This window comes from Myodes glareolus, chromosome 7 (assembly GCF_982192425.1).
Source record: "Myodes glareolus chromosome 7, mMyoGla1.1, whole genome shotgun sequence".
In the NCBI taxonomy this organism is placed as follows: Eukaryota; Metazoa; Chordata; class Mammalia; order Rodentia; family Cricetidae; genus Myodes; species Myodes glareolus.
In genome coordinates this window covers 23,242,102-23,386,280 of record NC_142032.1, presented here as the reverse complement: position 1 = coordinate 23,386,280, position 144,179 = coordinate 23,242,102, and the positions used below count along the sequence as shown (strand labels likewise).

Here is a 144,179-nt window from a genome sequence, read left to right as displayed (position 1 = left end):
TATACAAAATTGGGTGTACATATAATTAAAATCTGATGCACTAGGAATAGGACATTCTTAGTAAGCAAGGATCTATTATCTAAGCCTGTTAATCAAAGCAAAGAAACCACCCAAACTACACTCCTTAGCAACCAAACCCCTCCTCTCCAACCCCTAAACAATAATCAGGACCCTTGCGTACTCTCCCTCATTGGGCCCACTGTCAGTCTTGGCGATTATTTCATTCTGTTCTATCCCACCGTTTTGAGTAAAGTCCTTGCTGCACTGCAACATTTATCTCAGTTCTTTGACTAAGAAGAGGCCAAAAGCCTGGAAACATCCAGGCCAGACTCTGACACCAGTAACACATACTTTGCCTTTGCTGGCCTAGGAATCCTTAATGTTAACCAGACTGGCCTCAAGACAGCATCAGTCTTCCTGCCTTTGGCGCCAAGAAATTGAAATTACAGGTGCAAGCCACTAAGTAGCTTAGTTGATCTGAAAAACAGTTGGTGACCCTGTCTAACCTCAAATTCTAACAATCCTCTTACCTCAAACTCCTCTGAGTGCTAGGATTACTGGTGTGTGCCACTAAGCCCAGGTAAGTATAAAACATTTTTGTTGTCGTTTTGATATTTAGAGACAGTCTCACTAACTCGCAGTAACTCTGGCTATCTTGGAACTTACCATGTAGACCATGTTGGCTTTGAACTCAGATCCACTTATCTCGGATTCCCAAGTGCTGGAATTATAGCTGTGTGCTAAGTGTAAATAATTCAACAGTAGGCTATAAAGGCGGAGGGGACTGATGTTGCTAAAAAGTTAACTTTTCCTCTTCCTCCTCCAGCAGCTACAGCCTTCCTTCACTTGCAAGAGAGATTTAAGTATTTGAATAATAATTGAAAGAATTCAGGGAGTACCTAGGAGCCCCAGAGAATGGAATGTTAATCTAAGAGTCCTAGAGTAGGCTTCAAGGAGTTCTATCCCATAGAGAAAATAAGGGAGTGAAAGGGAATTCAGATGCTAGATTTGCAAATTTTACTATTGGGAAGTTGGGGAGATCCTATCTTTGTTTGAAGGAGACCTAGTAGTATAAAATTGAGCAATGGTTAGGTTTGATAATGAAATCTGATTGGTTACATAGTGAAGTATTCATATAAAGAAAGTTTCTAAGACATTTTGTGAAGGTAGAGAAATATAACTTGTAATATTTTAGAAGAAAAATCCCAACATCACAGCTGGGTTATCTATCTCCTTCTGTGATATTCCCTCTTACCAACTCTGCTTGTCGTTAGCCATCTTTAAAAAAATGATTTATGAGTGTGTGGGTGGTCTTTATGCATGTATGTGGATAGCCAAGGAGGCCAGAAGAGGGCATTAGTCCCCTGGAACTAGACGTATAGGTAGTCATAGCTCTGCAGGAGCCATAGCTCCTTCTAACAGCTGAGCCATTTCTCTATCTACCACATTAGCCTTGTGGTATTCAAACACTGCGTGAGCTATTTCTGCCTTGGTGTTTTTGAATAGCTGTAGTTTCTGTCTAAGTTATTCTTACCCTGGACTGATTGGCTTTTTGACATTTCTTGTCATTTTTTTTCCCCTCCTGACATCCCATTACCCAATCTAAAACAACCACTCACTCTCCAACTAACGTTTTCTGTCCTCAGTTCTGGAATTTAAGTAACCTATGTGTAAAGATTTAGTAGCTCTAGTTTGTTGCTGTACCTTTTCTGTTGCACTGGAGGCATTTACACCAAGGCCCTAGGAAGTGGATGACAGTGTTTTTCTTAGCCATTGTTAGTATCTGGCCTGCATAACAGCAAAGTTGGGTCAGGAAATGAATGTCATAACACACTTATTAATAGTGTGGGCCAAGCGTGGATGTCTGTCCTTTGAGAACCATATGACTTTGCATTGTGCTCCATCTCTTGTTTGTGGGCAAATCAAACTACTCTTCCTGGAGAATTAGAAGGGAAGTTATCATCAAGGCATGGTAGGTATACTGGCACTTGGGAAGCAGAGGCAGGTGGGTCTATTGAGTTCAGGGCCAGCATAATCTAGGTAGCAAGTTCCAGGCCAGATAGGGCTGCACAGTGAGACCCTGTCTCAAATATATACATACATAATAAATCTGGCTTTTAAAAAGAGGATTCTGAAGACGGTTATTTTGTATTGTAAACTCATTGTTTTCTTAAGCTTTTTATTTCTTACATTTTTATTTAATGTACTTGTTTAGAGGTGTTTAGAGGTGTGAGGGTAGGATTATAAATGCCACTTGGCAGGCAGGAGGAGGTGGGGCACACCTTTAATTCCAGCACTTGGAAGGCAGAAGCAGGTGGATCTCTTGAGTTTGGGGCCCGCCTTGTCTACAGAGTTAGTTTCAGGACAGCTAGGGCTGTCTCGAAACCCCCCCCCCCCAAAAAAAAACCCAAAAAGAGGGGGGAACTGCAGAAAAGAAGTTGGAACCTAAGCAAAAAACAGCCATGAGAAAAAACACTTCAGGGCCCATTTTTATTAGTGCTCCATTTAGTTTCTGAATTTTTTAAAAAAAGTTTCATATCTTCCAGTGTGTCCGAGTAACCTAGTTACCAAGCTGCCTGGACCTGCCCTGCGCCAGATGGCAGGAATGCATCACCAAGCCAGTTTATATGGTGCTGAGGTTAACCCAAGGCTCCGCGCGAACTAGGCAAGCATTATACCAACTGAGCTACACTTCCAGCCCATTTCAGAGTCTTGCCGCTTTCTGTCAGTTTATCACTCATTACCTTTATCTTATCCTAAATTAGCCATAATCTTGATTTCTTATCCCTTCAACCATCCTCAGAATTATTTGGGAAGGAATTCTACCAAAAAAAAAAAAAAAAAAAAGAATTACAACTGTGCAGGGGAGCCTGCGAGCTTGGCGGTTTCTGACATCCTAACCTCGACCTGCAGCTCAGTTTTCTTACCGAAAGGACCAGAGATTAGGGGTATTCAATCCCGTCAGTGTGTGAAAAGGTCTCGCACACAGTGGAACAATTCGGAACCATGATTAAATAAAAGTGTCTCTCTGGCCTCCTGAGCTCCGTGGAGTCTCCACCATCACCAGAGAAGTTCGAGGCAGGCACCTGAGATTATGGTGCAGGTAAAGGGTTAACGCGTCCCTAGAGCGGAGACTGAGCCCGCAAAGACGAACTACTCTAAATCTCGTGAGTCGAGGTCCGAAGTGGGCGGGGAGCCGGAAGTCTCGCGAGATGCCGGAGTTTTCCCGCGAAAGAGAAGCGCGCGGTTTTTTCTCGCGCCGGGGCTTGAGGGAGCGCTCTGGGCGTGCTGGTCTGTGAGGAGTTAGCGCGCGGCGTTGGAGGCGCTCGGAGGAGGCGACCGGGTGTCCGGCGGCTCTCCAGCCATGCCTGCGGAGCAGCCCGCGAGCAGCAGCGGTGAGTCGGCGGCCTGGAGGCTGCGGCCCACGTCGGGAGAGGGAGCCAGCGGGGGCTGGGGCTGAGGGGGGAAGGAGGCGAGCGCCTGCCGGGCGACACGGAAGGGTTGCCAGTCTCCCGTGCACCCTCCTTCGGGACCTGGGGCCAGGCAGATGGGCACCGTCACCCAGACGCTTCGGCGTTTGCTTGCCATGCACCCGGGAAGGGAGTAGTGTCGTGACCTTCGGAGTTGAGAAGTTGTAACTTCAACCACGTTCTCAAAGCCCCCCTCCCTCCTCCCCTCAGGGCCCGTGGCCCCAGAAATGGCTGAGCCGACGGAACCTGCACTGATTACCCCAGCCATGCTGGAGGAGGAGGAGCAGCTCGAGGCTGCGGGACTTGAAAGGGAGCGGAAGATGTTAGAAGAGGTAATGCCCCGTGACCCGAGGTTCTCCCCCGGGCGTTCCTTCATCGCTGGTCTGGTCTTTACGTGAACTTCAGGGCAGCCCGGTCCCTTATCTTTTTCGTACGTGTGAAGATGAAATCTTGGCTTGCGCTTTGAGTGATAGGTTTCTGAGATGTGGTTTGGGTGCGGGCGCAGGGGTGGGGGGAGTGGTCGAAACGTGTTTTGAGTGAACGTTTCAGATTGCTTTTTTGACCATTAAGTTTCATTCAGTGTCACTGGTGAATGCTTTCCTTTGCCATCTTTATTTGCTTTTTAAATATGTACCTTCACTCTATGCTTGATGGCCAAAATTAATCTTTAACACCCAGAGTCATAATGTAGTAGACAGAGATGGGGTAGATGTTGGCATCAATCAAAGGCCGGGCTGAAATCCAGGTCTACTGATTTCCTCCTCTTTTTTTTTTCTTTTTCCCTGTTTTGTTTGTTTTGGGGACAGTTTTACTCAGGTTTTCCGGCTGGCCACCACACCCCAGAATCCCCCTGCCTAGCTTCCCAGAACTGGAATTACTCGAGTGTGCTACCAAGCCTTGGTCCTAATGATTTCTTTGCAGTTAATTACTTAACTTAGATTTGCTACCTAAATGATCAACTTGTTTTAGTTTTCTACAGATAAAGTTCTTTAGCTAAAATTGAGGTGTGTATATTCACGACAAGTTAGAGCATTTGTAATTTCTGTAAATAGAATCTTTATAACTTAGTAAAAGCAACTTTGAACATTTGGAAGGTTTAATTTTGTTTAGTATGTTTACTGTGAAGACCCACCCTGCTGCTTAATTTGAGAGAGCAAGAAAAAGAGAGATACAATCCCGGGGAATTCTTAAATCCTTAGTTCTTTACTTGCCTTTATCTCAGCCTTTCAGTAAAATATGACTTCTCTTTGGGGCTTTTAATCTTGCTTTTGTATCCCAGGCTGGACTGGAACTCACAATGCTTTTGTCTGAGTCCCCCGAGTGTTGGAATTATAGGCTTGTGCCACCTTATCTTGCTCATAATCTTTTTTAAAAATCATCTTTTTATTATTTTGAAACATTTATTCATGTGTGGGTGGGTGGGAGGGTATGGTATGTGCACTTGAATTTGGCTGCAGATGTCTTGGAGCTAGGGTCAGCAGGTTGTGAACCACCTGACAAGACATGGGTGTGGGAACCAAACTTGGAACCTCTGCAAGCATAGTTGCAGTTTCACCTGCTGAACCATCTCCAGCCCAGGTACATTTTACAAAAGAACAAACTGAGCCATTTGATTAAAAAAAAAAATAGCTGTTGAAGTCAAATTTGAACTCATGTCCTGAGTTCCCTTCTTTTATCACCCGTGCCCTTTCTTGAAAGGACATATACCTTAAATAGAAAACTACTGAATTTGGAAAATAATCCATCCTGACACAAGTGATGAGTCACATGGTTCATATTAATTATTTTAAATGTCAGTGCTCTTTATTATTTGTGTGTTTGTGTGGCACATGGAGGGTGGATGGAAGTTGATGTCAGGTGTCTTTCATTCTTCATTTAAATAAAAATAATTGATGTGCATGGCACATGTGTGGTAGTCAGGATAGCCTTTTGTAAGAGTCAGGTCTCTTTCCATCCATCTTTATGTGGGTTCCAGGGATTGAACACAGGTTGTCAGGGTTGAATGGTAACGGCCTTTAGACCCCTGAACCACTGATCCATCGCCCTGCATGCTGCTTGTTTTTGAGACAATCTCACTGAACATCATTTTACCTATTCAGCTAGATTGGGCAGGGAGCCCCAGGGATCCCTGTGTCTACATCTTTTACAACGCTGGGAATGCTAACATCTCCATGCTCATTTTTATGGGGTTCTGGAAGTCCTAACTGAGGTCCTCGTGGTTTCATGGTAACCATTTGGTCAACTAAGCCAGCTCCCTACTCCCCTGCCAGCCAGAATTCTTAACTCCCTCTGGGTAGAGATTGGAACATATCATATATTTCTATTAGCCTCAAACTACAGGCTCTAGCATTGTTAAACCTTAATGAAATTTTTAAAAAATTTTTTATTTAACTTTATTTCATGTGCATTCAGATTCCCTGGAACTATTTATGGACAGTAAAGTTGTGAACAACCCATGTGGGTTCTGGGAATTGAACGCAGGTCCTCTGGAAGAGCAGCCAGTGCTCTTAACCACTGAGCTGTCTGGCCCTCTTAATGAGATTTATTAAGGATAGGGTCACACTAGGCTGTATGCCTGTATGCACTTGGGATATGGAGGCATGAGGATCAGATGTTCAAGGTCATCCCCTACATGGGTCATCCTCAGCTATCTAGCTACAGAGGGAGTTGGGGGGGGTCAGCTTTTATTATATGAGATCCTGTCTTTAAAAAAAAATGTTGGGGGACTGGAGAGATGGCTCAGCAGTTAAAAGCACTGACTGCTCTTCCAGAGGACCCAGATTCAATTCCCAGCAACCACATGGCAGCTCACAACTGTCTGAAAATCCAGTTCCAGGGGATCTGACAACTTCACACCAATGCACATAAGATAAAGTTAAGTAAACCATAAAAAATGTTTAAAAAAATGTCTGGTGTAGTGCACCTAAAAATTAACCACAACTCTTGGGAGAGTGAGGCAGGAGAATTGGTGTAAGTTTGAGGCTATCCTAGGCTGCGAAACAAGACTGTTTATCAAATAAACGAGGGCTAGAGACATCCTCAGCTCTTAAGAGCGCTATTTACACTTTCAGATAGATGATCCAGGATTGGTTCACAGTACTCACATGATGACTTATAACCGTCTATAACTCCAGTTCTAGGTGCTCCAACATCCTCTTCAGAACAACAGCACAGGTACCAGTCACATATGTTGTACACATGCGCGCACGCGCGCACACACACACACACACACACACATATGAGCACACACACTACAAAGACAATGCATATCTTTATTCTCAGGACTGGGGATGCAGAAACAGGTGTGAGTTAGAGTCCAGCCTGGTTTAACAGCAAATTTTAGATCAGCCAGGGTGACATAGTGGACTGTCTCAAAAAAGAAGAAACAGAAGGTCAAGGTTTTATTTTCAGTGTTTTACTCATTGAGTCCTCAACTTTATAAAGTAGATAGTTGTTTTTAATTAGATTTCTAAAATTATAAAGCTCGGGAGTGGGACATTGCTCTTGTAAAGGTTGAGTTTGAGTCCAGAACCTATGTTGGGTGGCTTACAATTGCCTATAATTCCAGCTCCTGGGGATCTGACATCTCTGGCATCTATGCATACCTCCAGTTTTTTCAGAGACACAGACTTGATTCCCAGCACTCACATGGTGGCTCACAATCTGCTGTAACTACAGTTCAAGGGGATCCAGTGCCCTTCTGTACACCAGGCATATGTGTCACCAACATGATACATGTAGATAAAAACATCTCATACATACTCAATATATAAAAGTAATACAAAAAGGTAGAGGTTTGTAATTCAAAAGTGTATGTGACTTGAAAGTATCGATCTAGCTGTGTAATCCCAGTACCTGGGAGGTAGATGCAAGAGAATCTATTCAAGCTCGTCTGTTAGCATAGTAGATTTGAGGTAAGCCTGGACTGTTAAAATGATATACAGGCAAACCTCTGGGGAACTCAAAATGCTGGCAAGAGATGAGACGTGAGAAAGCATATTGAATTTTGAACAGAGGTTTGGAGTGATGAGATGGCTCAGCTGGTAAAGTGTTTAGTGAACAAGTCCAGCAACCTGAGCTCTAACCCAGAATCCATGTATGTAAAGGTAGAAAGAAAGAACTGACTTTGCAAAGTGGTCTTCTGATCTTCAAAAATGGGTGTCCAGGCCTGCAGTGCCCACACATCTTGCATGCACACAGACAAATAAGAAAGAAGTTTATTTTGTTGTTACTATTCTGATCCAAGTTTGAGGGACTGAATTTGGTGATGACCTTGCAGACTGAATCAAGTGGTAGAGGGCATCATGTATAGCACAGGTTTGTTTTGTTTTGTTTTTTAATTTTCTGATTTTTTTGAGACAGGATTTCATGTCACTTAGACTGGCTTGGAACTCCCTGTGTAAGAGTGGCTATCCTTGAACTCTTGCTTTCCTTTATCTATCTCCTGAGTACTGGGATTATAGACATTTGCCACTATGCCTGGGTAACAGCAGTTTGAGTTATAAAAAGATGCGGTAGACCCTGGCCAGTGAAGTTTTGTTTGTTTTGTTTTAATTAGCATAAAGAGACACGGGTTTCATATGGTATTTTCATATGTGTCATTGTATTTGTTAATTCCTCCCCTCCTGTCTTCCTCTATTCTCCCTCACCCTCCTATTAGTGACTTGAGTTCTTCTGGGTTTTGTTTCTTGTTTTTATTCTAATTGTGTTCTCTTTTTATTTTCATTGCTTTGTTTCATTTTGTTTTGTGACACTCTTGTATAATCAGGCCAGTGCCTAACTTACCATGTAGAAGGATGACCCTGAGTGATCCATGTGTCTCTTTAGAAAATTTAGTATCATAGATTATTTTTCTTTGGATAGGCTCGAATGTCTTGGGATAGAGAATCCACTGAAATTCGGTACCGCAGACTTCAGCATTTGCTTGAGAAAAGCAATATCTACTCAAAATTTTTGTTGACTAAAATGGAACAACAGCAGTTGGAGGTATGTATTTATGATTAACTGTAGATGATAGGTTAAAAACATTTTGAAAATAGCTTTTTGAGATATAAATTAGGTATAGTAAAATATAGAGATTTCAAGTTTATGGTTTAGCTTTTAAAATTAATTTTATTTTATGTCAATGGTTGCTTATGTATCTTGTATGTACGCACTGTGTACATGTCTGGTGCCCGAGAAGAGCAGAAGAAAGAAGACATTGGATCTCCTGGGTGGAGGGAGTTCCAGATGCTTGTTGGGTGCTACCATTTGGATGCTGGGAATTGAACCTGGGTCCTGTAAGAGCAGCCAGTGGTCTTCATGGCTGAGCCATCTCTCTAGACCTTATTTGATGAGTTTTGATCAATGAATGTATAGACCTGTGTTATTACCAGCACAATTGAAATAATGTATATTTCCATTCCAAAATTTTTTCTTATGCCATCAGCAAACCTTATGATGAATCTCTGTCACTGTTGATCAGTAGTGCTTCCCCAGAATGTTATATAAATGGAACCACTATATTATAGTATTATAAATATTTGGTTTCATCATTGTTTCCTATCATAATTTTTAGAGTCCCTGGGATCTTCAGGGCAGTATTTTTTTAACTATTTATTTATTATGCATACAGCGTTCTGCCTGCATGTATGCCAGAAGAGTGCACCAGATTTCAGAGATTGTGAGCCACCATGTGGTTGCTGGGAATTGAACTCAGAACCTCTGAAAGAGGAGCCCGTGCTCTTAACCTCTGAATCATCTTTTTGAGTGGTTTCTTTTTGTATGCTGGTGTGTTAACTAGAATTAGGGCTTGGTCACTCAACAAGCTGAAGCAGGACTAGAAGTGTAAACATAACTCAGCTTCAAGCAAGGTTAAGTTAGTTGATGACTGTGATCAATGCTTTAATCCTTCATGTCTACATAATGAAACTCCAAAGTGACATAAGCGCTTCCTTTATGGAACAGTTGGAGGACCCTAGAGAATGGTGTTCTGGAGAGAGCACTGAAGCTCTCTTTGTTTTTGCTGTGCTGTCCTGGTTGTTCGTCAGTGTTTTTTGTAATAGACTATACATTTAAGTAAATGTTTCCCTGAGTTCTGTGAGCTGCTCTAGCAAGAGGAGGTTGTGGGAACCTCATTTCATGGTCAGAAACAAAGGTTGAACAACTTAAACATTCCATTTGGCAGCAGGATTGAGGAGGACAGTATGGGGACCTAAGCACTCAGTCTGTAAGATCTGGTTCTCTGGGACAAAGGTATGTTGCATCAGAACTAAACTGAATTGAATTGTGATGACATTTAGCAGTGGCATATTAATTGCTTTATACAAACAAAAGGAGTGTTAAGTTTTACTGATCAAGGTAGATGTTCTAACAGGCAGTTGTTGAATAAAAGAATAGGAGAAACCTGGTTTTTTCTCCTATATATTTATAGGTTAACTAGGTATGCAGTCTTGTCTTCCATTTTTCAGATTTCTTTATATTATGTATTGATCATTTAAATATTTTATTTCTGAGAAGTATCTCATTTTTAAAAATAGCATTATTTATCCTTAGGTTACATAGAAGTATAACTGAACACTGAATTACCTATTGTTGGTTTGTTTGTTCTTTGGAGACTGTTTTGCAGACTGGCTGAGCAGTCAGAAGATTCATCGCCCTTGTTTTCTCTTCAGTTCACTGTCCTTTTGAAAACTATTGTCAAATATATTGTGTCTGCATTTAGTTTAGTGTGGCAGAGGAGGGTAAATTGTTTCCTGAAATCTTAGAAAGCCTAAAAGTACAAGTTCTTTTTAAAATTATTAGTCTTTTTTATTATGAATACATGATGATGTTATTGTGTTATATTTTATGTCACATTTCTTAAAAAAATATCTTACAGGAACAAAAGAAGAAAGAGAAGTTGGAGAAAAAAAAGCGATCATTGAAAGTTGGAGAGGTAATAATAGCAAGAAACCAGGATTTTCTCCTGGTGCTGAGGGTTGAACCCAGGGCATTGAATATGTGAAGAGAATGATCTACCACTGAAGGATTCAGTCCTTTAGACTATTTATGCTATCTTAAGTTTTGAGATAATTACTTGTGCTTATTCATTATTTAGTTAATTTCAAATTCTATTTTTTATTCTATTATTTTTTAAAAAAATATTTTATCTTTTATACTTTATGTGTGTGTTTTGCCTATTTGTGTGTAAGTACATCCTGTGTGTGGAATGCCCCTGGGAGCCCGATGTGGATGCCAGATCTCTTGGAACTGGAATTGTTCAGCTTGTTCATTTGTTTGCTTTAACTTTCAGCTCTTTAAAACTTTTTTCTTGGGCTAGAGAGATGGTTCAGTGGTTAAGAGCACTGACTGCTCATCCAGCGGACCTGGGTTTAAGTCCCAGCACCCACATGGCAACTTACAACACCTGTAACTCTAAGATCTGACAGCCTCACACAGGCATACATGCAGGCAAAACACAAATGCACATAGAATAAAAATAAAATTTTTTTTCTTAATGGGTAGTAAAAATATGTTTTAGAGGTTTACTCTATTTTATGAATCTTAGTGAATTCTTGCATGTATGTATATATGTTTGTGTACCACATGTGTGCTTGGAGAGGCCAGAAGAGGTAATCGGATTCCCAGGAACTATAGTTATAGATGTTTGTGAGCGTCTGTGCGACTTTTGCGAATTGAACCTAGATGCTCTGGGTAGGAGTCAGTACTTAGTAGTCATTCTGACCCTTTTTCAAATCTCTCTTTTTTTTCTCTTAGTTTTTTTGTTTTGTTTTGTTTTGTTTTTTTGAGACAGGGTTTCTGTGTGTCGCTTTGGAGCCTGTCCTGGAACTCACTTTGTAAACCAGGCTGGTCTCAAACTCACAGATCTATCTGCCTACCTCTGCCTCCTGAGTGCTGGGATTAAAGGTGCATACTACACCACTACCCAGCTCTTCAAATCTTTTACAAGATTTTATTATTTCTTTTTAGTATCTTTTCATTTTTATGTGTATTTGATGTGTCTGAATGTTTATGGATGCTCACATGTGTACATGTGTGAAGTCCCAAAGTTGTCTGTTTGGAGGTTTTCTAGGTCATTTCATGTTCATTGAGGCAGGGTCTCAATTGAACCTATAATTCACCACTATGGCTAGTCTAGCTATCCTGCTTTTTCCGGGAATCCCCTGTCTTTCTCTTCCTTATGAGCACTGGAATTAAATGGGGGCAAATGCCCACCCAGAATTTATATGAATTTTCAAATCCAAACTCCCGTTTGCACTTTCAGAACAGGGCCTTTTATCTTTGGAGCCATCTCCCTCTTTTTTACTTAATTATTGATAGTATTTTGGGTGTATTCATCCCATTATTATCTCCACTCACTTCCATTGCATCCCCTCTTCCTAATATGTCCTTGTTCTATGTTCATGTCTTTATTTTTGTGATTCACCGAGTTTAGGGCTTTTTGTATGAGCAAGATGAATAAATGGGGTTAATATGCTGGTCTCCAGTTTACAGAGATCTGTCAGCCTTTGCCTCCCATATGCTAGAATAAAGTATGTGGCATTGCATTGGGAAATATTTATATTTTTATTTTTATAGTGTATCAGTGTCTGTTTTCTGTGTAGTCACCCGCCATGCTTATGTGATCATGGAGTCTTAGAAGAGGCATTGGCTCCCCTAAGGCAGTTATGACATGATTAATGTGGGTGCTGGGAACCAAACTGGTCCTCTGTAAGAACAGGAGATTCTATTAACCACTGAGTCATCTTTATAGCCCTTAGTCAGTACGTTTTCAATGTGTAATGCTGTGCCTGGTACACACAGAGGCAAAAAAGATGATATTATAAGGCAGTCATCTGGTCTACGTAGCAAATTTGAGGCCAGTGGAAGCTACATAGTGAGAATTTCTCAAAAGAAAAAAAGTAATAACATAAATATCCTTAATATAAATAATATTCTAAGGTTTTAAGAGATGACTCAGCAGTTATTAGGGCACTGGTTGTTCTTCCAGAGGACCTGAGTTTCATTCATAACACCCATATGGTGGTTCTTAACTGTCTCAAATTCCAGGGGATCTGTTGATCACTTCTGTGCTTGGGCACCATCTCGGGGTCCTGCCCAAGTTATTTGTCTGTACATAAAGGAGGAGTAAGGATTAAGAAAGAAATAGACAAGAGATAACAGAATCAGGAGGGCATCCAGGGAATGCTGTGATCCACCCTAAGTTTATTACTCAAAGTTCTTATATGCTCAAATCTAAAGGGGGTGGGCAAAAGGCGTCTCTACTATAATACAAAGAACAAACAAATGTTATTTTTTCATATCTTAAAACATTAAGTAACCACACCCTAGATCAAAATATCCTTTTGTCTAGGCAAAATATTCTGTAGTCACACTTTAGGTCAAGCATCCTGTCATATAGCCTTGAAGAAGCAAGAATAAGTCTGAACTCTGACCTTTAGTCAAGGTGGAACGAATACACCTTTATGGGCTTCCACAGCATCAGGCATGCACATGGTATACAGACATACATGTAGACGAAACACAAAATTAATAACAAAAATAGTAACATTCTAAATCTTTGTTTTATAGGGTAAAAATTTAGTTGATGCAAGTGAAGAGAATCCAGGTAAATTAACTTTGTTCCTGCTTGAAGAATGTATGTTTGCTTTTCTGTTTTTAGTTGCTGTAAAAAAACTGCATGGTTTTGTTTTATAGTCATGAGAAAGAAAAGAGGAAGAGAAGAAGAATCGTACAACATTGCAGAGGTCATGTCAAAAGAGGTAATACTCTAAGGAGGTTACTTAATATTGGATGTTGACTAAAACCTACTGTAGATTTTTCTTTAAAAATGTATTTACTTAACTGGACTTGGTGACAGTTGCCTTTAATTCTAGCAATTGGGAAGCAGTGACAGGTGGATCTCTAATTTTGAGGCCAGCCTGGTCTACATAATTCCTAAGCCAGACAGGGCTATGTAGTGAGATCCTGTTTTAAGAAAACAAAGCTACTTAATTAAAAAAAAATTTTACTTTTATTTTTATGGCTGTTTTGCCTGTGTATGTATGTGTAGTGTCCTAACAGTCAGAAGAGAACATCAGATCCCCAGGAACCAGAATTACCATGTGGATGATAGGAATTGAACTTCCATCCTCTAGAAGAGCAACCAGTGCTCTTAACCACTGAGCCATCTATTTAGCCCTAATTTTAATTTTTTTGAGACAGTCTTAGTAAATGGCTCAGGTTGACCTCTAACTTTGATTCTGCTGTCCCAGCCTCCTGAGTGCTGGGGTTACAGTATTATACAGTTATATCAGCCTTTATCATATATTTATTAGCGTAAGTGGATTTTAATAAATTAATATCAGAAATTTTTGATAGAGAAAATAGAGCAAAGCATTCTGGTTTATAGCAATAATGTGTGGAGGCAGTGAGGGGACTATTTTGGATGGGGTATGATAAAGATGCTAAGAAGTCCTCATACAACAGGATGGCACCAGCTGTTGAAGGATTCTGTGGTGTATAAATACATGCACTTTTGTGCACATAGGGCAGAAGAGGGCCTCAGGTTTCTCGGAGCTGTAGTTAAAGGCATTTGTGGAATGCTTTGTTTGCTTGCTAATGTGGGTAGTAGAATCTAAATTCTAGCACTTACGATTGTATAGTAATCTTAGCTGCTGAGCCATTTTTCATCCCCTTTCTACAAAGAATCTTAATTTTTTTTTCCCCCCGAGACAGGGTTTCTCTGTAGCTTTGGAGTCTGACCTGAAACTAGCTCTTGTAGACCAGGCTGGCCTCAAACTCACAGAGATTTGTCTGCCTCTGCCTCCCGAGTGCTGGGATTAAAGGCGTGTACCACCACTAATGTTAATCATTTTTTATTTGGAGACAGGGTCTCACTGTTTAGCCTTAACTAGCTTAGAATTTGCTATATAGATGAAGCTGGCCTTGAACTCGCAGAGATCCACTTGTCTCTGCCTCTACAATTCTGAGATTAAAGGCATTACCACTACCAGCTCATGCTTCTTTAAAGTATTTCATCCCACGTTCTTTTCTCGGAGCTCTTTCTCCCTGCCCTTTTCCCCAAAAATGTTAGGGATTAAACATTGATCCTAAGAGTCTTTATCAGCCATGCATCTCTGCATTCACTACTGTTCACTATAAAGAGATTCTTCTTTGATTAAGGATGAGAGTATTATTAGTTTGCCTGGACCATGTTGCTGGGGTCATGGAAGTGATAGTCTTACACATTATTTTTATTTTTCAACTTTTTAGGAAATTTTGTCAGTGGCTAAAAAGCATAAGGACAATGAGGTAAGATTTATAAATTTTATTACTGTGTGTGTCTTCTGTGCTGTGGCACGTGTGTGGAGCTCAGAAGACAACATAGGCTTGATGTTAGGCGCCTTTTTTTCTATGACATCTGACTGGACCCTTTGGCATTATTTTTGACATACATTCATTTAGTTAGGTGATGTGGTTTCTCTTTATCTGTGGGTTCCAGGGATTGAACAAGTCAGATCTTCCATTGTCAGGGTTGATAGCAAATGTTGAGCCATCTCACTTCTTAACTATTTATTTATTTGTTTGTTTGTTTATTTATTTATTTGTTTTGTTTTGTTTTTTTTTTTGGAGGGAGAGTTTCTCTGTGTAACAACAGCCCTGGCTGTCCTGGAACTCCCTCTGTAAAGCAGGCTCACCTCAAACTCAGATCTGCCTGCCTCTAGAGTACTGGGATTAAAGATGTGCACCGCCACCACCCCATTCCTTACCATTTTAAAACAGGAGTTAATGGCATCTTGAGCCTGATATGACCAGTAATTTCAGGTGAACCAGGAGGATTACGAGTTTGAGACCAGTCAGGCATTCATAGTAAGTTCAAAGCCATCCTGTGATACACAGGAGGCTGTTCCAAACAAAGAAAAAGGGCATTTTTTAAAATTGATTAAGTTGTTATTGAGTTTCACAAGTAGAAGTACACTGACATTCCTTTTTTAAAGATTGCTTTTTTTTTCTTATTGTTTTCTTTAGTTTTTAGAATCAGAGTTTTTCTGTGTAACACTAACTGTCCTGGACCTCACTCTTTAGCCAGGCTGAGTTTGGACTCAGATCCACCTGCCTCAGCCTCCCTAGCTAGGATTAAAGGCATGTGCTATCCCTGCCCAACCTAAAAATTATTTTTATTTATGTGTCTATGTATGCATACATGTGAATTTGAATAGCCGAAGAGGCCATAAAAGGAATTTTCCAGAGCTAGAGTAGAGGAGAGTACTGGGAAATGAGCTTAGTCTTCTGCAAGTTCAGAAGACTATGAGATATTTCCAGCCCTGTTTTTTTGTTGTTTTGTTTTTTTTTAAATGCCTTCACATTTATATGGGAATGAAAATGTCTTGATTTTTTTTACTGTGCATACAGGTTTTATTCTCCAGATCTAGTAACTACAGTATTATAGATTTTGTTACATTTTCTTTTTTGAAAAATATTTAATGCATGGTGTGTTTGTGTGCCTCTGTGTACATGGTCAGTGCTATCGGTGGTTTTTTATTCTTTATGTTTTGAACTCTGGACTCCAGGCTTGCATAGTAAGTGATTTTTACCCACTGAGATCTATGCCACCATCTTGTTAGCAGCGTTTAATATCAAAGTTTTAATGAAATATTTCTCATTACAGGATGAAAGCTCTTCCACTACTAATCTCTGTGTAGAAGATCTTCAGAAAAATAAGGATTCAAATAGTATAATTAAAGATAGATTGTCTCAAACGGTTAGGCAGAATTCTAAATCCTTTTTTGACCCAGTTCGGAAATGTAATGGACAGCCTGTACCTTTTCAACAACCAAAGCACTTCACAGGAGGAGTGATGAGGTGGTACCAAGTAGAAGGCATGGAATGGCTCAGGGTAATGAATTGTTTTCTTTTTTTTAAAAAAAAAATCTACTATTGTGTCTTTGTGGGGGTTGGGGTGCGCACCACAACACATGTTGTTATCAGAAAATGATTTTGTGGAGTCAGTTCTCTTCCACCTTTATGTGGAATTTGACAGTTGAGCTTAGGTCAGCAGACTTGCACAGCAAGCACTATTTGCTAGGTTATTTTGCATTTTCAGATTTTATTTATTATTTATCATTGATAATGTGTGTGTATTTCATGTTTTGGCTCATGTCTCTGCTGGGATTAAATGCGTGCACCTCCACTGCCCAGCTTTTCTCTAATAATTTAGTAGATTATATACCACTACTCAAGTTGCTCTATGTCAGTATAAAGGAAATATTTGTGTGTATTTTTAAAAATTTTATTGTATATACAATGTGGGAGTATGCATGTGTACCTTGTACTTGTCTATTGGACAGTGCAGAATCCTTAAGATTGCATTGGGTTCCTTGTGGCTGGAGTTGCAGATGGTAGGATCTGTACTCTGATCCTGTGGAAGAGAAGCAAATGGTCTTAACTGCTTAGTCATTTCTCCAGTCCCTTCTATGCATTTTCTGAGTGTTTTAACAGGAAAATGAACTTGTCAGATCTTCAACACTTTATGGCTTTTGTAAAGGACTTCTGTTATAATTTATTTTATTACCTTGGTCTCATAGAATCCTTTGTTGATTTAGTAAATGTTTGTATTCATATTTACCTATAGTGTATTCTTTTGTCCAGATGCTTTGGGAAAATGGAATTAACGGCATTTTAGCAGATGAAATGGGTTTGGGAAAGACTGTCCAGTGCATTGCTACAATTGCATTGATGATTCAGAGGGGAGTACCTGGACCTTTTCTTGTTTGTGGCCCTTTGTCTACTCTTCCAAACTGGATGGCCGAATTCAAAAGATTTACCCCAGAAGTAAGATATATTTTCTTACATTAATATTATTGCATATATTTTTTTCTGTTTTGTTGTTTGAATTATAGATCACCCATAGTAACTTAATAGATTCCCATAAATACTGAATCTGATTTGACTTATTGAATTTGAACAGCCCTTTTCTTTGGTTTGTTTTGCTTAAAATGTCCTGGGGTTATGTTTGGGATTTCACAGATTTATTCATCTGAGACAGATCTACATAAAAGAATATTTATTGTGTTTATTTTTCTGCTTGATTTGTTAAGACATGGTTTCAACTCTGTAGCCCAGCTGTTCTCAGAGGTTTAGCTCAATGATTTACTGCAGTCTTGCTTCCTCAGCCTCTTGACTGCTCAGCATGTCATGTTTATTCTTTTTATTTGTTATTTTTTTCTTTCTATGTTTTTCAAAACAGGGTTTCTCTGTATAACAGCCCTAGCTGTGCTGTCCTGGAACTAGCTCTGTAAACCAGGCTGGCATCAAACTCACAGAGATCCACCTGCCTCTGCCTCCTGAGCACTGGGATTAAAGGTGTGCACCACCACTGCTCGACAATCCTTTTATTTTTAAAATTATTTTTAAATATGTACCACCTGCATGCCTTGTGCCAGTATAGGGCATCAAATCCCCTAGAACTGGAATTAAAGACTTGTGTGCCATAATGTGGGAATTGGGGGCGGAAGCCATGTCCTGGAAGAGCAGCAAGTACTGTAACTGCTGAATTGTTTCTCCAGTTTCCTTATGTTTATTCTTCCAGGGATTTTTTTTCACAACCCAAATGCATGTTATCTCCCCACTCTCCCCAATGATATTCATTCTTGTATGTATCAGTTCCTTAAATAGTGAGTTCTGGTTTGCAAAAGATTTATTTTTGTGCTTGTTTATAAGTGATTGTGATTGTTTTTGTTTGGTTTTGTGGTTTTTGAGACAGGGTTTCACTGTAGCTTTGGAACCTGTCCTGGAAGTAACTCTTGTAGACCAGACTGACCTTGAAATCGCAGAGATCTGCCTGCCTCTGCTTCCAAGTGCTGGGATTAACTACCAGCGCCTAGCTTGTTTTTAAGTGCTTGTTTTTAAGCACAAGTACTGCATACACATGCTATCTTGTCTATGTCCTTGCCTTGAGAATACTTGAGAAGAATATGTTCCAGAATTGACTTACTCATCTGTCTCATAAACCGTTTTTTGTGGGTGTAGGGGTGCTTTTTCCCTCCATTTTCTCTTACATTAGCCAAATGATTTATTAAGTTGACTTATTTTGTCATAGGGAAATAGAACTAAAATTATCTTCTAGAAAGCCACTTGTTCTTTATTTTTCAACTCATATTTTGTTTTGAATTAATATAATCTTATAGATTCCTACTATGTTGTATCATGGAACCCGGCAGGAACGTCGAAAATTGGTAAAGAATATCCACAAAAGACAAGGGACACTGCAGATTCATCCCGTGGTAATCACATCATTTGAAATAGCCATGAGAGACCAGAATGCTTTACAGGTACAGATAGATGGTTGTAGTTCATGACTCAGACTTTTAAATTCATGCTATTACCATCCATTAACACTTGTTTCATTGTGGTTGAAGTAATGTAGGCTTTATAGAAAGATTGTTGAACGTTGTTGTCTATTAGAATTAAAGACTCTTGACATTTTAAACTGACTGTATTAAAGTATTAGAATCAGCCATACATATATACATCAATCTGATCTGTAAATATGTTATAGATCAATTTGAGAACTAGTAGTTGTGATTTATTGGTCCAGTTTTATTTAAATATGACTAGAAATTGTTATTTTTACATGTAGTTAATTGCCTTTTTCTCTCACTACTCCAACTGAATTACATGTAGTTCTTATTGCTTTGTATTTCCTTCTGATCCTGAGTGAGTTCCCTTAGCATTTTCTTTTCCTTGCTTTGTTTTTTTTGTTGTTGTTGTTGTTTTTTTAAGATGGGGTTTCTTCATGTCCCTAGCTGTTCTGAGAGTCACTGTGCAGATGTAGCTGACCTCAAACGCAAAGATTAACTAACCTCTGCCTCCAGCATGCTGAGATTAAAGGCATGTGCCACCACTGCCCAAACCCTTAGCTTTTTTTTCTTAAATATTTATTTATTTTGTATACAGTATTCTGTCTGTGTATATGTCTGCAGGCCAGAAGAGGGCACCAGATTTCATTACAGATGATTGTGAGCTACCATGTAGTTAGCTGCCAGGAATTGAACTCAGGACCTTTGGAAGAGCAGGCAGTGCTCTTAACCACTGAGCCATCTCTCCAGCCCCCCTTAGCTTTTTTTTACATGAAGCAAAGAAAGTAGCATAGATAGTGGCTAAAATAGACATCAAAACACACAGCTCATAGAGGAGTAAATACACCCACAGACAGTGTTTATCAAATGTTCCATTTGTGTGTATGGTATTGTTGAATGGGATTTGGCAATAGCCATAGCTCTATAGTTATAAAAATGTACTGTTAATAATTAACAATAGCATTTGTTGTCATGACTGTAATCTCAGTACTCATAATGCAGAGGCAGGAGGATTACTTTGACTTGTGACTAGCCTGCATCACAGAGTTACACTCTATCTTCAAGGACACACACACACACACATACATACACACACACACACACACACAAATAAATTCTAAAAGCTATTTCTTTACAGTAAACATTTATATAAGAAACTAATGTATGAGTAGGCGTGGTGGTGCATTCCTTTAATCCCTTTGCTTGGCAGGCATAAGTATGCCAACCTGGTCCACATAGCTAGTTCCATGCCAGCACTACATAGTGAGAGCTCACTTCAAGTAATATGGAGTGCTTGTAATTCTACATGAGAATTCTTCGACCAAAGTAACTACTATTGAGGTAACAGATATAATTTATATATAAATCAGACTATACATTCTCCTTTGTAACTTGATTCTTACTTAAATATGTAACCTGAAGACTCATGATTTATATCTTCTTTAACTTGCCTATATTGACAGTGAAGCTTCCTTTTCAGTTCCTATTGCTAGTTGTGAAAATTTTTCTTTCCCACTGAGCCACTGAACTGTTGCTAAGGTTTTAGCTTTTGTTGGTAGTGGGACTGAGGTTGGTGTTGATGACTGCAAAGATATCAGTGCTTACTTACTAATAGGTTTCATTTCATTTCCCTTTTTGGTTTTTCTCTTGTCTTTCACTTATTTCATGTTTTGTGTTTTATGTTGCACTTTTAAATACAAGTTTTGTAGTGGGAGATTATTCAGATTATTTGGCTTTTTATATTACCAGAAAAGTAAGCCCCTTTAGTTGTTATATTTAAAAAGTGGTAATTTTTTTTATATTCTGTTGGGAAATTACTGTATAAAGTTTAAATGTACTTCATTTCATATTTTTTTTAATCCAAGTTGTTAATCTTTCTTGAAGACAAAGTTTTTTTTTTTTTTTTAAATTTGATGTGATGGATGTTATGCCTGAATGTATATGTACCTGGTGCCCTCTGAGGTCAGAAGAGATCATTGAATTCCCTAGGTTTTGGGTAACAGATGGTGAGCCTCAATGTGGGTGCAGAACCCAGATCCTTTGACAGAGTAACAAGTGGTTTTCTTTTTTGTTGTTTTACTCGTTTTTCTTTTTTTCTTTTCTTTTTCTATTTTTTGAGACAGGGTTTCTCTGTGTAGCTTTGGAGCCTGTCCTGGCACTCACTCTGTAGACCAGGCTGGTCTTGAACTCAGAGAGATCTACCTGCCTCTGCTTCTTGAGTGCTGGGATTAAAGGCATGGGAGTGGGGGGGGGGGTTTAAGACGATGTCTCTGTTTATCCCTGGCTGTCCTGGAACTCACTCTGTAGACCAGGCTGGCCTTGAACTCACAGATCCTCATTCCTCTGCCTCTGGAAGGCTGGGATTAAAGGCAGGCGTGCTTCACCACCACCTGGCTGCAACAAGTGCTTTTAACCACTAAGCCATCTATCTAGGCTTTTTTTGGGGGGGATACATATTTTTAACTACTGTCAAGGCTGTCATGGCTTGATTGTTTATGTTTCCATAAATTATGCATCCACCTATACAATAATTTACCTGTATGGTAATTTAGGTGGATTTTATTTGCTTGATCAACATAAAAGGACAAGTATTAAGTGAGAGAAAGTTTTTGAACTTCTAAATATGGTTTTTAAAAAAAATATTATTTGCGAAATTTGGCTTCTGAGGATAGAAAACGCCAAAAATTAATGAGGAAAATTATCACATTACAAATAGTATCAATTTCAAGCAGGCATAGTGGTGCACGTCTTTAATCCCAGCAGGAGAAGGAGGATCTCTGAGTTTAAGTCCAGTGTGGTCTATATAATGAGTTTCAGGACAGCCAGAGAGCTACATAGTGACACCCTGTCTTGAAAAAAACAAACAAACAAAAAAAAAACAAAAAAAAAAACCAACCAGAAAATACCAAAAAAGGATTATCAGTCTTATATGTAGGTCTCAAAATGAAAATTTCAAAAATACTTTTGAGATTTTGGAGCAAGCTGGTCTGGTGTTTTACTCCTTTAATACTAGCCACTCAGGAGGCATACACATGTGATCTCTGAGATCCAGGCTAGCTAGGAATACATAGAGATACCCCAATTAAACAAAATAGATAAATAAAAAGTAAAAAATAAATAAGTAATGAAACCATATTTTGGAGTACATATAACTAATGAAAGGTTTCTTTTTTCTTTCATTGATCTATTAATATTTTAATACCAGTTTTTCAGGACTCTAATGTCACATGGCAAAGCACCAAGGGGAACGCTAAACATGATTTTGATTTCAGAATGAATGAAAATATTAACAAGTGATATCAGGGTTTCCAGTGAAGGAACATAATTAATTCACACTGGGTTTATGAATTTAATTTTTATTATTGTGACAACAGGAGAAAAGAATAATCCCAAAAGATAATAAAATGACATTTGATGGGGTTCAATAAATGTCCCTTAAAAGAAGTCTTACGTTTAGAAGTGTTTTGAGAAAAAATTATGAGATTGATTCTTAAAATTTCTTTCCTCGATTCGTTTTCTAGCATTGCTATTGGAAATACTTAATAGTAGATGAAGGACACAGGATTAAGAATATGAAGTGCCGGCTAATCAGGGAGTTAAAACGGTTCAATGCTGATAACAAACTTCTTTTGACTGGTACTCCCTTGCAAAACAATTTATCAGAACTTTGGTCATTGCTAAACTTTTTGTTACCAGATGTATTTGATGACTTGAAAAGGTAGGTAAGGTAGTTACTTGTTTTCTGTTTTTTGTTTGTTTGGTTTTTGACCTTAAAAATCTGTGTTCTTAGCTGAAACTGATTGCTTTCTTTTTGGTAGCTGAATTTAAATGATATTTTAGCCAATTTGTACTCTACATTATGTTTTCTCCTTTTGACAGAATATATATGAGAGAAGATAAAGATTTAAAACATTCAGGTTGATTTAAGGGAAACAAAACAATCCCTTAAGGTACTGTGAAGATGGCTCAGCAAGTGAAGGCCACCAAATATGAAGGCCTGAATTCAGTTCTGAAAGCCTGTACCAGGCAGTTAGTGGACTTTTGCATGTTTGCCTTTCTGTCTCCCTTCCTGTGTTGTGCACATGTGTACAACCCTTCCACAAATAAATAATTTTACAATACCTTAAAATGCTTTTCCTAAGAAAAATAATAGTTAAACATGAGCTTTTTAATACTCATGAGAATATAGTACTTTAGCTTTCTAAAATACTTTAATTTCATATGGATATTTTACAGGATAGCTCAGTCAGATGAAGAGTTTAGCTGCATTCTTTATTTCATATAAGGAAACCTGGTTAGAAGTTGTTAAAAAATATGACTAGTTGGCACCAGAGAAAACTTTGAAATTCCCAGTTTCAACCTAATATTTTTGTTTATATATTTGAATTTTAAATTATATTTTTCAAAAGTTTTCAGAGAATATTATCTTCAGAATAGAAAAAGATTCTATTAGTAAGAAAAACCAATATGAAATAAGGCAAAAAGATTGAGGGCAAAATGTTGTAGGAAGCTGTTTGTTGGAAGCTGCTTGTTCCTGGCTGTCCAGACTCAAAATAATCACACAGAAACTGCCTATAGCTCTACTCTGCCCTATCACAGGCCAAGACATTTCTTTATTCATTTATCAATAAAAGCAACACACAACATACAAGGAACTTCTCACACCAGGCAAAATAATTGAATTATACTTTTGTTGGCATTAGTGAGGGAAGAAAGTTAATTGAATATGAGAAATCTGGTGTTTTATCTTGAGAATGCATTTTAAGTTTGATTGTTCAATTCTGACATAATGCCAAGCTCTTATTGAAACTATGGAAACATTTTTTAAAGGATAAATTTAAGAGATCTATGAATTAGAGTTTCAAGGTTCTAATTGAAAATCTTAATAATTTTAAAACCATAAATCGAGTGGTCTATATTTGAGAATACGTGATCTACTATATGAATATCTGCATTCTTAGACTATTTTCCCCCTTCTTAACATGTGGAAGAACTAATCAATCCCTTTTTCAGCTTAATATTATAGTTATATTGAACTTAAAAACTTTGGATTATGTGTGGTAGTGCATTCCTGCTATCCCTTTGCTGAGGAAGAAGGATTGAGAGTTCCTATGTTGAGGAAGGAGGATTGAGAGTTCAAAACCAGCCTAAGCTGTGTAGCCAAAACCCAAGGGCTTAGGATATAAGTTGTTGGTATGGAAAGTTCTCTGTTCCAGTCTTAGCATCACACCTACTCTTACATGTATGTATGTGTAACAACAGCCATATGTTAGATATATACCTGTACAGAGATACCATTCAGATTTGGTTTTCAAAAAGAGCATTGTCACTTATATAACTATATATGACTTATATAACACTTATAAATACGTGCTTTGGACTGGAGATGTAGCTCAATGAAAAAGTTTTGCTTAGCATACTTGAAGCCCTGGTTTCTATTCTTAGCAGGACAAAAGCAAATGAACAAGAAACTTTTTATTCCATAATTTATATATGACTTGTATATGATTATCTTTTTTTAGAAAAAAGTGTCCCCTTTCAGATTTCAGAACAATTCTCCTCGTGGAATACATATTTTAATTGAATTTTAAAAATTGCCTCTAATACACAAGCCATTATGAAATTGATGTTGTGTATAGTGGCATATGCCTGTAATATCAGCATTTGGAAGCTGGGCGTGGTGGTGAACACTTTTAATCCCAGCAATCAGGAGGCAGAAGCAGGTGGATCTCTGAGTTTGAGGCCAGCTTAGTCTACAAAGGATAGCCAGGGCTGTTGTTACACAGAGAAACCCCATCTCGAAAAACCAAAAATAAAATAAAATAAATATCAACATTTGGGGACAGGGGAGTTAAAGAAGACCAGGAGTTCATGGTCAAACTTGGCAAAATAGTGAATTTGAGTTCAGCCTGGGCTAAATGAGACTCTGTGTATCTCAAAAAACAAACACACACACACACAAACAAAACAAAAAAAAACTATAAATAAGTAAGTATTAGTTGAAAATATGGAACTATAAATATGTATCATGTAAATATAATTGAATTCATGTGTTAGGTTAACTTGTAATCATTTTTTTTCTAGCTTTGAGTCTTGGTTTGACATCACTAGCCTTTCTGAAACTGCTGAAGATATTATAGCTAAAGAGCGAGAACAGAACGTTTTACATATGCTTCACCAGGTACCGAACCTCCTTATTCTGCTCACTTCATATTTAAAAAATAAGTAATTCTAGGGTTAACCCCTGTAGTAGAGACTTGAACAATGAGTCACCATAAATTTAATTGTCTTTCCCCTACTTTGACTTGTCATATTGATTTATGGCAGAAACTCAAATACTCAGCTAAATTTTGCCGTTTTTTTTTCTTTTAAATACATTTTCATTTACATTTTTTGGTTTACCATTTTATTTATCAGCTAGACAATAAAAACTTGTAGCTTCATGCAATATTTGCCAATAATAATTATGTGGTTTACTTTCATCGTTACTGTCTAATCCACTTGTGTTTCATGCTCCTGAAAGTCTTATTCCATTCTACTATCCATCAAACCTACGTTTACTTTAGACAAACTTTCAGAGATCTCATAGGCTTTTGAAGCATTTTGATTGTACTCTGACAATTTTATTCAACTTTTTAATTTTTCCATTTATGCTCATTAAAAAAAGGTGAAACAGTAGAAAATAAAAATAATCCTTTCCAAGTCCTCATCATTACCTATCTATGTTTATTGTGTTTGTCCTTCCATTCACCTGTCAACTGTATATGCATTGTGTAGGTATATTTTGTGAATTAAACAGTTTTTCATTACAGAAGTTATTTTTACTATGCTTTAAAAAAGATTAAAGTTTTTCCTGTGTGAATATTTGGCACATTATATTTTATCTCTTATTGATTTTATTTAAAGACAGGATCTTGTTATGCAGCCATGGCTAGCCTCACTATATAGACAGGATGTTATATAAATTTTTCTTGTTTTTTTTTCTTGAGTGCTGGACAGACACATTGAATTTTAATTGTTTTTTAATATCAGGTTGTCCTGTCCTTCTATAATTATATAGTTTTTATATCAATATTTTTCCTGTATTGTAAATTAGCTTAAAATTTCTGTTCTTAAATCTATTCCTGTTTCCTGTTTTCATAGAAGAGATTTCTGGGTTCAAGAGCTTGTCTTTACAAACTGACTCTTTGGTCTAAATTTTGTATTACCTGTCGCCTTTATTTTGGTAGTGTGTTCCACACAAGCGTTCTACCATTGAGCCATTTCCCCAGTATATTACATAAGGCTCCGTAAAAACATCAGTTGTTCTCCAGGAAGAATTTATATATCTGCCAAAATTAAATGGAAAAAATTAATTTAAATTAAACTAGTTGGTTTTGTATATATAACAATTTTTGAGGATTAGAAATCATTTAAAATCAGAGTTGAAAGGAATTTATATAAACTTGAGATTAATCTCATTACCATACCAAAGATACTCAAATGTCTGGATTTCTTATAGTTATTTGTGAATTATATGTTTTAATACCCATTTCTCAAGAATGGTTCCTAATGTTCTTAGAATTAACTTACTGGCATATATGTTGCAATTATTTTTTTCTCTACATATATTTGTGTAAACTTTTTTTTCTCCTCCCTGAGACAAAGTTTTTCTATAGATCAGGTTGGTCTTGACTCATAATCTACCTGCTTCTGCCACTGGAGTGCTAGATTTAAGTAAGGCATGCGCAAACTATTTGTGTAAACTTGTAATGGTGTCTTTGAGTATATATGTGTTTATAAGTTATCAAGTGCTAGTCTAATATGGGGAAATCTCAAGGAGATATTCAAGAGAAAGAAAGGGTTTATGTAGGCTGAGTGTTCTGGTGGGGGGAACAACAATAATTAATGCTCACTTATTTGTTTATATTTACATTTTAGATTTTAACTCCATTTCTACTGAGAAGACTGAAGTCTGATGTTGCTCTTGAAGTCCCTCCTAAGCGAGAAGTAGTTGTGTATGCACCACTTTCCAACAAACAAGAGATCTTCTATAAAGCTATTGTGAACCGCACAATTGCAAACATGTTTGGATCTAGTGAGGTAATAGTGGTTTTGAAGTAACTAAATGAGCTGACTTAATTTCATGACTGATTTCAGTTTTTTGTCTCCTCAGCTATTTTCAGGACTTTGTGGGTCAATAGGCTCAAAGTAGAAGGTGCTTTATGTTATCTCCAGTCCTCCTACACTTTAAGTGACCATCTGTGTTTTGTTTGTTTTGTGGTCATTGGAAGTACTTGTTTAAAATGTGCATATCTATATGTGCAGCAGCGTGGCTTTGACAAAAAGTCAAACTAATCATCATCTAGAGAATGTTCTTGGAGAGACATATATTCATTATATGTGGTAATGGGTTTTATAAGGACATTTTTATTCAAGTATATCATGCACATTGACCACAATTATCCTCCTATATCCTACCAACCCCCACTCTTAGAAGTTCATTTTGCAACCACTGGATCTCTGAGAGTCACTTTTCTAAAAGCTTATTGACTAGGCAAACTTCCAATTATGTGTTTCCTTTCTAAAGAGGTGTCAGTAACCAAGATTTGAGAGTATTTGAAATTTCCATATAACATATACCATAGTAAAAGTTGCAGTGGGGTGTATGATTATCAGGTGTACGTAAAAACATACTTTATTCATATTTAGAGCTTCAGCAGTTTTTAAACAGCTGGCTTTTTATGTATTCTCTTTAGAAAGAAACAATTGAGCTAAGTCCTACTGGAAGACCAAAACGGCGAAGTAGAAAATTAATAAATTACAGGGAAACAGATGAATTCCCTAGTGAATTAGAAAAACTAATAAGTCAGATACAGCCAGATGTAAACAGAGAAAGGTAAGTGTTTAAAGACAAATTTAGATATTTAAATTGTATTTTTTACCTTTGTCATACTTATATCCTATGTTTTTGGTAGGAGTATTGTGGATGTTAATATCCCTATAGAATCTGAAGTTAATCTGAAGCTGCAGAATATAATGATGCTGCTTCGTAAGTGCTGCAATCATCCATATATGATTGAATACCCTATAGATCCAGTCACACAAGAGTTTAAGGTAAATATCATTTAATAATTTACTTTTTGTTTTCTGTATTTTTTTATATTAAAGTAAAACATTTTTTGATAGATTAAATACCATGCTGTTTCATTCATTAATTTTTTGGTGGTTTTTTTTTTTTTTTTTGTCTTTTTTGAGATAAGATTTTAATTTTGTAGCCAGGAACTCACTCTGTACTAGTGTAGGCTGGCCTAAAATGCACAAGAGATTTATGTGTCTGTATTTGCTTGTATGTGCTGGGATTCAAGGTGTTTGCCACCTTACCTGGCTTATGTTTATATTGTAGTTTTATGTATATGCCTGTGTGTTTGTGGGTGGCTTTGTGCACATGTGCCTGAGGAGGCCAGAAGAGATCAGAACCTCTGGAACTGGAATTATAGGTGGTAATGAACAGCCTGGAAAGTGCTTGGAACTGGAAGAGTAGTAAATATTCTTTTAATTGCTAAGGTAGATCTCTAGCTACAAAGTATTTCCTTTAAAAATTATTTATTACTATTAGTGTATATATGTGTATTGTGTATATACCACAGCACACCTGTGGAAAGTCAGGACAGCTTTATGGGTTCTCTTCTGCCTTTGTATGGATTCCAGTGATCAAATAGCAGATCATCAGGCTAATGCTAGAAATGCTCTTACTTGCTGGTCCTTACTGAAGTGTTTCTTTAGCCTTAATCAGATTGTTTACAAGCTCATGTGTTTTCTCAGCCACTGAACTGTCTCACTTCTGCCTCCAATTTTTATTTTTTAACTGAGACTGGCCTCAAGGCTTCTTTTATATAACTGCCTAATCTTGGGTTTCGATCCTCCTGGCTTCTGTCCCCGAAGTTCTTGTATTACGGACATGTGCCACCATACCTGGCTGTACAAAGTGTTATGTTTCATTGATAAGTTCACAAGTGGACTTTAATAAATTAGTCAGTTACTGCCCCCTTTCGAGTCTTTAACTTTCAGTTTAAAAAGATCAAATAGTAACTTGTCATTAAAATTGAACTTTTAAGGCCCCTGTGTGTTATAGCACATGCCTTTAATCCCAAATGCCCTACTTCTTGAGAGAGAGGCACGTGGATTTCTTAGAGTAAGGCTAGTCCAGGCTACCATGTCTCAAGAAAGAAGTGAACTATTAAAATGGGAAATGATTGGTAATTATAGTAACAGTTTTCTTCCTTTTTCTTGTCTACTTTAAAGATTGATGAAGAATTGGTAACAAATTCTGGGAAGTTCTTAATTTTGGATCGAATGCTGCCAGAACTTAAAAAAAGAGGTCACAAGGTTGGGTATTTCTGATAAGAATTTTAACCATTTAGTTTTTCATGAGTCAGTATAGACATTAAGATGTATTTAAATTTCAGGTGCTGGTTTTTTCACAAATGACAAGCATGTTGGACATCTTGATGGATTATTGTCATCTTAGAAACTTCACATTTAGCAGACTTGATGGGTCTATGTCTTATTCAGAAAGAGAAAAAAATGTAAGTCCACACACATGAAGCCCTCTTTGTAACTTCTGTCTTCTTTGAATTAATATAACTAGAAACCCTGTGATAGGATCAAAGACGAGCATTTTCATTTAGTACTAACAGATCTTAGTTTTTGAGTCTCATATCTATATACATGTAATCTTCTGGCACAGTCTCAGATGTAATAATGTCCTACTAAAGCACTACTGTAAGAACTTTAGGATAATAAGGCATTGTATTTTGATTTTTATCCCATTTTTCAACTTTTAGCGTAAAAACTTTAAGTGTGTGGCAGTTAAAAGAACTTAGTTGACTACTATTATCCCACCCAGAACCCGCCATTAGCATCCCATTGTTCATTTCATCATCTGAGATCCATCAGTCCATTGCATCTGTACAGCATTCCTTTATTTTATTTTTGTTGTTGTCGTTTGTTTGTTTCTGAGACAGGTTTTCTGTGTGTAGCTCTGGCTATCCTGAAACTCTCTGTAGGCCACACTGGCCTCAGACTCAGAGAGTCACCTGCCTTGGGCACCTGAGTACTTAGATTAAAAGCACAAGCCGGTAATGCCTGGCTAGGTGGGTTTTTTTGTTTTTTTGTTTTTTTTTTTTTGTATTTTTTTGTTTTTGTTTTTATTAAAGATTTGGTGCCTTTGAATCCCAGAAGAAGATATATAAGCTCTGGGACCTGAATCCTAGCCATTGGGAGAGAAATAAGCATTCTTACTATACTATCTCCAACCTCTATTTTTTGTGTTTTCTGTCATGTGGATACAGGGATTGAACTCATGTTGTCAAGTTTGGAGACAAGAGCCTTTTCCCCTAGAGCTTTTTTGCTGGGCAGTGTTTTGTGTGACATAATTGCAGTGTTCGGTCCTGGCCGGCTTTGAACTACAGTGTGGCTCATATTGGAGCACTCCTCTTGCCTTAGCCTTCCGACTGTTGTAATTATAAGTGTGAATCACCATGCATGACTATCTATCTGTCCTTGGTGCATTTAAATTCTATATTCTTTGTTGACTTTTACATAGTTTAGGATAAGAGTTACTTATCATGAAGCAAAGTATGTAATGTTGTTTTTGAGTGGCATGAGCAAAATTTTTTCCATACCACTAATGAGATCAAAATTACCATAAACTCAAAAGTGTGCTCCTTCTAGTGAAGCAACCTTTCTATCCATCTCATTTCTTATACTGTTTCCATTATTTGTGTGTGTTTGTGTTGTTTTATGTATATGTTGTTTGTGTGGGTTTGTACACATGCATGTACCAAGACAATAATTGAGCATAGAACTCATTAATTAGCTAGGCTCTCAGGCTGGTGAGCTCCAGGGATCAGCCTGTCTCTACCATTTTAAGTTTCTTTCACCAGCTCTGTCATTAGTGACCAGGACTGGCACTTGGTATTTTCATAGGTGCCAGGAATCTGAACTGAAATCATCTTGCAGGTACTTTACTGGCTGAGCCATCTTTTTAACTGTTTTTACTTCTTTTGTTACTGAGTATGACTTATAGCTTTAACAAAATAAAAATATCGTGCATAGTATAAATGCTTGAAAAGTAAAGTTTATACATGCAGAGGTTTTATTAGCTATTATAATTGTTTCCTAGTTTTGTTGAAAAAAACAGTGGTATTTAAAATTAATGCTTTCCACCCAAGTCAGTTTTAAAGTTTTTTTTTATTTTAATGGCTTATGTTTATGTTCCTTTTGCTTTTAGATATACAGTTTCAACATGGATCCAGATGTTTTTCTTTTCTTAGTGAGTACACGAGCTGGTGGTTTAGGCATTAATTTGACAGCGGCGGATACGGTTATCATTTATGACAGTGATTGGGTAAGAAGTACAGCAATATGCTGACTATATTTCTGTTCTGAAGTTTTTATCCTTTATTACATATATTACAATTGCATTTAAATGCCTATTTGCAGGTAGGAATTTTTCATCAAGTTTTTTGCCTATAAAACTAAGATACTTTCAGATTTCAGAGTATTAAATAATTTTGAGAGCTGGAGAGATGGCTCAGAGGTTAAGAGCACTGACTGCTCTTCCAGAGGTCCTGAGTTCAATTCCCAGCAACCACATGGTGGCTCACAGCCATCTGTAATGAGATCTAGGACCCTCTTCTGGCCAGCAAGCATACAGACAGAACAAGACAGATTCAATCTTACGTTGTCCTTGAATTCACAGAGATCCTTTTGGCTCTGCCTCCCAAGTCCTGGGATTAAAAACATGGACCACCACCCCCTGGCCTATAAAGGCTGACTTGTGTCACTGCTTTGCTTTCTGATTTCAGGCAAGCTTTATTTATTTAAACACAAATACTATACCACTATGCCTGAGGATTAAACGGTTAGGTTTTATCCATTGAGCCACCTCTCTGTAACCTGTGGGAGCATTAACATAGAAATTTGTACACCTGTTCTGTCTGAGTGGTAACTCATGCAGTCATTCTGGAATTTAAAGTGCATCTAAAAATCACTCCAAAGTTTCTTTTTTTTTTTAAATTTTTTTTATGATTTATTTATCTTTTATTTTATGTGCATTGGTGTGAAGGTGTCAGGTCCCCTGGAATTGGATTTTCAGACAGTTGTGAGCTGCCATGTGGGTGCTGGGAATTGAACCCGGGTCCTCTGGAAGAGCAGTCAGTGCTCTTAACCGCTGAGCTATTTCTCCAGCCCCCACTCCAAAGTTTCTTATCATGTACTTGACTGTTTTACCAATATTTTATAAGTTTACGTTTTTATTTTTAAGTTTTTTTTAAGACAGAAATTCTCTGTATCTCTGGCTGGCCTGGAACTCACTCAGGCTGGCCTTGAACTCAAGAGATCCGCCTGCCTCTGTTCCTGTAGCGCTGTGGTTAAAGGTGTGCGCTACAACTGCCCCACAAGTTTAAGTTAATTTTAACATGATTCTGCTAACTGTACCTTTCTTTTCAACTTTAAGAATCCCCAGTCTGATCTCCAGGCGCAAGATAGATGTCATAGGATTGGTCAGACAAAGCCAGTTGTTGTATATCGCCTTGTAACTGCAAATACTATTGATCAGAAAATTGTGGAAAGAGCAGCTGCTAAGAGAAAACTGGAGAAGCTTATCATCCATAAAAGTAAATGGTTTTTAACTTGTTTAAAATAATTTTATTATCTTTGTGTATAAGTATATTGCCTGCATGTATGTCTGTCCCCCATATGCAAGCTTAATGCTTAGGGATACCAGACAAGGGTATTGACTCACCTGAACCTGAAGGTACAGATGGTTGTGAGCCTCGATGTAGGTGCTGGGAATTGAAACCAGGTCCCCTGTAAAAGTAGGCAGTGCTCTAAACATGAGCCATCTCTCCAGCCCTAAGGAAAAATTGAAGTTAGGATTTCAATTTTTTATAATAGTTTTCTGCCTGCACATACTGGCTCATTGCTATTTTTATTATTTTGTGTTTATGTATGGTTGTATGCATATACAGGTGTAGTGGTCAGAGGATAATTTTAGAATTGTTTCTGTCCTCCTACCTTTACATGGGTTTCAGGCATTTAATTCAGATCATCAAACTTGTTGGCCCTCATACCTGGTTTTGATGGAAAAGCAGATTAGATTTGAGATAAAATTATTTGACTTGGTAGAAAATTTAGGTTGTAGTTAAAAATTTTAGAGTGAATAAAATGAGCCTTGTCTTTCAAAAATTTTTAACCTGTGTTAATAAATTTGATAAAATTATAATTTCTTTAAATTTTGAACCTAGTTTTAGTTTACATAAATTTTATCTATGATTATGTATTCTTAAGTCTGTTTGCAGTATTTGAAGATACTAATTTTAAAATATTAAGGAATATAAAAATACAGACTTACTGAAATGCAGTATATACATACAATAAAATACATAAATGTTCAGTGTGCAATTTAATGATTGTGACAAACGTACAACTCCAGAAAGTTCACTGTATACTTTTCAGTCATTCCCCGTGCTTCTCCGACACACAATTTTTTGGTTTTGGTCACAGTGTGACAAAATAAATAGTTTTCCACTGTTCAGCTGTGCTGTTTTTCTGTTTTTGTTTAACATATTTTGAGATTTATCTGTTACATATTAGAGCAATTTTATTAAACTCAGTAGTTCATTTACCTGTTGATGAACATTTGAAATACTCCCAGATTGCGTTTATTATGAATAAGCTGTTTGAATCATTGTTTATATGTTGTTTTTATAGAGGGATTGTTTATCTGTTCGTAAATATCAAACCTTTTCTAAATTTCCAAAAAATTTTATACTTCCAGCAAGAACTAAGGGGTTTTCCATTGTTCTTCTTTTTGACAGTCTGAAAAAAAAAATCTTTTGAAAGTTATCAGCCCATGAATGAAATGGCACAAAACGTTAAATGTTAAATTTTCTTTCAAATTGTAAGCCTCGTTCCTGGTTTGTAATAGATTGTAGCTTTCAAAGAAATTTATTGTATGAATTTGTTGATTTGTTTGTTTTGATTTTATTTCCCTCTCCAGATCATTTCAAAGGTGGTCAGTCTGGGTTAAGTCAGTCTAAGAATTTCTTAGATCCTAAGGAATTAATGGAATTATTAAAATCTAGAGATTATGAAAGGTAAGTTTTTTCTAAATTTTATAATATATATAGCTAGGTGTATAGGTAAGGAGAGAAAGAGAATTCTTTTGCCAGTGGGCCTGTGTGGAGGTCAAAGCACAACTTGGTTCTCTCCTTCCACGATGTGGGTCTTGGAGATTAAGCTCAGGTCATCAGGTTTGGTGGCAAGCACCTTCACCCACTAAGTCATTGTTTTGACCCAAAATTTTTAACTTTTTATTTTATCTATATGGATGTTTTTCTTGCATGTATATCTACAGTATGTGCATACCTGGTGCCTACAGAAGCAAGAAGAGGGCATTGGATCCCCTGGAACTAGAGTTAAATGTTGACAGTTATGAGCTACATGGTAGATGCTGGGAATGGCACACAGGTCATCTAGAAGACCAAACAGTACTCTTAACCCCTGAGTTAACTGTCTAATCTGCAACATTTCTTGCTCCACCCCTACCCTTTTTAAGATTTATTTACATATCACGTAGATAAGTGTTCTACTTGCTTGTATGATGTGAGCCACCATGTGGTTGTTGGGAATTGAACTTAGGACCTCTGGAAGATCAGTCAGTGCTCTTAACCTCTGACCCATTTCTCCAGCTTCTCCAACATTTCTTAATTTAGAAAAATGTAATGCATAGTTCTGAGTAATTTCTGATAATATTTGGATGTTGTTTTTATAGGGAAGTAAAAGGGTCAAGAGAGAAGGTCATTAGTGATGAAGACCTAGAATTGTTATTAGATCGAAGTGATCTCATAGGTGAGTATTGGCCGTTTTTGTAATGAAAACCATAAAACATACAGAAAATAGTGTAATGAAGAATTTGTGTAGTACGTTCAGCCATAATTGTTCACAACATTTTATAGACAGATACTGTGCTTTCATTTCCCAGCTTCCCAGCCCCAAAAAAGTCACACAGAAACTACTTTGTTTACAACACTGTTTGACCAATGGCTCAGGCTCATTCCTAGCTAGCTCTTACATCTTAAATTAACCCTTTTCTATGAATCTTTGTATTGCCATGAGGCTGTGGTTTACCAGTACAGCATGTTACTCCTTGGGCGACTACATGACCTCTTCTGTTGTAGGGAGACCACTTGTTTGCTTCTGGCTGCCTAGACTCCCAAAGTAACCACACAGAAATTGTATTAATTAAATCACTACTGGGCCTATTAGCTTTAGCTTCTTGTTCTATTAGCTCTTACATCTTAATTTAATCCATTTTTATTAATCTGTGTATTGCCATGTGGCTGTGGCTTACTGGCAAGGTTCAGGCTTGCCTGTTCCCAGTGGCAGCTACATGACATCTCTTGACCTCGCTTTCTTTCTCCCAGCATTCAGTTTAATTTTCCCCCACTTACCTCTATTCTGCCCTCCTATAGGTCAAAGGAGTTTCTTTATTCATTAACCAGTAAAAGTAACACATATACAGAAGGACTTCCCACACCAATCTCCTTCAACTCTGTGTATTTTCTCTGTCTCTGTTCAGATTTCCCACATTAACATTTAGTAAGTCCTGTTCCTTGCTATTTCTCTTTTGTTAGAGTCTTAAAAATCAAACATCTGCCTTGAAATTATAACCATGAGTACTTCTACATATTAAACTGATCTGTCCCCTCTCACAATAAAGATCTTTAAATATTTTGTTTTACTTGTGTATATATTTTTCCTACATGTGTTTCTGTGCACTACTTGCATGCTTGGTATCCACAAAGGGCAGAAAAGGGTCATGAATTCCCTGGAACTGGATTTACAGGCAGTTGTGAGCCACCATGTGTGTGTTGGGAATTGAGCCAGGGTCCTGGAAGAACCACTGAGCCATCTCTCTAGCCTGAAAGGCTTTTGTAGTTTGAAGAATAAAAATCCAGAGACAGATACTGGAGTTCAAGCTAAAGATCAGAAAAGCAAAGTGGCTCATATCTCTACCACAGATTGAAAGGGATGATTATGCCTATACGAATACTCAGACTAAGACTGTGGCTGAATGAGCTCTGTCACCTCCATTTTATATACTTCTCTAGTGCTGGGTTTAAGGGTGTCCACCACCACCACCCAGCCTCTGTGACTAACTAGTGTGGCTGCTGGGATTAAAGGTGTGTGCCACCACTGCCTGGTCTGTATGCCTGACTAGTGTGGCTGCTTTGCATTCTGATCTTCAGGCAAGCTTTATTTATTAAAACACAAATAATATTCCACCATAGTTTTTCTTTTTTTTTGTTTTTTTTTCTTTTCTTTCCTTTTTTTTTTTAAACATAATTTTTGTTAATGTGTATGTATATGTGTTGCCTGCCATGGCACCCAGTTGGAGATCAAAAGACAATTTTGGGTGTCAACCCTCGCCTATTTGGATCTTATTTGGATCAGGGTCTCAAATGGTTCTCCTGTCTCTTGCTTCCTATCTCTCTAGGAGTACTGGTATTGCACATGGGTGCTACTGCTTCTATGTCTGGCTTTTTGTGTGTTCTGGGATCTAAACTCGAATAAAAAGCGCTTTACTATCTCCTTAACCCCCCCCCCCCCCCCCCCCCCCCCCCCCGCTTTCTGCTGTTTGAGGCAGGCTCGGGCTGTGTAGACCATATTGCTCTTGAACTTCCTGTGGTCCTTCTGTGTCTGTCTCTGCCTAAGTGCTAGGATTACAAGTCTTTGCCCATCATGCTCAGTTGTAAACTGTAATAAAGTCCAGTTTTACAAAATCTGCATATCACAAGTTTGGAGTTGTATCTAAGTAATTTTTTTCAAAGATTAAAGTTTTATTTAAGAGTAGTAGAGTTTTAGCTTTTTTGTTTTAGGTTTGTTACCTAGTTTGAGGTTGGTTGTTTTTTTTATTAATGTGAGGAGTTTGATTGAAGGTGTTAGCAAACTCCTGCCTGCCCTCCCACCACACTCCCACCTGTAGAAGGAATGGCGGGCTGCGTCCTGCCACTCGCCTAGCTAGCTTTACCCAAAATAATTGCACAGAAACTGTATTCATTTAAACACTGCCTGTCCCATTGTCTTCAGCCCATTATTAGCTAACTCTCACATATTAATTAACCCATTTCTAATAATCTGTATATCACCACGAGGTCGTGGCTTACGGGAAGATTCTAACCCACCTCCATCTTGGAGAGGAGAGCCATAGCGTCTGCCTGCCTCTGCTTTCTTTCTCCCACAATTCTGTTCTGTCTACTCCACCCACCTAAGAACTGGCCTATCAAAAAGGCCAAGGCAGTCTCTTTATTAACCAATGAAAGTAACACATAGACAGAAGACCCTCCTCCATCACCCACCCCTCCCCCAACTCCCCAGAAAACAGTTCTTAAACACTCATCTAGAAAGTTACTACTGAACTCAGAACTAACCAAGAATAATAGCTTTCATTTTAACATTGTAGAAGGAACTTCTAAATACTTTAATAGACTAGAAGAGTAAGAAATAAAAATTGAAATTGCTCTCAAAGGATGAAATTGCAGGTGAATACCACTGTGCCCAACAGGGAAAGAGTTCTGAAATAAAACACAGCGCTCACAAGGCTAGGGAGATTGTTTAGAAGGTAAGAACACTTGCTGTTAAAGAATGGGGACCTGAGTTCAAATACCCAGAGCCTATGAAAATCTGGGCCTGACATTACATGTTTAGACAGAAGTTTCTGTTCTGCCTGGTCCTGCAGCTGTTCAGTCCCAGTGAAACACAGAGAGACCTATATTAATTAAAAACTGTTTGGCCTATTAGCTTAGGCTTATTATTGACTAGCCTTTAAAACTTAAATTAACCCGTAATTCTTGACTGTGTTTAGCCATGTGGCTTGTACCTCCCCTTGGTGCAGCATTTTCGTTTTGCTTCCTCTGCATCTGGCTGGTGACTGTGTCTGAGCTTTTGCTCTCTTCCCAGAATTCTCCTAGTCTGCTTGCCTTGCTTATACTTCCCGCCTGGCTACTGGCCAATCAGCATTTTATTAAACCAATATGAGTGACAAATCTTTACAGTATACAAGAGCATTTCCCACAGCATACATGCGCCTGTAACCTTCATTATGAGAGGTCAGGGGCAAGGATGGAGAATTGTTTGGGCTTGTTGGATTCCCACTAGTTCCAGGTTCAGTGATAGACCTTGTCTCAGGGGAATAAAGGGAAGAATGATAGAGAGGACACCTGGCATCCTCCTGACTTTGTTCTCAGGTTTGTACACACAGAGATACATATATTGAGGGATGTTTGTGTATAGCACACATATAGAGCTCACGATGAAAAATATTTTTGTTAAATTAATGCTAAACAATTCTGTGAGACATGATACAAATTTGTTCTGATTCTAAGATGAAAGTAGTTTTTCATGGTATTTTCCTTCTCTGATTTCAAAAAAAAGTTTTGTTTTTTTAATTTTATGTTTATGAGTATTTGCCTGCTTGTATGTCTGTGGCAGGTCCATCCCTGGTTCATGTAGAGGTCAGAAAAGGGTGTCATATCTTAAAATTGGAGTTATGGATGATTGTGAAATGACATGTATGTGCTAAAACTCTGCAAGAGCTAAGCATTTCTCTAGCCCTATTTGTCAGCTTTCAAACTAAGCATGATTGTCTTTTAAAACATTGATGATGGAGCTGGAGATATGGCACAGCATTTAGAGGATGCAAGTTCAGTTCCCAGCACCCACATGGCAGCTAACACCTATCTTTAACTGCAAGATTTGACACCCTTCTACAGACACACATGCAGGCAAAACACCACTGAAAGTAAAGTAAAAATAAAATTTAAAAAAATTGAGAAAATAACCAAATAAGTGTCTTGTTTTTATAGCTTTGTATGTGTAGATTTGGACCAGCAAAATGAGGCTTCATATTGTTTCCTCTGTGCTTTTTGGAGCTGTAATAAAGACAGTGTTACAGGAAGTTCTATGGGTAAAAATGGATTTTTTTATATTTTGAAGAGAGGACTTGTGTTTCAGTATCATATTAGAGAGTTCTTAGGATTTTTAAAAAATTTTATGTCTTTAAAAATGTATACGTCCTAATATTTCTCTCTTAGATCAAATGAAGGCCTCAAGACCGATTAAAGAGAAAACAGGAATATTCAAGATACTAGAAAATTCTGAAGATTCCAGTGCAGAATGTTTGTTTTAAAGCAGAGCTAAATGGCTTTTAAAAACTTTTACATCCATCCTGGAAACTTGCCTACTGACTTTGGAGTTTTATAAGTTTATATAATGTAACTAATATTGTTACGTACTTGAAATGCTAATTTTCTGAGATTTATTAAGTACAAATTCCTATTAAATTTAGGTTTTTCAGGTAGTTTTTGGGACTGGGTTTTACTTTTGAGTATGGTCTTTGAACATTGTCTAATATGTACTTAACTGCTGACAAATTGATACAGTCTTCCTGTGGAAGTTTAGTGTCTCCCCCAACCCCTTTAGTTATGTAATTCATGGGATTTGGACTTCAGTTATGGAGCAGGGTTTTGATGGGGGAGATTGATTGAAATTGTATTTTCTGTTGCTGAAGTAAATTGTTTGATTTTGAGTCCGTAAGATGACTTACCAAATAAAAGTTTATTATAATATGATCTCATCACATTATTTTGCCAGGAAACTAGTAATTTAGTTAAAATAATAACAAGGCTTAACTGATACTGGGATTCAATGGTATTGGCTGAACTGACTTCATTCTTTTGTAAGGACCGTCATATAACAATTTCAGCAAAGCTCAAAGGCATTGTAAGGTCTTGATAAAAACCCAGATTTTGGGAACGATAACATTGTTCAAAGCAAGAATAGAAATCAAATGGAAAAACCAAGAGAATTTATAGAAATAGAGTGCAGATACAACCAGAGTGAAGAAAAGACCTCTGTGTGTAAGAAACTTAGGAGCCAAAGTAAGGGATCATACCAGCCTCTGGGCTCTGGGTGGAAATTTATAAGACAGTGAAAAAGAAATCTTGTGTATACCCTGCCTAGGAGGACATGTTCAACAAGCTGTGTATTTACTTTCTTTTAAAAAATTTGTGTGTGTGTGGTTGTTATTAGATCTTTGAACTTTCTGGCATTGGTACTGAGAAATAAACACAGGTTTTCTGGAAGAGCAATAACCATCCAACTGAAGAGTTGCTTTTCAAGCCCCAGATCATATATTTATTGATTGTTTTTTGGGAAAACGTTATATGTGTCTATATTCAAATGAAAGGACTTTAGAATAATGGAAATAAAAGAAGAAAAACGTTTTGAAAAAGCATTTGATCAAATAAGAGACCTTTAGATCAAATAAGACCTGTAGGTGTTTTTTTCTAATAGTAGTGATTTTTCAACAGTCATAAAAGTAGGTAGAGTTGTCCTGCATGGAATTAATCACAACTTGGTGAGTTGCCTAAATGTTGTAAAAACCTTTGTACTATTATTTCCTTAAAAAATTGTTTTCTTTGGTTCAGAGGTCAATGAACAACTTTCAGGTGTCAACTTTCTCCGCCTGTTATGTGGAATCTGGAAATCAGACTTAAGCTTTTATCCCACTGAGCTGTCTTGCCAGCACCTGAAGTATTCTTAAAAATGTGAATATTTTATAGCTTTATCTCTGTTCTTAACAGGTTTTAGTACCTCCTCCCTTTCTCTCGACTTTCTCCCTATTGCATTGAGGAAATAGAAGCAGGAGAAGTAGGTGGCTCACAAATGTCCCTAACTCCAGTTCCAGGGGATCTGATGCCCACTCCTGATTTCTTAGGGCTTGCATTTGGTGTAGAGACATATACGTGCAAGCAAAACATTGATATAAATAAAATAAATCTGAAAAAATAAAATGGACCAGAGGCAGAAGCAGGTGGATCTCTGAGTTTGAGATTGTCCTCCGTGAAGATCTTTGGAGCACTGTGATGTAATCTTTTTCTCATTACCAGTGTACAGTTCAGTTTTACAGAGTATACACGTATGGCATGATTTTATGGCTAGTGAATCTTGTAGATAAAGTTTTCAGCTCTGGTTTCTAAAGTATTAAATATTGTCTAATGCAATCATTAAAAATTAGCTTGGGGTGGGGAGCTAAAGTTATGACTCAACAGTTAAGAGTACTGACCACTCTTCCAGAGACTGGGACTAGATTCCCAGCACCCAGTTGACAGCCCACAATTACAAGAGATCTGATGCCCTCTTGGCCTCTGCAGGCATCAGGCATGCACATCATAGACAGATTTAACATGTAGGCACAATGTCTACATGTAAAAGACAGGCATTATATGGGGCCTTCATTAATTTCAGAATGGTTATGAGGTCAAATGTCTGAAAACTGCTAATGTGTAGGTTGTACTACCTCCAATAGCTTATTTTTTCACTTTTAAGACCTGCCCATATTGCTGTACACTTAGTTTTTCAGTGTGTGTCCATATTTTACCTACTGCTGTATTGCTTTTCATAATTTCTGTGTGAATTTTCACTTTGTTAATGTTTTACAACCTTTCTGATTTGGGCCATTCTAATTATAAAGTACCGTCTTGTTTAAGTTTTGCTTTTTAGTTTTTATATTGGTCAGTTTTGCTATAGTTTTACATGTATAATATATGCAGGAATCAGCTTCAAGGTTTGTTAAGTATCTTTGATCATATTTCATTGTTTTATATATTTATCTTTTTGTTTAAGCTGTATTATGTAACCGAAATACCTTAGTTTTCAGAGTATTTTAAAAACATTATTTTCTCTATTCCTTTAATATATTTTATAAGTTTCTTGGCTATATTTTCACTGTTATTTATCTGCTTCCTAAATTTTTAACCAAGGATATTTTATATATTTATGTTGTAGGCATATTACTTTTTTTCTCTTTTTTTTTTTTTTTTTGAGGCGTGGTTTCTCCTGACACTCACTCTGTACACCAGGCTGGCCTCAAACTGACTCCCAAGTTCCCAAGTGCTGGGATTAAAGGCATTCGCCACTGTTTGGCTGGCATATTACTTTTAAAAGTTAACTCTTGTTGCTTTTTACCTACATTGTATTATTTTCAGAAAACATGATTTGTATGATTTTTTTTTCTTTTTTTTTTTTTTTTTTGCTTGCTTGCTTGTTTTTAGCTTTTCTGAGACAGGTCTCCTGTAGCCTGGTCTGGCTTCAGATGTATTTTGTAGCGAAGGATGACCTTGAACTACTGATCTTTCCGCCTCCACTCTTCAAGTGCAGGCATTACAAGTTTGCACCACCACTCATGTGTATGATAAGTTTTTAGAAGATACTTTCTTTGTGACTCAATACGGGATTAATTAGTTTGTGAATGTCTTCATTTATACTTGGAAGGAGTATTTTTTGATTGTTGCTTTACGAATTATTTTCTTTAATAAATATCTATAAATCTATACTTGCTTAATTTGTAAACTTATTTCTTAAGTTACAGGTGGGAGGGATAGTTGCACAGTTAAGAGCACTGGCTGTTCTCCCAGAGAACACAGGTTCAATTCTCTGCACCCACATGGGAGCTCACAACTATCTGTAACTACAGTTGCACCTTCAGAAAGAAATACATGTAGGCAAAACAGCAATGCACTTAAAATAAGAACACATCTTTAAAAAATTTTTTAAGTTATAAATTAAATCAATTTTATGTAGAATTAGGCTGTTTGGGTGTTGGAGAGATGGGTTAGAAGTCAAGAGCACTGGCTACTCTTCCAGAGTCCCGAGTTCAATTCTCAGCAACCACATGGTGGGATCTGATGCCGTCTTCTGTCATAAAAGTGTATATTCAGTTAGAGTACTTGTATGCATAAAATAAATCTTTTTTAAAAAATTAATTACATTGTTAGGTGCCTGGCAATGGTGGTACATACCTTTAATTCCATGGAGATGCAGGCAGATCTCTGTAAATTCAAGGCTAGCTTCGTCTACAGAGCTAGTTCCAGGGCAAACATAGCAGCACAGAGAACTCTCTCTTAAAGCACTGTTAGATGTTCATAGATTCTACTGTTGGTATGTGTCTACAGGAAAGCTTTTCTTTCGGGTATTGTCAGCAATATCGTACATTAGGTCTCTCTCTGTTTATTATCTTTAAATTTTTGTTGCATATTTATTTTGTATATGTGTGCTTGGTTTGTGTCTGCATATGGAAGAGAACACTTTCAAGTGTTGGTTCTCTTTCATCGTGTCATCAAGTCAGCCTTAGCAATAAGTACCTTTGCCTTCCAAGCCATCTCATCGACCCCTCTTTCTTGCTATTTGCGTGTATATAATCTGTCTGAGTTTTACATTTTATTTAGTGTGTGTATGTTATGTATGAGCTTTTATACTGTATGACAAAACTGGAGTTAAAACACACACTTCTCATCCCAGATAGGGAGACAATGACTGAAGTCCAGATATCAAAGTCCAGCTTGATGAACCAATAAATTTTATTGTGACTACTTAAAGGAAACAGCTGTATTACGAAAGCCAATCTAAACATGGGTGACACAAGTTCAGTGGGTTGGTTGGAGAGTACCTTCTAAGAGACACAGTTGTTGTAAACCTCTTCCACACAGTTCCTTGGTCTCAGTCTTTGCAATTTAGCTATCTACTGTTGGGAAGGAGGGACCTAGTAAATCTGGGCTTTTTCAGGAATTCTGGAGCTGTTTTGAATTGTTTGCCTTCTGGATTAAGCAAGTTCCCTAAAGGACGAAATGTTACATAATACACAACTCATAGATGTTAGAGACTATAGCTTGTACAAGGTTGAGTTTTTTGTAATTTGAATTTGCAAGATGTATGTACCACAGATTCCAAGAAAACCTGAGCTGGAGTTGACTTCTTTCAGAGGCCAAGGTTATAATGGACATACTCTCCCTGCCATCTCTAAGGAACAGTTTTGGTTTTGTTTGTTCACTTATATGCTTTTATCTAAACCACTGAACCATCTCTTCAGCCTCTGGTTTGTCATTCAAAAGTATCAGGAAGGAGGAAGGGAAATCAATTCAATTAGCTCTCTTAACTTTAAAGTTCATAAGTCATTTCATTCTCAGGAGGAAGGGAAATCAATTCAATTAGCTCTCTTAACTTTAAAGTTCATAAGTCATTTCATTCTGCAAGAGTTTGCAACAGCCACAAACTTAAAAATGCCGTGTTGTAACTATAAGAATCTTTAGTACAAATATACCCTAAGGTTTTAGGGACTTAAAGTATTAGCCTGGTGGTGGTAGCACACACCTCTAATTCCAGCATTATGTAAGAATGCTTATTGTTCGCCCAATGGCTGGGATTCAGCATCTCCCCCCCCCCCCCCCGCGCCTGTGCTTTATGCGCTAGAATCCAGTTTCCAAGCTTCAGGCGAGGGGCTGGAGGTTGAGGAGACACGCAGAGACAGACCAACACACTGACTTCCAATTGCTGGTACAAAAGCCCTCTTTAATAGCACCATGAGGCTTAAATACCCTGCAGTCAATGGCCAACAGGTGAAAATCCCATCCTCTGATCCTCTAGGCACAGCTTCTAGTAACTTCAATTAGAGGGCTCTAGCAGGGAAGAGCAGCTGAAGGCCAGGACTCAATTGGTCCCAACACTTCTAGCCTTCACAGGCACCAGTCATCCATGTGGTGTACAATACATATAGGCAAAAGAGCTTGGTCTATAGAGCAAGTTCCTTGACAGCCAAGGCTATACAGAGAAACCCTATCTCAAAACAACCCCCCCCCCCCCAACACACACACAAAGGTATTCGTTCTTACGAATCTATGTTAGCAGGAAACTTACTGCTCTTGTAGGGTTGGTGTGGCTAACTCGGCCAGATTCACTGATGCATCTGTGGCCAGCTGCTTTTTAGATGCTAAAACTTGGGTACATTGAGGAGACTTAATCCAAGCATCAAAAGCAAGCTTTTACATGTCCTCTGCAGAGGTGGCAGAGGAAAAGCATCTTGGGTAAGTACTTCCCAAGCATCTACTTTCTTCACAGCTAATTCCCTATGGGCTAAATTCTGAGGGCAAGCTCACTTAGTGGGATGACACTGCAAAATTGATGCCGAAGGCTCTAGATAATGAGAAAGATGAAGTATTTATATAAACTATCCTTTGGATGTGTTTATCACAGATAATTTAGTGTCTCAAGTGCAAAGAAACAGAAACCGGTAGTAGAAAATAGTTGACATGTCTTTCCTTCCCCCCCCCCCCCCCCTTTTGGTTATCTGAGAACAGGGTTTCTCTTTGTGTAGCTAGCCCTGTCTGTCTTGATATTCTAGACCAGGCTGGCCTTGAATTCACAGAGATCCTCTGGCTCTGCCTCCTGAGAACTAGGATTAAAGGTGACCACCACTACCTGGTGATCCACCCCTTTCATGTTTCTCATTAGAAAACTAGCTTCTAAGGGATAATGAAATAAAATATAAGACAAAACAAATTCTAATACATTGGAATAGGACAAACAAATGGAAGGAAAGGAATCCCAAGTTACAAAAAACAGGCTCAGAGACCTACCCATTAGCCCTTTCAAGAATCCTGTAAAAACACTAAACTAGAAGCCATAACCTATATGTAAAGGGTCTCTTTGGAAAATAAAATATCTGTAAAAATAAAATTGAATAAAAATAGAAAACAAGATTGAAAAAAAAATGTTGGGTGGTGGTGGCACACGTGTTTAATTCTAGCATTCGGGAGGCAGAGGCAGGTGGATCTCTGAGTTTGAAGCCAACCTTGTCTACAGAGCGAGTTGCAGGACAACCAGGGCTACACAGATAAATCCTGTCTCCAAAACACAAAAGAAATAAAAGAAAGGACTGATAGGACAATGAGATAAGGATGATGCCATTGAGTTTTTTCTGTTGACCATCTGCTGGGCGGACATCTTACCCTTAAGAGCAGTAGTTTCCTCAGGGAGAGTCCCTTGGAGAAAACTAAAATTTCATTTACAAGTGGTTATCAGTTGGAGATAACTTCTCTGTTAAGGATGGAGGAATGTGCCCACTTCTGTTCGCCCTAGGACCCCATCTGATGCAGACCCATGCAGATCTTGGACATGCTGTGTCAGTCTCTTGAGTTCTTATGTGTTCTTAAGATCCTTTTGATTTAGAAGACCTGGGTTGTTTGGTGTCCTCAATTCCCTCTGGCTCTTAGACTCCTCCCACTTCCTTTTCCACAAGGTTCACTAAGCTAAAGGGAAGGATTTTATGGAGATGTTCCGTTTAGGGTTGTGTGTTCCAAAGATTCTCATTCTCTGTGTAATGTCTGGTTGTGGGTCTCTATTTGGGTCCATTTGTTGTAGGAGAAATCTTTTATGATGACTGAGCAAGTCACCGTCCCATGAATGAATTAGGAGTCCCTTCCTTCCTTCCTTCCTTCCTTCCTTGTTCTTTTAGAACCCTAGTATTGGGGTGGAGAGATGGCTCAGCGGTTAAGAGCACTGACTGCTCTTCTTCCAGAGGTCCTGAGTTCAATTCCCAGCAACCACATGGTGGCTCACAACCAACTGTAATTAGATCTGGTGCCCTCTTCTGGCCTACAGGCAGGATACTGTATAAATAAATAAATATGTCTTTAAAAAAAAAAAGAACCCTAATATTTGGTTTTACCTTAGTCTCAGGACTATCTAGCCTCAGGTTCTTGGTCACCTAAGCAGTGTCAGCTATGGGTTACATCTTTTGGAGTAGGCCTTAAGTCAAATCAGATTGGTTGGTTACTCTCACAAGCTTCGTGCCATTGCCCTAGTATACCTTGCAAGCTGGACACCACTATAGATCAGAAAGTTTGTTACTGGATTGGTGTTTACATTTCTCCTTTGGTAGTGTGCCGAGTACCTTCCTGTACCAAAGACAGGAACATAGGGGTGAAGGCTCTATGTGGCCACCATGAATTGCGTAGGTAGTTTGGCAATGGGACCTTGCTGTCAGTTTGTGGAGAACACTAAAACTTAGCAACAATGGTTCCTATAATGCCCCTTTAGTCATCAGCTCAATTAAATGTAACACAATCCTAGTACTGGAAGCTTCATTTGGTGACAGCAGATAACCAGTTGGGGCTCTGTCACCCCTGGTATCTGGTGATTTCTCTCGAGACTGGGTTTCCTTGTAGCTTTGAAGCCTGTCCTGGAACTTCCTCTGTAGACCAGGCTGGCTTTGAGCTCACAGAGTGAGTGCTGGGATTAAAGGCATGCACCACCATTGCCCAGCTACCACTACCTGGCACACTCAGTTGATACAGTTTGAGGCTCTTAATCTCGGGGTCATGTGTTTGAGCCCCACGTTGGGTGCCAGGTGAAGCAGGAACATACAAAAGTATAGTAATCAATGTATTAAGCACCACGAAAAGGCAAACTCACAAATACAGAGCAAAGCCGCTACTGAACCCATGCTGCCTCTCTGCTGCTTGGTCTTTGACCACGCCAAGTGTGAGCGAGAGAGATGAAGAGACTCTTTCCCCACAAGCTTATCTGTTGTCATGTAGCAGACAAGACTAATGAGTTCCCACTACAGATTTCATTTAGTTTCCCTTTGTAAACGTATATAAATTATGAAGCTTCTACTGTATTAGGTTTTTATACTATCCCTCAACTGGCTCTAAATTTTAGCTATCTCCTCTAGTCCTATTAAATGATTAATTCAAATACCAACTGTCCTGCTGATCTGCTGAATCTTATAATGGGAAGTATTTTTATCTTTCACAGGATATTCTATGTTTTTAAAGGATGTGCCTTATTTGAACTCAGAACCCTTAAATAAATTCATTGTTTTCTTTACTACAGAATAACATCCTTGAGGCCTTTTTTTTTTTTCCATTTGTGGACATGTTGCTAAACTTCCTACTTGAAGTCTTAGTGTCCAGCAATTTTCAAGTAAATATTTACTGGATTGGGGCTGGAGAGATGGCTCTGCTCTTTCATAGGATTCTATTCACAACACTTAAAACCACCTGTAATTCAAGCTTCAGGAGTATCCAGCACACTCTTCTGGCTTCTGAAGGCACTTCATATGCATGGTGCACATACATACATGTAGGCAAAACACCCATATTCATAAAAATTTTTTAAATTATTAGAGTAGCATAAGTATAAACTACTGGATTTAATTCTCATTTAGAGAAAATTCTGTTTATAAGAAAATTATTTAAATCCTGTAATAAGTCCCATGTTTTAATTAATTTCTATTATTATTTTGGGTAAGAAAAGAATGTCCAGTGTCCCCTTGGCTTTTTAAAAATTGATCTTAGAGACTTCCAGGTAAGAAACTGCCTTTGTGTGATCTGCAAAAGAGAAGAAAGCAGACTTTTGAAACTGAAGGAAAGGAAGAAACTTGGAAATTATCAATAGTAATGATCAGACGGCTGTGCATTATGGATAAAAGAAGGGTAACAATTTGAAGAGTTAGTCACTACAGACAGCTTTAGTCATATGCTTTCTTGGGGATGGTGGGAGCAGAAACTCCATTCATAAAGTAAACCAGACAAAAAGGGATTGACAATCCTCACAGATTGCAATTCCAGTTGTAAACTTTCATAAGGCAATGTGGTTTCTCTGGTAGGAGGGTCAGTAGTGAAAAGGAATCTCATTATCTCACTCTATATGCTTAGAGGGTATTGACTGGTGCTATCTTGAGGAGATAACCTATTTAAAAGTGAGCTGCCTTGGGGTCCCGAGAATAGGGATGAGATGAATTTAACCTGGCCCAGGGCCAGAGTGAAAGTCAGCCCAGGGACTGTGAGGAGTGGGAGAATGAGGCCCAAAGGTTGCAAAGTTCAGGTATTAGGAGACTTGTGTAAGTTGTGCCATGGGGAGGAGGTGCTAGGGGGCACTATAGTTTGGTAGCCCTGAGACGAGGTAGCCTCAAGCCCTCATGTAACTGAGGCCAATACTTCTGGTACTCCTGCCTCCACTTCCTGAGTGCTGGGATTATAGGCATGTATTACCATGTTAGTTTCTTTGTGGTGGTGTGATTTCCTGTGGGATTAAAATGGGTCTTGTATGTGTTAGGCAAGCACTATGCCAATGGAACTGCATGTTTTAATTCTCCTTTTTACATTTCTCTAATTAAAAATTTTTATTACATTTATTATTTATTTATTACATTTATTATTTTGTGTATGTGTGCATGTTTCTACTTTTCACGTTATTTCTATCTCTTAACATTAAGAAATTGTTTCTATATCCTTATGTTATGCACCATTATAACAAAAATAGCTGGATTCTTACTTGTCTCCTCTCATAGACTTAGAACTCTACATTTAGCTGCCCCTAATGTTCTGGGGGCATGAAATAACTCCTTATAGTTTACCATGACTACCAAGGCATTTTTATAATTAGATGCAGCAAGCTTTGGCTCTCCAACTTAGTCTACCTGCTGAATAAATGCCCTCCCTTGTCTTCAATCTCTTGTAAGATGCTACTGTGCCAGCAGAGATCACTACCTATAATCCAAGGTAGCTAAGAAAGTCCCTTGGCACTAATTGTGTGAATAGCAATGATAAAAAAAAAAACTATAACTGGTATTACCACCATTGTGAAACCAATATAGGTTTGTGTGACATCGCTACCTACTATTCATTAACTCTGGATGCCTTAACCTGTAAATCTCCCCATGTTCACATTTATTACCACATTGTTACTACCTAAGATTGTCCCTTTAGGCTAAAGAATCTCTTGTTGTCTGTTCATCTGACTCTTTTATGAGACATGTTCTCACTGTGCAGCCCTGATTGGCCTGGAACTCTCTGTGTTGACTAGAAGTCTTGAGAGATCTCATTTCACTCTGTCTCCTGAGTGCTGGAATTAAAGCCATGCACCATCATGCCTGGCATCTCTTGCCTTCTAGATACCTAAAATAAAAATAAAAATCACTTGTCTCTACAGTATCCAGTCTTGCCAAGACACTCATATACATACTAGTAATCAAAATCAAGGGTAACTCAAAATATGTAACACTGGGCTGTTGGGGAAAAAAGGAATTTAATAAAATTTTCATATACACACCAGTTCCTGATAGCCAGTTTAACTGGAAAACATAATGATATCATCAGTTTCTGCCCAGCAATAGATCCACAACTGAGCCTTTATCTTGCCCTGGATAATCTTAAAAGTCTTGCCTTGTGACTGACTTATACCAATCCTCCCTCCTCCCCACAGAGACAGCATTGCTCTGTGTAGCTCTGGGTGTCCTGGAACTTGCTCAGTAGACCAGGATGGCCTCAATGTCCAAGGTCTGTCTGCCTCTGCCTCCCAAGTGCTGGGATCAAAGGTGTATGACACCACCGCCTGACCTGATATACACCAATTAAAAAAACTTCTCCACATTTTCTTCTTTCTCTCTTCCTTATTTCTAAGATTTATTTTGTGTGTGTGTGTGTGTGTGTGTGTGTGTGTGTGTTTATTTATGTTACTTCTTGTTGGTGGAATGAAACTGGGAGAGTGGAGCCTAGAAATTAGGTGAACTTAAGTCTCTTGCAATAGCTATCTTTATTCAGAGCATCAGACAATTATATTCTGGGGGTATTCTTGAGGGCCAAGCGAGGCCATAAGAACAAAATGCAGTAACAACTGCAAGCCCACATTAGTTCAAGTTGCATACAACCAGGAGGACAACCTGTACGTGGAAACATCATTATAAGCAATAATGGGTAACATGATGGGTAATCCAAAGTAAAACCCACTCCTATTATTATTGCACGTGGGAGGGGCATGAAAGCACATTCTAAGATCAACCATGTTTTGGAGGAACAGTGATTACAAGACTTGCTTCTTCAAAATTTTCTCATAAGGTCTCAGAAATCTCAGTTTCATTCATGGGCCGTGTTCCCTCGTATTTATGTGTATGTGTTACTTATGTGTATGTGTATATATCTACATGTGTTTACTATACACACATGCATGCTTGTGCCCTCAGAGGCCTAAAGAGCATGTCAAATCCCCTTGCAGCTGGGATTACAGGCAGTTTTAAGCCACTTGATATAATTTTGGGAGCAGAACTCTGGTATTTTGCAAGAGCCACAAGCATTCTAAACCACATTTTTTCTATTAAGTTGATTTTTCTCAGGTGGTTTTATTTTTGTTTCTTGTGTGCAGTGATGGAAAGTTGTTTAGCACACTGTATACACACAGACACACAGACACACACACAGACACACACACAGACACAGACACACACACACACAATCTGCAAGGGCAGCTACATACACCATTAGAGCCATTATTGGTCTTATTGCCATTGGTCTTAGTACTTTCACTCCTTTACAATTGTAAAGTCCATACCTTTTAAAAAGAAGTACTTCAGCCTCACATGGCAGATACTAAGAGCCACATCCACTATAGTGAACAAGTCCTTAGGACACACTAGGTTCATATTCCAGATGATCTCACCTTGCTCCAGGAGCTCACTACTGGAGATGACATCACCTCAGATGATATCATCCTAGCCTAGAATTTACTTTGGGAGGTAACTTCATTCCTGAATTAGAGATGACTGCATCCCTTAATCAGAGATGACCTCAGCTAGTTAGTGCTCTTGCTATATCCCAGCCTACTGCCTCTTGTAGTATCTTCAATAAATCTTTCTACAGCTACCAAAAGAATAGAAGAAAAATAAAAAGAGATGACCTCATCCCAGATAGCCACACCCATAGACTATGTCCGCTAAGACACACAGGGCAATAAGCATTAATTGGCATTTGTTGCTTTATTTCTGCCTCTGATATATGAATCTGGTTTGATCAGAGGAGACCTCCTGAAACTTGACAGGTGATATCTATCAACAAGGTTACTGCTGGTCTTCTCAGGAATTGACCATTATCTCCAAGTTTTATCAGGGACCTGAAGGAAGTCTCCCTTGATCAAGCCAGATCCATATTATTCCTGAAGAAATCTACTCTCTCATCTCCTGTGGGAACAAAAAGCAAAACTTTCCCTCCAAAGCATTTTTTGATATTCATTTAACAAATACATTTTTTGACTTTTTTAAAGTTAAGGCATTCCTAAAGTATATAGACTGATTTATTTTATCAGTCTCTCTTTCAATCCCACATCTCTTAGCAGATGTCCTTTGCTTTTTAGCAAAAAAAAAAAAAATCAAAATCAACAAAATACTACTATACAGGATCCAGAAATGCTCCCTGTGTATTTCCCATCTCACATGACATTTTTCTTTTATATTACTTTTGCTCTTTCTTTGAAGACTTTATTATTTTAAACTATTTCTATAACGATACCCATATTCTTTCTTTTTTAAATCTACACACATTGTAAAACACATTAAAACTCATTTAAGTTTTTTCCATCTGGACTTCTTTTACTGCATATCTCCAGTCTTTTGACTGCATGAGCAAACTTTAGACTGCTAAGCTACACTGGATCCTCCACGTGCTCTATGAGCTGTCTCTGCCCACTTCTCAGTTCATGAGAGCAAAGACTAAAATTTGCATTCTGGTCGGAGGTAGGTGTTCAGGAACTGCACTCAACCTTCCTAGAGCTCTAGGAATGCTGACGTTTGTACTGCCATAGGCATTTTTACTTCAGTTTTTGTTCCCATGTAATGTACTGCCTGTCTAAAACACCTGGTGGCCTAATAAAGAGCTGAACAGCCAATAGCAAGGCAGAAGGAAGGATAGGCTGGCCTGGTAGGCAGTGAGAATGAATAGAAAGAGAAATTTGGGCAAAAGGATCGAGGATTGAGAAAAGGAGTAGAGAAGACATCCGGGGCCAGCCACCCAGGCAGCCACGGAGTAAGAAGGAAAGTAAGGTACACAGAAGTAAGAAAAGGAAAAAGCCCAAAGGCAAAAGGTAGTTGGGATAATTTAAGTTAAAAAAGATGACTAGAAACAAGCCAAGCTAAATCCAGGCATTTATAAGTAATAATAAGCCCTGCGTGTATGATTTATTTGGGAGCTGGGTGGTGGGCCCCCCCAAAAGAGTTAAGAGCAAAAATTAAAAAGTACATCCAATGGCATTTGTCCTACCAATATGGGGCTGTATTTCCATTCAGGGCCTGAGAAATGTGGAAAAAAGTATACAGCTCCTTTAAAAGTTTCTACCTGCTCTTAAGGCACTGATTTCAGTTCCCAGCACCCATGTTTAGTGGCTGACAATTGCCTCTAGCTCCAGATCCAGAGGATCAGATGTCCTCTTCTGGCTTCTGTGAGGACCCACATACGTGTGATACATACTCACACAGACAGATAACCACAACCAGTGTGCAGAGAGTGAGAGAGAGACTTTGGAACACTCGATCCTAAATGGGATGCATTCATCAAACCCTTTCCCTCATAATTCAGGCATCTGTATGGAAGAGGAATGCAAAAGATGGTAAGAGCCAGAGGTGATGGAGGACTTCAGGGAAACTGTTTCCCAGACACAGCAGGACTGATGCATATTTGAGACTGCAGCAGCATGCATATGGACTCCAGAGGTTGAAACAAGAGATCCCAGAGCTGAGACGGGGTGGCTGACTCAGTGTCCTACCCTAGCCAAGAAGCTCTTTGCAGTTGATGTCTTCTGGGAAAGGAGAAGGTTTTCTCCAGTAGGGTGTCATTGGGTTTATCAACCACACTCACAGGTGACCAATTTTGCAACTCTAACTCCATGTTTTTATTTGTGGACATTTTGTTTTGTTTTGGCAGTTTCTGTCCTATTGGTCTGTTGCTTGTTTGTTTTGATTTTTGTCTTTGCAGGCTTTGCTTTTTACTCTTGCCTTTTTGATGTTGGTGTTTTGAAAGGACAGAGATATTCCATGATTCATGATGTAAAATATAAACTTCGGATACAACTGAGAAGGACAATAACAATATGCCTAAGATGCCCCTTTGCTAACATGGAAAAAAAAATCACACATTAACTCTGCTTTATCATCACAAATGGTATTAGAAGTTTCAACCTACCAATGCTCCTTCAGTTCTAGAGATGAGTGTCATGCTTGCTGTAGTTGAGATGTGAAATGTTATTTAATACTGTTTGGAACATTGTAAAAATTTATCATTAAAATTTCTTATTCAACTGAAAAAAAAGAAATGATAGAGATAGTTGAGGGAGGGTAGAGAGGAGTTGGGGATCTGAAAGGAGTGGGGAGGGGGAGGGACATGATCAAAATACACTGTATGAAAAAAATTTAATTAAAAAAATAAACTATTTTTTAAAAGTTTTCATTTAAAAAGTTAACTTGCATTTCCATTGACAAGCACCATTATATGATGAATTTTCTTTGTCATATAATGCTTGATTAATGGACATAGTTTTTTAGAGTTTGTGTGAATATGTAAATGAGCATATTAGCATGTAGTTTTATTTCTCTGTGCTATTTTTGCTGTGTTTAATGTCTTAGCGATACTGATGTTTGATAATAAATAAAGTGTTTCTTCTTTCTGAGAAAAGTACTTTCTACTTTCGACACGAGGATAGCATTGCTTCTACCACTTGACAGAATTCATAAGGAAAGCCACATGAACTTGACTTTATGGGCGCAACTTTAATTATGCAACCCACTTGTCTGACTACTATGACTTTTAAGATACTCTATTTGATACTATTCCACTGTGTGATATTTGCTGCATTTTGTGTTCTGTCCTAGGTTGAAAACTGTGGTCTTAGAGATCTGGTTTTCTGTAGTTCCTTCTTTTCTTAGGTAATTTCCTCTTGGATCATCTGTTTGGTTTGGTTGGTTCTCCAGTACAAACTGTGAACTACCTCCTTATGGATGAATGATTTAGATTAAATCAGTGGTTCTCTGAGAGCATGCAGCTGGATTAGTCATTTCATCATTAAGAGCCCTATTGCTCACCAATACAGTGCCTATCCCAGAATGAGTCATTGGGGACAGGGCTGTGTAACTTCAGCTTTTGTGTTCCTGATCCCCATGACTTAGCTCATTTCAGAGGTTTCCCAGGATGGCTGCTCAGCAGTTCCTGATGTCATATCCATGGGTGGGTGGGGAACCCAAAATTCAGCGCAGTGTCTCCAGCTCATCACCAGCTCTACTTTGTCTGACACTAAGGCTCTGCCATTGCTCCCCTGAAGTCTGACAGCTGCTTTATCCAGAAGGTCTGCGGCTCTGAACCACACTCAGGACTGGCACAGCCTGCTCTGTTGCTTGTGTTATATGACTGACCTGGGCCTTCAGCTGAAGGCAGCTTTTTTTTTTTTAAATTTTAAGACTTATTATGTATACAGTGTTCTGCCTACATGTATGCCTGCACACCAGAAGAGGGCACCAGATCTCATTACAGATGGCCATGAGCCACCATGTGGTTGCTGGGAATTGAACTCAGGACCTCTGAGCCATCTCTCCAGTCCAGAAGTAAGCTTTTCATATGAGTGAAGCTCAGTTTATGTCCTCCCTCCTCAAAATCTCTCTACTTAATGGAGATGTTCTTAGACATCTTTATGCTTCCCTGCCTGGTGGGCTTTCCTTCCTCTTCAGCTTATTGGTAAGGAATAGACTGACCTTTCCCTATTTCAAATGTTTATTTAATTCACTGTGACTTAGGCTCCCTCTTTCTGCTCTTGGATCCTTTCGTTGTTAGACTCTCTCTTCCATTACCTGAATCCATGTTATCAACCAGGTTCTCTTTTCCTGGGGACATTTCTAGGCCTTTGTCCTTCAGCCAGCTCTGCAGAGAAGTTCCTGAATTCTTACACAGACCTGTGTCTGAGTCTGTATTTAGTTTCCTATTATATCTCTATAGTAGTATACTTGTTCTTCCTGCTCATTTTTTATTAACATTTGTTATTTAGACACACAGTAGGTTTCATTGTGAGATTTTTTTTTAAAACATTGTTTGCCAGGTGGTGGTGCTTGTCTTGATGTTAACCTATAGTTCTTTGACTGTTCTTAAGGCCCTCACTCTGCCTGATAACGGAAACCTAGCAAACTTCCCTAGGGCAAATGAAATCATGAATCTTGGAGGAGGCCCTATAATCACCACTTTACTAATCAAACATATTTTTTTACTCCATCCTAAAAATTTGTTGTTATACCTACAGGTAAGTGTAGGACTCGCCCTTCATCAAAGAAATGTCTCCTTTCAACAAATGGACACCATTACAGAAAACCGTAACTGATCAAAATGGAGAGAACAAGAGATTATGTGGTGCCAAACCCCAACGGATGCATCAACAACAAAATTCCTGCATCTAAGGCTTAGGAATCTTAATGGAAGAGAAGAAGGAAAGATTGTAAGAGCCAGAGAAATAAAAAATTTGTGGTGAGATTTTGTTTCTTAGAGATGGCAGAGAAGCTGCACTATCAAGTCTCACCAACACTGCTGCCTAAACAAGGCCTGAACAAGAACGACACAAATAAACATGCTAACATGGAAGGGGGGAAATCTCATGGGGCCTCCACCCTAGAAAAAGAATTACAGATGACTAAGGAAGGCTGAGAGTGGGAGAAATACAATCTTCCCCAAGAAAGACACACCATTCAGTTATCTAATACTGAGTGATCAGCCCTGAAAACATCATACATACAAGTAACATCATATGAACTGAGCAGGTTGTATCTATATATTTAGAAATTATGAATATGTGTGTGTGTATGTGTGTGCCATTCAACTACTTATTAGACCAATCAGGTGTTTTAGACAGGCTTAGTAACACAGCTTTACGTAGCTAAACAAATGCAACATAAAAGAATGTAACACATCTTTGCATCATTAAACAAATGTCCCACAGTCTAAACAAATAAAACACATCTTTAATATTCTACAACCATAACTGAATTAATGTAATCCAAAATAACACATGAGTCAAGCAATAAAATAACTCATTCTCTTTGTCCTGGTTAAAGCACTTACTAAGATTTGAGATTGGGGCTGGGGCAAGAAGGCTTAACTGGTCACCAAACTTAATGGATTAAATTAAATTCCAGGGATCCATATGGTGGAGGGAGAGAAATGAACTCCTACATGCTGTTTTCTGACCTCTAGTGTTCACACATGTGAACCCCAAGCAGATAAACGCAAACCCACACACACATTAAATAATTAACTAAATAAAATGTGATAAAGATAAAAGGATGAGGTCACTCAAATTCCAAGATTATAAAGCCAAACTTTTCTGACCCTCATTTAAATTAGCTGGTGTGTTAATTATTTACCTAGGTAATGTGTACTTTGGAAGTCATTGATTAGGTTGAATCAACATTGGATCATATTACACAATGGGTAAGTGTTGGTGAATCCATATGAAGTGAACATTTCACAAAAGGAAGGATGTAAAACAGAAGGGACACAGGTTACAGTCCCAGCTCTGCCACCTAGTTTGTGTGTCTTTGACCAAAGCACTGACTCTCCAAGGTTCAGTTCCCTCCAACCTCAAAATGAGTAAGAGAGGTTGAGAGAATCCCAAGAGATATGATAGGTATGAAACTTCCTATGAATTGTTAGGAATCCCAGGAAAATAGGTAATAAAACATTGTGCATTTGGGTTCTTAGTAAAACTTAATTTTCTTGTACTGTAGCTTGAAATTATGATGCAAATTTATTATTTTTCACAACAGCAGAGATACAGAAATGGGATGGAGAGATGACTCAGTGATTAAGAGTGCCTGCTGTTCTTGCAGAAGCTTAGTGTTTGGTTCCCACTACCCATGTCAGGTGGCTCAGGTGGACATTCCAGTGTATCTGCATTTGTGTGCATGTACCAGTGCACACAAAATGAAAAATAAATATTAAGAAATGATCAATTAGAAACTAAAATGGCCAGCAACAGATAGATAGGTAAAGATATGGTAGTTTGTATGTGTACAATGTGGCGTTCAGCCTTATTTAGCACAATATGGGTGAGCCTGAAGACATGTTGAGGGAAAGGAGCCAAACAAAGAAACTATGACCTCATATGGCTGAAAAAAGCTAGTGAGCAAACAGAAGTGAATTAGAACCAGTCATCTCCAGGGGAGGGCAGGAGGAAATAAGGAAGAATTAGGTTGTATGTTTCAATTTGCAGTTAGGTAAAATGTACAGTGATATCAAGTTACACTTAAGGAAAGTAGCTAATAGTTACTGATATAGTAATATAAATGGAAAACATTCTACCAAGTAGAAACTTTTCTATAAAGTAGCTGTCGTGTGTGTGTGTGTGTGTGTGTGTGTTGTGAGTAGAATGAACCCAAAGCCTTGTACACACTGAACAAACTATATCACTGAGCTGTATGCCAGTTCCACAGAGTTTAACACCTGGGTATAGCATAATAATAAATCTCATTGCAAAGGTGGAGAAAGGACAGATTTAGGTTCTCGTCTAGAATTTCAGGAAGCACAGCTTTGCTTGAAAGAAAAAGTAACTGGTGTAAAGTGGTGAATTATGTTGCTTTGCTTGAGTATAGTAATCACTTAAATGTGTATATCAGAGTATCATTAAAGAGATACTTTAAATGTAGCCAATAAAAAGAAAAATTTAAGAGGACTGGACTGATGGGTCAGCAATTAAGAGCCCTGGCTGCTCTTCCAGAGGACCTGGGTTTAATTTCCAGTACCCAAATGGCAGCTCACACATGGCTTCTGACACCCTCACACAGACATACATGCAGGTAAAACTCCTATGAAGAGGAAATAAAAATAAAGTAAAAAAATTTAAGGACAACTCCCCGTACTGGTTAATTTAGGACCGATACAGCTTTGCATGTCATGCCTGTGTGAAAGCTCCTCTCTGGTGATGGTGGTTCATATTCTTCTCCACCTGCCCCCTCTGCGGTCCTCAGGGCAGTGGGTCTGTATGCCGAAGTTCCTTTCTTCCATCTCTCCCAAAAGCACATGCCTGAAGCTCTGCTAGCTAACTCTGAGCCCCTCCTCCCAGTCTGCTCTGGGTTCCTGTATTTCTTCATCCCGGATGGTAACTGGCCCAAAAACCGCAGAAGCAGCTATTGCTTCAGGACTGCCGGCTGCTGACGAATGAGGAAGTTATGCAGAGACTAGGCTTTTCTGCAGAACAAAGCCTGAGCAAGATGGTGGAATAGTCAGCGATCAGCACTCTTTCCCCAAGAGAATCAGCCATCTGAGCAACTACTCACACAAGAAAACAGCCCCACAAGCGTTAAAGAAATCAGGTGAGTGACAGCACCACATGGGCATAGCATAGTAGTAAGAAAACTCTCATGGAAAGTGGGACAAAGTCCAGATTGGTATGATCCTTCCTGATGCTCCAGGCAACACAGCATGGCAGAAAACGAGGACAATGTGCGGGGGGCTTTGCCTGGGACCCTCAGCTGAGAAAGTTTCCCATCCTGAGGGAACAAAAGGGAGAAGCTGTACTATTGATTTAATTTCTAGAGAACACGGTCTCATTTTGTCAATAGTCAAGTGTGGTGGGCATCCAGAGCGATATCTGCCAGCTGAGCCACTGCCAGTCTGATAGCCTGCACTTTCTGAGGGGTGAAAAGGGCTTTGTAGGATGTCAAATGGCAAAAGGTGTGGTATGTTAACTGAGCTAATAACGTGGCTTAACTGGTGACTAATCAACTCTAATGTTAGTACAGCACACTAAAGCATTTTTAAAAAGCTCTTCATTTTTAAGGCATATATTGCAATCACTGGGAAGCTTTATCAAAAAAAATTACTATATATACGTATGTGCATATGTATATGATTTGCTTTAAGTGTTTGAACAATCTTTTGAGCAAATGATTTACTTTACTGTCCCTCCCCCCCACGTTGCATATTGGAATCACCTGTGGGGAATTCAAAAACAAAAATCACAGTCCATGGGTCCCACCCTGGGCCAGTTATGACAGGCTTCCAGGGTGGAATAGCAGTGTGAGAGAGTGAAGAACAGCTTCCGTTTGTATTTTTCAACAGGCCAGAGTCCACAAAGAAGAAAGATTAGAGGAAACCTCGCTGATTGGTCCCTTATGCCTCGGAGGCACATGTTGAGCTCGCAGCAAGCGTTATAAAAGCTCTGGACTGCGAGCTCACAGGTGTCTCCCTGAGAAGAGAAAGCTGCCATGGATCTGGTCATATTCCTGGTGCTCACTGTCTCCTGTCTGCTTCTTCTCTCACTCTGGAGACAGAGCTCGGGGAGAGGGAAGCTACCCCCTGGCCCCACTCCTCTCCCACTTATTGGAAACATCCTGCAGATAGATGTGAAGGACGTCAGCAAATCCTTAAGCAAAGTAAGTGCTTTTCTCTGCTAAGTTTCAGAAGAAAGTTAATCTCTGCCATTATTTAACTATTTTATTTACAGCAAATATTCACATAGGTTCTAGTATTTAGGGTGCCATTGTCAGGAATAGTGGAATGCTATAACGCACATAAATTCTCTCTCTGAGCTTGTGTGTGTGTGTAGATGTTTGTGTGTCTGGATGAAGAAGCCAGAGGTAGGCCACTGAGCCTAGATCTCAGTGATTGGCTCATCTGGCTAATCATCAAGCCCCAGGATCCACCTGTCTCTGCCTTCCAAGGGCTGACCTGAGAACACCTAGCTTTTTATGTGTTCACTGGGATCTGAAGTCCAGTCCTCATAATTGCACAGCAAGCATTATAACAAGCATCTACTAAACCATATCCCCAGTCCCAAAGGACTTAAAAACGTATAGATTTCTAATTATTAGTCACAGAATCCCCTGAAAAGAGCTCAGTAGGTGGTCTTGAAGCAAGTTCAATAGCAGCTGGACATTTGTCCAGTGTGGACTTTGGAGACGGTTCGCACAAGTAGCAGAAATTCACTAAGCAGCGTTCAAATTTGGGTCTTTTATTTATGTAATGTTGAGATGAATTTGAAATCCTTTAAGCCTCAGTCTCTTTAGCTGTAAAATTAATAAATGTAGCTCAAGGTGTTGGTTAGTTGTGACGGTCTGTGTAGGATTTCCCTCGTAAGTTCTTGGCAAATGGGGGACATTCTGCCCATGGCAGCTACAACAAACAGCATTGTTTTTATATATGAAATCCAGCAACATTTGAAGCTGTTTTATGGGAGCAAAAAAAAAAAAAGTCATCAATAGTATGATGACATCAGTAGATCATACTGATTTTATTTTCATTTTTATTTGGATATTCCCCCAACTTTCCAGTTCTCCAAAGTCTATGGCCCTGTGTTCACTCTGTATTTTGGCACAAAGCCCTCTGTGGTGTTGCATGGTTATGAAGCCGTGAAGGAGGCCCTTGTTAATCTCGGAGAGGAATTTTCTGGAAGAGGCAGTTTTCCAATATCTGAAAGAGTAAACAGAGGCCTTGGTAAGTGTGAAGACAAATGTGTGCATGTGTGAGTTGGGCCTTGGCCATGCAGATGAGACTGGATGAGCTTCCGGCTGCTCTGGGCCATCCAGATGGCTCCATGTGCCGGTTCCTTGTCGGCTTCCTGACTAGCTCCTGTTTCCCATCCTGGTAGGAATCCTTTTCAGCAATGGGACGAAATGGAAGGAAATCCGGCGTTTCTCCATCATGACCCTCAGGAACTTTGGGATGGGGAAGAGGAGCATTGAGGACCGTGTACAAGAGGAAGCACAGTGCCTTGTGGAGGAACTGAGGAAAAGCAAAGGTAGGTGTCACTTTGTGTCATTGACCAGGTTGCTCCCTTCTCTAATGATCTCCATGGCAACACTACTGGGGCAGCCAGATCTTACCCTGAGGGAAATGCTTGACAATTTTATGAGAGCGGGAAGATTTGGTCCAGAGAACCAAGGAAGATTTTGTAGCTCAGCGCTTTCCATGTTTGTACACAATGTCTATACATATGGGGTGGGGATAAAAATTCATTAAATTCTGTTTGGGGCCAAGCTTTATATTTTCAAACAATGCCCTATAGCTAGAAGGTTTGAATACCTCTTTTCAAATTTGACAATATTTCCCCCGTAGCATAATTGTGGGCTAAGTATTCTAGAAAGTTCCAGTAGTAAATGTCTGTGAGAGGACATTACTGATGTGACCTGCCACTCCACGGAATGTGAAAGCATGCATTCTTTCACTTCATTGGCCTGATTTGTAGCTTCAGCTTCCCTGACAGACATGTCTGGAGTTCTTTAAAGACCCATGTCCGCAGTGTTCACAGCGATGGTGTTTATGTGTGGTTTCTAGTTCCTAGGCACCGTTAATGTTTCCTTAGCGCTTGTGCTTTGCTTCTCCATTCTTGACTATTTAAAGATGTCAGTTGGCGTTACTTAATGTTACTCACTGTGGACTTTATTATTTACACATTTTAAGAACCATTTACATTATAAAAGGAATTTTAAAATTGGTTTATTGAACTACATCTCAATTACTATTAATGCTTAACTGCAACATCCCTAATTATAATTTGGCTCTATTTCAGTTCTTTTTGTTATCTTTATTTTAGTACTAATTGTGAATTTTATTTTCTATGTTTTATGAGGCTCTGATATCTTGGGCTGCCCTTCCCAAGGCTAGATAATTGATAACAATAGCAAATACTTTCTCCAAAGCATGCTTTTGGGATGCAAACCAACATATCTATGGCCCTCAACCACTTCTTTTAGTAAATTCCCACATATCAAGTCCACGTTCTTGCTGTAAATCCATCCAAGGCTGGGTGTGGACAATTTAGCGACCTCTCAAACCCACGGCCTAGAGATCTCTGCAGTTCATCAAACTTTCCCATCCTCAGCTGACAAAGTCTGGCTTTCCTGTCACGGTCATCCCTCTGCATACAAACTCCAGCAAAGGTCTAGCTCTCTGCTTTCCCTTTCCCATCTGCTTCCTGGTCTGTGGTGGCACTTCTGGAGCTGCCCAACCTGTCATTCTTGGATGGTTCCTCTTGTGGGTTCTGTCCTTGTCCTTTCTAGGAGTCTGTTGAAGGGAAACATGATCTGTGAACCTTACCTTATTTGAATGAAAATCAAATTCTGGCTGAATTTTAAAACGATAGAATTTTGAGTTGATGGTAATTTTTACCTACCCTCTACTCTTGGCTTCACTCATCTGTGATGTAGTTGTCACAGTAAATATGATTTTCAGCTTGATTTCTAAATGCCCTTGATATTTACATGACTCTTCGAAATGAAGTGGAAGGCAAGACTGAGAATCAGACTTTCACTGTGAACTCCCTTGTCCCAAATCTCAAATAAATAATTCCCAATGATTATCTTTCTCTCCTAGGCTAAAATACATTCTGAACATTCAATGTTATGGCGTGTTATACGGAAAAGGGATGTGGCTTAGACATACTTAACTACTAAATAGGTTTCTTCTGTTGAATTCCTCACCATGTGTGCATAGAAATCTTTTAAAACTAGCAAACAATAATTGTTTGCTTTTATGGAGTTCAGTAAGGAATGTGATACTTTCATCTAATTTGTCATGACGATGTATAGTTACTAGCATTTCATCTCCTTAGACATTTATCAGTTCTTTTTCCTGGGTGAGTTAGAATCACTCTCTTTCAGTTCTTTATAAAATTGTTGTAAATTTTATATTTATAAATTTATAGAATTGATGTAAGCTACTGTTACTGTGCTGTGGAGAACTAGAATTTATTCCCCCTATGAAACTGTATTTTTTCCTATTATCCAGCCTCTCTATTCTTCCTAAATACCCCTTTTAACCTCTAGTAAACACCAATCTGCTTTGTTTTTTGTAAGATCAACTTGCTCTTTAACTTTCCACTATGAAAGAGAACATGCAATTTTTTTTCCTTTTTTAAAAATTTTATTTAAATTCCATTTTTTCATTTATTTTACATACTGACCACAGTTTCTCCTCCTTCCTCTCCTCCAAGTCCCTCCCCCCATTTCCCATATATCTCTCTCCTCTCTCACTCCTCTGCCTCCATCCAGAAAGGGGCAGGCCCCCACAGGCTTGAGCAAAGCATGACACACCAAGTTGAGGCAGGACAGAGCTCCTCCCCTTGCAACAAGACTGGACAAGGTAATCCAGCATGGGGAACATGTTCCCAAAAGAAAGTCAGTGCCAGGGATAGGTCCTGATCTCACTGCTAGGAGCTTTAAAGGCACCAAGCTACACATTGTCACACACATGCAGAAGGCCTAGGTCAGTCCCATGAAGACTCCCTAACTGTTGGTCCAGAGTCTATGAGCTCCCACGAGCTTAGGTCATCTGTCTCTGTGGATTCCCCTGTCCTGACACCCCAGGCTCATATATTCCCTCCTCCCTTTCTTCAGCAAGACTCCCAAGCTCAGTCCAGTGCTTGGCTGTGGATCCTTGCATCTGCTTCTATCAGTTACTGGGTAGTATATCTCTGAGGACAATTAGGGTAGTCTTCAGTCTGATTAGGGTAGAAGGCCAGTTTGGGCACTCTCTCCGTTGTTGCCAGGAGTCTTAGCTGGGGTTATTCTTTTTTTTTTTCTATTTAGCAATTTTTATTTATTTTTTATTGAAAATTTCCACCTCCTCCCATTTCCCTCCCGCTCCCCCATTCTCCCTTCCCCTCCCTCTCCAGTCCAAAGAGCAGTCAGGATTCCCTGCCCTGTGGGAAGTCCAAGGTCCTCCCCCCTCCATCCAGGTCTAGGAAGGTGAGCTTCCAAACAGACTCTGGCTCACACAAAGCCAGTACATGCAGTAGAATCAAAACCCAGTGCCATTGTCCTTGGCTTCTCAGTCAGCCCTCATTGTCAGCCACGTTCAGAGAGTCCGGTTTGATCACATGTTCCATCAGTCCCAGTCCAGCTGACCTTGGTGAGCTCCCATTAGATCAGCCCCACTGTCTCAGTGGGTGGGTGCACCCCTCGCTTCCTGTCTTCCTTGCTCATGTTCTCCCTCCTTCTGCTCCTCATTTGGACCTTGGGAGCTCAGTCCAGTGCTTCAGTGTGGGTCTCTGTCTCTATCTCCATTCATTGCCAGGTGAAGGTTCTATGGTGATATGCAAGATATTGATCAGTGTGACTATAGGATAGGGCCAGTTCAGGAGTCCTCTCCTCAGCAGCCCAAGGAACAAGCTGGGGACATCTCCTTGGACACCTGGGAACCCCTCTAGAATCAAGCCTAAAATAGCTCTCTTAATTAAGATATATACTTCCCTGCTCCCATATCCACCCTTCCTCCATCCCAACCATCCCACTTCCCCAAAGTCTTCCCATTGCCCGTTCTCACTTCTCTCTCCCGCTCTCCCCTTACCCCCATCCCACTCAGAAGACCCAACGGAGAGGTGAGTGTGTTTCAGACCGGCCGGCGGACACCCCAGAAATGGAGCACAGATACCTTACAATCCCCTAAACTATCTGGGTATTCAGCAGGGGCTTCTCTCCCCGGCTACTGCCTCTCCCTTCCTATTCCATCAGCTGGGGTTATTCTTGTGGGTTCTTGGGGAATTTCCTGGTGCCAGGTTTCTCCTTAACCCCCATATGATCCCCCCATCAAGATGTCTCTTTTGTTACACTCCCTCTTGGTCTAGCCTCCAACCTGCCTCCAGCACTCAGCCCATCCAAACTGCTCCCTCAAGTTTCCATCCCTCTGTCCTCCCCTCCCCTGCCCCCAGTTTACCCAGGAGATCTCTTCTATTTTCATTTTCCAGGGAAACCCATGCATCATCTCTCTTTGGGCCTTCCTTGTTTTATAGCCTTTCTGGGACTGTGGATTGTAGGTTAATTATCTAATATTCTACTCCAAATACCACTTATGAGTGAGTACATACCATGTTCATCTTTCTGGGTCTGAGTTGTCTCACCCAGAATAGTTTCTTCTAGTTTCATTGATTTGCTTTCAAATTTCATGAGGTCATTGCTTTTTTCAACTAAGTACTATAATACTCCATTGTGTAAATGTACCACATTTTCTTTATCCATTCTCAGTTGATTTCTATGTTGTTTCCATGTTCTGGCTATGACAAATAATGCTGCTATGAACATATCTGAGTAAATGTCCTTGTGATATGATGGAGGATCCCTTTGGGTATATATGTCCAAGAGTGCTATAGCTGGATCTTGAGGTAGATTGATTCCTAATTTTCTGACCATCGTACTGCTTTCCAAAGTGACTCTACAAGATTGCACTCCCACCAGCAGCGGAGGAGTGTTCCTCTTATTCCAAATCCTCTACAACATGAGCTGTCATCAGTGTTTTTGATCTTAGCTATTCTGACAGGTGTAAGATGGTATCTCAGAGTCATTTTGATTTAAATTTCCCTAATGACTAATGATGTTGAACATTAAATTTCCATCAGCCGTTTGACATTTTTCTGAAGAGAATTCTCTATTTAGATCTGTACCCCATTTTTAAATTGTGTTATTTGATATTTTGATGTCTAGTTTCTTGAGTTCTTTATACATATTTGAGATCAGCCCTTTGTCAAATGTGGAGTTGATGAAATCTTTTCCCATTCTGTAGACTCCTGTTTTGTCTTATTGACCATGTCCTTTGCCTTACAGAAGCTATTCAGTTTCAGGAGGTCCCATTTATTAATTGTTTATTGTAGTGTCTGTGCTATTGGTGTTATATTTAGGAAGTAGTTTCCTGTGTCTGTGCATTCAAGGCTAATTTTCACTTTCTCTGCTATCAGGTTCAGTGTAATTGGTTTTATGTTGAGGTCTTTGATCCATTTGGACTTGAGTTTTGTGCATGGGGATAGATATGGACCTCTTTGCATTCTTCTACATGGCGACATCCAGTTATGCCAGCACCATTTGATGATGGTGCTTTATTTTTTCCATTGTACAGTTTTGGCTTCTTTGTCAAAAATCAGGTGTTTGTAGGTGTATGGATTAATGTTGGGGTCTTTGATTCAATTACATTCATGTGTCTGCTTTTATGCCAACACCAAACTGTTTTTATTATGATAGCTCTATAGTAAAGCTTGAAGTCAGGGATGGTGATGCCTCTGGAAGTTCCTTTGTTGTACAGGATTATTTTAGCAATCCTGGGTTTTTGTTTTTCTATATGAAGTTGAGTATTGTTCTTTTGTGGTCTGTGAAGAATTGTGTTGGGATTTTGATGAGGATTACATTGAGTCTACAGATTGTTTTTGGAACAATTGCCATTTTTTTTACTATGTTAATCCTACCTAACCATGAGTATGGGAGATATTTCTGTTTTCTTATATCTTCTTCAATTTCTTTTCTTTTTGAAGACTTAAATTTCTTGCCATACAGGTCTTCCACATGTTTGGTTAGAGTTACTCCAAGATATTTTATATTATTTGTGGCTAGTGTAAAAGGTATTATCTTTCTGATTTCTTTCTCAGCCCATTTATCATTTGTTTATAGGAGGACTACTGATTTTTTGAGTTAATCTTGTATCTCTCTACATTATTGAAGGTGTTTATGAGCTGTAGGAGTTCTCAGGTAGTTTTTTGGGTCACTTAAATTTGAGATCATATCATCTTAAAAGAGAAAAAGTTTTAATTCTTCCTTTCCTATTTGTATCCTCTTGATCTTCTTTTGTTGTCTTATTGCTCTAGCTAAAACTTTGAGTACTATATTGAATAGATAGGAGAGCGTGGACAGCCTTGTCTTGTTCCTGACTTTAGTGGAATCACTTTGAGTTTTTCTCCATTTAATTTGACATTGGTTGTCAGCTTGCTGTATATTGCTTTAATTTTGTTTAGGTATGTTCCTTGTATCCTGGATATCCCCAAGACCTTTATCATGACAAGGTATTGGATTTGTCAAAGGCCTTTTCTGCATCTAATAAGATGATCATTTGGTTTTCTCTTTCAGTTTGTTTATATGGTGGATTACATTGACAGATTTTTGTATGTTGAACCATCCCTGCATCTCTGGGATGAAATCTATTTGACCATGGTGGATGACTTTTTTATGTGTTCTTGGATTCAGTTTGTGTATACTTTATTGAATATTTTTGCATCCATGTTCATGAAGGAGATTAATCTGTAATTCTCTTTCTTTGTTGCATCTCTGTGGTTTGGGTATCAGGGTGACAGTAACCTCATAAAAAGAATTTGACATTGTTCTTTCTGTTTCTATTTGTGTAACAATTCGAAGAGTATTAGTATTAACTCTTCTTTGAAATTCTGGGTAGAAACCATCTGACCCTGGACTTTTTTGGATTGGGAGACTTTTTTTAGGTTGCTTTTTTTCTTTAAAAAATTTATTAAAAATAACCTATCTTTTCTCATTTTATTTTACATGCCAAATCCATTTCCTACTCCCTTACCTTCTCCTCTTCCCTCCACCTTCCCCCTGATTCTACCCCAGCCCCACCTCCATCCACTCCTGGTTTTGATACTTTCATTGACTGCTTCTATCTCCTTAGGGGGTAACAGATCTTTTTAAATTGTTTATCTGGTATTGATTTAATTTTGGTATATTGTACCTATCCAGAAAATTGTCCCTTTCTTTTGAATTTTCCAATTTTTTGGAGTACAGGTTTTTGAAGTATGACTTGATGAGTCTCTGGATTTCCTCAGTGTCTATTGCTATGTATCCCTTTTCATTTCTGATTTAGTTAATTTGGATATTCTCTCTCTACTTTTTGGTTAGTTTTGGATAAAAGTTTGTCTATCTTGCTGATTTTCTCAAAGAAACAACTCTGTTTCAGTGATTCTTTGTATTGTTCTCTTTGTTTCAATTTTACTGATTTCAGCCCTGAGTTTGACTGTTTCCTGAAATCTACTTCTCCTGGGTGAGTTTGCTTCTTTTTATTCTAGAACTTTCAGGTGTGCTGTTAAGTCACTAAAGTGAGATTTTCCCAAATTCTTTCTGTAGGGACTCAGTGCTATGAACTTTCCTCCTAGCATAGCTTTCATAGTGTCCCATAAGTAATGTGGGAGTCCCCTCTGTATGCTGTGAATACCATTGATTAATAAAGAAACTGCTTTGGAGGAAGGAAGAACTAAGTTAGGCAGGGAAAACTAAACTGAATGCTGGGAGAAAGGAGGTGGAGTCAAGGAGAAGTCATGGAGCTGCTGCCGAAGACAGATGTACTGAAACTTTGCTGGTAAGCCATGAACTCGTGGTGATGCTCAGATTAATGGAGATGGGTTAAATTAAGATGTAAGAGCAAATAAGAATCTAGAACTAATAAACCAAGTAGTGATTTAAATAATATAGTTTCTCTGTGATTATTTTGGGAGTCTGGGTGCTGAAAAATGAACAAGCAGTCTCCCTACAACACATAAGTTTGGGTATGTTGTGGGTTCATTTTCATTGAATTCTATAAAGTCTTTAATTTTTTTTTAAAAATTTCTTCCTTGACCCAGTGGTGAATCAGTTGAGTGTTATACAGTTTCCATGAGTTTGTAGACTTTCTGTAGTTTGTGTTGCTGTTGAACTCTAACTTTAGCCTATGGTGATCAAATTACATACAAGGGTTATTGCAAATTTTTTGTATCTGCTGAATTTGTCTTATGACCAAGTATGTAGTCAATTTTAGAGAAGGTCCCATGAGGTGTCAAGAATAAGGTGTACTCTTTTGTGCTTGGGTGAAATGTTCTGTAGATGTCTATTAAGTACATTTGAGTCATAACATCTGATAGTTCCCTTGTTTCTACATTAAGTTTCTTCCTGGCAGACCTGTTCATTGGTGAGTGTGGGGTTTTGAAGAATCCCACTATTAGTGTGTATGGTCTGATGTGTGGTTTAAACTTTAGCAATATTTCTTTTAGAAATGTGGGCACCCTTGTATTTGGGGCATAGATGTTCAGAATTGAGAATTCATCTTGATAGATTTTTTTCCTGTGATGAATATAAAATGTCCTTCTCCATCTCTTTTGATCGATTTTAGTTTGTAGTCTATTTTGTTAGATATTAGAATAGCTATACCAGTTTGCTTCTTAGTTGCATTTGATTGGAAAAAACCTTTCCCCAACCCTTTAATCTGAGGTAGTTTCTGTCTTTGAAGTTGAGGTGTTTTTCTTGTATGCAGCAGAAGGATGGATCCTGATTTCATATCCATTCTGTTAGTCTTTTTATAGGCAAATTGAGTTGTAACATGAGGGGTCCTGTTTGTTTGTTGGGGGTTTCTGTCCCGCCCAGCTCCCCAGCTATTTAGTCCCAGAGAAAAATCACACAAGAGATCTCTGTAACTTATAAAGCTGATTGGCTCATTAGGTCTGGCTACTTATTAGTTAACTCTCACATCTTGATTAACCCATTTTTTCTGATCTATTTTAGCCATGTGGCTCAGTACCTTTTTCAGTGGGGCAGCTCACATCTTGCTGCTTTGGTGATCTGGGCAGGAATGGGAGGAATTAACTTCCTCTTCCCCAGAATTCTCCTGCTCTCCTTGCATCATTTCCACTTCCTGTCTGGTTTTCCCACCTACACCTCCTGCCTGGACAATCAGCGTTTATTTAAAACATGATTAACAGAATACAGACAATTCTCCCGCACCATTGAGTCTATTGATATTAAGAGATAGTCATGACCAATGATTGTTAATTCCTATTTATTTATTTATTTATTTATTTATTATTTATTTATTTTGGTTTTGGTGGTGGTGGTAGTATGTATGTGTTTCCCTTCTTTGAATTTTCCTGGTGTGAGATTATCTATTGCCCTGTTTTTATGGGTGCAGCTAACTTCCTTAGGTTGGAGGTTTCCTTGTAATATTTCTGTAGGGCTGGATTTGTGGATAGGCATTGCTTAAATTTGTTTTATTCATGGGATATCTTGTTTTCTCCATCTATTGTGTTTGAAAGTTTTGTACAGTAGTCTGGGATGACTTCTGTGGTCTCTTGGTGTCTTCAAAACATCTGTCCTGGACCTTTTTACTTTTAGAGTCTCCCCTGAGAAGTCAGGTGTAATTCTGATAGATCTACCTTTGTATTTTACTTGGCCTTTTAACTTTGTAACTCTTAATATTCTGTATTTTTATTATTATGTGGCAAAGGGACTTTTTTTTTTTTGGTCCAGTCTATTTGGTGTTCTGTAAGCTTCTTGTACCTTTATAGGCCTCTCCTTCCTTAGGTTGGGAAAGTTTTCTGACTTTGTTGAAAATACTTTCTGTGCCTTTCAGCTCAAATTCTTCTTCTATTCCTATTATTCATAGGTTTTGTCTTTTATGGTGTCCCAGACTTCCTGGATGTTTTGTGTTAACAGCCTTTTGGATTTAATATTTTCTTTGACCAACAAATCTATTTCCTCTATTGTATCTTCACTGCTTGAGATTCTCTTTTACATCTCTTGTATTCTGTTGGCAGTTCCTGTTCATTTATCCAGGTTTTCCATTCCCAGAATTCCCATGACTTGTGTTTCCTTTATTGCTTCTATTTCAATTCTCAAGTTTTGAACTGTTTCCTTCACCTTTTTGTTTTTTTCTTGATATTGCTGGGTCTTGAGGTAGGTTGTTTCCTAATTTTCTGAGAAATTGTCATACTGATTTCCAAAGCAGCTGTACCAGTTTGCACTCCCAATAGTAATGGAGGAGTGTTCCCTTTCCCCCACATCTTCTCCAGCATAAGTTGTCATCAGTGTTTTTGATATTGGCTATTCTTACAGGTGTAAGATGGAATCTCAGAGTTGTTTTGTTTAATAAATACATCTTTTTAAAACTTTTATTTATTATTATTATTAAAAATTTTCACCTCCTCTCCTCCTCCCATTTCCATTCCCCTCCCCCCTACTCCCCCTCTCCCTCCTTCTCCAGTCCAAAAAGCAGTCAGGGTTCCCTGCCCTGTGGGAAGTCCAAGGTCTTCTCCACTCCATCCAGTTCTAGAAAGGTGAGCATCCAAACAGACTAGGTTTTCACAAAGCCAGTACATGCAGTAGAATCAAAACCCAGTGCCATTGTCCTTGGCTTCTCAGTCAGCCCTCCTTGTCAGTCACGTTCAGAGAGTCCGGTTTGGTCACATGCTCCATCAGTCCCAGTCCAGCTGGCCTTGGTGAGTTCCCATTAGATCAGCCCCACCATCACAGTGAGGGACGCACCCTTCACGGTCCTGATTTCCTTGCTCATGTTCTCTCTCCTTCTGCTCCTCATAAGGACCTTGGGAGCTCAGTCCAGTGCTCCAATGTGGGTCTCTGTCCCTATCTCCATCCATCGCCAGATGAGGGTTCTATGGTGATATGCAAGATATTGATCAGTGTTGCTATAGGATAGGGCCAGTTCAGGTGCCCTCTCCTCAGCTGCTCAAGGAACAAGCTGGGGACATCTTGGACACCTGGGAACCCCTCTAGAGTCTGGTATCTTGCCAACCCTAAAATGACTCCCTTAATTAAGATCTATACTTCCCTGCTCCCATATCCACTCTTCCTCCATCCCAACCGTCCCATTACCCCAAGCTCTCCCCTTCCTCCCCTTCTCACTTCTCTCTCCCCATCTCCCCTTACCCTCACCCCAGCCCACCCAAAAGCTCTCAATTTTTGCCTAGCAATCTTGTCTACTTCCAATATCCAGGAGGATGACTACATGTTTTTCTTTGGATTCACCTTCCTATTTAGCTTCTCTAGGATCACAAATTATAGACTCAATGTCCTTTATTAATGGCTAGAATCCACTATCCACTAATGAGTGAGTACATACCATATTCATCTTTTTGGGAATACAATTTTTTTAAAAGATGTATTTATAACCCAGACCCAAAAAGATGAATATGGTAATACATACATCTTTAAAAGAAATTGTATTCTGTTGATGACTATGTCACGCAATAGTACAGTTCTCCACTAGAGGGCAGGGTTTGCTAAGCAAATGTGGGATCTGGCTGGTGACTGTAAATAGTTCCAGAACAGGAAATCCTTGTTACTTTTCTTTTCAACACCTAAAGAATTTATCAATTTAATCTTTATGTTTGACCTGTGTGTGATTTAAATTAGAAACACAATTTTAAAAAATTTAATTTACTTTAGGCAAACCTATTTTCTAATAATATGTGTTCTTTTTTAGATTAAAAAATAGTATTAGAGATGGAACATAGGGTCTTACATCTACTAAGAAAGGCTCAACCACTGAGTTATATCAAAGTCTTTGATTTCATATTTTATTTTGAGATAGGGTCTCTCTAATGTGTCCAGAATCACCTCAAACTCACTGTAGCTCAGAAAGGGTGAAAACTTATAACAGTCCTGCTTCAACCTCTTGAAAAACTAGGATTCCCTGCTGGCATCACTAGGCTAGGTTTTTTTTTTTATTAAAATGCTATTATTATTATTATTGGTTTATTTGTTTAGGCATGTGGGTGTTCTGTCTACATATACGTCTGCACATCAAAATAGGGGATCGAGTCCCATGGAACTACCATTGTAGACGGTTGTGGACCGCCATGTGGGTGCTGGGAACTGAACTCGGGTCTTAAGTAGGAGCAGTCAGTGCTCTGAACTGCAGAGCCATGTCTCCAGCCTGAACTGCAGAGCCATGTCTCCAGCCTGAACTGCAGAGCCATGTCTCCAGCTTACAAAGTAATGTTTTTTTTTAATATTGTCTTTTTAAAAATATTTTTACATTTGTCCCACCAAGTGCATGCATTTTTTTTTAAAAAATAATCTTTCACTCTTTACTCTTCCTCTCTGCTGGTTCTATTTGCAATTTCTTCAATTATCCATCTGTGTTAAAAACTGTCAAACTGTTATTTTCTTCCTTCCTATGCTAATATTTGATTGACTATAAGTTCTCTACAGATGCGTGATTCTGTGTTTATAGCTGTTAGGTCTTCAACCTTTTTTTGTTGTTTTCTTTCCTTCCTTCCTTTCCTTCCTTCCTTCCTTCCTTTTTTCTTTCTTCCTTTCTTTTTCTTTTCCTTTCTTTTAGTCAAGAGTCTTGTAAGTTCAGACTGGCCTAGAACTTTCTGACTGGTGGAGACCTCTCAGATCTTTTCTTCTTCCTTGTGATTGCTAGGATTACAGGTGTTTACCATCATACCCAGGACTATTTTAATACCTATTTTAAAATGTATCTCTTTCACATCATTCTTCTTTTGCTTGCGAAAGAAGTCACTTGGGCCAGATGCGTAAATAAAGTCAGTGACATTAACATAGTATTTGGATCGCCATCCCGAAACAAGGTGAGAAAGAATTACTAAGTCAGGTCTGAACAAAACAGTGTGTTGGTTTTCTGTTTGTTGCAGTTCTACCTGGTAGAGAATTTCTAGAAACTTATTAACTTAGAGTTTCTAAAATTATTTAAATATGATATCAAAGAGTCTTTTATGGTCATGTATTAACAGTTATTTTTAATATCTCCCATTCCCCAGGAGCACCCTGTGATCCCACTTTCATCCTGGGCTGTGCTCCCTGCAATGTCATATGCTCCGTTATTTTCCAGAAACGCTTTGATTATAAAGATCAGAGTTTTCTTAACTTGATGGAAAAATTTAATGAAAATCTCAGACTCATGAGCACCCCATGGATACAGGTGAGATCAAAAGACCTTCTTCCTAAGGAACCATCTGGGCTCTTTGCTCTGTGAAGCTCACAGAATGATAGGAACTGAGTTGTGGCATGAAGGTTTCTAGATTGGACAATTTAGAGATGTTATGTGCAGTTCTTTCTTTCTTTTTTGAAAACATTCTTCAGCTCTGTGTGTGTGTGCACGTGCATGTGTGCCCTGTGTGTGTGGGGGGTACAGGTGCCTGCAGAACGGGAGTTATGGGTGGTTATGAGCTGCCAGATGTAGGTTCTGGGAACCCAACTCCAGTCCTTCAACATGAGCATTGTTCTCCTTGCTGCTGAGCCACATCCCCAACTATTGATGTTATAGGTTTTTAATTTTTCCTTTGTAATTTTTGTGTTCTGCAGACAGAAAGTGTTTGCTTAGCAGCTTCTCTAAGCTGTTTCTGTAAAGCTTGTGCTCTTTTTCCTCCAAAGTCTCTGCTTCTTTAGTTTCTGACAGAAGTGACTTGGCTGTGAGAGTTCTAGATAACGAAGAATGTGGGGAATATGATGAATTAGAGAAGGAAGGGAGAGGCTATAGAGTAGAGATACAAAATGAAGTAAGGAAGAAAGCCAAAGATGAGAAGCAGGAATGAAAAGTAGAAGAGATAGGGAGGAGAAATTCCACCAGACAGAGCTCAGGAACCAGCAGAAGGAAAAGCTTGGGGTTCTTTTCCAGGACTTTTCCTAGCTTGTCCTTGTCGTGGGCATGCCCTGGTGTTCGGAAAACATCAATATATGTGGATGCTTTCGAGTGACCTGATTTCCTAAAGATATTCTCTTTCCAGCCCTCTTCCCATGGTCTCAGTGTTCTGCCAGGGGCTTTCATTGCGTTCCTTTGCTCCAGGTGGCCCTGTGTTGCCTAGGGGCATTATAAGGTTTTTTGATAGTCTTTACAATCTTTCCACCCTAAGGAGTTCTGTGTTAGATGAAACAAACACAAATGCTGAGCCCAGTTCTTCAGCTCCTCTCCCCCTCCTTCCTTTGCGTTAAAACAGAAAAACAATTGCTCCTGCCCCTCTCCCCCGAACCAAGGGTCATTGTTCTACACACTGGGAACAGGGCTTTTGTTAAGGCTACCATGAAGACAGAGCAGAGGCAAGACAAGGGCAAAACAATGCTACAAAGCTTTCGATCCCATCCATTAAGAACCCTCAACTTATTATTAGTTTATAAAAACATGACTATTTTCTATTATTCTAACAAAGTTGTCTCAGGCAGTTTTGATTTTTTTTCTGTGCATGTGTATGTGCGCATGTGTGTGCATGTGCGTGTGTGTGTATTTGGGTGGAAGGATGAGCCCTGGTTACCCACAAAGAGAATGTTTCCACATCACTGTCCTCTTGGGATACCATGAACGTCTCCAAAAGAGGCATCCTTTATTCTTCAGAATGGAAGACAGATGCTGCAAATCAAGCGTCCGTCCACCAAACCACAGAGTGCAGGCAGCATTTTGATAGTGACAGAGACATGCCCAGGCTCTCAGTGACTGTCTAAGGACTTGTTGAAAATCTTATGCCACCCACGGGCTTGCCTAGCAATCGAAAATTAGAGTTATCTTCATCCCAATACTTAGTAGTTATTTCCTAATTGAGGATATCAAAGACAGAAAATGGGAGCAGATGCTGCCAGGAACCTCTGAGTAATAGGGGTTCCAAACCAGAGACTCAAAGTTCAGCTGTAGCTGGACCTCTAGCTGAGAAAGTAATGAAAGTCAGGCTATTTAAGATGCTCAACATTTGGAGTGTATAAAACATAGCCCTCTGTTGGGCTGTCATGTTCAATAGCATCACCATCTATCAAGTTGGCAGCACTCTGATTTTATAGGAGTCATCTGACCACTGCTGTGTGTAAGCATTTGCTCATAAAATGTGGAGTTGAGTTTCGTGATATCTTTGAGCCCTTCCCAATTATACAGCATGATTTTATTCCTGAGGCCAGAGTTACTGGTAGAAGTATCAGGGAGTGACTCTGGTCTGTTTGAACTTGACTGAATTTCCTTGACCTCTTAAGTTTACCTCACGCAGGTGAGCCATGGCCTTCCTGTATTTCACAGCTGTAGGTAAAAAAGAGAGAGTGAACCAGTAATGTAAACATCATTGGCATGGATATTGGAGATGCTTATCATGTCTGGTCATATGATCAGTTTAGTGCAGCCTCTATCAATGCTTCCCTTTGTACAGTCATGTGCACTGAAATGTTTCTCCTCAAGTTCACCCTAGCTTTTTTTTTTATTATTCTCTTATACATTGCATTTTGACTGCAGTTCCCCTCCCTCCACTCCTCCCAGTCCTTCTTCACTGCCTGACCTCTTCCCCAGATTTACTCTTCCTCTGTTTCTCTTCAGAAAAGAGCAGGCCTTCCAGGAATATCAACTGAAATATGACTTAACCCATTACAGTAAGTCTAGCAACAAACTCTCACATCAAAGCTGGATGAGGCAACACAGTAGGAGGAAAAGGGTCCCAAGAGCAGGCAAGAGTGCCCCCACTCTTACTGTTGGGAGTCCCACAACAACATGTATTTGCAGAAGCTCTGCTCAGACCCATACTGACTCCATGATTGTTGCTTTAGTCTCTGTGAACCCTTTGGAGCCTTACTTAGTTAATTCTGTGGCCACATTCTCTTGGTGTCCTAGACCCTTTGGTTCTTACAATCCTTCCTCCCACTCTTATGAGGGGTTCCCCTAGCTCCACCTAAGTGTTTGGTTGTGCCACCCAGGTTTTTGACCAGGGTTCTGGTACTCATGTCTTCAATTTTATTTAATGTTTCTTAATCTTCAAGGTCTGCAATACTTTCCCTGCTATTATTGATTATTTACCTGGAAGTCATAACCAAGTACTTGAAAATTTCTTCTATGTAAAAAATTATGTTATGGAGAAAATAAAAGAACATGAGAAAACACTGGATATGGACAATCCAAGGGACTTCATTGATTGTTTCTTGATCAAAATGGAACAGGTAAAATGTTATTTGCTGGCTTGCATTTTACAATTTGTCCATCATTTCTGTAATTATTGAGAATATATAACTGTTCAGGCGAGAAGCAATTGATAAACTCTTTAAGTACCTGCTGTATGCACAAAACTGAACTAACAAGCTTGGAGGATTTAAAACTAAATTGTTAAATAACCAGAACACACTGTCTGAGGAAAGAGAACATACGCATCCGGTGAAGTAGAAATACAAACAAGTCAGGTAATTAAAATACCCATCATTGAAATAAAAGTGGTTATATGGGCCTGTGTGGGAGACTGGGAAGGAATCATTTATGGGAATGAGAAGAAGCTTGCTGGGCACACTTCCTGAATGACCTGAGGGTTGATACAGATTTTCAGTGAGGAACGGGGGAGAGGATTTCACATGTGCATAATGAAGAGATAAGGTAAAGAGATGGGGTAGGGAACCATAGTTGAACATAGCTCTGTCGGAGTCTGCCGATGAGTCAACTAGGGTACCTGGAGGCGGTTGTGAGGATTGAGGAAACTGAGACAGAGATGCAGGAAAAATTTGGAGGTCTATTGGTTAATACCAAACAGCCCAGAGTTTATTTCAAAGCCTTCTTATAAACAAAAGCAGAACAAAGAATAGCATAGAAAGACAGTTTCTAAAACCACAAGGCTATTACTGTCCTTGTGCAAGCAATTTCCTGTCAAACTTGTGCTTGCTGCTTGCAAGCAGTTTCAATTTTTATCTTGATTTGCCTTAGGCTTGGTGTTAGCAGTATGAATTCTAGTAGGCAATATGTTCTTTCTCATGGGCAAAGTGCTCTTTCCCATGGACTTAATCAGAACATTCTCACAGCCCTTAAGGAGACTGGAGCAAGCTAGCTTGAACTGAAATGACTTATAAGTCAGAATGGACTCCAGATGGAAACTGAATCACTTGTGGACTACCACATAGCTGGAAATAATTCTCTCCAAATAAGGATGTGGAAATGTTTTCAAGCACTCTACAAACCTACCTACTGGCATGGGAATCTTTGATACTGTATATGTGAGTTGAACTAGAGTCTAATACAGTTAATACTTAGGGTAAATTTCTTGTGGACTCCATGGAATGATCTATATGATGAGCACTGATACTGAATAGGAGCACTGAGATTTATCATCTGTTTGTACTTTAGCTTGATACAGGTCTGGATTATAGAAGTGTAGATTCAAAAATAAACTCAAGGTATCCATATTATATTATCAGATTCCTATAGGCTTTGGTTTAGTTGATGCCACAGATTCTGCAAATAGCAGGAGCTATGTGGGAATGTTCAGCAGTAAGACCTATTCTATGTCTTGATACATTTAACCAAGAGAAAAATATTGATATGTGAAATTAGAATCATGGTAGAGAAGGTTCAGGAACCATTTTAGAAGTGAGGTGGAAAGATTCTAAAGGCCAGAGATCAGGGAGGCTTGGACCGAAACAGTGTCTTCAGGACAGGACAGGATTGATGTCTCTCAACTACTGTGGGCACCCACACAAGATCTCTACAAGATCAATCCACTCCACACTCTTAGCTGAAGACTTATTGATAGCTTCTGGGAAAGATGGAGTTGGTTTCCTTTAAGGATGTGATCCCTGGTAAAGCCCAGCATGCACCCATGTGTATGTAGCCAGCACAAATTGTATTCCATGGTTTATAAAAAAAAAAAACAACAATAAAAAGAAGACAGGAAGTTGAGAGGGGACGGAGAGGTGGGAGGCAAATCTGGAAGGAATTAGGAGGAAGAGAGGAGGTAAATAAGATCAAAGCGCATTATATGACTGAATAAAATTCTCAAAAAATTAATAAAATGTTACATATATATCAAAGAATAATGGTGGAGGAGTTCAGAAACTGGATGAGAGGCATAATATAGATATAATAATAGCATGTGTATATACAAGCATACTCCTTGGACTAAGGTGAGGCAAAGAGCAGAAAAAGCTAAATAATTAGGAGAAATTGATGGTAGGAAGAAACAAATTACTCTTGATCCACACCTTGTCTGCTGGTAGGGGAGAGTTGTTATTATCGTGGAGATGGGTTTGTATAAAATGCTGTGAAGACTGCACACTTAGCCTGGGTTAGACTGAACTCTTAGGTCTCTGTAATTCAATGACTGAGGTGAACTCCATAAACTGTGTTGCTCTTTGGACCTGCGTGAACTATCAGCGTCCAGCTGATAGGCCCCCTCAGTAAAGCTCACTCATGAATGGAAACTTATCAGTTCCTTTCATCAAACTGACATTCTGATTTCTTTTTTCCCCCAACATAACATTTTTATTAATTATTTGGGATTTTCTTTTTTTTTTTTAGTGTTTCTTTTTATTTTTCCATTCAATTATTTACACTTCCTTCCCTCCTCCCAATTCCCTCCCGCTCCCCCACACCCTCTCCTCCCTCTCCCACCCTGCTTCAGATGCTCTCAGATCGCACTGGCTTCCCATTCCTCCCAGGTTCACCCTCCCACCCTTGTGCCTCTTCACCAGAAAAAAAAATTAAAAAAGCAAACAAATCACCAAGTCCAATCGAGTTGTCATGTACTCAGTGGAGCATGGTCAAACTCCCAGTGCCCAGACCCTTAAAGAAAACTGAGTCCTCCCTGCTCCAATAGAAGCCATCAAGTGTGAAGAGGTACACTTCAACATATTTATCACAATTCTATAGATTCCTGTCTGGACTATTTCTTTCTTTAGGGGTGGGGAGATGGAGGGGGAAGGTTGTCGCAGAAGCATTCAAAGTCTCTTATTCTCAGTTAGGAATCTATAGACATTGATACCACTACAAAAGCTGAACCATGAACAGCAGTGAATCTTTCTTCTTATAAGTTGTTTTTTTTCTTGGTGTGTTGTCAAAAAAGTGGTGGAAAACTAACTACATTGCTTTAAGCATATAATATGTATTTGGGTACAGTGTGGTTCCTTGATCTGTATGTATATACATACACCTATATAATTAAATCATCAAATCAGGCCAACTGACATATCCATTACCTCACTTAAGTATCATTTCTTTGTAATGAGAACATTGAAAATTCACAATTTTACCCATTTGGAGAACGAGAAATAAAAAGTGGGCAAACTAATAACATTTTCTGCTATCCTGTGTAGGTACTGTAGCTTTACTATTAGACTTGTCATTGTTTGTTTTTTATCATAAGAACAACCTGAGTTAATTTTGATTCACTATGATTAAGTGTGCCAGCAAACCAAAATAATATTCACATAAATCCTAGGAAAAGCACAATCCAAATTCTGAGTTTACCATAGAAAGCTTGGTGGCGACTGTAACTGACATGTTTGGAGCCGGAACAGAAACAACAAGCACCACTTTGAGGTATGGACTCCTGCTACTGATGAAGCACACGGATGTCACAGGTATGACTGTAGACAGGGGACCAGAGAAACTCATGACCTCCATTTGGTCTCTTAGAGAAACACCATTATTGAAATTGTTCTATTGCTAGCTGTAACATGTACATATGAGGAAGAAATAAGAAAGAAGTAAGTTTTCATAATAGGACAGAGTGGCTGAGAGAAAGAAGACATCAAGAACAGTAGCAGAAGCTCTGATTTTAGAGCCCTTACTCTGATAAGGTGTCTGCATTTGATGGGAGGTGCCTGTAGCAAGGCATATGTGTCACCAACTGGTGTAGGTTGGTATATTAGTTTCCTGAAAGATAGAAGGGTATGGCATGTGTTATAGTGTATTTTCCTTCAAAACATAAATAATGGAGACTAGATATTTTATGAAGAAAATTCTATTTAGCTCACAGTTTTGGAGGCTGGAGAGTGTCTCACTGCCATTTGCTAGCTCGGTTGAGCACCCTTGTTGGATGGGATCATATCGGTTTCGACACATGTGACAGTGGTGGCTGACACATGTGGGAGAGGGATTCAGGGTCAGTGCCAGGATTTCTCATAACAACATAACAAAGCTTCACATTCTGGCTTCAGGATGGACACTACATTATGTGTGTTTGAGGAGTCTTAGAGGAGAGACAGGAGTGACAATGTAATGAATTCTAATAAATAAAAATTATTTCTAGGGTTTGAAACATATTTGAACATTTGTAATAATTCAAAGCTAACATCAAGTATTAGAAATTTAAATAGGCTCTTTTATGTTCAAGATTATATAACACATATAGCACAACCACAGCTCCCTTACTTGTGAGAAAATTCATGAAGATGCACTGATTGATATAAGAATTAGTGCATATATAATAAAAGTCATAAGTATACTGCAGGAGAGAGAAGTGTGGAAATGTGTGTGTGTGTGTGTATATGCTGTGTGTGTGTGTGAGAGAGAGAGGGAGAGAGAGACAGAGACAGAGAGAGACAGAGAGACAGAGAAAGAGACAGAGAAAGACAGACAGACAGACAGACAGACAGAGAAAGAGTTTGGGGATGTTATCTATTTTGTATGAGATGGTGATATCTGATTCCTCATCTCTTTAAAAAGGAATTGTTTGTAAATAGTACAGTAAAAAACAGAAATTTGAATGTGAACATAAATTGTCCAAGATACTTAAAGACTGTTTTGAAGGACTGGAGAGATGGCTCAGAGTACTGGCTGTTCTTCCAGAGGTCCTGAGTTCAATTCCTAGCAACCACATGGTGGCTCACAACCATTTATAATGAGATCTGGTGTCCTCTTATGGCATGGACTCAGACAGAACACTGTATACAAAATAAATAAATAAATGAATAAGGAAACAAAGAATTTGTAGTGAGTATTTTTGGGATACGAAAGAAAGACAGAGAACCACTGGGAATTTGCAGATAAGCAGGTGTGTACGTATGCACATGCGGCACTTCTACCCCATCTGTCAGGAGAATTCAATTCCTACCATATGTTAATTTCATATGACACTAATTCTTATTTTCTGGTTTTTGTCCTTATAGGGATAGTGGTTTCTTGTAAGATATCTATATATTTAGTGAAGCATTTAAGCATTCTTATGGGCATTGATTATCCTGTATGATAATATGTAGAAGTATATCTACTTAATGAGTGTCCGGGTTTTAGGTAGTTATAGCATACTGTGGTATTACAAGTCTAGATGTGCGTAGGGCCTGTGATGCTGTTGAGGCCTCTTCATTGTAGTCCATGGAGCACTGACTTGCTGTGGCAATTGTGCCGCTTTTCTTCCATTACTTCATTTCCCACTCTGTCTTACCAGCTAAAGTCCAGGAAGAGATAGAGCGCGTGGTTGGCAGAAACAGGAGACCCTGCATGGGGGACAGGAGCCACATGCCCTATACCGATGCTGTAGTGCATGAGATCCAGAGGTATATTGACCTCATCCCCACGAACCTGCCTCATTCAGTGACCTGTGATGTTAAATTCAGAAACTACCTCATCCCCAAGGTAAGCCTGGTTCTCTCTGCCACTTAGTGTTGATGAAGTTCCCATTCACACATTGGTTTCTACTATGGTTGCAAATATATGGGGATATTTAAAGTAGTAATATGCAAAAAAACTACTAAAAGTAGTTTTTAAAAGAAAGGCATAGCTCTTAAATTTCATAAACTTAGAAACATAGAGTTTCCAACTTTTCATTAAACATTACTATCTTGATTTTTGTTTTTGTGATAAGCACCATGTCTAAAGGCGACTTTGTGAGGAGAGAGTTTACTTAATCATGGTCATGGTCATGGTCCATCACTGAGGAAAGTCGGGTCAGGAAAACCAGCAGGGCAGTCAGTCTGGCAGGGCAGGAACTTGAAGCAGAAGCCATGGAGGAATGTTGCTTACTGGCGTGCTTTCCCTTGCTGTTGTTCAGAAAGCTTTATTCTATAACCCAGGTTCAGTTTTATGGTACCACTCACAGTGGGCTGGGCTCTTTCATGTCAATCATCAATCGAGACAGCGCCCCACAGACATACCTCAGTTCAAGTTCCGTCTTAGAACTCTGGGCTGCAGAAGTTGACAGTTGAAGTAACTAGGAGAGTAGATCTACTCAATTAACACTTAAGTGGATATATGACTGTGTTTTTGTATAATATATGTACATATATACATATAGGGTATGAAGATGTGTTTAGAACTATATGTTAGAATGTTAAATCTATCACACTTAAATCTAAATGCTTTCATGAGTATCTTCCAAGACTGAAGACTTTCTGCTACAAATTGATAAACACCCCCACAGTGAAGAAATTATCAATATACTAATATTATCTTCCACACAGTTTAAGATTATACTTTTTAGTAATATCAAGATATCTTTTGTAGATTTTGGTAGGGCAGAGAACTTCTCATAGTGCAATAAAGGAACAAATCTACAATTTGATTCTTCAAAACTGAAAAAATTTCTTTTTTTTGTAACATATTTCCAGAATTTATTTATCTTATTGCAGAATTTTTTTTGACCATTTGACCCAGACCCTCCCATTTTCTTTATCACAGTAATCCAGTAACCATCGTTCTACTCTGGAGAACTTTTCTTTTAAACATTTTTTTTGATACAACAATTGTTTCGAAGAGTCAAAGCCATTTGACCTGTGAAACGTTGCTCTGTCTGTTTCTTTCTTTCTTTATTTTTTTTGTGTGTAGGTTTTCTTGGAGATTAGGTCCAATTGCATGCTTTGAACAAGGACATTTAATAGGTGATGCTCAGTTGATGACGTGCTTCATCTGACTGTGGCCCTGGATCCAATTTGGTCCCATTGTTGGTTGGTGACACTAAAGATTATCTTTTTTTTTTTTTTTTTAGATCCTCTGTTAGAGAGATTCTATATTCTTCAGTAAAGCAAAACAAAACAAAACACTGTAGGATGGAATTTAATCTTTGAATATTCTATTTTCCAAATAATTTATCAATAGTTTTAGCATTAATTTATAATCCCTGACTGTGCATCCTATTTTCTAAATAATTTACCAGCAGTTTATAGAATTAATTAGTATTTTTATTTTTATTTATTTTTATTTTTTATTTTTTATTTTTTTTGCGCCACAGCAACGTTTATTGGGAACGGGGAGGGGATCTGTCCTTCTTGGCCGCCGTCTTCCTCATGGCGGCCAGCACGTTGCTCAGCTCCTCCCGCTTCCTCTTGGTGCGTACGTGCGTACGTGTGCGTACCCACCCGCTTCTTGATGAACTTGAGTGCGCGCTTGTCCTTGGACACCTTGAGCAGCTCCATGGCGCTCAAGCGCGAAACCGCACACCTCTGGATCATGTCCCGCACGAACTTGGTGTGCTTTGTGAGGCGCCCGCCGGCTGTGCCTCGACTGGCTCACGTTCTTCGTCACCTTGTGGCCCTTGTTGAGGCCCACGGCCATGGGGTAGCGCAGGGCCATGGCTGCTCCTCTCCGATGGCGGCCGCGACAGGAAGCTTAATTAGTATTTTTAAAAGATAAATCTAATCTTTGACAATTTCTTGCATGTCTGTAATTCCACCTGACCACACTTGTGCTCTCCTTCCTTTCTTCTCCCTCTGTGACTTTCACCAAACCTCTTCATCCCATCAATCTCCCTCCCCACTCCCACCCCCTGACCTACTTGGTTAATGAGGGCATCAGTATTTCATGGGTGTGGAGCTATCCTCTGGAGTATGCATGATTTACCAGTGGTCACACTACTCTTAGTACAACTAACTGATAATCCTTGCCTGAATTAGTAATTCTGGATTGTGAAATGAAGGAAGTTCTCATTTTTTATCTCCCTTGTACTTTCAAGGTAGGGTTCATCTATGATGATGAGGTACCCACATTTTTGAATGATAAGCACATAGTATATCTCAATGATAAGTCCTCGATATGATAGTGTACCTGTCAGTAGTATATTCAAAGTTATTAATTAGATCAAATCTCCCTTTAATAAAAACTTGAGCAAAGGATTCTAAATTATTCTGACTTTTCAAGAATGAACACAGACTTCCATCTAAAACCATGGCCAGTGTGTGGTGAGTGAGAATAGAAGTGATAAATATGGCAGTGGTGAGGGCAGACACCAGACACCTTGGTAATAGCCATAGTTTGTTCGTAAGTTTTTTGTATCAAAATCTCAAGTAATCAGTCTTTCAACTGCTAATGGAGATCACAATAATAAAACTGTTGCTATTGTGCTCTACGCAACTCATCAATTTTGTGTCTTCTTTAAAAACAACAGCACTGAGTCCAATTTGTGCTACTCACACACTTGTGGGTGTGTAGCCATCTGCTTGAGTGTGGTTGACCCTTAAACTGACTCCTCAACTCTCATCAGAGAAGTTTTACTTGCAGTCGATGAATGGTGGTGAACACAGAGACCTACAACTCAATCAGATACCCAGATTAAGAGATCTCAGAATGCCCTGTCACATATGGGATACCTATACACCTCTTCCTTTCGAAACTAAAGGATCATTTTGGAAAAGAGGGCAGAAAGGTTGTAAGAACCAAAGGTGGTAGGTAACTACAAAGAAACAGTGTTTTCTGGGCATAAGAAGGCAGTTATACCTATGAACTCACAACAGTTGTGACAGCATGTATGAGACCTATACCCACTTAAACGAGAACATGGAGAGGGGAGGTGGGCATGAAGTTCACCCCTAACCGAGGACTAGTGTCAACTCACCTCTCTTCTCTGGTCTATGTGTAAATGTCACTGCTCTGTTTTGGACGCAGTATCTTATCCATAAGTCAAACAGATTGATCTAGGTGAGTTCCGTCACTTCTTCCCATCTAAATTTCATTATGTCTGTTGGCTATTTTCAGGGTACCACTGTAATAACATCACTGACATCCGTGCTGTATGATGACAAAGAATTTCCTAATCCAGAGAAGTTCGACCCTGGTCACTTTCTGGATGAGAGTGGCAACTTTAAGAAGAGTGATTACTTTGTGCCTTTCTCAATAGGTAACAGAAATTCACTTCTGTTTGTACTTTGACCAGGTGCAATGGTGACTTCGCTGGGACTGGTACATTTGCTCTTTGTATGTTATGAAGAGTACAACTTTAATTACTGTGTATTTTCTCTACACATAATAATTCCTCCTTATTGGGACATATCAGTGACCATTGCAGAATCTAGCACAGTTTTATCCAAGTTAAGAAAGCAAAGTGTATTTATTGATTGAACTTGGCCACTGGGTATAACCCCCAGCTTCCCAAAAGTTTCTCTTGGAAGCTAATATCATTTAGACTTTTCTTCATCTGCCATGAGAGAGATATCTAAGTCCACATTTTGAGTATCTCCTCTGTGGCATCCTTCACTCTGGGAATGCAAGTGCCCTAGGGAATAGAACACGCTCATGCTCTGAAAGAGACTCACTCCTGAGAGAAGGAAGCAGGTGAATCAACAAGGAACTGTAATCCAGTTGGACTAGTGTTGTGAGAGGGTGTCAGAGGGGAAGTTACTTAGATCTTGCTCTTTTATACCCACAGAGAAAAGTTGATTGACTTGTAGGGAGCAACGAAGTAAGGAAAGAAGAGGAGGCAGGGAACTGTACAGAGGAAATGAAGTACATGGGGATGGACATTTTCTGTAGATGCAGGAAGTCAGAACCTGTTGAGTAAATGCAGGCAGATAAAGACTTTGGGCATGAGGAAGGATACTCCACAGTGACTCTCAAACCCTTAGAGTTTACTTTACTTATGTTCCTTCACCTTGGCTGCTTAATCTCAGTGCTCCATATGTGTGCTGAATCTTGGGCATGGATTCACTTTTACCTTTTGCTATAGGGTTTGATTTTTAGGTTGGTCTTGAAAGTGTGTAAATTGAGATGTGTATACAGAGCCCCTCCCCCTTTCTCTTAAGAAACTCGTTTTGGTAGGGAGACAAAAGATAAGAAAGCATAGGAGTCAAGCAATCCCAGCTATATGGAATCATGCATATGATGAGGAAACCCACAGAGGATATGATCCTATTGAAATCACAAGGAACATAAAGAGGAAAGGTCATAGCTCCTTGGGGAAGCATCAGAGCAGTGCTCAGTCAAATGGTGGCAGCTTAAAGTTTTCAACTTCATGGTGTCGGAGATGGGTGAAGGGAACTGTGTCTGGAGCTGAGAACGTGGTGTGTGTCTTCTATCCACACACCTAACAACTCTTTGACTATTTACTTCATACTCTTCATGACAATTCACAGCACAGTAATTCAGTAACAAATCTGTTTTTGCTGTCTTTCAGGAAAGCGGATGTGTGCAGGAGAAGGCCTGGCTCGCATGGAGCTCTTTTTGTTCTTCACCACCATTTTACAGAATTTTAACTTGAAGCCTCTGATTGATGCAAAGGATATTGATACCACACCAATTACCAGTGGATTTGGTCATGTGCCCCCTCCGTACCAGGCTCGTTTTATTCCTGTGTAAAGGGCAGCCTCCTTATGCTGTCAACCTGCAACTTCTGCTCATTGAGGGTACTGTTCATTTCACTCCTAGTTGTATAGTTGTTTTCTCTCACATTTCCCCATTCCCTTGAGATCCAGTGAAACTCATTAAGCAGAGTTCTCTGGGTCAATACACAGTTCAGTGCTTTTGTCTCCTATAATACCTGACACTTCCATGCAATACTTATGTAGTGAGCACTAATATTCATGATTAAGTTACTACTAATGCTATGAGTTTTATTGTAAAACAATAAAATTTTTATGACAACCCAGAGCCATCTGTCCCCTGCATGTGCTGAATAAAAGCTAATTTCTGGGATGGTTCTCAGACACTCTTTTATTTGAGCATAATGTAAGGAAGAAGTAAAGAAAATAAAGTTTCAAGAGGTTATATTTGTTCTCATAAAGATTTACAAAGTAAAGGACCAAGAAGAAAAGGACATAAATACTTTCTTGGCGGTTACTAGACATTTGGATTTGGACAAGAGAAACCAAACCCAAGAACAGTTTCTGGTATTGGGAATAATTCAGAGTATCAGTCACAGGGAGAATAAATATTAGTTATTAGAGCTAATGCCCCCGCTTTGGTGTTTACTGTGAACACAAAGTAGGGATAGTAAGTATTGTTTTTGCTTTCTGTTTCCAACTTAGAGTTAAAGAGTAATTAATGTGTCTGTCTTGTCAATTCAATGTTCTACACGTTTGTCTAAGGAGATGGTTCAATTGATAAAGTAGGGAAGCTGTGGAAGCATGAAGAATCAGATTTGATATCCAGAACCTATGTTATAAAAACAGGTGTAGACAGAAACTGTACTTTCATTTCCTGGCTGCCCAGACCCAAATAATCACACAGAAACTCTAATTATAATACTGTTTGGCCAATGGCTCATGCATATTTACAGCTAGCTCTTACATCTTAAATTAGTCCATTTATATTAATCTATGTATTACTATGAGGCTGTGGATTATCAGTAATGTTCTGGCATCTTTTTCCTTCAGCAGCTACATGGCATCTCTGCCTACTCTTTCTCTTTATCTCTGTTTGTATTTCCCCCGGCTTTACTACCCTAAGATATTGGCCAAAACAGCTTTATTCACCAACATAGAAAAGCAGCACATGTACAGAAGGACATCCCACATCATCTCCCTTTGTCTGTCTAAAAAAAAAGAAAGCATTAACTTTAATGTAATAAAATTACATACATGTAACAGTAATTAAGCAAGAATTATAGTTATAATATTTAGTCTATTTGTATTTGTAATTAAGGAAAATCTATTATCTATCCTACCTTTGTGAATCTAAAGTTTTATATCTAATTTGTTTTATTATAACTAAGGAAAACTATAATTTTAACTATCTAGTCTTCAACTTCATCAAAGATCCTGGAAGGATTATAATATTACCTAAGTAAATAGAAAGTGCATTGTAAGCAACTTCCAAAGTTCTAAAAATAACAGAGACATCTCACTGTCTGGACAGTCACTCAAAGTTCTTCTGTAATGTTGGGTCACTCAGTGTCAGCCTATAGGCCCATAATATCTGGCAGGGCTTTCCATGAAGTGGGAAATTTGAAGATCTCTTTTGCCTTGTACTGGAAAAGTTCATCTATTACTTTCTTCTGTGTCCTGCAGAATGTCTGGCAGTTTCTTCTGTGAAGCAGGAACGCTTAAGGACCATCCTATCTTTTGGAAAGTTCAGTAGTTACTTTTTTTTATGGGTTCTGCATGTTTAGTTAATACAGCATACCATCAAGCAGTCCAGGAAAAGCAGTTTCTTACTCAAATGGCTTGACTTGTTATATTGAAGGCAAATTCCATAATGAGTTTCTTCAATGCTCATCAACCTTTCTGAAGTAATTCAGGCTGCCAGAAGCAGACATGTCTTACTGTTGAGAAAAGTCTAGGTTCTTAAAACATTTTATAAGCCATAATCTGTATGTTTTTGAAAGGTTTGAAGAATATCAAACTTCAGCAATATACATTTTATTATTTATAAATAATTTTAAGAAAACTTAAAATTTGCTATAGAAACATAATACCTTAAACAAGAGTAGAAATATACATATAACAAAATTGACCTTAAATTTATATCAATAAATCAAAGTCCAAACCAATGTAAAATATTTATTTTTATATCATATCCCCTTATTTTCTTTAGAAAGACCTTTACTGTGATCATTAATCATTTATAATCAACCTCCTTTAAATGCAAACAAACATTTATAAACAATATTTGGAAATTTGAGTGTAGTTCTTTAGACTACTTCCTGCTGATTTGGATGCTGTTTATCAGGTCTTCATGGGGTATCCTGTGTGGCTGGTCCATCTCAGCCAGGAGTCCTGCAGCTGTAGTGGCTGTTGGACCACCTGGTTTATTGGTTTTGCTTAGTAGGCCATGCAATGAAATGTCTCTCTGTAGTTAGCTCTTTGATAGTTAAAATATTCAAAGAAAGCACAATAATATATAGAATCCAGACTCGTTGTATATTTTCCATCTTTACATGGCCTTTTTAAAAAACTCTGTTTCTTTTATTTTTAATTTTTATGTTTTGGTTTTTTGAGACAGGGTTTTTCTGTGTATCTTTTGCTGTCCTGGATCTCACTCTGTAGACCAAGTGACCTTGAACTCACAGAAATTTGCCTGCCTCTGCCTTCTAAGTGCTGAGATTAAAGGTGTGTGTCAGCATACCTAGCTTCTTTATTTTTTTAAAATGACTTTCTCTATTCTTTTTCTTTTCTTTCCCAATCTATGCATATTTGTAAAGACATTGTAAACCCTTTAGAGGCTTCCCCCCATCCGAATCTGTCTTTACTGTATATCTCTATATTTTCTGAGCACATGAGTCTTTAATCTGCTAAATAGTATGGCTAAGATTCAAGTTGTAGCTTTGGAGGCTGGCTCCACCCCATTCCTTAGCTTTCTGTGAGAATAGCTTCATGGTGGAGGTATTGGTGAGAGTTATGTTTGCCACCATCAAGAAGCCTGTTGCCAGCTGCTCATTAGCACCACTTAAGTGTTTGGTGGCAGGGCCTCTTAAAAGAGTTGCAAGCTGCAAGGTTTTTCCACTAATGCAGAGTCAGAAAGCCTCTCTAAAGAAGTCAGGCCTCTGCCTGCCTCTAGCAAACAGAGCTCATCCGAGACAATGCTGTTACCAAAAAGCCATGCTTGACTTTTTTTTTTTTTAATCTTTCTCAGGTTTTATCTGGAAATTCTTGCCAAACATTTGGGCACCATCTTTAGACAGACTACACTTTTGTTTCCTGGCTGTTCAGACCCAAATAATCAAAGAGAAAATAAATTAATTGCAATACTGTTTGGCCAATGGCTCAGGCATATTCATAGCTAGTTCTTACATCTTAAATTAACCCATTTCTATTAATCTATATATTGCCACGAGGCAGTGGCTTACCAGTAATGTTTTGGCATCTTTCTCCTTTGGTGGTTACATAGTGTCTCCTTGACTCCACCTACTCTATATATCTCTGTTTGGATTTTCCCCTGGCTTTACTCTACTAACCTATTGGCCAAAACAGCTTTATTCATCAACCAATAAGAACAACATATATAAAAAGATATAACACATCAAACACAGCCTGGTTTTGCATGCTTATAATCCCAGTGCTGAGAGAAAGAGACCAGAAGGTCCCCGGGCCTTGCTGGCAACTTAGCCTAATTTACTTAGAAGTTCTAAGACAGTTAGAGACCATGTTCAAAAACAAAACAAAAGATGTTTGATGATATCTGATGACCTCTGAGATTGACCTCTGGCTTTCACATGCAAATGAACACACATGCACATATACCACACAAAGGTGCAACCATACAAAAACTCATGCATAAACACATACTTAGAAATTCTCAGTGTTGGTGTGGGTATGTAGTTCACTTGGCACAGCTCACTACGCCCCCGTCTGTGCTCTCTGCGCTACAGTACAGTTCGTGAGCTTCGGGCAAGGGGCTGGAGGTTGAAATACACAAACACACACACAGACAGACACATGGACGTCTCACCACTGGCAAGAAGCCCTCTATTTAATAGCACCATGGAGGCTTAAATGCCCAGCAGTCAAGTGGGCCAACAGGTGAAAACCCCATCCTCTGATCCTCAAGGCAAGGCACAGCTTTTAGAAACTCCAAACAGAAGGCTCTAGCAGAGAAGAGCAGCTGAAGGCCAGGACTCCAAATGGTCCCAACAACTTGGTAGAGTACTTGTGTGGAATGCACCAAGATCTGGGTTTGAGCTCCAATTTTGCATAAAACTATGTGTGGTGGTACATGAATTTCTGCTCTTGTGAGGTAGAAAGGAGATCAGGTCATCCTTGGCTACCTCGAAAAATTGAGGCCAACCTGGACTACATGAGGCTTTGTTTAAAAAATGTTCTGAATCCTCAAAAAAGTTCTATATTTAATCCTTTTGTCCTCAAACAAGAACAAAATTTCCAGAAACCTTGATCACATTCTATTTTTTTAAACTTCTATAACATTATTTTGCACTCAACATAGATTTGACGGTAATGACCGTGAAGTCATTTGACTCACTCCTTTGCTATTCCATAGACAGATAAACTCCTCATACTTACTGCATTCTAGTGATGCCTTCCTTTACTCTTTCCTGAGACTTGTGATATGAAAATGACATCACCTATTAAGGCTTTTCTCAATATCTTACAGGGAAAGAAATTTCTTGACACATGCTTGCTAGATAACATGTATGTGTGATATGTACATGTATATCTATACATGGTTTTAGTTCTTATTAGAGGAGTTTCTTTGTCCAGTGGATGGTACTGAACATGAAAACCCACAACGGGCCAAAATAATAAGTGACTCTGACACAAATGGGACATCTACACCACCTGTGGGCAGTCACTGAGTCACAGCCTTAAAGGAAATCAACTCCCCCTCTTCCAGCATCTATCAGTTGCCAATAGCTCCTTGGCTAGGGGTGGGACTTCAGCACTACCTCCCTGTTCCATACTGGGAATCTGTCTGTTTGGCTTGAGATTGTCTGGATTGGATAGGGATGGGAATTTCGCACCATCTCCTCGCTCCATACTGGGAATTTGTCTGGCTTGAGATTACACGGGCCATGTGCATGCTGTCACAACTGCTGTAAGTTAATATGTGCAGCTGCCCTTCTGGGTCTGAAAAACCCAGTTTTCCTGTCATTATCAACAGCCTTGGGCTCTTACAATCTTTCCATATTGGTCCCTGAATCTTGGGAGGAGATGGGTGTGATACAAATGTCCAGTTTTGTCTTTGTGATAATCACTTTCTTAAAACAGAAGCTTCTTTGATGAGGGTGGACAGATGCACTAAGTTATGGACATAAAGATAAGTCTTTCAGAGTCATTTAAGAGGGAGGAAATCAAAAAAATAGAAAAATGAGAGCAATATAAAGTGTCAAAGAAACAAAAAATTGGTTCTTTGACACAATAAGACAGACAAGCCCTTCTCCAAACTAACTAAAAGGCAGAGAGAAGTATTCAAATTATCAAAGTCAGAAACAAAAGGGGGATCTCTCCTTGGACCTGGGATCCCATATATAATCAAGTCTCCTGTAAACCCTAAAATGACTCCCTTAGTTGAAATATATTCTTCCCTGATCCCATATTCATCCTTCCCCCCCCCCATCCCAGGCCACCGAGCTTTCCCCATTCCTCCCCTACTCCCTTCTCTCTAACCCTCTCCCCTTCCATCAACCCTCCCACCCCCCCATGCACCCGAGGTTACCTGGGACTCTTGTCTATTTCCTACCTCCTGGTGGATAGCTAAATAATCTTCATCAGGTTCATCTTCTTATTTAGCTTCTCTAGGATCACGAATAATAGGCTCAAAGACCTTTAATTATGGTTAGAATCCACTTATGAGTGAATACATACCATGTTCCTCTTTTTGGGTCTGGCTTACCTCACTCAGTAAAGCGTTTTCTATGTCCATCTATTTGCATGCAAAATTCAAGATGTCATTGTTTTTTACCGTTGAGTAAAACTCTAATGTGTATATGTTCCACACCTTTTTTAACCATTCTTCTATTGAGGGGCACCTAGGCTGTTTCCAGGTTCTGGCTATTACAAATAGTGCTGCTATGAACATAGTAGAACAAATGCTTTTGTAGTATGTTAGGGAATCTTTAGGGTATATTCCCAAGAGTGGAATTGCTGGGTCCTGAGGGAGTTTGACTCCCAGTTTCCTGAGAAACCGCCACACTGATTTCCACAGTGGCTGCACGAGTTTGCATTCCCACCAACAATGGATGAGTGTTCCCCTCACCCCACATCCTCTCCAGCATAGGCTATCATTGGTGTTTTTGACTTTAGCTATTCTGACAGTGTAAGATGGTATCTCAAAATGGTTTTGATTTGCATTTCCCTGATCGCTAAGGAGGTTGAGCATGACCTTAAGTGTCTTCTGGCCATTCGAAGTTCATCTGTTGTGAATTCTCTGTTAAGTTCAGTACCCCATTTTTTAATTGGGTTAATTAGAATTTTAGTGCCTAGTTTCTTGAGTTCTTTGTATATTTTGGAGATCAGACCTTTGTCTGATGAGGGGTTGATCCCAGGTCCAAGGAGAGATCCCCCAGATTGTTCTCTGGACAGAGGAGAGGGTGCCTGAATCGGCCGTGGCCCATAACCATACTGATGTATATTTTGCTTATCACCATAGATCCTTCATCTGGCGAAGGACGGCGATAAAGTCGGAGACCCACATTGGAGCACCGGACTGAGCCCCCCGAGGTCCAAATGAGGAGCAGAAGGAGGAAGAACATGAAAAACGAAATCAGTACTGCGAGGGATGCTATCACCCACTGATACAAGGAAACGGATCTAATGAGAGTTTACCAAGGCCAGTTGGACTGGGACTGAACGAGGACGTGATCTAACCAGATTCTCGGAATTTGGCCGGATTCTCTGAATGTGGCTGGCCCGAAGTCTTTCTGAAAAGCCATTGACTATGATACTGGGTCCTGTTTCCTCTGCATATTCTGGATTTTGGGGATCCAGTCTGTTTGGATACTCACCTTCCTGGACCTGGAGGGAGGGGGGAGGAACTTGAACTTCCCACAGGGCAGGAAACCCTGACTGCCCTAAGGGACGAAGAGGGAGGAGGAGAGGGAGTGGGGGGAGTGGGAGGGTGTTGGGAAGAGGGGCGGAAATGGAAACTTTTATAATTTAATAAAATTTATTTTCAAAAAAAACAATAAGTACAGAAACAAAAGGGGCCTATAACAACAACTGAAGAAATCTAGAAATCATTAGGTCATACTTCAAGAAACTTGTATTTCACAGTATTGGAAAATCTAAAAGAAATGGACAATTCTCTCTATTAATACCTCTTACCAAAGTTAAGTCAATATCAGATAAATGACCTAAATAGACCTATAAACCCTAAACAAATAGAAGCAGCCATTAAAAGTCTCCCAATTGAAAAAAACTCAAGTCCGAATGATTTTAGTGCATAATTCTATCAGACTTTCACAGAAGAGCTAATGCCAATATTCCTCAAATTATTGCACAAAATAGAAACAGCAGGAACATCGCCAAATTCATTTTATGAGGCAACAGTCACCCTGATACTCAAACCACACAAAGACTCAACAAAGAACAAGAATTACAGACCAATTTCTCTCATGAACATTGATGCTAAAATACTCACAAATCAAATCCAAGAACACATAAAAAGATCATCCACGATAATCAAATAGGCTTCATCCCAGAGATGCATGGATAATTCAGTGTACGAAAAACTGTCAATGTAACCTATCACATAAACAAACTGAAAGAATAAACCACATAATAATCTCATTAGATGCCTTTGACAAAATTCAACACCACTTCATTATAAAAGTCTTGGAGAGTTCAGGGATACAAGGAAAAACCTAAACAAAGACATACAGAAAGTCAACAGTTAACATCGAATTAAATGAATAGAAATTTAAAGCAATTCCACTTAAATCAGGGACAAGACAAGGCTGTTCATTTTCTACATATCTATTCAATATAGTACTTGAAGTTTTAGCTAGTTAGAGGAAGAATTATGGGAGCCAGAAGAACCAAGGACATTATGGGAAAACGCACAGAGTTAACTGACATGGGCTTATGGGGGCTCATGGCGACTGAACCAACAACTGAAGAACTTGCCCTAGAGACCTAGGCCCTCTGCACATGTGTTTCAATTGTGTGACTTGCTCTTCTTGTGGGATTCCTGGCAGAGGGAATGGGGGCTGTATCTGACTTTGCTGCATGCTCTTGGAACCCTTTCCTCCTGCTGAGTTGCCTTGTCAAGTCTTAATAGGAGAGGACATGCCTAGTCTTGCTGCAATTTTATGTCCCATGGCTGATTGATATACATGGAAGGTCTGCACTTTTCTGAAGGGAAGGGAGAGGGAGTGGATGGGGGTGGAGGGTGGGAAGAAACTAGGAGGAGAGGAGGGAGGGAGGGGAAACTGTGATTGGACTCAGAAAAATATATATTGATTAATTAATAATAAAAAGAATCTATAAAAGAGTCAGTTTAATTCTATATCTACTTAGCATAATAATAATAGTGGGTTCTCCCTGTATTTATGTCATGTTCAGCTACAGGTTCTTCTCCAAATACTAGTAGCAGGTACAGGGTTTTAGGTTGTGGATCTGAGCAGAAAGTCGTTACTCTCATGATATTTGTACCACTATTGCTCCACTGGATATATCTTGTCAGACTTATTGTTGCCGTGTCTTGTAGGGGTCCCAGTTGGATAAGACTGATGATTCCTTTCTCCTTTAGAAGTGTACACAGCAACTTCCAGCACTATGGAAGCCATTATTTATAATGAAATAGGTCTAAATTGCTTGTCATCTATAAAAACAAAGAACTCATTTTGTGACCTTTCTACCAGAGATACTCCAAATCAATTTGATTACTTAGAAACATCAAATAAACTCAAATCAAAGGGTATTTAAAAAACTTCGGGAACATTCTGTTAGTGAATGTCAAAGTCATAGAAGTTATGGAAAGATTGCTATAACTCATGTGATGTGACAATCTTTGTAACATGATAATGAATTCTGAACTGAGTTTTCAGTGGGATGTGATAAATATCTTTGGGATTTACATGTAGAACACCAATAAGAATGAGGAATCGCCCAAATTATTTCCTATTCATGATGATTTCACTAAAGTTATGTAGGAAAACACATTAGTTTTATGAAATATACACTATAATATTACAGATACTTAGAAATAATTTGGTAGCTTGCTTTCCATGGTTTTGAATGTAATAATTCTCTCTCTATATACTGAGCATTTATTAGTATACTTATTATTATTAAAAAGTGAAGCTTATGTTTATACATTAAATAGGTTTTTTACAAGAAGAGTTGATATTGGCAAAGGACATTTGAAAATGTGCTTAGCATCAATATTATTTATGGTAATTTAAATGAAAACTTCATTGAAGGGTTGGAGAGATGCCTCAGTGGTTAAAAACACTGCTGCTTTTCCAGAGGGTCTGGATTCACTTTCCATCGCAATATGACAACTCACAACTGTCTGTAACTCTAGTTCCAGGGGATCTGACAAGCTCATAGAGATATACATGTGAGCAAAAGACAAATGCTCATAAAATAAATAAATCACTAAAAAAATCACAAAACTTCAGTGAGATATAATTTGTCAGAAGAGTTAAAATAATAATTAAAAGATTGTACTACATGCATCAATAAATTGTAAAAACTGGTATTTACAGTACAGTCATAAATAGAGACAAACATTTGAATCATTCTTTGAAAAAAATTTATTTAGAGTGAATGCATACATATTTAACAATTTTACTAATAAGTACAGGCTAAACACACATGTTACTTATTGTAATATCAAAAACACATAGGAAATATATATTAACAGTATTCAAAATAGTTTTATATTATAAATTGTGGAATAAGTATAAAGTGAATTAATATTTCTTTTTATTACTATGAGGAACTACCTGATATAGTCTGCTGTGGTGGTTAGTTTTGTTAACTTGATACAGCTTAGGATCATTTGGGAAGAGAGTCTCAGTGAGGGACTGGGTCCATGGGGTCAGCCTGTGGACGTGTTTGTGGGAAACTGTTTTAAATTGAGTCAAATGATGTAGGAAGACCCAGTCCCCTGTGGCTGGCACTATATCCTGAGGCAGGGGTTTCGATACCATTTAAGGGTGGAGAGATTGAGCTGAGTGTGTGCAAGTGAGTCAAGCGAAGTGTGTGCATCATCTCTCTCTGCTCTTGACTGCGAATGTGGTATGACCAGCTGAGCACACACAAGTGAGAGTGTGTGCATCAACTCTCTCTGTTCTTGACTCTGAATGTGACTAGCTGTTTGAAATTCCTGTCTTGACTTACTCATTAGGATGGACTGTAAGTTGGGACTGTATGCTGAAATAAATCCCCTCTCTCCTAAGACGATACTTTTGGTCAGGGTATGCTATCACAGCCTCAGAAATGAAAACAGAACAGCTACTTAGGAAGGAAAGAGATTTCTTTTAGCTCACAGTTATAGAGGGTCATTGTCCAAACCACATAGTACAGGCTTGTGGTAAGGGTGGATGTAAGAAAAGCATGATTGTTCTAAAGAGGACTGCCTGTGCTTTGCAGCTATTAGGTTATAGGGTGATGTGAATCACACAGGATATGGCTGCCTCTCTTTGCCTTGGATAAAGAATTCACCATACCCTACATTCACTCAAGCAATAAGTGCTGTATACTAATCTTCCAACGCCCATTTTAACACACAGAAGCTGTAATTATTAACTAAACTCATGTTGATGTGAAAGTCACAGCCTGTGTCATGGAATGTTGAAACATGGTTCATGGTTGAACCCAGCTGAACCGAAGCCTGGGAGGAAGGGTGCAAAGTGCAGGGCATCTACCGTCCTTAGTCTGTGTGAATCTCTAAGGCCCAGCTTCCTCAGCACTGGATAAAAAGTTTTTTTTTTTTACCTTAGGCAAAGGTAATTGAGAGAATCCAAGGGAATATTATTGGTGTGAAAACTTTGGGAACTAAATTGTCAAAATCTCTTCAAAGATAACTAGGAGAACATTGCATAGCTCTCCTGTCTTCATCTCTGCAGAAGAGAGACTTGCTCAGTTTTTGTTTTTTCCCTGAGCACATCTGAGTCAAATAAGAATTTCTATTTAGTGTGACGGCTATTGTTTTAGGAACCAAATCAAGATGTTGTACATTCAGGATAATTACATTCAGGATAATTAGAGGTTGGGGATTGTTCTTATTTTGTCCTCTGGATGGCCTCAGTGTAAGCCACAGGATACAACAATGGCCGACAGATCTCATCTCAGAGCTCAGTTATCCCAAGTATGAGGTAAAAGTCAGTAGGTCTGCTATGCTCCAGACTTCCTTTATCCACTAAAAAAAAAAAAAAAAACAATTGGAAATAAAAATCCCAGCTCTAAGTGTTTTAAAAAGGGCATTTAATAGTAAAATATGCATGCATTTACTTAGCTCATTACTTGGTACATGTTGGGTCAGTTAAAATGTGCACATTTTCCAAATGGTGGGGCACACAGGAGGCAGAGGCAGTAGATTATTGGGTTTGTGGACAGCCTATGATAATACACAGGGGGAAAAGGATTCCCCACAAATCAAAGATATCCAAATTATGATAGGCATTTTCTCTTTAGGCAACTCTCAAGTTGGCACAGCATGCTGAAATCTTGGATAAGACATTTTGTCTCAAGGAAAGTATCCTAATGTTTGAAAAGCATCACTGGCTAAATAGTATTTTATAGACTAGGGATAGTACGTGGATTGTCTCCTAAATTCCCACCTGGTTCCCAGTCTAGAAGCTGGAATGGTTTTGCACAAAGAATTTACTTCAGGTTCTGCCTGAAAAAATGACTCATTTGGTAAAGTATCCACTGTGCAAGGTCCCTCAACACCGTGCAAGCTAGGCTCTGTAGTACATGTCTATAACCTCAGGGCTGGGTGGAGGTAGTAACAAGAGGATCCCTGAAGCTTATACTACTGGCCGAGTTAATGATCTCCAGGTTCAGTGAAGAATCTGATAAAAAAAAAAGAAAAAAAAGGAAGGAAGAAAGAAAAGGTGTGATTGAAGAAGACACCAGAAGTCAACCTCTGGCCTCTACACACACATGCATGTGCACACACATTCATTCACACCCAGATGCGTACATGAACACATATATTTATTTCATTGCGCCTCAGTTCAGGCTTCAGGGTGCAACTGGAACTACCTAGGGTATTGAAACATGCCCCCACCAAATAAAAAAGCACAACAGCAACAATAAAAAACACACAACAGTACCTGGGCCAAGTTCAAGTCCAGACTAGTTACGACAACTTGGTGGGAGGGGGTGGGCAGTGAGATTGTGAAGGGCAGTTTCTGTGTTTTTCAACAGGCCAGAGTCCACTCGGAAGATAGATAACAGTGCTCCTCGCTGATTGGTCCCTTATGCCCCAGGAGCGCATGTTGAGTTCGCAGCGAGCATTATAAAAGCTCTGGACTGCAAGCTCACAGGTGTCTCCCTGAGAAGAGAAGGCTGTCATGGATCTGGTCATATTCCTGGTGCTCACTGTCTCCTGTCTGCTTCTCCTCTCACTCTGGAGACAGAGCTCAGGGAAGGGGAAGCTCCCCCCTGGCCCCACTCCTCTCCCGTTTATTGGAAACATCCTGCAGATAGATGTGAAGGACGTCAGCAAATCCTTAACCAATGTAAGTGTTCTTGCTGCTCCAAAGTGGCTGGAAAGCAATAATTAATCTCGGCTGTTAAGTAAACACATTTCTGGAGCAAATGGTTCAACTATGTTACTATAAGGCAATTGTGTCCTGTGGAGTATCATATTTGATTTGTTATTGTCAGAAATGATTAAATGAGATAATATATTTGTTCATAATAGAAATTTTTACATTGTAAGATAAAGTCCATAAAGCAGAGAACAGCTACCTTTTCCCTGTTTCATGGTCCTTAGCTGTGACTTTTTACACACGATCAATGGTAATGGAATTGTTTTGAGAACTTACAGGGGATTGTCTATGTACGTGTTGTATATTTGTGTTTAAATCAACCAAAATAATTTAATTTATTCAAAGAAACAGGCTATGTCTGATACCAAGGAAATCTGAGTCAACATTAAATATTTGTGCATGATATAGAACTAGTAAGGTCCATTGAGGGAACTGGCATTTCTGGACTCTGTACAAAGCTGCTTCTGACCTATGAATGATCACCGTGGAGCAGATTGTCTGTCTCTGGGATACCGCATGTGCTGGTACTACTGTTATCTGTCCCTTAGTCAGTGATATCAGGATTACAAACCACCTAACACCACACTCATCTAGGGAGTTTTATTTTTATTTGTTTATTTACTTCTTTATATAATTTTTTTTTCTGAGACAGGGTTTTTCTGTAGCTTTGAAGTCTGTCCTGGAACTTGCTTTGTAGACCAGGCTGGCCTTAAACTCACAGAGATCTGCCTGCCTTTGCCTCCCAAGTGCTGGGATTAAAGGTATGCACCACCACTGCCTGCCTAGGGAGTTTTAAAATTGTAGCTTTCCAGTATTTATTGCAGGACTGAGTCAGACCCTGGTCAGTTGCTCAAGTAGAAGAGATCTACTGAGCAGGATTTAAATCCGAGTCTTGAATTTTCACCCATGGGAAACTAAAATGAATTTGAGATTCTTTCAGCGTCACTCTCTTCATCTGGAAACCCACAGGGGAAGTTACTTCAGCGTGTCAAGGTTCTGACAGTTTGCATACTATTGGCCTGGTAATCTCCTGGTACACTAGGCTCATGCCCCACCTAGAAGTGACGACAAACAGCTTTCTCTGTACTGAATCCAACTAGATTTGAAGTTGTGGTTGTCAAACTACACGTGTGGAGAGTAAGACACCAGTGGCAGCCTAGCTCGTCTAGATTCTTCTCCTGCGTCATACATTTTCTTTCTTCTTTCCAGTTCTCCAAAGTCTATGGCCCTGTGTTCACTTTGTATTTTGGCATGAAGCCCACTGTGGTAGTGCATGGATATGAAGCAGTAAAAGAAGTTCTGGATGATCTTGGAGAGGAGTTTTCCGGAAGGGGTGACTTCCCAATTGTCGAAAGAATGAATAATGGCCTTGGTAAGTGTGCATTCACACATATGTGCATGCATATGTATGAAGGTGTGTGCTGGGCAGGGATCATGGGATGAGATAGGAAAAGCTTCTTGGGCAGGGCGTCAGTCAGAGGCCAGTCCTCTTCCTTGTCTTGAGTCCCTCTTCTAGTTTCCATTTCCTGTTCCGGTAGGAATTGTTTTCAGCAATGGAAGAAAATGGAAGGAGCTTCGGCGTTTCTCACTTATGACCTTGAGGAATTTTGGAATGGGGAAGAGGAGCATTGAGGATCGAATTCAAGAAGAAGCACGATGCCTTGTGGAAGAGTTAAGAAAAACAGATGGTGGGTACCTGTTTACCTGGCTCTTCCTTAATTATGCCACTTTCAACAGCAGTGGTTGTTGGCTCTCTTGCTAGCCCAAAGCCAGTGCTTTGCTTATCTGTCTTATGTTTGTACACACTGTCAATGCATACAGCGTGATCATAATACTCAGCTACTCCTATTCTGCTCCAGCTTGCTTTCAAACCTGAACTTCGTGAAGATAGAAAGTTTTGAGTCTCATAAAAATTTATATGGGATAATATTTTCCTACAGTGTAATTATTTATTATTTAAAATATTTTCTTAGAGAATATCTATCAAGTGTACTTGGTATGAATGAGCCCATCATATTTTCATGAACTATGAGAAAGTGGCATGTGTTGTTGTTGAGGTGGTCTGTATCTGTTTGGTAAACTTTAATGACACAGTGACACAGATTTGCCTCAAGACGCATGCTTGCAACTCTGCCAGTAATGATACTTACCATATTTTTATTTTATTTTACTTAGGCATCTTTGAGTGCTACGTTCATCAGTTGTGTCTACTCTGTAAACAAAGGGTTGTTTAAACGCTGTCAGTGGTTATTTGATATTAATCTTTATGTGGTATGCTATTTCATATCTCTTGAGAAAATATGTGCTAATATGTAACATATGTGAAATTTTTTATTTAACATATTTCAACTACATTTAATGCTCCCCTACTTATAAGTTAGTTTTAAGTCTATCCTTTGTTACTTGCTTGTTAGCCATGTTTTAATTTTTTATATTTTACAAATATTTGATTGATAGATGACTTCCAGATCTAGAGAGGGATCTCTCCCAGGCTTAGCTATTTTCTAGATATAGAAAGCATGCCTTTGATTTTTTAAAGGAGCCTAAGGACAGCTTATTCTCCCAAATGTTTCCTTTATTAAATTCTCAAATGACAATCCTGTGTTTTCTTTGCCCCCGGTTACCCCCCAGTACAGTTTGGGATCTCTAAGAGCAGCCTTATGGTTCAGATGCCTCTGGGACTACTCTAACAATAAGGCTCATTCCCACCCTGCTTCATGTCTTCCTCTGGTGAATGTCCTAATGTCCTGTAGGCTTTACAGCAGGCAGGAGAAAAAGCATCCAGGAAGACAGGAGTGAAATTTGGCTCAGCCTGATTTTATTATAACCAGCTCTAGACCAAGACTTCTAGAGACTGGTTCTGATTATTTTACTTTAATCATATTTATGCACAGCACAATTTTGGAAAAAGTATTCCAGTAACAATGAACTTAGTCCGAAGTGCACAGCTGTTTAAGACATGTTTACACTGAGATTTCTTGCAAAGTACATCTGGCTCAGCCCATGAGAAAGGTCACTGTTGACTCAGAGATAGTGCCCAAGATTTAGGGTCTAGGGAGCCTAGGTAAACATAATGCTGTGGGTGTTGTTAGGATTGGCCTGCCCTAACAGCAGTCGTTTAGGCTGTTGTAAAGCACAAGCGACATCACTCAATTAAAGAGTGGGCTTTATGATCTAAACACAGTACTCAAGGTTTAGGGGAAAAGGTCTGGGATAATTAGGAACATAAACTCTGGGAGAACAGAGCCTGTCTCATCAGACAGCAAAGGATTACCAGGATGCAAAACTACATCCTTCCTGGCATTCCAGGCAGAGCAGCTACGCGCCTCATTCCAATGAAGTGATAAACTCTGTGTTTAACTTTCCTGGATTCTTCAGTGCTTATCTGTGTGTGAAAGGCCTTTTTGCCCTCTACAATAATGTGGTGTCCTGATGTCTCTGCCTCTCCTGGAGACCAACCCTGATGCTGTCCCCGAGTGACCCTGTATGATGTGGTTTGCCTCCTCTTGGGCACTGTAACCTCCAGTGTTTGCTATGATTCTCATCTGATTGGTTGTTTACAGGATATATGACTAAAAAGGAAGTTCTGAGTGCATCTTAAACCACTAGAATTTTAGTTTTGAACTTTCATAATTACTTAACCCTGATGCTAGCTCTACTCAAGAAATGCTTGTCAAAATGAGTTTGGTGTTTCAGCTTGTATTCCCAGTTACTTCGAGTTTTAATTATCTTTTCTAAATTTAAGAATATCTTGGTGTTTTGCCTGAAAAGGAGTCTGACATCAAATCTGTTAACTATACAGGTTTTTTGGTCTGAATTTCCTCTCATTTCTCTACATACTTTTCATTCATTATGTACATTTCATTACATCTAGGGTATGAATTTTATCTTACACATAAAGCTTATTAGTACATCAATTAAAACCTGTTTTGAGGCAGCATTTCACTTTGTAGTCTGGTTTGTCCTCAAACCTGTCATCCTCTTGTTTTGATGAGGCTGAGATTACAGTTTGCTACAGGACACTGGCTGAGTCATCATCATTGTATTTATATATGCCAGTGAAAAATAAATATTTCTTCTGCTTTTATTTCTTATGACCAAATTGACTTAAATTAATATCAAATGATAAAATGCATATACTCTGTTGATGGTTATGTAGGGCAGTCGTCCAGGATTCCAGTAGAGGGTAGACTTTATCTAAAGAAATTAAACTGATATACATGGGGACTAGGAACACTGTTTCCAAAAAAAAATTCTATGTTTTCTTTTTCAATATTGGAATGAAGAAATTAAAGGGCTCCATTTATTAATGTAAACTCTGTGATTGTCCCATTTGGATTTACATTTAAAATGACTTTTTAATTTTACTTTTATTTTAGGGAAACAAATCTCTGAGAATCGGTGCTTGGTTTTTGTTTGATATGGGTATTTCTGCTCTTTTAAATTTGTTCTAATGAATGAATTTCCTGTAATGTTCTGATGAATGCATTTCCTGTAATGTTTTTTTCCTTGGCTTTCTTCTCTGCCTGCTGTGGACATAGCTCCTTCAGCTATCCATTGGATATGAAATGTTTCTGGATGGGTATTTTCTTTCTTTAAAGAGAGAGGGGATTCTGCACTGAAAACTTGAGTTTTTATGTGGTATTAAAAGTGGTCATGTGTTTTCTTAGAACTTTAGAATGTGTAGCCAAAGAGTGATGTTCCACAGGAAGCAGGTGTTAAAGATTTAGCTAATAATTATTAAGCAAGCTAAGGTTAAAGAAAAAGTGATGTTCTAATTGGAAGTGTTTGGAAGTTCTTGACAGTATGGTAATTTCTGTGCCAATATTTCCTCAGAGATTCCAAAATATTTATTGTTTGTTTTTTTTCAGCCCAAAGATAAATACTCTACGTGTCTGTTTTAATGGTCTTTAAAAATGTTTCTAATCATTCAGGCTCACTCTGTGATCCCACCTTCATCCTGAGCTCTGCTCCCTCCAACGTGATCTGCTCTGTTGTTTTCCACAATCGTTTTGATTATGAAGACAAGAATTTTCTTAACTTGATGGAGAAATTAAATGAAAACTTTAAAATTTTGAACTCCCCATGGATACAGGTGAGACAAAGTCATTTTCCTCACTACGAATCATGTTTATTTCTCTAACGAATTAAAATTTTTACTTCAGTTCAATGAATCTAATTTCCAGACATTCACTTCAAAGCTTGGTATAAAGAATTTTGTAGGAAAGCAGAATCAGTCTCCGTTACCTTTCCTCCCCTCCCTCCTCCTCCTCCTCCCTTTCTTCCCCCCATCTCAGTTACTCAGGAGGCTAAAGTAGGTGAAGGAAAAATAAAGGTAGAAGCTGAAGAGAAATCTTAGTATAAAGTGCTTGTATAGCTTGTACAAGGTTGATCTTCAACACAACAATAACCGAAGGAAACCACAAACTAGTTACAAGGTGTCATTATCAAGGCCTCTGTCAAGTCAAGGAGTCAGATGGGACAAGGGCAGACAAAATTCCACAAAGACTTTCTATCTTTTTCTTTTTAAGGTATGTGGATTGTGTCTACATACCTTTCTATGCACCACATACTTGCCTAGTGCCCACAGAGGCCAGAAGTGGGGCATCAGATTCCCCAAACTGGTGTTATAGAAAATTGTGAGCCACTGTGTGAGTATTAGGAATCGAACCTGCATGGGTGTCTAAGCTGGTTCCATTTCTTAGTTCTTGTGAATAATTCAACACAGACATTAAGAAACCCAGCTCGGCATTTCTGGGTAAATGTTTATATACTTTGTGTTAAACTATTTGTGTACAACCATGTAGTTATCTTCCAGGCAGGACTTGCTGCCACTGACTCTCGAACTCTCAGTAACACAAAGTCTCAGAAGGGTGAGAGAAAGAGAGAGAAAAGAGGGGGTTAGGTTAGGGACTCTATCTCTGCTGTACAAATATGGGAAACTATTGAAGTAAAGGCTCTTGTGGATTTAGCTGTGTGGTCAGTACAGGCTCAATACCAGCACAAGCTGTGGAGAAGATAATAGTTCACATGTTCATATGACCCCTGGCTGCCAACACACGGTCTCCAAGCTTCAAGAATTCAGAAAGAAGTCATTTCAGTACATCATTCTTTTTCTTCCTCTCTCCCCTGGACTACTCTCTTTTTTCTTTAGAAATATTTTTGCTTTATTATATTATACTTTATTTTACTATGGTTTCTTGAAACAGGGTTTCTTTGTATAGCCCTGGCTGTTCCTGGAACTATGTCTATGGAACTATGTTCCTGGTCTGCAGACCAGGTTAGACACAAATTCATAGAGATCTACCAGTCTCTGCCTCCTGAGTGAAGGGATTAAAGGTGTGCTCTCCCTATCCCCGGTGCTTTATCATATTTTAAAGTTGTTTTGTTTTTTTATGTTTGTGTACATGTGATATGTATGTATGTATGTATGTATGTATGTATGTATGTATGTATGCATGCAGACATGTGGAGTTTGGAGGACAAGATTTCTCAGGATCTCAACCTTGCTTTAGGAACAGAGTCTCCCTCTGGCCTGAAGCTCACCTACAGGGTAGACCAGTTGGCCACTGAGTCCTAAGGATATGCCTGCTTCTGCCTCCACATGTCTGGGATTACAAGTTTGGGCACTCAGACCCAGCTTCTTCACACAAATTCTGAGAACTTACTTAGATCCTCAGTTTGTGCAGAAAGTGTTTATTGATTGAGCTCTTTTTTTTTTTTAAATTTAACTTTATTTTTTTTTCTCCTCCCTCCCCAATCCCAAGAGCAGTCAGGGTTTCCTGCCCTGTGGGAAATCCAAGTTCCTCCCCCCTCCCTCCAGGTCCAGGAAGGTGAGCATCCAAACAGACCAGGATCCCAAAAAGCCAGTCCATGCAAACGAATCAAGACCCAGTGCCATTGTCAAAGGTTTCTCAGTCAGCCCCCATTTCAGCCACATTCAGAGACTCCGGTTTGATCACATGCTCGTTCAGTCCCAGTCCAGCTGGCCTTGGTGCGCTCTCATTCGATCAGTCCCCTTGTATCAGAGGGTGAACGCACCCTTCGCGGTCCTGACTTCCTTTTTCATGTTCTCCTTCCTTCTGCTCTTCATTTGGACCTTGGGGGCTCAGTCCAGTGCTCCAATGGGGGTCTCCGTCTCTGTCTCCATCCATCGTCGGATGAAGGTTCCCTCTGGTTCTGCTTTCATTGCTCACGATCTCCCTCCCTCGGTTTCTCATTTGGACCTAGGGAGTTAAGTCCAGTGTTCCAATATGTGTCTGTCTCTATCTCCATCCTTCGCCATATGAAGGTTCTGTGGTGACATGCAAAATATTCATCAGTATGGTTATGGGCCCAGGCCAGTTCAGGTACCCTCTCCTCTGCTGCTCAGGGAACAATCTGGGGACCTCTCCTTGGGCCTGGGAACCCCTCCAGAATCAAGTCTCTTGCAAACCCTAAAATGGCTCCCTTAGTTGAGGTATAAACTTCCCTGCTCCCATAGCCATCCTTCTTCCCTCCCCCCTCCCATTCTCCCAAGCCATCCCCAATCCTCCCCCTCTCCCTAACCATCTCCCCTTACTTCCACCCCCAAACCCCCGTGCACTCAAGTTTGCCTGGCAATCTTGTCTACTTCTAATATCGAGGAGGATAACTATATGACTTTCTTCAGGTTCACCTTCTTATTTATGTTCTCTAGGATCACGAATTATAGACTCAAAGACCTTTAATTATGGCTAGAATCCACTTATGAGTGAGTACATACCATATTCCTCTTTTTGGGTCTGGGTTACCTCACTCAGTAAAGCGTTTTCTATTTCTATCCATTTGCATGCAAAATTCAAGATGTCATTGTTTTTTTTACCGCTGAGTAAAACTCTAATGTGTATATGTTCCACACCTTTTTTAACCATTCTTCTATTGAGGGGCACCTAGGTTGTTTCCATGTTCTGGCTATTACAAATAGTGCAGCTATGAACATAGTTGAACATGTGCTTTTGTGGTATGATAGGGCATCTCTTGGGTATATTCCCAAGAGTGGAATTGCTGGGTCCTGAGGGAGGTTGACTCCCAGTTTCCTGAGAAACCACCGCATTGATTTCCACAGTGGCTGCACAAGTTTGCATTCCCACCAACAATGGATGAGTGTTCCCCTCACTCCACATCCTCTCCAGCATAGGCTATCATTGGTGTTTTGAGTTTGGCTATTCTGACAGGTGTAAGATGGTATCTCAAAGTTGTTTTGATTTGCATTTCCCTGATCGCTAAGGAGGTTGAGCATGACCTTAAGTGTCTTCTGGCCATTCGAAGTTCATCTGTTGTGAATTCTCTCTTCAGTTCAGTACCCCATTTTTTAATTGTGTTAATTAGAGTTTTAGTGTCTAGTTTCTTGAGTTCTTTGTATATTTTGGAGATCAGACCTTTGTCTGATGAGGGGTTGGTGAAGATCTTCTCCCAGTCCGAAGGTAGTCTTTTTGTCTTACTGACGGTGTCCTTTGCTTTACAGAAGCTTCTCAGTTTCAGGAGGTCCCATTTATTTATTGATTCTCTTATTGTCTGTGCTACTGGGGTTCTACTTAGGAAGTAGTCTCCTGTGCCTATGTCTTGTAGACTACTTCCCACTTTCTTTTCTATCAGGTTCAAAGAGGTCAGATTAATGTTGATGTCTTTAATCCATTTGGACTTGAGGTTTTTTTTTATTCAAAGTTTATTAAATTATAAAAGTTTCCATTTCCGCCCCTCCTCCCAACACTCTCCCACTCCCTCCACTCACTCTCCTCCTTCCTCTCCATCCCAAAGAGCAGTCAGGGTTCCCTGCCCTGTGGGAAGTTCAAGTTCCTCCCCCCTCCCTCCAGGTCCAGGAAGGTGAGTATCCAAACAGACTGGATCCCAAAAATCCAGTGTATGCAGAGGAAACAAGTCCCGGTGTCATTGTCAATGGCTTTTCAGAAAGACTCTGGGCCAGCCACATTCCGAGAATCCGGCCACATTCAGAGAATCTGGTTGGATCACGTGCTCGTTCAGTCCCAGTCCAACTGGCCTTGGTGAACTCTCATTAGATCAGTCCCCTTGTATCAGTGGGTGATGGCACCCCTCACGGGCTGATTTCATTTTTCATTTTCTTCCTCCTTCTGCTCCTCATTTGGACCTTGGGGGGCTCAGTCCGGTGTTCCAATGTGTGTTTCTGTCTCTATCTCCATCCATTGCCAGATGAGGGTTCTATGGTGAAATGCAAAATATTCATCAGTATGGTTGTGGGCCAAGGTCGGTTCAGGCACCCTCTCCTCTGTCCAGAGAACAATCTGGGGATCTCTCCTTGGACCTGGGATCCCCTTTATAATCAAGTCTCTTGTAAACCCTAAAATGACTCCCTTAGTTGAGATATATACTTCCCTGCTCCCATATCCATCCTTCCTCCCCCCCCATCCCAGTCCCCCGAGCTTTCCCCATTCCTCCCCTACTCCCTTCTCTCTAACCCTCTCCCCTTCCAACAACCCCCCCACCCCCACATGCATCCGAGGTTACCTGGCACTCTTGTCTATTTCCAATCTCCAGGAGGATAACTACATGATTTTCTTCAGGTTCACTTCTTATTTAACTTCTCTAGGATCACGAATAATAGGCTCAAAGACCTTTAATTAAGGCTAGAATCCACTTATGAGTGAATACATACCATATTCCTCTTTTTGGGTCTGGCTTACCTCACTCAGTAAAGCGTTTTCTATGTCCATCTATTTGCATGCAAAATTCAAGATGTCATTGTTTTTTACCGCTGAGTAAAACTCTAATGTATATATGTTCCACACCTTTTTAAACCATTCTTCTATTGAGGGGCACCTAGGTTGTTTCCATGTTCTGGCTATTACAAATAGTGCTGCTATGAACATAGTTGAACAAATGCTTTTGTGGTATGATAGGGCATCTCTTGGGTATATTCCCAAGAGTGGAATTGCTGGGTCCTGAGGGAGGTTGACTCCCAGTTTCCTGAGAAACTGCCACACTGATTTCCACAGTGGCTGCACAAGTTTGCATTCCTACCAACAATGTATGAGTGTTCCCCTCACTCCACATCCTCTCCAGCATAGGTTATCATTGGTGTTTTTGACTTTAGCTAATCTGACCGGTGTAAAATGGTATTTCATAGTTGTCTTGATTTGCATTTCCCTGATCGCTAAGGAGGTTGAGCATGACCTTAAGTGTCTTTTGGCCATTTGAAGTTCCTCTGTTGAGAGTTCTCTGTTCAGATCAGCACCCCATTTTTTAATTGTGTTAATTAGAGTTTTAGTGTCTAGTTTCTTGAGTTCTTTGTATATTTTGGAGATCAGGCCTTTATCTGATGAGGGGTTGGTGAAGATCTTCTCCCAGTCAGAAGGTAGCCTTTTTGTCTTACTGACGGTGTCCTTTGCTTTACAGAAGCTTCTCAGTTTCAGGAGGTCCCATTTATTCATTGATTCTCTTATTGTCTGTGCTACTGGGGTTCTACTTAGGAAGTGGCCTCCTGTGCCTATATCTTGTAGACTATTTCCCACTTTCTCTTCTATCTGGTTCAAAGTGGTCCGATTAATGTTGAGGTCTTTAATCCATTTGGACTTGATTTTTGTGCATGGTGGTAGATATGGATCTACTTTCATTCTTCTACAGGTTGACATCCAGTTTTACCAGCACCATTTGTTGAAGATGTTCTCCTTCTTCCATTGTATACCTTTACCTCCCTTGTCGAAAATTAGGTGTTCATAGGTTTGTGGGTTAATATCTGGGTCTTCTATTCGATTCCATAAGTCGACTTCTCTGTTCTTATGCCAAATACCAAGCTGTTTTCAATACTGTAGCTCTGTAATAGAGTTTGAAGTCCGGGATGGTAATGCCTCCAGAAGTTCCTTTATTGTATAAGATTGTTTTGGCTATCCTGGGTTTTTTGTTTTGCCATATAAACTTGATTCTTGTTTTCTCAAGGTCTGTGAAGAAGTTTGATGGGATTTTGATGGGGATTGCATTGAATTTATAGATTGCTTTTGGTAGAATTGCCATTTTTACTATGTTGATTCTCCCAATCCAAGAGCAGGGGAGGTCTTTCCATTTTCTGGTATCCTCCTCAATTTCTTTCTTCAAAGACTTAAAGTTCTTGTCAAATAGGTCTTTTGCTTCCTTGGTTAGAGTAACCCCAAGTTATTTTATGTTATTTGTGGCTATCGTGAAGGGTGATGTTTCTCTGATTTCCCTCTCTGCTTCTTTATCCTTTGTGTATAGGAGGGCAACTGATTTTTTGGAGTTGATCTTGTATCCTGCCACATTACTAAAGGTGTTTATCAGCTGTAGGAGTTCTTTGGTAGAGTTTTTGGGGTCGCTTATGTACACTGTCATATCGTCTGCACATAATGAAAGTTTATCTTCATCCTTTCCAATTCGAATCCCCTTGATCCCCTTATGTTGTCTTATTGCTATTGTTAGAACTTCAAGCACTATATTGAAGAGGTATGGAGAGAGTGGACATCCTTGTTGTGTTCCTGATTTTAGTGGAAAGGCTTTGAGTTTCTCTCCATTCAATTTGATGTTAGCTGTCGGTTTGCTGTATATTGCTTTTATTATATTTAGGTATGATCCTTGAATCCCCAATCTCTCCAACACCTTTATCATAAATGGGTGTTGAATTTTGTCAAATGCTTTTTCAGCATCCAGTGAAATGATCATATGGTTTTTTTCTTTCAGTTTATTTATATGATGGATTACATTGATAGATTTGCGTATGTTGAAGCAGCCCTGCATCTCTGGGATGAAGCCTACTTGATCATAATGGATAATTTTTCTAATGTGTTCTTGGATTCGGTTTTCCAGTATTTTATTGAGAATTTTCGCGTCGATGTTCTTGAGTGAGATTGGCCTGTAATTCTCTTTCTTGGTTGTGTCTTTGTGTGGTTTTGGTATCAGAATAACTGTAGCTTCATAAAAGGAGTTTGGCAATGACTCTTCTGTTTCTATATTGTGGAATACATTAAGGAGTATAGGTATTAGCTGTTCCTGGAAGTTCTGGTAGAATTCTGAATTGAAACCATTTGGTCCTGGGCTTTTTTTTTTCTTAGTCATGTTTTTATTTATTTATTTTTTCCGTTAGAATTGTTTATTCAAGTATCCAAAAACACTCTTTCCACTTCCTCCCCTCCTCCCAATACCCTCCCGCTCCCCCCACTTCCTCTCCTCCTCCCTCACCATTCCCCAGAGCAGTCAGGGTTTCCTGCCCTGTGAGAAATCCATGTTCCTCCCCTCTCCCTCCAGGTCCAGGAAGGTGAGCATCCAAACAGGCCAGGATCCCAAAAAGCCAGTCCATGTAGACGAAACAAGACCCAGTGCCATTGTCAATGGCTTCTCAGTTTTCATTGAGGCCTTGGGGGCTCAGTCAGTCCCCCTGTCAGCCACATTCAGAGAATCCGGTTTGATCACATGCTCGTTCAGTCCCAGTCCAGCCGGCCTTGGTGAGCTCCCACTCGATCAGTCCCCTTGTATCCGTGGGTGAATGCACCCTTCGTGGTCCTGACTTCCAGTGCTCCAATGTGGGTCTCTGTCTCTATCTCCATCCATCGTCGGATGAAGGCCCCCTCTGATTTTCCTTTCCTTCGTCACGATCTCCCTCCCTCGGTTTCTCATTTGGACCTAGGGAGTTAAGTCCAGTGTTCCAATATGTGTCTCTGTCTCTATCTCCATCCTTCGCCATATGAAGGTTCTGTGGTGACATGCAAAATATTCATCAGTATGGTCATGGGCCAAGGCCAGTTCAGGCACCCTCTCCTCTGCCACCAAGAGTACCATCTGGGGACCTCTCCTTGGGCCTGGAAACCCTTCCAGAATCAAGTCTCTTGCAAACCCTAAAATGACTCCCTTAGTTGAGATACAAACTTTCCTGCTCCCATAGCCATCCTTCCTCCCTCCCCCCTCCCATTCCCCCAAGCCATCCCCAATCCTCCCCCTCTCCCCTCTCCCTAACCATTCCCCCTTACTTCCACTCCCTCAACCCCCGTGCACCCAAGTTTGCCTGGCAATCTTGCCTACTTCTAATATCGAGGAGGATAACTATATGACTTTCTTCAGGTTCACCTTCTTATTTAGGTTCTCTAGGATCACAAATTATAGACTCAAAGACCTTTAATTATGGCTAGAATCCACTTATGAGTGAGTACATACCATATTCCTCTTTTTTGGTCTGTGTTACCTCACTCAGTAAAGCTTTTTCTATTTCTATCCATTTGCATGCAAAATTCAAGATGTCATTGTTTTTTTTACCGCTGAGTAAAACTCTAATGTGTATATTTTCCACACCTTTCTTTATCCATTCTTCTATTGAGGGGCACCTAGGTTGTTTCCATGTTCTGGCTATTACAAATAGTGCAGCTATGAACATAGTTGAACAAATACTTTTGTAGTATGATAGGGCATCTCTTGGTTATATTCCCAAGAGTGGAATTGCTGGGTCCTGAGGGAGGTTGTCTCCAAGTTTCCTGAGAAACCGCCACTCTGATTTCTACAGTGGCTGCACAAGTTTGCATTCCCACTAACAATGTATGAGTGTTCCCCTCACTCCACATCCTCTCCAGCATAGGCTGTCATTGGTGTTTTTGAGTTTAGCTATTCTGACAGGTGTAAGATAGTATCTCAAAGTTGTTTTGATTTGCATTTCCAAATTAATTCCAATTAAGGAGGTTGAGCATGTCCTTAAGTGTCTTCTGGTCATTTGAAGTTCATCTGTTGTGAATTCTCTCTTCAGTTCAGTACTCTTCTATCAGGTTCAAAGTGGACAGATTAATGTTGATGTCTTTAATCCATTTGGACTTGAGTTTTGTGCATGGTGATAGATATGAATCTTCTTTCATTCTTCTACAGGTTGACATCCAGTTATGCCAGCACCATTTGTTAAAGATGCTTTCCTTCTTCCATTGTATACCTTTAGCTCCCTTGTCGAAAATTAGGTGTTCATAGGTTTGTGGGTTAATATCCAGGTCTTCTATTCGATTCCATAGGTCTCCTTCTCTGTTCTTATGCCAGTACCAAGCTGTTTTCAACACTGTAGCTCTGTAATAGAGTTTGAAGTCCGGGATGGTAATGCCTCCAGAAGTTCCTTTATTGTATAAGATTGTTTTGGCTATCCTGGGTTTTTTGTTTTGCCATATAATCTTGATTCTTGTTTTCTCAAGGTCTGTGAAGAAGTTTGATGGGATTTTGATGGGGATTGCATTGAATTTATAGATTGCTTTTGGTAGAATTGCCATTTTTACTATGTTGATTCTCCCAATCCAAGAGCAGGGGAGGTCTTTCTATTTTCTGGTATCCTCCTCAATTTCTTTCTTCAAAGACTTAAAGTTCTTGTCAATAGGTCTTTCACTTCCTTGGTTAGAGTAACTCCACGATATTTTATGCTATTTGTGGCTATCGTGAAGGGTGATGTTTCTCTGATTTCCCTCTCTGCTTCTTTATCCTTTGTGTATAGGAGGGCAACTGATTTTTTGGAGTTGATCTTGTATCCTGCCACATTACTAAAGGTGTTTATCAGCTGTAGGAGTTCTTTGGTAGAGTTTTTGGGGTCGCTTATGTACACTATCATGTCATCTGCAAATAACGAAAGTTTAACTTCATCCTTTCCAATTCGAATCCCCTTGATCCCCTTATGTTGTCTTATTGTTTTTGCTAGAACTTCAAGCACTATATTGAAGATGTATGGAGAGAGTGGACATCCTTGTTGTGTTCCTGATTTTAGTGGAAAGGCTTTGAGTTTCTCTCCATTCAATTTGATGTTAGCTGTCGGTTTGCTGTATATTGCTTTTATTATATTTAGGTATGATCCTTGAATCCCCAATCTCTCCAACACCTTTATCATAAATGGGTGTTGAATTTTGTCAAATGCTTTTTCAGCATCCAGTGAAATGATCATATGGTTTTTTTCTTTCAGTTTATTTATATGATGGATTACATTGATAGATTTGCGTATGTTGAAGCAGCCCTGCATCTCTGGGATGAAGCCTACTTGATCATAATGGATAATTTTTCTAATGTGTTCTTGGATTCGGTTTTCCAGTATTTTATTGAGAATTTTCACATCGATGTTCATGAGTGAGATTGGCCTGTAATTCTCTTTCTTGGTTGTGTCTTTATGTGGTTTTGGTATCAGAATAACTGTAGCTTCATAAAAGGAGTTTGGCAATGACTCTTCTGTTTCTATATTGTGGAATACATTCAGGAGTATAGGTATTAGCTGTTCCTGGAAGTTCTGGTAGAATTCTGCATTGAAACCATCTGGTCCTGGGCTTTTTTGGTAGGGAGATTTTTGATAACAGCTTCTAATTCTTCGCGACTAACAAATCTATTTAGATTGTTCACCTGTTCTTGGTCCAATTTTGGTATATGGTACTTATCTAAAAAAATGTCCATTTCTTTTACATTTTCCAACTTTGTGGCATATAAAGTTTCGTAGTAAGATCTAATGATTCTCTGAATTTCCTCTGTGTCTGTGGTTATGTCCCCCTTTTCATTTCTGATCTTATTAATTTGGGTGTTCTCTCTCTGCCGTTTGATTAGTTTGGATAGGTTTTTGTCGATCTTGTTGATTTTCTCCAAGAACCAGCTTTTTGTTTCATTGATTCTTTGGATTGATTTCTGTGTTTCTATTTTGTTGATTTCAGCCCTCAGTTTGATTATTTCCAGTCTTCTACTCCTCCTGGGTGAATCAGCTTCTTTTTTTTCTAGAGCTTTCAAGTGTGCTGTTAAGTTTCCAATGTGTGCTTTCTCCGTTTTCTTTAATTGGGCACTTAGTGCTATGAACTTTCCTCTTAGCACTGCTTTCATAGTTTCCCATAGGTTTGAGTATGTTGTGTCTTTATTTTCATTAAATTCAAGGAAGACTTTAATTTCTCTCTTTATTTCTTCCTTAACCCAGGGGTGATTTTGTAGTTGACTGTTCAACTTCCATGAGTTTTTTTGGCTTCCTGGGGGTAGCATTGTTGTTGAATTCTAACTTTAATCCATGGTGATCTGACAAGACACAGGTGGTTACTAATATTTTTTTGTATCTGTGGAAGTTTGCTTTGTTACCGAGTATGTGATCAATTTTCGAGAAGGTTCCATGAGCTGCAGAGAAGAAGATATATTCTTTCCTATTTGGGTGAAGTGTTCTATAGATGTCTGTTAAGTCCATTTGATTCAATACCTCCAATGATCTCTTATTTCTCTGTTAGGCTTCTGTTTGATTGACCTGTCCATTGGTGAGAGAGGAGTGTTGAAGTCTCCTACTACTAGTGTGTGTGGTTTGATGACTGGCTTGAGTTCTAGAAGAGTTTTTTTTTTTTTACATAAGTGGGTGCCTTTATATAGGGGCATAGATATTCAGGATTGAGACTTTCTCCTGATGAATTGTTCCTGTTATGAGTATGAAATATCCATCTCCATCTCTTCTGATTGATTTTAGTTTGAAGTCGATTTTGTTAGATATTAGAATGGTCACACCCACTTGTTTCTTAGGTCCATTTGCTTGGAAAACCTTTTCCCAACCCTTTACTCTGAGTAGGTGTCTGTCTTTGTGGTTGAGGTGTGTTTCTTGTAAACAGCAGAATGTTGGATCCTGTTTTCATACCCAATCTCTAAGTCTGTGCCTTTTTATAGGTGAATTGAGTCCATTGATATTAAGTGGTATTAATGACCAGTGGTTGTTGTCTCCGGTCGTTTTTTTTGGGGGGCGGGTAGTAGAGTGTATGTGTTTTCCTTCTTTGAGTTGTGCTTGTGAAGGGTCGCTAGATGTCTGAGTTATTTTAGGCAGTGTTGGGAATGTTGGCTTCCTTGGGTTGTGATTTTCCTTCTAATATTCTCTGTAAGGCTGGATTTGTAGCAACGTATTGTTTAAATTTGTTTTTATCCTGGAATGTTTTGTTTTCTCCGTTGATAGTGAACAATAGCTTGACTGGGTATAGTAGTCTGGGCTTGCATCCCTGGTCTCTTAGTTTCTGCAGTACCTCTATCCAGGACCTTCTGGCTTTCATGGTTTCCATAGAGAAGTCTGGTGTAAGTCTGATAGGTTCACCTTTATAAGTTACTTGACCTTTTTCCTTCGCAGCTCTTAATATCCTTTCTTTAATCTGAATGCTTTGTGTTTTGATTATTATATGGCGAGGGGATTTTTTTTTCTGATCCAGTCTATTCGGTGTTCTGTATGCTTCTTGGACCTTCATAGGAATATCGTTCTCTAGGTTGGGAAAGTTTTCTTCTATAATTTTGTTGAATATATTTTCTGGACCTTTGATCTACAATTCTTCTCCTTCTTCTACCCCTATTATTCTTAGATTTGGTTTTTTTTTAAATTATGTCCCAGATTTCCTGAATGTTTTGTGATGAGAATTTGTTGGATTTGCTGTTTTCTTTGGTCAGAGCGTTTATTTTCTCTATGGTGTCTTCATAATCTGAGATTTGTTCTTCTATCTCTTGTATTCTATTGGTTATGCTTGTTCCTGAAGTCTCTGTTTGTTTACCTAGCTTTTCCATATCCAGCTGGCTCTCGGTTTGTGTTTTCTTCATTGCCTCCATTTCAGTTTTCAATTCTTGAACTGATTCCATTACCTGTTTGATTGTTTTTTCTTGGTTTCCCAGGGTATCGTTTACGAATTTAGTCATTTCTTCAAACTTTTTGTTATATTTCTCTTCTATTTCTTCACTCATTTCTTCAATCTTTTTGTTATATTTCTCTTCTCTTTCTTTAAGTGAGCTATTCATACCCTGTTCAAGAGACTCTATTGCTTTCATAATGACACTGTTTTCCACTTCTTCTGGAATAGGGTATTCAAGTCCTTCTGTTGTAAGATCGCAGGGATCTGGTGTTTTCATGTTGTTTTTCAGATTATTGGAGGAATTCTTGCTTTGGCGCCTGCCCATCTCTTCCTTCAGATGCTCTCCAATGGCTCTTCCCTCCGCTGGGTCTTCCACTACAGGATTAGTGCCCCTTGCTGGCCAGGAATCACTTTGCCTGCAGTCCTACCTTGCTGCAGGCAGGCTATTAAAACAAAAGGAACTACCTCCCATTTGCACTCACTACCCCGTCCTGGTGGAGCCCACCCAGGCTGAGTTGGAGGATTTTATGCCCTGAAAAAGGGAGATAGGAAGGGGAGGGGTTCCTGGCTGAAAGCGGTGATGGGGTAGGGGGAGAGAGGGTTTAGGTGTGGAAAGCCGCCCCTTCGGAATACCCAGGGAGATAAGGATGGCGGGAAGATTCTTGATTGAGCTCTCTTGTTATCACCCTGTATTGATGCATTTTTTGTTTGCTTTTCTGCTTTAATTTTTAGAAGACTTTTTAAAAGTAGTTTTAGATCAACAGCAACATCCGGTGGAAGAGGTATTCCAACAGCTTCCAGTGATCTCCTTGACGTTTGCTTGTTCTTTATTTTCAGTCCTCAAGGATATCTCAGATTTTTAAACAATTATTTTCTTATTATTATTTTGCAAATTTAATTTTATAGATGAGTTCTGTGTTTTTATAATTTCCCACACTTTCCCTTTCCAGCTCTTTCCCTAAGACCCCCCCACTTCTTCTCAACTTTATGACTTTTGCTTCTTTAATTATTGTGTAATATACATATGGATATATAAATACATGTATTGCTCACATGTACATATGTTTAAAGATAAACATTTGGTACTGGATAACCTAGCAGGGAGTCTCATCCCTGGACAAAACTGATTCTTCCACTTTTTGCATCTGTTAATTGCCTCTAGTTTTTCATCTAGGAGTGGGGCCTTGTGAGATTTCTCACATTCATGTTGGCCAACTGGAGCTGTCATTGTGCAGGTCTTGTGTAGTTGCCCTATTGTGAAAAGTTCACAGGTATAAGTCCCTATCATATATCAGGGAAAGCTATCATATATAATCTGGAGTAACCACAAAAACAAGGGAATAAAAAGAGTAGCTCAGTTTTAAACAGTCATATCTGTTTCAAGATCATGCCTGGCAAATGTCCTTCAACCTCTATCTGCAGAGGAGTCAACTCATGAAATTCCAGAGCTTAGTTTTCACCTTTGATCATCTTGGTCAACATAGTGATCTTTTAAAATATTTGGTTAAGTGTTCTTTGCCAAATGACCACCATTTTTTTTTAATTTACTCTACTCTTTAACTATTGCTTGGAATATGCTGAATATGACTTTAATACATATTTATAACTTTTTTTGAGATGGCTTCTCATTATCTTATTATGCTACCCAGGCTTTTCCCAAACTCTTAGACTATGGTGATTCGCTCATGTAAGCCTCCGGAGTAACTGGTCTACAAATGTGAGTGATCACATTCAGCCTAATAAATGCATATTTTTACATCTTTAAGGTCTGCAATGCTATTCCTATCTTCCTCGATTATCTCCCAGGGAGCCACAGGAAAGTATTTAAAAATTTTGCTGATATAAAAAGTTATATTTTGAAACGAGTGAAAGAACACCAAGAAACACTGGATATGGACAATCCTCGGGACTTCATTGACTGTTTCCTGATCAAAATGGAACAGGTAAAAGGTTATTTGTGGGCTTTCATTTTGCGTTTCATCAATCATTTCTATCCTTACTGTTGGAAATTTAATATTTAGGCAAGAAACACTTGGTAAGCACTTTAGTTCCTATTGTGGATATGGATTGGACAAGCATCATTTAAGATTTAAAAATGAATTGTTAAGCAATTAAAATACATCAGCATCATTTAATGAGTATATGAGGAAAAGGAATATACATTTCAGGCGAGTTAGACGTTATGAGCGATGTTGAAAATACAAAATATCAAACATTAAAATAAAAAGTGGACTTGACCATATAGGAGAATGATAAACATGAGCTTCACCTGGTAGACTTCACTGGTGACTCGGTTTCATTACTAGCCTTTGAGCGTTTGCAGTGAGGTTGCAGGAGTGAGAATTAAGATGTGCACAGTGATGAGAGTGATGAGAGACTCACATGTGTGCTGACATGGAGGAAGGTCACCTTAGCTGAGCAGAGCCAGAAATGATCCAGCACAAACAGGTAAAGATGTCTTTGAGGTACTCTGAACACAAAGGTATTGGCAAGAAGATATTTGGTTTACTCAGGCATTTGCTTAAAACAAGACAGTGCAATGCTTGTACTACCAGGGTGAATCACTGAGTTCGGTGGAGTCATATCTGAGATGAGAATGGTGTTCAAAGGCCAGATACAAGACCTTTCCCTTCTCTGGATTGCCTTAATGGTAGTCTGGATTATGAGAAAATAGATTCTGAAATAATATTGTCATTAATCTTGACTTATTCTCAGCTATCTTGAATTTTAAATCTATCTCATATTTAAAAACCCACCAATTTATCGATGGGTAACTTGATTGTTTTCAAGGGACAATGCTGGAAGTAACACAGGAAAGTAGGCATCTCTTTGACTTGTTAATTTCAATTAGTTTTGGGATGTATGATGAAGAGTGGAATGGTTGAGTCATATTTCTTTCATTTTTGCTTTTTTGATGAACCACCGTGCTATTTGTCAAGATGACTGTAATAATTTATATTAGAATAGCAATGTACAGAACACCTGCGCTTACCATCTTAAAAGAATTCTCCCCAGTGGTTAGCACCCTTAGTGGTAATTGCAGAACTATACAAAGCAGCCAGTTCCCCCTGTGGTTTAGAGACCCACACAGATGTTTATTTCCCTCTGCTCCAGAGTTGCTTAATTAATAGTCAACTTACTGGGAACTTTTGAGATAGAAAGTTTCAATTATGGCCTTGTCCTTCCCTCACTCAGAAAATTTTGTATGTTGGGACTTTTAAAGAATTTTATGATGCTGGGTGCGGTGGTATATGCATTTAATCCCACCATTTGGGAGGCAGAGGCAGGTAGATCTCTAAGTTCAAGACCAACCTGGTATACAGAGCAAGTTCCAGGGCAACCAGGTTAACAGACCCACACTATCTCAAAAACAAATCAAACTAAAACAAAAACAGAAACACCCAAAATTAAAAACCAAAACACCAAAAAACCAAAACCCAAAATTCCAAACCAAAATAGACAAAAACAAAGAAAAACTTTTTTTTTTTTTTGGCCAGGCAGTGGTGGTGAATGCCTTTAATCCCAGCTACAGGGCAAGTTCCAGGACAGCCAAGGTTACACAGAGAAACCTGTTTCGACAAACCATAGAAACAAACAAATAAATGAAATAAAGAAGGAAAGACAGAAAGAAAGGAAGAAGAAAGCAAGCAAGCAAGAATTTTATGGTAGAGTCTTTGGATTGCCATTATTGGCCCAACATAATTTCAACCTTTATGTCCCATTTGGTATAAATATAAATAATTTCTCAGTTGACAAATGTTGTGGAATATTTCATAACACTGTGATACCCTGAGACTGTGTTAGTAAAGTTAACCTTGAATCAGGGAGCAGAGACGGCAACCAGCTCACAAAATTTAGCCATAGAGAATACAGAGGACTCAGGATACAGATAGAAAGGCACAACAAGGAGTAGGAAGGGGCTTGGAGATTTGTGGACTGGTTATTCTTCCTGTTGTGTTCTGGGAAGTGTGGAGAGAAGGTCAGCTGGTTGCTCTTCTGTTGCATCTTTGATTACCAGGTTTTCATGCCAACATCTGACACCAAGTCTTTATTGGTAGCAGAACAACATAGATAAAAACAGACAAGTGTGTTAGGCTCAAATCCTATTCTGTCTTTTCTTCAGAGAGACAGGTGGAAGGGGATTCTGGAGTCTCTTATTCAATTTTGTAAAAATTCTAAAAACTCTTCCTTGCCATGCTTACACTTTTGGTGCACGAGTATTCATCCTGTTTTTAAGGATTTATTGTAGTGAGGAGCTGCGGGCAGGCCTGCTTTTCATCCCACCCGGCTCTTGCATGGCTAGCTTAGCCCTGGAAATAACAACACACAAATTGTATTCATTTAAACACTGCCTGGCCCATTATCTCTAGAGAGTTAGTTATTGGCTAACTCTCACATCTTGATATTAACCCATTTCTAATAATCTGTGTAGCACCATAAGGTGGTGGCTTACCGGAAAAGATTCAGCATGTCTGACCTGGTGGCTGGCTCCATGGCGTCTGCCTCATTGCCCTCTTCCCAGCATTCTGTTCTGTTTACTCTGCCTACCTAATTTTCTGTCCTATCAGAGGGCCAAGGCAGTCTCTTTATTAATCAATGAAACTAACACATAACAGAAGCCCCACCTACATCAATTTATTACTATTTGAAAATTGTGCATAGGTGTATGTATTTCTACACACGAGTCCAGGTGACCCTGGGGGCCAGAGGTGTTGGATTCTTTGATGCTGGAGTTCCAGAAGGATTTGCAGAGGAGCCTGATGTGGGTGCTGGGAACCGAACTTGGGTTCTCTGGAAGAGCAACAAGTGCTTTTAACTGCGGAGCCATCTCTCCAGCCCTCATACAAATGTCAAAATACTCATGTTCCAGCTGTACAACCTCCACTGCTCTAATGCATTTTACATAAGAAGGAACGAGAAATTTGTACCAGGGGCTTCTTTTTCTTATGTTATTAGTGTGACATGGTTTGTATGACTTACTATAGCTAGAAGAAGGTCTGAGAAATTAGATTTTGATGCAAGGAAGAAATAAGGGCATAGACATGAAGATTGGGTCAGGTAATTTGCATTGTCTGCCATATTGTGCACTTACTGTAATATTTTTACTACACTGTTCACTTTCTAAATTTGTTTATCTGTAGAACGACCTGTATTATTTGCACTTGTTGAAATTTAATATAACTGTCACTATCTAATAATAAAATAAAAATTCCTAGGAAAAGAACAACCCACAGTCTGAGTTTACTACTGAAAGTCTGATGGCTACAGTGGCCGATGTGTTTGTAGCTGGATCAGAAACCACAAGTACTACCCTGAGATACGGACTCTTGCTCCTTCTCAAGCACACAGACGTCATAGGTATGAGTTTGACATGTAGGAGGCAAAGCTGACATTTCTGAAAAAAGTTTAATATTGATGTTTCAGTGTCACTATCTGTCATTAATCACGTATGATAAGATGAAAATGAGATCAATTTTGATGATATAGAAAACAAGGGAGGGAAGTATAGTTACTGTGAACAGTAGTCAAACATCAAAGCTCCAAATGAAAAGATACTCTAGGTACTGTCTGGAGTGTATATGTTTGTGTGTGTGTGTGCACATGTATGTCTGTGTATTTATATGTATGTATGAATGTTTGCATGTATTTGTGTGTGAGGTGATCATATGGTGTAATTCATCTCTATTGTAAAACTGCTCAGAAACAGTGTAATCAAATAATAGAAATAGTTATTATTTACAAATGTGAACAGAAACTATAGACAAAACTTCTAGAAAGTCTCAAAATGAATGCCTTTGGGAAATGTAAGGATGAAAAAGAATACTAAGTTTTGCATATACACAAATACACACATGTACAGATATTAGTATTCAAAAATTTTTTTTTACTGATTTTATGTGCATGGGCATTTTCCCGACATGTATGTCTGTGGACTGTGTTCATGTCTGGTGCCTACAAGTCCAGAAGAGGACATCAGATCTCCTGATACTGAGCTAGAGGCAGTTGTGGGCCACTATAGGTAGAGAAATTAAATCTGGGCCCTTTGGAGGACAGGCCAGTGCTTTTAGCCACTGAGGCATCCATCCAGCTCCAGATTTTCATTTTAAGAATTACTGTTATTTTGATGTGAAATTAATTTTGTTTTGTGCTTTTTCTATATAATGGTAATTATTAGAATTCGTTGGTGTTAGACATTTACATATTAAAACATTTCATCTTTTCTGTGTATTGATAATGCTGCATAATAATGTACCTGTCTGCACAGACAATGCCTAAATAGTGGGATGGTTTTGTGTATTATATCAAGTTTCTAATTCTATGTGTGTATGTGGCCTGATACCTTTGTCACACTTCATATTGACTTGAATCATTATAGCAACTCTACCATTTCTCAATTGTGCCTTATCAGCTAAAGTCCAGAAAGAGATTGATAATGTGATTGGCAGAAACAGGAGTCCCTGCATGCAGGACAGAACTCGAATGCCTTACACAGATGCGACAGTGCACGAGATCCAGAGATATGTTAACCTCATCCCCAACAATGTACCCCATGCAGCTACCTGTGATGTTAGATTCAGAAATTATGTAATTCCCAAGGTAAGCTTATTTCTCTGACCCTGCACTTCAGTTATCTTTTAGTTTTTAAATTAAAGATATGGTTCCAATCCTTCACCAACACAAAATGAGAAAATTTCAGGACTCCTGTATGACTAGTAAATTTTATGACTTTCTTTTTCTTTCCCTCCTCCTCCTTCTTCTTCTCTCTCTTCTTCCTCTTTTGATGGGATCTCACTGTGTAGCTCTGACTAAACTCTAACTCACAGATCTGCTTTATGCTTTATGTGACATCTTATTAGTGAATGTCATCCAAATATAGTCTTCTTAAATATTTTTGGGGTTATGTTTACATTTCTAAGTAAATGTTAAATATTCAGTTTGTTGATTTTCCAAAATGCTTCTCTGAGGCTTTTTATTGGGGTGATTTTAAATGCAGTAATTTACAAATTATTGAAGCTTTAATGTGCTAAAGCTTTTGATTTGTGGATTTGATCATGGTCCCAAGTTATCTGACCTTTTCTTAATTTTCTCAACATTGTTTTCAGTACAACAGCTTCCACATATATTACTCTTTTCCAGAATGAATGAGATTTCTGAATTTATGAATAAAGTATAAACTCTTTGAAACACTTAAAACTGCTATTTTTTGTTCATTAGCTATGAGAGCTGTATACTGCTGAAAGGTGTTGAAGTCCCTATTCTTACTATATTGGAGTCTATGTTTCCCTCTAATCCTAATATGTTAAGCTTTTATATTTGTTGCTCTATGTTGTACCATGCTTTATGTTGGAAATACATATAATAACATACTATAGATATTTGGTATTATATAATAAATATCATCTATTATTTATATGATTATGAATTATAATATATAGCATATAACTTAATTTTATATGTTCCTCTGACTGAATTAACTCTTTTACTATGACATTCTTTGTCTCATTTTTATGATTTTGGCTTAAAGTATATTTTATTTAATTATGGCTACTTCTGTTTTAGATTCCAGTGACTGCACCATTTTATTGCATCTCTTTCAGTTTATATACATACCTATAGGTGAAGTAAACTAACAATATATTTTTTTGAACATTAAGTTTCTCATGGAATAGTATTTCAATTTGAGAATTTCATATGTAATTAGGGTAAGCACGGAAAAGCAGTTCCTTCTAATTGTCATTTATTTTCTGGTCTAATTATAGCTTCTTTATTTGTTCTCTCTCTTTTTTTCTAAAATTTTATTTTTTAAATATATGTTTATTTATTATGTATACAGTGTTCTGCCTGTATGTGTGCCTGCATGCTAGAAGAGGGCACCAGATCTCATTAAAGATAGTTATGAGCCACCATGTGGTTGCTGGGAATTGAACTCAGGACCTCTGGTAAAGCAGGCAGTGCTCTTAACCTCTGAACCATCTCTCCAGCCCTCTTTTCCCTCTTTTAAACACATCTTTTGTGGCAACATGGTTTCCCCAAAAGTGTGTAAGCATGTTTTGGATTCTTCCTTATTTTGTGTGTGTGTCTACTATAGATTTTACCTTGTATAGGAAAACAAAATTTTGATTCATCATGATATGTTGAAATGGCAACTTAACATGCTGATAAAGTTTAAAAAGAGATAAACAAATAAGCAAACAAACAAAAAAGGAAACAGAAAATAGCCCAATAGAAGATTCTGTATATATACATATTTTCCCTACATTTTGAGCGTTTTAAAAAATTTGAGTCACGGTCTCACTGTTTTGTTGATGTTGTCCCTGGTCTTTTGAATTGAAATGATTTCCATATGCCTTTCAGGCTACGGGCATGTGCCACCTTGCTCATGTATGTTTTGAAAATTTATCATTTTTACTTCCTTTTCTTTGTAGTGCTGGGGATTGAACCCAAGGCCTTGTACACATCAACCAAGTGTTGTTACACTGAGCTGTGGCTCCATAATTTGATTTGGATGCGATATCCTTTGTCCTTTGCTTATATTTGAACATACTTAAACAATTATATAATTATAATTTATAATTATAAATTATAAAAATTTATAATTTTTAACTGTTTTTTTTTGCCATTCATAGTTAAGATAGGATTTGTGTTTCATTCTTTTACAATGTTAAAGCCTTTTGAAACTGTCTGTAGTTTATTATGACCTGTGAGCTCCATACATTCTCATGTTTTTTCTTATGAACTGATATCTCTTTCACTTTGAAGAACTCCTTTTTTTCTGGAGCCTTTATCGTGTCTTCAGTTTTTAGGACTAATTTTGAAGGATATAGTGTTCTTTTTGCTTCATGAATGAGGATGTCTAAGACAGTTTTGAAAAGAAGCTATGATAGTGTTTTATTTCTTTCATTGTTAACTTTTAAAATTACATTTATTTATTGAGTGTGTGTGTATGTGTGTGTTTGTGTAAGTCAGAGGACCACTTGCATGAGTCAGTTTTTTTCTTTCACCCTCTGGGACTGGATCTGGGGGTCAAACTCAGGTTTTCAGGCTTCCATGCAAGCCTTTACCTGTTGAGCCACCTTGCCAGCCCCTCCACTCATTGGATTCTTTATCACATGCTTTTGTTTGTAATTTTCAGGGCACAGACTTAGTCACATCACTGACTTCTGTGCTACATGATGACAAAGAATTTCCCAACCCCAAAATATTTGATCCTAGCCATTTTCTGGATGAGAAAGGAAACTTTAAGAAGAGTGACTACTTTATGCCTTTCTCAACAGGTAAATGAATTTATTTCTATTTGTACTTCAGGTACAAGGTAAACCTTTTGTTTAGGGGGGGGCGCTATGTTGTCTAGGCTGACCTTGGACTCCTGAACTCAGGCTTCTTGTCCCAGCTGTCTGAATATTTGGCACTAGAGACATGTACCAAAAGGCATGATTCTACAAGTTACAGTTTTGAGATAAATTGGATCATCTACCATGTCCTCAGGGACAGGTGGATTTGCTCTTGGTGCCTAGCCTCTGGAGCAAGACTCCCAATGCCCATGCATGTTCTTCAATCTTCACCCATCCTCATTGTTGCCCCACATTAGTGGGACTTTGAGAATATCCAGCCTATGTTTTAAATTGAGAAAACGAGAACATAGTTGAATTCTGCTTCTGCATTTACCTCTATCCTTCCTAAGTGCTCCTATTGGAAGTGAACCTCATTTAGACTGTCCTCATCTGCATGAGAAAAGTGTCTCAGTTCATTCCCAGACATCTCTGAGAAACCAAGTGCCCTAGAGAATATAATGGGCTCTGGAGAGACTCACTCCTGAGTTAGGGAAGCAGGTGAGTCAACAGGGTGCTGTAATCCAGTTGGACTAGTGCTGTGAGAGAGGGAAGCTTGGGTTTCTGGTGAGGTCAGAGGGGAAGTTGCTCACAACCTGCTCTTTCATATCCATGGGAGTATTCGAACAGGATAGAGGGAAGTTGGATGACTCATAGGGAGGAAGGAAGTAGGAAAAGAAGAGGAGGCAGGGAACTGTACAGAGGAGATAAATTACAGGAGGATACATTTTCTGTAGATGCAGAAGACTAGAACTTGATGAGAAGGAAGGTTGAGAAAGACCTTAAAATGTGGATGGACACTCTGTCATGATTCTAGAGTCCCTAGGGTTTCCTTTACTTATGATCCTCCATCTTGGATGTTCAATTTCACTGCATATTATGTGTCCTGAGTCTCTGGACACAGAGTCACATTCATTCTTTGCCATGTGCTTTTATGACTTTCATGCGGGTCTGCATTGTACATTTTCATATGTGACAGACTGCCCTTCTTTTTAGGGTACTCATATTTGGGCAGAGAGGCAAAAGATGACACAACATCATGTTCAAGTGGTTGACGCTACTATGAAAGCAGGGACAGTGAGGAAGCCTGGGAGTCAGGGTCACAAAGGGTCCTAAAGAAATGGCACATATAGTGGGTCTTCAGGAAAGTATTAGAGTAGCACTTCTTAATCAAATGGTCAAGCCTGAAACTTTCTTTATGATGCTGGAGATTGGGGAAGGGAGCCGTGAATGGAGCTGAGGAGGGAGAGGCATGGCCTTGAGTATCAGACAGAAAAGAGAATGTGAAGGTCCAAGCCAAAGCGTTTGGATCTTGCCTCAGAGGGTAACTGCAGGAGATGTATCTGAAGCGAGGGAATTATAGATACAGACAGGAAAACTTGAATAGGCACAAATGGAACTTAGTATCGGAATTCCTTTGACACTTGCACCTTTGGCAACTAGAGCAGTAACGTGAACGTGCCACTAGAAGACTGATGTCAGCTTGAAAGGTCTAAGGATAGTTCTACTATAGGAATTGTTATTAAAGTTGTGATGTAGAGCTTATAAAAATATTTAAAGAATGAAGGGTGCCCACACAAGCCAGACAGTAAGTAGATGACATTATGTCCAATGTTGTGTGCATCTCTGTTCATTTTGTCATTCTGTGTTTGACTCACTCACCATTTAAGAATCAAATACTTAATGACTGACTTTATAACAGTTCATCACCTACTGTAAGGAGGGAACCCTCTGAGTTTGCTTTTGTTTTTCAGGAAAGCGAATGTGCGTGGGAGAGGCCCTGGCTCGCATGGAACTGTTTCTGTTTCTGACCACCATTGTACAGAATTTCGATCTGAAATCTTCGGTTGATACCAAGGACATTGAAACTACTCCAGTGGCCAGTACTTTTGGCCGCGTGCCACCTTCATACCAGCTGCATTTCATTCCTCGTTAAAGAACAGACTGGCTGTTGCTTTGCAGGTGTCTGTGACTTCTTCCCAGAGGCATGGCCGTCCTCCTTCTCACTACTAGGGATACCTCTCTCATTTATTCTCTCACATCTCTCCCTCTCCCCACAACCCAGTGAGCATCCATCCTTCTTTAGGAAGATTTTCCTGAGTTATCACCCACTGCCCTCTCCAGTCTGTAACATTTATATTGACCATGACCTGTAATAACTGAGTTATTAGCATGTTATGAATGTAATACAGAGCAGTTCAACCAAGAGCCATCTCTGCTCTTCTTGGTTCAAAATAAAAGGAGTTTTTTTTAACCGATGGGTCATTTTTTAGGTTTCTTTGTGCATAATGCATATAAAGAATGAAAAAGTAAAGTTAGTATCATAATGGAATAGCATCTTTCATCTATTAGGATGGGGATTATAAAATTAAAATAAAACAGAAAAAATATGAATTGGTAGTCATAGGTAGGAATTGAAATTCTTTATTTTGTCAACTTTTTAAAAACCTGGGTTGCTATAGCTGCGTAGGCTTATTTTTTGGCTTTCTGTACTAGTCTAAAGATATAATTTTGTATCACCATTATACTGCTTTTGTTATTATGACTCTACAGTGTAATTGGAAATCAAGTATTTTGATTAATTACATCAATCTTTTTAAGTATTATTTTGGGTTTTCAGGGTCTTTTTGTGATTTCATATGAATTTTAGGATTTTTTTTCTATCTCTGTGAAAACTCACATTAGAATTTTGATGAGGATTGTCCCTAATCACACATCACTTTCAATAATGCAGCCTTTTTCATGATATCAATTCTACTGACCTATGGGAACAGGAACTCTTTCTATCTTCATATGTCTTACTCAATTTTATTTTTTTTAGTGTTAAATTTTTGTTGTAGAGGTTTTTCTCTTCCTCTGTAGGTCTGTTATATTGTCATATTGTTAAAAAGCTATTGTGAATGGGATTGTTTTCCTGATCTCTTTCTCATTGTTTTGAAGTGACTGTATGAGGTAGAAGCCAAAGTCACCCTCGTCTGCACTCCCAGGCCAGAGCTCATAGGGCATTCTGTAGATTTGCTCCAGTGTCAGGTAGAAACCTGTATTCAGGTTAAACAGAGTTTAGTTTTAGTCTACATCCTTGCCAGATGCACAGTGAGCCTGAGACCTCCCCTCAGACTCAGGGTTCCAGTGACTGTGAGATGCTGGTACGACCTGACTTAACTGTACAGCTTTGGTACTCTGAAAGACTGTCTGTACAATGTCCTACCTCCAGATGACGTAACTATTATGAGTCAACGGTTGCAGATAAGAATCTAGAATTTCTCCAAGATGGGAGAAATCCGCTCCTGGTGGAACCTATTTGTATTTTGGCTTAAATAACTGTCAGTTTTAGCACAGGCCAGCATAGTATGCATGGGGCCTTATTTGCTGGGGTTGGGGTGGGAGAGAGCAAGGAAGTCAACACATGAATGTGATGGGACTTAGTGCCAACTTGATGAAGCCTAGCACTGAGGAGATCCTACAGATCATACCACCAGGCTTTCTTGTACCTAGAACAAGCCCAGTGCCAGGGAAAAAGATGTGACCCATGTTACTGGACTTTGTTCCAGCCAGCACCACTTGTGGCTGATACTGCGTTCTTAGGTCCCAAGTCAGACATAGCTCAGACAATCATGAACCTTGGATCTATCCAGGTGCTATGGTTTTCAAGCTGTGGGCTCAGAACATAACATGACTTAGTGGTGTTTATTGCCATGAAGGTGGCCTAGGAACTTGGAACTGATTCATTAATAGTGACTCCTCCCAGGTCAAGGCAAAATCTGCAGTGTCTGACCATAAACTCATGAACTGATGAAGCATCTGGTTCTATGGCAGCCCCAGGGAGGAGCTGGTGGGGATGGATACCCTTTCTAGATATTATACTTGTTCATTCTGAACCATACAGCATTATCTGAGACAAGTCTGAGTCTGGATTCCTCTTTAGTTCTGAAAGAAGATATGTCATTCCAACACAGGAAAAACAAACTGGATTTGGATGCTGCCTAGTGCTGAGATGCTGGAAATGACTACAGCTTGAAACCAACTTGTGCCTGGAAAGATAGGGACTAACAAAACTAGATTGTGAAGACTGAAACGCTCAGTCTTTCAGTTCTTAGATTGTTTGGCACACCATAGGCATGGTGAGCTTTTAAGATATCTTTTTTCTTCATCTTTCCGAATGGTCTAGATTAGATATCAGAAATTGACAAGATCAAACCAGCATGGGAGTCCTATGAGGAAATTTAAAGTAACTATTTTGAGAGGAACTCAATGCCTTTAAGAACACATGGTTAAATGGTTCTGTACTCTTCCAGAGAGCCTTAGCAAAGAGATGGAAGTAATGAAAACCAGATGTATTACTCAGAATCATCTAGAGTAACAGAACCTATAGAATGAACCTTTTTCTACATATAGAGCAGGGATTTATTAGAATTACTTAGAGGCCATAGGCCAACTGGTCTAACACTGGTTGTCTACCAACAGATGGTACAAGAATCCAGTAGTTGCTCAGACTGTGAGGTGGATGTCTCAGCTGGTCTTCAGTACATGCCGGAATCCTGAAGAAGTAGGTTCTAATGCCAGTAAAGGGATGGATTTGCTAGCAATAGCAGGCAGACAAAGAGAAAAAAACTTCCTTTTCCCATTTTTATAGATTTTCAGCAGAAGCTATGACCCATATTAGATGTGGGTTTTCCCAGCTTGAAGGATTTGTTTTAAATGTGTATCTTCCTACCTCATAGATGTAGATTAAAAATAGATCTTCCTACTTCAAATTAAACAATTCTTCACAGGAATGCCCTCCATTATTGATGACTGGCATGCAAAATAAAAAAAAAATATTTTTTTTCTAGGTCTAGAAAAGGTTACAGATCTACAGATACAGGAAGTTCAAGGTCACTCACTATTCAAGTTCAGTTCAAGTCTACTTAAAGACAATTATAGTTAAGAACTCAAAAATGAAAAGGAAGGTGTTAAGGGAGCTTGTTTGTTCCCGCTGCTCAGCACCGAAATAATAACACAAAACTGTATCAATTAAACACTGCTTGGTCAATAACTCTAGCGTATTCCTAGCAAGTTCTTACATCTTAAATTAACCCATTCCTATTATTTTATATTTTACTTTGAGTTCGTGTCCTACCAACAAGGTTCCGGCTAGCAGCTCGCATCTTTCTTCTTTGGGGGCTTCATGGCTTCTCTCTGACTCTGCTTACTCTCTCTCTCGCTATCTCTTTCAGCCTGGCTTTACTCTTTTAAGTCACTGGCTAAAAGCAGCTTCTTTATTAACAATATTCACAGCATACATCACCTCCCACATTACCTCCCTTTTTCTGTCTAAATAAAAAGAAAGATTTTTTAATTTTTAAAAAAAGAAAACAAACTATATTTTTTTATTATACATACCAATCCAAGTTCCCACTCCCTCCTTTTCTTCAATTCCCTCTACATACTCTCCACCCCATCCCCATCCACTCTTATGAGAGGGTAAGGCACATTGCTTTGGGGAAGGTCCAAGGCCCTCCCTTCTATATCTAGGCTGAGCAAGGTATCCGTCCAAAGAGAATAGGTTCCCCAAAAGAAGTACAAACAGTAGGGATAAATCTTTGTGCCACTGCCAGTGGCATCTCAGTCTGTCCCAGCCATGCAACTGTCAACCACATTCAGAGGGACTAGTTTGGTCCTATGCTTGTTCCTTCCCAGTCTGGCTGATAAAAAGGAAGATTTTAACTTTAACATCACAAGATTACATATAACAAAACAGGTATCAAGCAAAAATTGCAATTACAGCATTTATATCTACTTTATCTTTTATTATAACTAAGGAAAACAATTATAATTATCTATTCTTCAACTCCATCAAAGACTAAAGAAGGATATAATATTACCTAAGTTAACAGGAAGTGCATTGTAAGCAACTTCCAAAACTGTAGAATTGACAGAGATATCTTGCTGCCTGGACAGTTACCCAAAGTTCTTCTGTAACGGAGCATCCATCTTCAGCCTACAGGCCTATAGTATCTGGCAGACTTTTCCTTGAAGCAGAGAATTTCAAAGACAGTTCCGCTTATATTGGCAGTCTGTCAATCACTTTTTCCTGTGTCCTATAGAATGTCTGGCAGTTCTTTCATAAACCAGGAACCCCAAAGGATCATCTCACCTTTAGGCAAATTCAGCAGTCATTTTTCTGTGGGCCCTGCATGTCTAGTTCATACAGCATAACATCAAGAATTCCAGACAAGAACAGTTTCTTTCCCAAATGGCTAACCAACTCCATAAGAAACCTCTTCAATGCCCATCATCCTCTTGAAGTAATTGGTGCTGCCAGGAGCAGATGTGTCTCACTGTCATGAAAACTCCCAAGTTCTTAAAACATTTTAAATGCCATATTCTGAAGGTCTCTGAAAGATTTAAAGAATACCTATCTAACTGAAATATATCTCTATATGTCTAGAAAACCTAACATGACTACAAGGTTGACTATTATAGATGACTATCTATTAACCTGTATTTCTTAATTATACATTACAATTTTAAATGAGCTACACAAATACAGTAGTACCTTAATCAAGAACAGAAATATGCATCTAACAAAATTGACCCAAAATTTGCATCAATAGACTAAGATTCATATCAATGCAGAGTATCAATCTCTATAGTATATCCCTGTTTAAATGTAAACAAACATTTATAAATAATATTTGGGAATTTGGGCATAGTTTTCTCCAAACTGCTTCCTGCTTTTTATTCACAGCAGCCTTTTGGGGGATTTTGGTCCATCAAACCACATTAGTCTGGAAGGAATCCACAGGTTCTCATCTTCTGTGGAAACAAAAGAAGAATCTCTTTTCCAAAGCAACTTATCCTTTACTCAAATTTTGAAAATAAGATACTTTTAAACTATATATGCTGGTTTAGCTTAGCAGTTCCCAGAATCAAATGAAAGAAAACACAATAACATACATAATCCAGTCTCTCTGTGTATATTCTGTTTTTACATGGCTTATTTTTTTTTACTGTATTACTTTTTGTACAAGTTTGCTCTGTCTCTTTAAAGACTTTGTTTTTTTAAAATAACCATTTACTTCTTTTCATAACTCTCTATATTCTTTTCCTTTTCTCTCCCAAGTCTACATATATTTTTCCAATATTGTGACCCATTTAGAGGTCTTTTTTTTTTAATTCTGAATCTGTCTTTATTGCATATCTATAATCCTTTTCTGACCAGGACCACTTCTTAAAATGCAAAACAGCATGACTAGGACTAAGGCTGCTTTTCCTTTTGGCTCCACCCAGTCCATCATGGTGGAGGTCTGTTTACTGCCTTTGAGACTGCCAGGTGGAAGCCACACTCACCACCTCAACTCTGGTAACCAGTTGGCCCATAGTCCCACCAGGTAACTTGTAGCACGCTCCTTACAAGCCCCATTCAAGTGCGCAGCCTCCTGAAAAAGACAAGAGATCGTGCTGGCAGCATGGCCCTGGAAGCTACTGTTTCAAAGCTGCACATTTTTTTTCCTACTGCTGAATCGGGAAGACCTCTCTTAAAGGAATTATGCCTCTACTTGCTTCTAGCAAACAGAGCCCACCCAAGAAAATGCTGCTATCAAAATGTCATGCTTAATTCTGTTCTTTTGTGTCTAGGATTCCTTTCCAAGCTTTCTCAGGTTTTATGTGGATTTAGTCAGCTCCATGTTGGGCACCAGTTGAAGGTTCCTTTCTTCTATATTTCTTCCTTCCTTTTTATGCATATGAGAGTTCACCTGAAAGTATGTATGTGTACTACATGCATGCCTGGTGCTCATGGAGGTCAGAAAAGAGCATTATATCCCTTTCTTGGTTAAATCCTTTCATTTCGACCTCAACAAAATGCTCAGCACAACAGTCTGTCAGCACTTTCCTCCAGCTGGCTTTGTATGGTTGTTCCAGTTATGAATTTGGGAAGAAAACTACATAAGTGCTGTGTATATAACACTAAATTAAAATGTCAAGGTGTGTGTGTGTATGTGTGTGTGTGACATAGTGTTATCTATGCTGTATTGTTTAGGCTAATTTCCACCTGTAATAAAGTAGTGCCTGTAAATCTACTAACATAAGGCATAAATAAAAACCTATGATATAAAACTTGAAGAATATGTAAAAATTAGATTTCCTAAATCATCAAACTATTTTCTTTAATTAGTAATTACTTGTACAGAGATAAACTGACCTTAAATTATTATAAAATGCTATTATATTTTTATCATGCCTTTTAAGTTTTCATGTTGATTTAGTAGTTCTAAATAAATGTTGTATATTTTAAAATGAAGACAAATGAATTATATGACTGTGATAGGCATATAGCATTATTGCACTCATGACTGGACATGTTTTCAATACAGAAGAGGTCCATGTGACATATATTAATTTCCTGTAAATAACTATTCTGAATACTTAATATGCAAATTGAGACTTGTATAAAATGAAAATCAGCAACATGAATTGTGTGAAGGAGGATGTGCTACGATAGAGCAGCAGTATAGAAGTGTGCACAGAATGTGCACAGCTTCAGGGTAATGAGACAAGGTTGACAGAGTTACCTGAAGTACACAGGTGCTCAGCACTTCAGATATCAGAGGGCACTTTATTTGTATTTTAGAGTATATCAGTTCCTTCTTTTAAGTCTTTGTTGGATATCCTAAATGCCAATCCTTAACTACTGTTGATTTACTAACATACCACAAAAACAGTAAAATGGTAAAAACATGGCAACTAAGGGCTCCATCTTCTTCACATGGTTTGAATAAAAATTCTGATTAGTTAATTACTGACTGAGTCCTTAAACTTTCCTTCTGTTCAAAATGCAGGCATAGAATGAAATAAAATAGAAAATCTCATAGATTGTGTCACCTACAGTTTAGGTATCAAGGCATAGTTTTCAATTTAGACTTTGAAGATTAGCCTCGGGGAAGAGTGATCCTAAGCACGTTCAAGCCCCTGCCTGGTCTTTACTTGCATTCATAATACAAAGATTTGGTATTGTCTTTACTTCATCTTTCAAATTTACATCCAGGATGCATTTATGTTTTCAGATTACTAGCCAGGTGTTTTCAGTGTTATGGTACAGGTTAGAAACTTTATATCAATGTATGGTACAAACACCATAAAAAGCTAATATGAATCAATAAAATTTGTTATCAATAGGCCAAAATTCATACCAATGCAAAGTTTTCACTTCTATATCATATCCTGCTTATTTTTTCTTTTTTTAGAATTTTACTGGACCATTAATCAATTATAACCAACCCTTTTAAAATGAAGATAAACATTTATGAACAATCATTTTGGGAGTTTGGGCATAGTTTTCTTCAATTTGCTTTCTGTTGTTTGTTATGTGAAGAATTTTTAGGGTTCACAGAGATGTTTTGGGGGACCTTGTTCTATCAAACCACACTAACCTGGAAGGAAGCCACAGGTTTCCTCTGTGGAAGCAATAGCAGAACCTCTTTTCCAAAGCAACATATCTTCAGAATCAAATTTTGAAGTCAAGATATGTTTATGTTGACTTAACGTAGCACCCCCCCAACAATAAAATGTCTCTCTGCAATCAAAAGATTCAAAGAAAACACAATAATATACATAATCCAGATTCTCTGTGTATATTCCATTTTTATATGGCTTATTTTTTTTTTACTCATTTAATCTATGTCTGTCTGTACTCTTTTACATTACTTTTACTGTCTCTTTAAAACTTTGCTTTTTTTTTTGTTTTTTTGAGACAGGTTTCTCTGTAGCTTTGGAGCCTGTCCTGGAATTAGCCCTTGTAGACCAGGCTGGCCTCAAACTCACAAAGATCCATCTGTCTCTGCCTCCCAAGTGCTGGGATTAAATGCTTGTGCCACCACTGCCCAGCAAAACTTTGTTTTATTTTTAAAAACTATTTTTTTATTTCTATTATTTTTTTATTTTTATTTATAAAAGTTTATTAATTTATAAAAGTTTCCATTTACGCCCCTCCTCCCAACACCCTCCCACTCCCCCCACTCCCTCTCCTCCTCCCTCCCCATCTCTAAGAGCAGTCAGGGTTTCCTGCCCTGTGGGAAGTTCAAGTTCCTCCCCCATCCCTCCAGGTCCAGGAAGGTGAGCATCCAAACAGACTGGATCCCAAAAATCCAGTATATGCAGAGGAAACAAGTCCTAGTGTCATTGTCAATGGCTTTTCAGAAAGACCCCGTGCCAGCCACATTCAGAGAATCCGGCCACATTCAGAGAATCTGGCTGGATCACGTGCTCATTCAGTCCCAGTCCAACTGGCCTTGGTGAACTCTCATTAGATCAGTCCCCTTATATCAGTGGGTGAACGCACTCCTCATGGTCCTGCCTTTCTTGTTCATGTTCTCCCTCCTTCTGCTCCTCATTTAGACCTTGGGGGCTCAGTCCAGTGCTCCAATGTGGGTCTCTGTCTCAATCTCCATCCATCAACGGGTGAAGGTTCCCTCTGGTCTTGCCTTCTTTGCTCACGTTCTCTTTCCTTCTGCTTCTGTTTGGACCTAGGGAGCTAAGTCCAGTGTTCCAATGTGGGTCTCTGTCTCTATCTCCATCCATCACCAGATGAAGGTTTTATGGTGATATGCAAAATATTCATCAGTATGGTTATGGGCCAAGGCCGGTTCAGGAACCCTCTCCTCTGTCCAGAGATTTTTTTTTTATAACTTTCTTTACTTCTTTTTTTCTCTCTCCCAAGCTTATGCACATTTTTAAAACACACTATGACCTGTTTAGAGGTTTATTTTTGCCTGAATATGTCTTTATTATATATCTGTAATCATTTTCTGACCAGGAGCACTTTTTAAAAAACTGCTAAGTAGGCATGGCTAAAACCAAGTGTGCCGCCCTGCTTGTTGGCACTACTCCATTCAACATGGCAGAGGTATGTTCACCACCTCTGCAAACCATGCTCACTGCTCCAACTCTAAGAATACAGTGAGTCTATATCGCCATTAAGCAACTAGTAGCATGTTGCTCCCAAACCCCATTTAGGTGCAGGACTTCCCAAAAGAGCCAGAATTCATGCTGTCAGTGAAAGACTCGGTTAAATCCAGACCCCTCTAGCAGAAAGAATAAGGCCAAAAATCTAGTAGGAAAAATAGAGCCAAAAATCTAACAGGGAGAGAAGAACCAAAAATCTAGGTTAGCTAGTTTAGTGACTCTGTTCCAGGAACTAGCTGACCATAAAGTTAGATTATAATCTTGAGAATAATCGTGAGAAACAGGAAGTTACCCCCTTGTGATTATCATTGGTATTTTTGGAATTTTCCAATGATCACTGGTATTTTTGGAATTTTTCAATGACACCCTCCCTACTCCCTTTGGGTTATGGTTTCTTCCCCTAAATACGCCCTCTTCCAGCTACTTGGGGTTGAACTCCTCTACCCCTGCATGGGAAATGAGTTTCGGCCCCAGTGTGCTGGTTTCTGTTTCAATAAAACTCGTGTGATTGCAGCAAGGACGGTCTCTCGTGAGTTCCTGGAGGGTCGTGTTATCCTGAGACTTGAGTGAGAGTCTGGGGCTCTTTCACCAGCATGAACCAGGAAGCTGCCATTTCTTAAAGAAGCTGGCAGTTTTTACTCCTAATGCTCAGTTAGGAAGCCTTCTCTTAACGGAGCCACACCTCTACTTGCTGCTAGCAAACAGAGCCTATTTGAAAAAAAAAAAAAAGCTACCAAGAAGCTGCGCTTGGCTCCTGTTTTTTTGTGGGTCTAGAGGTCTTCTTTTTTAAAGCTTTTTTAGGTCTTATGTGGATTTATGCCCCAGACAGTGGGCACCATTTTGTAAATGGAGACTGCTCATACGTTTCCCTTCTACCCAGACCCAAATAATCACACAGAAACTATACTAATTACAACATAGCTTGACCAATGACACAGGTGTATTTCTAGTTAGCTTTTATATCTTAAATTAACCCATTTCTATTAATCTGTCTATCACCACGAGACTGTGGCTTTCGGATAGGTTCTGGGAATCTGTCTCCTTCAGCAGTTACATGGTGTCTTTTTGACTCCACCTACTCTCTCTATAGATCCCTTCCAGACTAGCTTTATTCTTTCCTGCCATATGCCAAAGCAGCTTTATCCATTAAACAAGAAAAACAGCACATATATGGAAGGATATCCCATATCATAAATATATCTATTTAACTTCGAAAAACATATATAACATACTATAATTCTGAGTATTACAGATGATTATTAACCTGGATTTTTAATTATACATTATATTCTAAAATTAGCTGTATAAACACACTAATCTAAACAAAAGTAGCAACATAGTATAACATAACAAAATTAACTTTAAATTTGTACCAATATACCGAAATCCATTCCTATAAAATATCTAAGACTAGTGGTTGCTTTTTTGGTTTAAATGTAGATTCAGTAATCTACCCTTTATTCTACCATTCCTCTATCCCCCTTTTCTTTGTAGAACAAAATCATTAAATCTAATCTTTTTGTCTAGCCTTTTTTTCTAACCATTACCAATAACAACTTACAATCAAACCCACATAAATGATAATAAACATCCATAAGCTAGTTTTTGGGAATGTGGGCATAGTTCTGTAGACTATATCCTGTTGACTGGGTGTACTGATAATCTTTGGGGGACCTGGAGAAAATGGTCTCGTTTAGGATTTTGGTCAAGTCCTGATTGGAGTATTTTGTGAGATTGGATCAGTTCAGCTAGTAGCCTTGAAGCTGGTTTGGATGCATAATTCTGAGGATTGTTACAGAGGGATTTTGAGATTTTAGATCACTTGGGTCATTCATTTTCATTGACATCTGGTCTCCTTGTTCTGAAAATAATAAACTGTTTTTTGTTGTTTTGTTTTTATTGAGTTATACATTTTTTTTGCTCCACTCCCTTCCTCCTCTCTCCCCTTCTACTGTCTCCTGTGACCCCCACACTTCCAATTTACTCAAATCTTATTTTTTCTCCTTCCCAGAAAATAATGGACTTTTTAAAGGTAACATACATATCTGCAATAATACAAATGCAGACTGTGTGTTGTACACATGTTAGTCAATGGTGATTTTTTTTTGTTATATGTTTGAGCAGGTAAAATATGCACCATATGTCTTGCAGTTCTTTAAAGTGATTTCTTTTTTGTCTGTAGTCAGGATTTCAGGGGTCTTCCTCGATCAAACCTGATTTTTTTTCAACTTGGAGTGAATTCACAGACTCTCATTTCCTGTGGAAATAAAATCATAATCGCTGCCCAAAGCAGTTCACCTTTTGACTTAAATTTTGAAGTCAAGACATTTTCACAAGATATAGGTTGGTTTAAGCTCGCAGCCTTCATAATCTAGTGCGTCCTAGCAGCCAAAATCTTCAGACAACTCAGTAACATACAGGATCCTGACTCTCTGTGTGTAGGTTTCATTTTTATGTGTTTTTTTCTTTTTTATTCCTTTACTCATTCTTTAAGAACTTTACCCTTTTATTTTTAAACTGTTTTTATATAGCCTTTCTCTTCTCTCTTCCAAGCCTATGGACATTTTTAAACACACTGTGATCTGTTTAGAGGTTTTCTCCTTCAATACTACTATTACTGCATATTACCACGCCTTTCTGAGCACATGATCCAAACTTTAAACTGCTAAGTGACATGGCTATGATAATAAAGCCTCCTCTCCTTTGTCTTTGTCCCTCTTGGTTCCCTGAGCACTTAGCTCTATGGCAGAGCTACAGACATAAGAGCCATGTTTACTACCCCAGCTCTGGGAAGTTGCTGGGGTCACCAGCCTTCCTCATTCAAAAATGTCTACTGGCGAGTTTCTCCCTAAACTTCCCAAATTCCTACAGCTTGGATAAGCACATTCCGTTCAGTTTGGTATGGCTGGCAAACTTTCCTTTCACTTTTGGTGGAATCCTGCATCAGCTCTTAACTATCTGGAAACCCTGTCTAGAGGTGCCAGGTTCTGGGGTGCTTCTTTTGGTGGAAGAGTATGGGAGGACTCCACTGTCCCAGAAATCTCTGTTTTTGGCCTCTCTAGAGATGTAAGAATGCTGGTCTCTCAATTTTGGCTCACTGGCCTTCACTGGTGATGGAAATGCTTCTCCACTTGAAAAACTCATATTAACTGTGTACTTCACAAACTAACAATAACTTTGGCACCTAAACGTTATTCTAATTTCTCTTCTGTCTGCTCTAAGGTCTCTGGGTAACTCTTACATTCTCTGAACTTTTCAATATGCCTTTGTACCCTTTTCTTCATGTTCTATTTAACACCTTACGGCCGCAGGAATGTTGACTCTGTTCCCACCTGCTGCTGAACTGCCAGTCCTGCCCCCTGCTGTACAGTACCCGCTACAGTGGAGCCACCCATCTCTCAGCTTTAATTTCAGCAGGATACCACTGGCCTTGCCTCTCAGACCTGTGCAACAACCCTCCCGCTTGTAGCTGTCAAAGTCCCCACCTCCCTTCTCTTCAGTTTGCCTGAGCTTGGTAACACTCCAATAGCCTCCTCCTTCTTCCTACCCATCTGTTGTCCAGCCACACTCACTCCTGTGTTAACCCTGCCCACTCTGCATGGCCCATTCTAGCCTATGATCAAGTCTATGATCATTTACAGAACCCAAGCAAAACCAACTCATTCTCCCCAATACGGAAACATAAACTCACATCTTCTCTACCCTCCCTGAAAACTGGAGCTTTCTTCCGACAGCAATCCTTTTAATGATCATTTCCTAAATATCTCACCCAAGAGCTGACTGCTAAGTCCAGCAGCTTCTTCAGGTCCCCTTGGAAGTCCCCATCCTGTTGCAAAACCAAATTCCCTGTGACCTTTGCTCACATGTCAGCTCCACCTCTGCTGTTACACTGTTTCCGTAGTGGCCAGTAACTGCCTATAATTTATGGCCTTGGCCTTGTTATCTCATGCCTCTCTCTGCCAAGGCCCTTGCCACTTTCTCACATAACCCTTTCTTGTCCTGACACTGCCTCCAGCTTAAACTGAGTCATAAAAAAGAACTGGGATATTCTATAACGACACAAGTTTATGGTTTATTTTCACGTTAAAAGATCTCCAGTTCAATCTTCAATTCACGTTTCAAGACTCAAAATTAACAGAGATAAAGTTACTAATCTGTACTTAACCCTTTCCCCTAACAGCATCCCCCAGATCTTTACACTTGTCCAAAACTCTCAAAAACCTCCTACCCCATCCCTCTCATACACAAGACGGTCCTCTAACTACTTCTACCTACCCTTTTTATACTGATAACAGCTCCTTCCTGTTGGATGGTTACACCAGACTGACTCCTCTGTTATCTGTACATACAGTAATTGTGCTCACGTGGCAGCTTGTCACCGACCTTTTCACTCTACTTTTATGACTCACTCTTCTTTTATCATTCATTCCACATCCGTCCTGGAAAGCCTACTGTATAACCCAGATATCAACATATCTAACCTTTATCAGCATAGGATACTTTCCTAATAACCCCCTCTTTACATATTTATCTTCACTGTTGCCTGTTTTGTCACGAACCCCAATCCTCACAAATCTCATCTCTTTTCTCACACTGAAACTTTTCCTCTGCCCAAAAATTGCAAAATATCCACCACCAACTGACTCTCCTAAAGCTCACATTCTGTTACAAGACATACAAGATGTAACTACATCCAATCTGTCTCTTCTTCAAAATACACATACTCTCACAGTCAAGCCCTCGCTTGGGTCAAGGTCATTCAACAAACTCTCTCCTAAACCTCATTCATACCTCCTTCAAAGCCTCCTACTGTTTCCTTTGCACCTCTCCTCAAAGCCCTCCTTTAGCCATGGTCCTCTTTGCTGTTGATACCCTAGTTAGCATTCCTCATCTTTACAACTGACTTTCCACTTGACAATTTGTCTTCCTTTGAGAATTAAAGTCAAATTATCTCACCAATCCCCCAAACCAATTACAGACAAACTTTCTCACTGTTTGCTAAGGACCTCCCAAATCATCCATGTTCCTAAAATAATTAAATTTCAGAACATATATAAACACCCCAGGAATGGCTATTCTTATGTAGCAAAAGTCTATCAAATACTCTCTTCAACTTAACTAAACCCTGCTTTCAGAAACAACAACTATTCCCCATTTAACCTTATATAGCTAATCTAATTTTTTCTGGTTCTTCTCAAGAACTCTCAATAGACTACAGATAAGTACTCCTGTCAACCGGTAGCCTAAGTTTTTCTGCCTTTGACTATTCCTAAAGGTAGGATCTATCCCCAATTCCACAGCCTTGGGATTCCTCTTCCTAACTACCAGGACCATAAACCTAACCTTTTCTTGGTCTTGGGACTCCTCGTTCTGACTACCAAGACTATAAACTAAAAGTTTCAAGTGTACCTCCAAAAAAAAAAAACCCAATTTATTTTCTAAACTCAACCTTATCTCTGTCTCTAGATAATCTGTTCCAACAGATCTTAAATCGACTATCAATTACTTCAAAAACTATCAACTCCCGTGCCAGCCCCTGCTGTTTCCTCGGAATCTACATCCTGGTCCTGCATCACAGACTATACTTCAGAGTAAGATACTGATAGTCTTTAAAATATCAGTGAAGAGCTCAGGGAAGGGTGAGGCCTGGATATCATCTCCCTCACCTATGCTGGAATTCTGCAAGTCTTATGCTGGTAACCACAGATGCTGTGAGTTCATGAGTCTGCTAACCACACCATGTCCAGAAGGCAGACTTCCATGGCTCTCCTCTCCATTCCCTAGAACTCATATTCCAGCTTCCATGACGCTCCTTCAGCCTTGAGGAAGGGATTGACATCGATGTCTTATTCAAGGCTAAGCACTCACTGACTCATTGATTGATGCTGCCTGTAAAATGAAGCTGCTCTGACCAAGGCTGAGACTCTCTCAGGTCTCCTCTTTTTTGAGGATATAGCCATTGTTTAGATACCCAATTTCGAGTGGAAGGCCTCATAGTCATGCACATATGAGCAGCACTAATTGGATTTAAAAATTTAAAAAACATCCTTGAAGTTGGGTGGATGATTTCTTCAAGAGGATATGATGGGATTAGAGGTGGTATGGAATGAAGGTTAATAAGATGGTATTTCATTGTTTATATGTATTAAAATTCAAATAACAAGTAGAATTCCTTGCTATGTGAGTCATGCAGCAAATCTCTGCTTTTCTCTGTTGTACATAAAGCTTTCACTACAATACAGACTCAATAAAAAATTTAATGTCATTCACTTTTATCAACATATGCTATAAACATTATCTAATTAATGTTTGTACTCAAAGACAATGTGATAAAAATAAAGAATTATTGTT

At 39.0% G+C, this 144,179-nt stretch overlaps 3 protein-coding genes and 1 pseudogene across 4 annotated transcripts; 3 read left to right on the top strand and 1 right to left on the bottom strand.

The window, feature by feature from the left end:
• The first annotated feature begins 3,240 nt into the window (after positions 1-3,240).
• Positions 3,241-39,468, top strand: Hells (helicase, lymphoid specific). Its single transcript, XM_048438958.3, has 22 exons — positions 3,241-3,395; positions 3,681-3,802; positions 8,334-8,456; positions 10,330-10,386; positions 13,023-13,059; positions 13,149-13,213; positions 14,706-14,744; positions 16,102-16,329; positions 17,082-17,264; positions 18,620-18,763; positions 22,312-22,508; positions 24,875-24,971; positions 26,711-26,872; positions 27,529-27,668; positions 27,748-27,886; positions 29,075-29,158; positions 29,239-29,358; positions 31,065-31,181; positions 32,292-32,451; positions 33,837-33,933; positions 34,611-34,687; positions 38,932-39,468. The coding sequence occupies exons 1-22, from the start codon at positions 3,365-3,367 to the stop codon at positions 39,024-39,026; spliced, it is 2,514 nt and encodes an 837-aa protein (XP_048294915.2). The 5' UTR covers positions 3,241-3,364; the 3' UTR covers positions 39,027-39,468.
• A 19,199-nt stretch (positions 39,469-58,667) lies between these two features.
• LOC125403541 (cytochrome P450 2C11) lies at positions 58,668-94,290 on the top strand. Of its 2 annotated transcripts, XM_087907927.1 has the most exons (11): positions 58,668-58,841; positions 59,590-59,903; positions 60,801-60,963; positions 61,118-61,267; positions 73,784-73,944; positions 76,746-76,922; positions 80,177-80,318; positions 82,127-82,314; positions 85,645-85,786; positions 87,059-87,287; positions 93,925-94,290. In XM_087907927.1, exons 2-10 carry the CDS (start codon positions 59,736-59,738, stop codon positions 87,238-87,240), a joined length of 1,473 nt encoding a protein of 490 aa, XP_087764053.1. In that variant the 5' UTR covers positions 58,668-58,841; positions 59,590-59,735; the 3' UTR covers positions 87,241-87,287; positions 93,925-94,290. The 2 variants fall into 2 exon arrangements, with proteins under 2 accessions (XP_087764053.1, XP_048294916.3); XM_048438959.3 differs by lacking the exon at positions 93,925-94,290 and having other exon boundaries at positions 87,059-87,581.
• LOC125403332 (large ribosomal subunit protein eL36 pseudogene) lies at positions 83,912-84,254 on the bottom strand (annotated as a pseudogene).
• Positions 94,291-99,764: 5,474 nt separating the features above from the next.
• LOC125403542 (cytochrome P450 2C55) lies at positions 99,765-129,134 on the top strand. Its single transcript, XM_048438960.3, has 9 exons — positions 99,765-99,970; positions 101,213-101,375; positions 101,542-101,691; positions 104,938-105,098; positions 119,322-119,498; positions 122,772-122,913; positions 123,965-124,152; positions 126,689-126,830; positions 128,639-129,134. The coding sequence occupies exons 1-9, from the start codon at positions 99,803-99,805 to the stop codon at positions 128,818-128,820; spliced, it is 1,473 nt and encodes a 490-aa protein (XP_048294917.1). The 5' UTR covers positions 99,765-99,802; the 3' UTR covers positions 128,821-129,134.
• Positions 129,135-144,179: the final 15,045 nt, after the last annotated feature.

What these genes read in the sequence shown, in the direction of transcription:
- Hells (XM_048438958.3), top strand. Translation starts at nt 3,365, where the DNA reads ATGCCTGCGGAGCAGCCCGCGAGCAGCAGCG. An exon ending in AAGGCATGGAATGGCTCAGG is followed by an intron (nt 16,330 to 17,081) that starts GTAATGAATTGT and finishes TCTTTTGTCCAG; the next exon opens with ATGCTTTGGGAAAATGGAAT. An exon ending in AAATCTAGAGATTATGAAAG is followed by an intron (nt 33,934 to 34,610) that starts GTAAGTTTTTTC and finishes TTGTTTTTATAG; the next exon opens with GGAAGTAAAAGGGTCAAGAG.
- LOC125403541 (XM_087907927.1), top strand. Translation starts at nt 59,736, where the DNA reads ATGGATCTGGTCATATTCCTGGTGCTCACTGTCTCCTGTCTGCTTCTT. An exon ending in TCTTGATCAAAATGGAACAG is followed by an intron (nt 76,923 to 80,176) that starts GTAAAATGTTAT and finishes CATAAATCCTAG; the next exon opens with GAAAAGCACAATCCAAATTC. An exon ending in CTTTGTGCCTTTCTCAATAG is followed by an intron (nt 85,787 to 87,058) that starts GTAACAGAAATT and finishes GCTGTCTTTCAG; the next exon opens with GAAAGCGGATGTGTGCAGGA.
- LOC125403542 (XM_048438960.3), top strand. Translation starts at nt 99,803, where the DNA reads ATGGATCTGGTCATATTCCTGGTGCTCACTGTCTCCTGTCTGCTTCTC. An exon ending in AGAGTTAAGAAAAACAGATG is followed by an intron (nt 101,692 to 104,937) that starts GTGGGTACCTGT and finishes CTAATCATTCAG; the next exon opens with GCTCACTCTGTGATCCCACC. An exon ending in TGAACTCCCCATGGATACAG is followed by an intron (nt 105,099 to 119,321) that starts GTGAGACAAAGT and finishes TACATCTTTAAG; the next exon opens with GTCTGCAATGCTATTCCTAT.